Here is a 144,179-nt window from a genome sequence, read left to right on the forward strand (position 1 = left end):
AGTTTTAGAAGGTAAAAAGCTGGAGGACTGAGTGGATGAAAAGCACAAATAATAGCTTGCTGCTAAAGTACTGAAATTTGTGGACCTTTGTCATTGAGCAATGAGCTCAACTTTTTCTTTTTCTTTGTTAGGGATGACCTGATTTTGTAAAAAGTAAGAATAAACTGACTACCACTAAATGCAGGTGGTTTAATGGTTGCAAAACATAAAACACTGAATTTTGTAAAATAGTGTTTTTTATTTTAGAAAAAGAAATATTTTCTGAAGCAGTCTCGAGCCATTTAAGCTATTAGTAATAGTTGTCTGGGATTTTGCATATCCTCAGATCTCTCTCTCTCTCTCCACATTCTATGGTATCTTGTCAGACCTGAAAGACATGTAGGCCACATTTCAACAATGACTTGTGTCAACTTTAAGCTCAAAGAAATCAAGTGCTCGAAGTGCATACAATTCTGTACACGTTTGTGGCCAACAGCACTTAAATAAGGGAAAGGAGGTCTACAGTGATGAACAAAAAATACTGGAATCTGAGACTAAAAAGTCCAAGTTTTAGTCTGCAAAAATAATCTAAAAGGACTCAAGAGGTTGAAAAACTTATGCTTATTTCTTCAATTTGAAATGTATATCTTACCCAATCTTGTACAAATGCACAGCACAGAAAAATATTAATATGTAGTTTGTTAGCTACTGTTTATGACTGATCTTGACACTCATTCAGACTATGAAATTAAGTTACATCACACAGAATTAAAAGGTTTGTTCTGTACAAACAATTTGGGGTACATATAATATGGAAATAGTTAACAACAATGTTATATGAGCACAAGTATCTTGATTGCAGACCAACAATAGAAATGTCAGGATTTCCCTAATACCAACTCTTCGACAAATGACAAATTGGACAGTAACAAACACCTATCTCATTGTTTTACCAGGTACCTGCTAACTAAAAACTGCACTGTTATGAGGAAAATAATCTTGAGTATATTGAGCAAAGCTTTTATAGTATAATATGAGATAGGGCAGATAATTATGGTTTAGAAATAAAATCAGTAAGTTTGGTTTACCATGGTTGTGATATTTTTCACAAGCTATTTTTTGCCAGTATTTGGAAGAAAAATAAAGCACCTTTAGTGAGAAACGTAAAGATTAAAACGCATTACATTTGCTAGTCTGTCTCTCCAATTCTCATGCCACCAAAGTCACAGCTGGCACCGAAAGAACAGGAGCATCTGCAGAGGTCTCCAGTCTTGGAGGGCATAAGTTGCACTGAGAAACTCGTGGAATATTGCTGCATAAAGGCCTAGGCTCTGTAGGGCCTGGCATAGGTTGCTTTCGCCGTGTTTTTTCTGTGTATGTGAGATTTTCGGTGCTTTTTGCTGGCGTAGACTGATCTTGAGTTTTAAAAGTCCCTTTATTTTTTGACCTAAAACTATTATGGTGCTGTCTTCTGTATTCATGTCGGGAGTTACCCTTTGGACTGTTCTGATCTGACTCGTTGCTAGCACTTTGTGACTTAAGAGATCCGTTGAGTCGAATTCCATGATACTGGGTGTGAAATCGTCGCCTCTGACTAGAAGATGCATTCTGTCAAGAAACAAAATGAAGTGTCATAGATCTGGCTGCATCTTTCCACTGGCTCTTTTTGGTGAAAGCTGAACAGAACCATTCTTATTACATTCTCATGTATATCTATTAAATATATAGTTTAGGACCAAGAACATTGAGGCAGTACTGATATCCTCACCTCCTTTGCTGCCTTTATCAGCAGACAGTGCAAAGCCAGAGGCCACATTTAGCTACCTGAAAGGGTTTGCCCCTTGGGACTGTAGAGGAGGCAGGCTATTGACTATCTGCTTAAACTGGTAGCAAGTCCAATCTGTATTCCTCTGATGCTCCCTATGGTGCAAGCTCATTGAGACAAGGTAAAGATTTTATAATAATAATAATAATAATAAAATTTTATTTATGAGTCGCCTATCTGGCCGAATTAACAGCCACTCTAGGTGACGTACATTGATACAATAAAATACAATATAAAACCAGTAAAACCACAATCAATAATTAACCAATTTTGGGGACTGCTCTATTTGTGAAACTAGGAGCCCTGGATGCCTATGGATCTATGACAGCAGTGGGAAACTGGATCCAGCCAGTGGGTTGGAACCTTATCTCCTGCATGCCAAGTTTGACAGGTGGACAGGGCCACCCACCTGTCAATCACCTGATGGCAGAATGATGTCAAGTGATCCAATTTTTTGCACAGCGTTGTGCACAGAATCCCCAACAATCAGCTGATCATTGAGGTGTGCACAGAGCCTTGCAGGTGCCAACAATCAGCTGATAAGTGTGCTCAGCCATTATGCCAGGTGTAGGCCAAGTGGACATGGCTTGGCCAAAATGGCCTTGTGGGCCAAATGGGGAGTTTCCCCACCATTGATCTATACATTTCATAGAAGCGAAACATTTTCTCAGTGACTGCAATAATTTGATATATACAGTACGATGGGTCTTCCTATAGCTGTTGTCTGCATTTGTAGGGCACATAAGACAGCAACCAACCCAGAACATGCCAAACTGGAAAAGGCTACTACTGGTTATCCAGAGAAGCTTGGAGCTTGCCTTGCTCTCACCCATTCCCTTCCACCTCATCTGAAAAGTTGCAGCCTAGCACCCAATAAATGTGGATATAGCAATACATTTAAATCATTTTCCAGACAAGAGACTTCCAGAGCCACAGGCTTGCTGGTAACAACACAGTGAGAAGGGGGAGCATCTCCTAAGAGTAGCTGTAAAGTTGCAAAGTATTATTAACCATAAGGAAGAGTGGGCAAGTGGCAGGTGCCCCTCCCAACATGATGGGATACTTGGAAGCACAAGCATTTGGGACGAGGGTATCAGGCGTATTATGTAAGAGCCTGCTCCAGCTGAACTACCCCTTCCCTTCCATCCTTGCAAGACCAACCAATACTTTTGGCAGAAGACTGAAGCAGGCAGGCAGACGGGCACAGAAGGCAAAAGAGCCTGCTCCCAGCTGGACGGTCCCTTCTCTCCACCCCCACCCCCTTTGCCGGCCATCTATAACCAGCTACCCTGTGGAAAGGACAGTAAAGGAGACAGGTGAAGGTAACACCAGATACCTGCTCCACCTGAACACTCCCCCCCCAACTCCCCATACTTAGGCAAGCTTGTTCCACCTGCCCTGTGGGAAGGAAGAGTTATGTTTCAGCATTATCCTATTGCGATTTTATTATTGCCTTTTACTTGTAAGCCACCTTGGAAGAATGTGTATCCTTAAAAGTAGGCGTGAGGGGTCAGGTGCAGCTGGTGTTGGCCTCTGTACCACACTGTGGCCTGTCTAACTAGAAGTAAACATGGGCGGGCTAGAAAAGGAGCACTGTAGCCTCTGGGTGTCTGTTGCTCTCTCTTGCTTCCCATCCACAGCGACATAAAGAGGGGAGGCGGCTGGAGAGGGAGAGCAGCAGCAAAGGAGACAGGGCAGGAGCACCTCTTCAGAGAAGGCAGAGGGCAGGAAGGAGGGCTGGCTATTGGCAGAACCAAGAGAGAGGGATACCTGAGTTTCAGGAGGTGAGCCAGCACTGGAATAAAGGCAAGAGGCGGAACAAGGTGGGGACTTAGGGGATCCCCAAAGAGGTATAAGTGTTGGGGTGAGATCCTCTGCATTGTATACTTACAGCTACCTGGAGGCTCCTTATGATGAGCTGAATCCTGAACTTGGCTGAAAGAAGTAGGGACCCTCACTGTGAAGCTCCTATGTCTGTTACTTCTGACGGTGGTGGTATAATAATGATAACGCTAATAATAAATGCTATAAGATCACAGAGCTTTTTCTCTGAAACAATCCAGAATATAATCTGCTAAACCAAATGAAATTAATTTCAATGGGTGCTGTGCTGCAGAAATGGCATGAACGTTTATCTACCCAGTACAGGACTGATAATTTGAAAGTAGAAGGCAGCCTGCGGGATGTAGAGTTCTTTGACAAGGATGGGGTTGAGAAAGATTTCTGCCTATGTCAGGAGATTGTGGATGATTTTCCATTGTCCCCTTCCAGCTATCTGTTTCTATTATTGTTCTCAAGCAATTGTGCATTTTTAACTTCATATTTTTCAGGCTTGGTCTCAATTGTGCCCAGAGAGTCATTATTCTTTTCTAGAACTTACCTGTTTATTTGCTGAAATCATCTGAGGAGAGGATTCTGTGGTGTTTGTGATAACTTGGCTTGAGACTTTAGCCATTGCTGCATTCCCATCAGGAGTCTTGGCACGAGTTCGACTTGAAGATTTTCGGGTGTGTGCACTTGGTATGCTGGTTGCTGGGTGCAAAGTTGCTGACTGTAGCAGTGTGCTGGATGGTGTTCGTAAAGAATAATTGTTCTTTGGATGAGAAACTACAAGGGGAAAAAATTCTCAGAGCTCATATCATGTCACACACACAGACAAATTATTTATTCCAAAGTGGCACTAGTTAAACAGAAGGCAGAAGGGAGTCTATTATTGTTATGTGCTGTGAAAACAGTCTTGGCAACTGAAGAGAAGGACAGTTTGGGAGGTAGCTGAGAGGTTAGTCTTAATAAAAATATTCTGGGTTTGTTGCTGGATGGATTTTGCAAGAATATGTCTTCCAAGATAATCTCATGAACTGTAAACTACATCCTGGTATTCCAATAAAAATAATTTCTGAGTTGAGTTTCGGATATATTTAAATATAACATTTGTATTACACTAAGTGTGATTTATTGAATGTTTCTAATTGAGTACTTCTACACAAATCTCTTGAGATATTTATGCAGAACATAAAATTAGCATGGCCTACTTTTTTAGTTTTGTTCTGGAACATTGGAAGTAACACTGACTGGTCCTTGGACTTAAAATTTTACTGCAGCTTTCGCCATTCATTTCCAGATGGCTTAAATACAGGTTCAGATTCTTTATTGTTTTGAGGTATTCACACATGGAGTTTACTGGCTTCTGCAGTAGGTACATTTTGCAGGATAAAAGATTAGCTGGAATCCTTTAATCATATTTTCGAATTCCCTGATTTGTTTTAGCAGTGGGTCACTCAGAATGGAGAGTGGAGGGATACACTTTCTTTCCCTGTAAGCGTCCAGCTATCAAGGCCAGAAACCTCTGCAAGCCTTCATAATTCCCCTCTGCAAAAGGGGGGTAGGCAACTGAGGAAGGGTTTGGAATGCACCTGCAAGAGGAGTGTCTCTCTTCTGCCTGCTCATTCCAGTTTCAGTCCCCCTCCTCCCACTTTCCACCTAACTCCCCAAGAAGAAAGGCTGAAGGCACAGGCTATGCAAGGGAACAGAAGATTTATCCAGTCACCAAACCCCACAAGGATTAGTCAGAAGCCCCATGACTTACTTTCTCCACACTGTAGAATCTGAGTCTTCAATTCTTCAATGTCACAGGAGAAGCGAGCAGATCTTCCCAGTTCTTCATCATATTTACGTTCACTTACAAAGTGCTATAAGGTAGTGGCAGTGGGGGAAAAGTTACTTAGTTCTAAACTGTGCCATGTGATAAAATATATGGCAAAGAAACTTACCCAAAATCATTATACAGTCTCATCTGTTGAATCTCAAACATTTCAGGCATCTGCAGTCTTAGAGCCATTGGGTACAGTTTTTAGCTTTTGTGAAATGTTCCCACATCTATTGATTCAACACCAAAAGCACAACACCCTGTCCTCACTTAATGGGGAAATTGCTTGTCAGTTGTGTAGAAAAAAAGAAAAAAGTGGATAGATAAGTGTTCCCATGCTCAAGTGCAGGGTTCAGAACATTGGGGGGAGGGGAGTATGAATGACTCCACAGGCAGTATCCAATAAGTGTCTGTGATGGTCCTGTCACCATATCCCAGATGCCTTATTTTGATTAATACTCTACTTCTTCCCCCCAGCTGGCAGTTGTGGACAAGGAAGGGTCTGGCTTGTGCAGCTGTGGCAAGCTGAGCAGGCCCTAGCCAGCTGGGGAGGACTAGCCTCAGAGGGAGGCATGGGAAACCCCCTCTGAATGCCGCTTACCATGAAAACCCTATTTATAGGGTCGCCATAAGGCAGGATCGACTTGAAGGTAGTCCATTTCCAGTTTTTTCATTTTACTATGAAACTCAGCATTTCATAAATCAGGTACTAACTTGACTGCAATTGCCCTTTATGGTCATTTGAAGCAATTCCCCTCATCATGGCCAATGTTTTACTCATCCTCCATCATATACAAAATTGTTTTTTCTTTAGTTTACCGACTGTGCAGTTAACTTACCCATCAATCCATATACACCATGTTTTTTGTTTCCAATCTCATCCAATTCCTGCTGCTTTTGCAATTCCACAGAAACTTCTCAAAGTACACCATATTTGCCTATCCAAGCAAAGTTTTGGTTCATAGCTCTGTGTGTGTGCACGCATGCCTCATAGGCATGCAAGCACGCACGGGGATTAGTCTACATACATACGTATTTTATTAAAAGCAAACATTTCAATACCCAGTCAAAGAGCAACCTGCTAATTCCAAGAGGTAAAGTACAAACAGCAGCATACTGGGGACAAGATATAGGAAATAATATGTTAAAAACTGCAACAGAGGTATGGTAGTACATACATGCTTCAGAGAATATTTCTCTAAGGGCAAATCACAAGAAGGAAGAGTCTGAATCTTGCTTTCACCATCTCTGGGTTCAATATGTATGGGAGATCAACCCTATAATTTCATGGCATTAAGTCAAAGAAGCTACTACTTAGAAGGTCAGATTCGCCCTTTGTTTTGAAAATTCATCCCTGTATTTGAGTATTGAATTTTTGAGTGTCAGGTTCACGTACTGAAGTAAAGGCGATGCAACCCAACTCCAACAGAAATGGTCTAACAAACTAACCTTAATTTCAGCCCTCAGTTCAGCCAGCTGAGTCTCTGCCATCTGACTAGCCAAATCTGTTAACCTCTTCAATTCTTCAGCTTTTTTCTGACGAGCAGTTAAGATTTCCACTGCCAAACAAGAAGATAATGCAAAAAAGAAAAGAATATTAAAAAATTAATGTGCATTTAATGTTTGAGTATGGACACTTTACTCCAGGAGTGAGGAACCGGATCCAACCGGTGAGCTGAATCTGAAATCCCCGCACCCTTCATGGGCTAACTTTGATAGGTGGGTGGAACTGCCCACTTGTCAGTCACCTGCCAACATTCTGACACCTATCAAAGTTGAATGCAAACCAGCTCAAAACAGAGAAATGAACTCCCTTGGCAGTACTAGGGAGTTCAGCAGATCTTAGTGAGGCTTCCTGTCAGTGCCAGTCAGCTGATTGGCACTGATAGGGAGCCCCACTTGCAAAGGAATAATCAGAAACTCCCTTTAAACTCCCAAATGTTCCTTTGGAGCCGCATCTGACAACAGATATGGAGCAGATGTGTGTGGTTGCAGGGAACAGCCTCACAGGCCAAATTGGGACCTGTGTTGGAGATTCCCCACCACTGTTTTACACCAAAAAGTGGAAGAGACACAATGATAAATTAACAAAGCATCCACCAATGGATGAACGTGGCAGCCATGTGTCTCACCTTCCCACTACCTGTGATGTCTAGTACAATTTGCTTAAATCCTGATGGATGGACCCCCCATGCTATATCAATGGTTGCTGCTTAGGGAGCTGGAACACACAGAATGTTGTGATATCAGGACATGGATAAGTTGTACTCGATGTCATGGATTAGGAGGGTTAAACTAGACACACTGACCCAGAGTTGATAGCATTGTTTGAACACTGAGCTATCAAAATCTCCATCCAAAATGGAAATCAGTACATACAAAGGCAGATGCTATGCACAATGATTGTTTTCCAAATGGTTTACTTTGTGATTGGTTTAATTTTTCTGTTTTTCTGGTTGTTCTTCATGCCTTATGGCCAGCGGCTGAACCAAATAATCTGAACTGCTGCAAGAAATGGTTTATAAAACACAAAACATGCCAAAGCTCACGTGAGATACAGTAAAAATAACAGAAGGAATGTGCTAAGAAAAGCTGAACTTACATCCTCTGTACATTCTGGGTTGCATCCAGTGCTGCATGAGCAATCTGCAATATTCTTTTGTTTTAGTTACTGTTTTATCTGTACGTCGCTCAGAGTGGCTGGACAACCAGCCAGATGGGCGACTAATAAATTTAATAATACATAAATAAATAAAATATACTAAAGGAGGCTTTCCTGCCCTGCTCCACTTTCCCCATTGCAGCCTCTGAAGAACATCTGGTAAAAACGTAGGTTCACATCTCTCGGCAATCCAAAAACTGTATGAGATGGTGAAACGTACAGTGCTACTTCTGAATAGATGAATGATTGCTTTCATTTCTGCAGTAGCATAAACGGCCCTTCCCAATTGTTTCAAAGCACACAACATTTCCCATTTTTTGCTTCTACTTACTGGATTCTTCTTTAACTTTGTCAGCTTCTGCTATTAAAGATACTTCTTTGTCTATGATACTGAAAATTAAAAACATAAGATTTTAAATAATCATATTCTTTGAGAGGGCATGTGGACAGTAACCCTGGCAATTTTAGTACATAATATAAACATTTTTCTGGAAAGAGATAAAGTAGGGGTATCTTTTAGAATGCCTTGACTGTAATTCATCATACACTGTTACTTAAAATCAAGCCTAGTTAATTTATCTTAAGGTACTGTACTTATTTTGCAATAGAATACAACCATTACAAATACTACTATTTGACTAGCGATGGTGCTCTTTGGCCTATCATTGCAGTAAGTCCCATCATGTTCAATGAGACTTACTCGCAGGACAGTGTGTGCAGGATTGCAGCTACATTCCCATGACCCCAGAACTAGATATATTTTGCTGCAATGCCAGTGCAATGACTACTGTATTCAATACATGGTCAGCTGAGGAAGGGACAGGAAAAACACACAGCCAGAAAATACTAAAACAGTGGGGAATAGACAGGCAGCCCCCTGCGCCCCCCAGCATCCCTGGAACACTGCCATAGCCCAATAATCAAGGGCTGCACTGATGATGGAGACTGCACGTACAGAGGCAGCCAATGAAATCACAGCAAACACCCCAGGATCCCCCTGCATCATCATACAAGCAACAGGCAAAATAACACCAACATGTCATAAGAACATAAGAAGAGCCTGCTGGATCAGGCCAGTGGCCCATCTAGTCCAGCATCCTGTTCTCACAGTGGCCAACCAGGTGCCTGGGGGAAGCCCGCAAGCAGGACCCGAGTGCAAGAACACTCTCCCCTCCTGAGGCTTCCGGCAACTGGTTTTCAGAAGCATGCTGCCTCTGACTAGGGTGGCAGAGCATAGCCATCATGGCTAGTAGCCATGAATTTGTCTAATCTTCTTTTAAAGCCATCCAAGCTGGTGGCCATTACTGCGTCTTGTGGGAGCAAATTCCATAGTTTAACTATGCGCTGAGTAAAGAAGTACTTCCTTTTGTCTGTCCTGAATCTTCCAACATTCAGCTTCTTTGAATGTCCATGAGTTCTAGTATTATGAGAGGGAGAATAACTTTTCTCTATCCACTTTCTCAATGCCATGCATAATTTTATACACTTCTATCATGTCTCCTCTGACCCGCCTTTTCTCTAAACTAAAAAGCCCCAAATGCTGCAACCTTTCCTCATAAGGGAGTCGCTCCATCCCCATGATCATTCTGGTTGCCCTCTTCTGAACCTTTTCCAACTCTATAATATCCTTTTTGAGATGAGGCGACCAGAACTGTACTTCATCGGTTCCAGTGATACAGTCAGGAATTATCCTGCTACTGTCAGACCCCCAGTTGCAAGGACTCAAACCACATAGCACAAAGCACACCATGGGAGAAAAGGAGAAGATGCACAACAGCACCCTCATATCTGTAGACAATACATACAGCTCTCCCCATCCCGGGACTAAGGTTTAAGAACCACGGAGTGAAAAAAAGTCTGTACCGCCATGTGTATGAGGGCAGGGGCCAGGACATGCAACAAGGGCAATCACAGGCACACAGACAACAGCAAGCTTTCTGCGTCTCACTGCAGAGGTCAGGGGTGGGGAACCTTTGGTCCTCCATATGTTACTGAACTACAACTCCCATCAACCCCAGCCAGCATGACTAATGGCCAGGAATGATGGGAGTTGCTGTTCAGCAACATGTGGAGGACCAAAGTTTCCCACTCCTAGTGAGGGTATTGAGATGGGAAGCAGGAAACAGGAGTCTGTACTCAACTGCTTGCACAGTGGAACTTACATCAAATCCTACAGACCCTCAACTGGCAGATCTTCCGTATAGGATTATGCCCTTAGTTTTCTGTTCCATTCTGAAATCTGACTCCAAAACTAACTAGATTTGGATTCAAGTCAATTCGGTCCCACTTACTACACCGAGGGTAGAAATACCCACACTGTTCTGCCGGTTCCAGTGCGTCTCTACGCTAGTCAAACTCCACCTCTTTTTACTGTAGAACCTGGCGGAAGCAGCCCGAGTGCGTTTTTTTTTTAAAAAAAAAATCAGCTTCAAAGAGATTTTGCAACTGATGGACAGATCAACCCGTTCCCCCTCCAGGTATAGCTAATACAAACGCTTTGCTCTAGCGACTAATGCGTTCACAGCCACAGTATATATATGGTGATGATTTCCTGCACCTATTGGAACATTTTTTTTCCTGGTCTAGATTGGATTTAGTAAATAATTCTGTTTCAAGCACAATTTACACAGCTGACATGCATTTCCCAACAAATGGTGCTGTATGTCTAGGTGCCACTGCTCAGAATGTTGATAAAGTACCAGGATGGAACATCCCTAAAAATGAAGAGATCTGGCAGCTGGGGGGTTGGTTCAACTCACACACACCCAGCATGTTACTTGCCCATGGTGACCCATTTCTGATACCCCCACCCTTTCTGTATGTGGTATGGGAGGATATTACTATAAAATTATTACAACAGTAGCCAACTATGTCCCCCCCTCCCATGCTTTAAGAGGCTTTAAGAGATTTTTAAAGGGTTTGTTTTGCAATTGGAGCTCAATGGCTTGGGGATTTCTTTTGGCCCTTCTCTGGTGCTTCAGCCAGAAGTCTGGGAGAAGGTTGGGTTTGGGGGTTTTTTTGGATGAGGGTAGGGGATTTTAGGTACAATGCAATACAGTGTTAACATCATGCATTGGCCTCCAGCCTAGGATGGCTCAGCTATAGATAGTAGTGGATGCAGAGACAGGAGAGATCAGCTTGTGCTCAGATAGCAGCTCTTGGGCAGGTGTAGCCAAAGTGGTGCCCTCCAGATGTTATTGGGCTGCAACTTCCACCCTCCTTGACAATTTGCTATGGTGGCTTCTGCTGATGGGAACTGGAGTCCAAGAACATCTGGGGGTACCACGCTAGCTACCCCTGCTCTTGGGGATTGGGCTGTGTGCAGGGAATTGGGAATCTGATGGTCTGAATGAGTGCCCCCTCCCTATTCATGGGTAAGAATATTTCATAATAAATCAAAGAGCAGTCTCTCTGCTTCCCCACCTAATAATAACTATTCTGGCATTTTTGTGGGATATATTGATACCAATACTGTTTAGTGGTTCTAGTTGGAAAGCCCCCTTACTGTATTCAGTACAAACCTTCTCTCCAGCCAGCATCAAGTTTTTTTCCCCCAAGGGATGGGGGAATGATTCTGCAAGTTTGCAGCACATGCTCATTGTGAATAGCACTGAACTATTTGCACCTGAACACTCTGTTGGAATAGGCAAATGTTGCATGGTCACTTTAAGGGATATTTGGGGAATATCCCATGTACCTGTTTACCATGATGTAACTTCCTAATGGGTGGGGTTTAGTTACCTGACTTCCTCCTCCTTTGTCCTGGGGGATTTTTGAATAATCTCCATTGCTGATCTTCCTACCTTTGAGAGAGGCTACATGGCAAGATGCTCTCTGCTGAGTGCATCAATACAAAGACTAAGATGGACTGAGATTCCTATTTTTCTTTCTCCCAAGCTAGAGCCTATGTTCTTCTAAACATATGAAAGGTCGTAAGTAAATATTCTTTTCTTTTACCTAAAGGATTCTGTCTGTTGTTATTTATATAGAGAAAGGTGGGCTGGTTTATTCTCATTCTGCTGCTTGTATTTTTACAACTCTGCTAAGAAATAGGATCAACCAAATTAGTTCCTATTTCTGTGTGTATTTTTATAATACCGATCACACTCAGCCTTCAGAACAGTTTTGTAACTGTTTTAAATGCTTCTGTTTGTTGTTGTTGTTTTAGGTGAAGGATGAACATATCAGCAGACAGATGTACATGTTGCCCAAAAGAGAGAGAGATAAAATCTCAAGACGCTGCAATGGAATTTATTGGTAAAAAGGCCCAATATGTTTTGGCCTGTAGCTATTTTAGGCTTTCATCAGAGGTCAAATTAAAATGAAGAAACAGTCTGCAGAAATCTCCAATAATACTTTTTTTTTACTTTCACCCACAAGGCTTGTGCATCATGTTGGCACACTTTTGGAAAATCAGGGCAGAAGAAAAATGGGGAGGGGCAAGACTGATGACTGAAGTAGCGTTTTGTCTTGCTCACTGATACATCTGTCATGCAAATTGCAATGTCAGGAAGACTCTGCGACAAATTTTCTTTAAATATTAATGCCTGTCTTTGCCCCAATTTACTTTTCACAGGCAAAGTTTCTTGGTTGTTTAAAGTAGGAAATAAGTCTGTAAAATCTGAAATGCATGTAGAGTGCCTGCCCATGACAAATTAAGCAGCCAGTGCATGCTTGGGAAGGTCTCTAAAATAGCATAAAATCATCATAGACAAGATCCAGGTGTAGTGTGGAGATTGCTAATTTGGGCTGGCTTGCTGTTCTGAATTGCTTTTTTAAAAAAGACTCTCTCACTCTCCATATGGAGAACTTGGCCCACAGTGTTTTTGTAAGTTGCCTGCTTTGAAGGGTTTCAGAGTAAACAACATAAACGGCTTCCTTATTGCTTCAAACCTGTTATCTGTTTTAAACTTTTATCAGTGAGAACCCTGTATTTTAAACTAGTTCTGCTGTGTTCTGTACTCGCATTAATGAAAAGAAACTGAAATGAGGAGAGAGAAACCTAATGGGGATTGGATGTATCAAAAAGGACAGAGGTTTCCACTACTAGACAAATCCATAATGAAATTTTGCCACAGTGAATATGGAAGAAGTCCACTAAGACTTTTATTTATGATGCTGATGAAATCTGTAAATAATTTGCAAATTTGTAGTAGGAAGTGCCATTGCTAGTAATCCCCCTTTTCATAAAGAGACCAGCACCCCTATATTATGTAATGTTATGGTTTATTTCTATGCTGCCTTTTGGCTAAAAAATTAACACAAACATAAAATACACATCAGAAAAGAACAATACAGTTTACAAAGGTTTAAACAATAAAATATTAACCTTATTTATTTATTTATTGCATTTGTATACCGCCCCATAGCCAAAGCTCTCTGGGTGGTTTACAACAATTAAAAACATTAAAAACAAATATACAAATTTAAAAACACATTTTTAAAAAAGCAATTTAAAAACACATGCTAAAATGCCTGGGAGAAGAGGAAAGTCTTGACCTGGCACCAAAAAGATAACAGTGTTGGCCCCAGGCGCACCTCATCAGGGAGATCATTCCATAATTTGGGGGCCACCACTGAAAAGGCCCTCTTCCTTGTTGCCACACTCCCAGCTTCCCTCGGAGGAGGCACCCAGAGGAGGGCCTTAGACGTTGAGCGTATTGTATGGGTGGGTTCGTGTCAGGAGAGGCGCTCCATCAGGTATTGTGGTCCTAAGCCATGTAGGGATTTATAGGTTTAAACCAGCACCTTAAATCAAGCTCGGAAACATACAGGCAGCCAATGCAAGCAGGCCAGAATCGGTTTTATGTGTTCGAACTATCTGGTCCCTGTTACCAATCTGGCTGCTGCATTTTGTACAAGCTGCAGCTTCTAAACCGTCTTCAAAGGCAGCCCCACGTAGAGCGCATTGCAGTAATCTAGCTTGGAGGTTACCAGAGCATGGACAACTGAAGCCAGGTTATCCCTGTTCAGAAAGGGGTGTAGCTGGGCCACCAACCAAAGTTGGTAGAAGGCACTCCGTGCCACCGAGGCTACCTGAGCCTCAAGTCACAGAGATGGTTCTAGGAGAACCCCCAAGCTACGAACCTGCTCCTTCAAGGGAAGTGCAACCCCATCCAGGACAGGTTGGACCATCCGGTCAGAAGAACCACCCATTAGCAGCATCTCAGTCTTGTCTGGATTGAGCCTCAGTTTATTAGCCCTCATCCAGTCCATTGTTGCAGCCAGGCACTGGTTCAGCACATTGACAGCCTCACCTGAAGAAGATGAAAAGGAGAAATAGAGCTGCGTGTCATCAGCATACTGATGGCAACGCACTCCAAAGCTCCGGATGACCGCACCCAACAATTTCATGTAGCTGTTGAACAGCATGGGGGACAGAACTGATCCCTGTGGAACCCCCTACTGGAGAGTCGAGGGAGCTGAGCAATGTTCCCTAAGCACCACCTTCTGGAGCCGACCTGCCAAGTAGGAGTGGAACCACCACCATGCAGTCCCTCCCACTCCCAACTCAGCCAGTCTCCCCAGAAGGATACCAGGGTCGATGGTATCAAAAGCCGCTGAGGGATCAAGGAGAATTAACAAAGTCACACTCCCCTTGTCTCTCTCCCGACCTTGAAACTATTGCTTTGTTATTAATAACAGGATACATTTCTAGCTGATGTCCTGCCTTGGCATCTGATCAGTCCACATTTGAGGTTGGTATCCAGGGGCATCACTAGGGGGGTGCGGGGGGTGCGGACCGCACTGGGTGACACCATCAGAGGGGGGTGACTCTCAGCTTTAATTTTTTTAAAAAATTAAGTTTCTAGGTGGTCCGGTTCTCGAGATATACATAAAAACGTCAGCCGCCCCCTAGTGGCATGGTGCGGGGGGTGCAGAGTGCACCAGGTGACACCATCACCGCCCACAGAGCTATTGCTAGTCGGGCGGTATATAAATTTAATAAATAAAATAAATAAATAATAAAATCAGAGGGGGGTGAGTCTCAGCATTAATTTAAAAAAAAATTAAGTTTCTAGGTGGTCCGGTTCTCGAGATATACATAAAAACATCAGCCGCCCCCTTTAAATCTTTTTTTAAACTACGGTATAGCACTTTGTAGCTTTAACCCCACCCATTCAGGATTGCAGCCAATCAGTGAAGTGTTTGTTTGACCTGTGGCAGTGTCTAGTAAACCTCATTGCAAGGCCAGAAAATGGTGGTTCCCCCCCCCCTGTTTATCTGAAAATCTCATAAATTGGGTAAGTATATACATTTCAGTTTTTTCCCCTCTTGTGTGTAGGAGTCAGATCCTGGGCAGTGTTTTCAAAACCTTCCCAATACTTGCTTTTGTGGGGGTAAAAGCATTGCTAATCCCATATGTCCAGAGTAAATCCCATTGAATTCAATAGGATTTACTTTTGAGTAGACATGGTTATGAATGTGCTGAAAATCAATGGGACTCTGGAGTGAATGTAAAAAAGAATTGTGTTCTCTTTCTGTCCCTCCCTCCTCCAGTCCTATTTTAAAGCAAGTAGGCAGGGCTTACTTAGGTATTACAGTTTTTATTCTGTAGGAAACGAATACTGATTTTTTTAAAACTGATTTTTCTGCAATGACCAACTGGTTTGACAATAAACTATTATATGGGCTGTATGTATTTATACATCTGCAGTGTGTGTGTGTAGTCTTTCCAACAACCCTGTGAGGTAGGGTTGGAAACCAAGGCAGCTCACAACAAGAAATAAAGCCATTTAAAATCCAGTAACCATAAAGCAAGAATAAACAGTTGGAAAACAGCCTAAAGAGGCATGATTCTGAATTTTGGGTTGGGTGAATGAAGTTTATTTATTTATTATTTGATTTATATCCCGCACTTCCTCCCAGTAGGAGCCCAGGGTGGCAAACAAAAGCACTAAAAGCACTTTAAAACATCATAAAAACAGACTTTAAAATATATTAAAACATCTTTGAAAATATTTTTAAAAGCTTTTTAAAAAAGAAAAGGCTTAAAAACATATTAAAAAGTAGTTCCAACACAGACTCAGACTGGGATAAGGTCTCAACATAAAAGAACAAGTTCCTGATCACTTGAGGCTGTAGTTCTCTGCACACTTCCCAGTTTGAGTAAGCCCCATTGAATACATTGGGACTTGCTTCTGAGTAAACAAACATCGGATTGCACTATAAATATATTTACAGATTGTGTAATTCATAAACATATTTGAGAGTCATGTTTATAGAAATATTTCTTTGTACTGTGTCCCAATAAGTATTTGATTTCACACTATGGTTGTAGATGATTTTTCCTCTACATTTTAAGTGTGCCCTTCTTCCTGGGGGTGGTCATGGTTCTCCATTGTTTTCATCCTGAGGGGAGGATAAGCTGAGAGTAGCACATTTAAGGTCTCTTCACCTCCCCCCCCTTTTTTATTTGTATTGATTTTGTATTTCTCCAATATCTTCCCCTGGCTGTTTTTGTATTTTAAATATTTTTAGATTAAATAAATAGGAAATCATAATTGTGAACCTCCCTAAAAGCAATTTACCTATCCTTATGTTTTGGCAAAGTGATGGTGTGAAGGCATGCTGGTAGAACAAGAGACCATGTTTGAGGCATGTTATATAAGGTGTTTGAGGACTTTGTCCCACATTACTTTTTGAGACCTGTAGATTCATGTTGGAAAGAACATGTGCACGTATTGAATGGTGGCTTGGGTGCTGCATGCGTAGGGAAGGTAATACATCATCTGGCAGCTAGCTTCATAACGGGAGAATGAAAAACATTTGGATCACCATTCACTTGTTTACTTTTCTTCAGTTTATCTGAAGGAGCGCCTCCAGCATCATCAGTTATGCCGCCTGACGAGATCAGCCACACAAGACCTCCTCTCGGTCCCGCCAGTTAAAACTGCTAGACTGGTGCAGACCAGAGAGAGAGCATTTTCAATTGTGGCTCCCACCCTCTGGAATTCCCTGCCTTCTGACCTTCGCCATGCCCCCTTCCTGATGGGGTTCCGCTGGGCCTTGAAGACCTGGCTATTCAGGCAGGCCTACAGGATCTCTGGAGTGGATTAATTTTTATGCTGTTATTAACTGGAAGGGTTTTTTTTAGATTACTCATTGATTGTGGTTTTTTATATTGTATTTTATTGTGTAATCTACATCGCCTAGAGTGGCCGTTAATTCGGCCAGATAGGCGACTCATAAATAAAAATTTATTATTATTATTATTATTATTATTATTATTATTATTATTACTATTGAGACCACTTCATATATTACTTTTTCATACACAGAAATTTAATCTTTGTATAGGAAAAAGTATTTTGTAAAATGTGAAGGACAGTGGCTGCCCAGTCAGTATAACCACTGTACAAGATCTGCTCAGCCACTGTAATTACCTTTTTGTTTTGAGTGCCCTTTTGTCTGGGTCTTGGTTCAGGTGTGTATCCAACTTTGATGTGCTTATGGAAGGGGTGTGCAAGTAGTGCCCCCCCAAGTGTGGAGGCTTGGACAAACATTGTGTTATGGAAAACCAAAGTCTGGACTTCCCGGAAGGAGTGCTGGCTGGTGGTTGTCTCTGAGGGAGCTCTGCCTCAGAGGAAGCTTTTTTCAGGTTAAAAGCCAGCCAAGAGGAATCTTGGACTGGCTTAAATGTTCTCCAAGGTATAGGAGAACCGATCAGATTTTCCACAAGACTTCGTTGAGCTGTCGGCGGCTGGAATTGATCAGGAAATCCCTGAGATAAGAAGGCATGCCGATCGGCTGAAGACGGAGTCAGGATTTCCACGCAAGCTGTACTGGAAAAAAGCGAAGCTTTCTTTTTTTCTTCTTAAAAAAACGTTCTTAACCAGCGAGCCTACTTCTGTCTAAATCTTATCATTTGGCTTAAATTACTACAATAAAAGGGATTTGTTTACGAATCAGCAACTGAGAAACCTGGGTGAGTCATACTTTTTCTCTTTTAAATATAATTAAGGAAGAAAGAAAATGTAAACAACTTATATACTTTTTTTACGACAAAAAGCTGGCCCGAATTTGGAGTTTTAAAATTTAAAAACGGATGAGAGGTAATTATTATATTTTGGACTATTTTTCTCTTTGGACTATTTCTTTTTGGACGAATCTGCTGCTCGTATATGTTACTAATTGTTTGGTGTTGTGAACCAGAATTGTTTTGCATTCTTGGATATAGATAAGAACTGTGCTGTGCTGGCTGGACTTCAATAACAGGCCTGGAATATTAACTCTTTTGTTGGTGGAGGAAAAAAAAAAAGAAATAGACTGCCTCTAGGTTTTGGAACAGTGATTAATATCAGAAATTAAGGCTTTTCTTGAAAATGACAACTAAAAAAGCAACTAAGACCCAGGAGCGAAGAAGAAGTTCTACTGATCCACAGGAAGGGGTTATACCCCCAGATATGTTTCAAAAAATAATGGAAGGGATTAATGATATAAAACAGGAAATGAAAACTGAATTGACAGATATAAAAGACTATATTAAAACACAAGTGGATGAGATTAAAGGGACAATTGGGCAAATAAAGGAGGATGCAAAAAACACTAAAGAAAAGGTACAAATCTTGGAGAATAAAACAGATATATTAAATCTGGAATTAGAAAAAAACTTGGACTATATGGCTGTGACTGCAATGAGAAATAAAGAACATTGTTTGAGATTCCGTGCAATTCCTGAGGAAACAGGTGAAGACATCAGAGATAAAATTGTTAATGCTCTAGTAAAATTTCTGGATTTGAATGAAGATCGGATGGAATTTGAAATAGACAAAGTGTATAGAATTAATTCCAGATATGCAACAATGAATAAAATTCCAAGAGATGTGCTTGTTCATTTTATAAAGAAGACGACCAGAGATATGGTATTACAGCAACACTTTAAAAATACCTTTAAAATTGATGGTAAGGAAATACTGGTGATGAAAGAAATTCCTATTAGACTTTTACGTAAGAGAAAAGAATATGCTTTCCTTACAGAGAAACTTAAGCAACGCAAAATTCAATTGAGATGGGATGTTCCAGAAGGAGTGATCTTTACATTCAGACAACAGAAAAATTGATTGAATACTGTTCAAAAAGCGAGGGACTTCTTGAGAAAAGCTTCAAAAGATATGGATGAAGATAAACTCAAAGATATGGATATAATTCCTGGGGAACAAAGTCAACAAAGATATGCAGAGGAAGGAAAGGAAGATGATGGATTAAAAGGAGCATCAGGCACATTTTAAAATACACGCTTAAAGATGGATTACAAATATCTAACTTGGAATATAAATGGAGCTAATACGGCGCAGAAGAGAAAGAAAGTGTTTCACTATTTGAAAAAATTAAAATTGGATATAATTTGTTTACAAGAAACTCATATTAAGAAGAAAGATTCCAAATATTTGATTTGTAAAAATTTGGGTGAAGAATTTATTTCGGCTGGACCAAAAAAAAAAAATGGAGTTGTTCTCTACATTAACCCACAATTGCTTCCTAAATTGGTATTACTGGATGATAGTGGTAGATTTGTGGGGGTTGAAATTACTCTACAGGGTACAAACATTTTGATAGTGGGTATCTATGCCCCCAATGAAGATAAAACAAGGTTTTACACAGGACTTATGGAAAAATTGTCAGAGTTTCCATATGACCATTGGTGCGTTATGGGTGATTGGAATGGGGTAATCTCACCAAAAATTGATAGGCTTTCCGAAAAAAATATCAAAGAGACACAGGGTAAATTACCGAAGATTTGCTTTGAACTGATGGAACATTTAGAATTGGTGGATACCTGGAGATATATAAATGATAATGCAAAGGAATTTACTTATTTTTCAGAAAGACACAAAACATTCTCGAGGATTGATATGATCTGGATGTCTAAAATTTTAGCGAAGGATACTTTTAAAATGGATATATTACCAAAAACTTTTTCGGATCATAACCCTGTGATATTAACTTTAAAAAAGAAAAATCTTGGATTTAGATGGAGACTAAATGAATCTTTATTACAGAATGACAAAGTAGTACAAGAATGTAAGAAGAAATTAAAAGAGTTTTTTGAACATAATTTACATAAAGGAACAAGTGAAAATATCGTTTGGGATACAAGTAAGGCATTTATGAGGGGATATCTTATTAAATGTAACTCTGAATTAAAAAAAAAGAAACAACAGAAAATGCAATTAATTTTGGAAGAAATAAAACAAAAAGAGGAAGAATTGAAAAAGAATCCAACTAAAGTTTCTATTGTAAATCAAATCAAAATGTTACAGAAGCAAGTATCAATGCTGACAGTTAGAGAAATTGAAAGAAAACTAAATTTTGCTAAACAAAGGACTTTTGAATTTGCAAATAAACCTGGGAAATGGTTAGCATATAAATTAAGAAAAGAACGTCAAAAAAATATCATTTTAAAGATACAAGAAGGAGATGAGACGTTGACAGATAATGTAAAAATTAAAAAGATTTTTCATCAATATTATTCAACATTGTACAAATGTCAGGAAATTCCATCTGAAAAAATAGAAGAGTATATATCTAAACAGAATTTGCCTAAAATTACAGACTTTCAGAGACAAGCTATTAATGGCCCTATTACGTTAAGAGAGATATCTGAAGCTATAAACAAAATTAAATTAGGAAAGGCACCAGGACCAGATGGGTTATCTGCAATGTATTATAAATGTTTGGAGGAAGAACTCTTACTACCTTTACAGTCTACAATGAATCTTATTCTGCAAGAGGGAAAGATACCGGATAGTTGGAAAAATGCTAATATAACATTAATACCTAAAGAGGAGCAAGATTTAACTAAAACAAAAAATTATTGACCAATATCTCTATTGAATAATGACTATAAAATTTTTACAATGATCTTGGCAGAAAGATTGAAAATATTGCAACAATTTATTCAGGAAGATCAATCAGGGTTTTTACCTAAAAGACAATTACGTGATAACGTCAGGAATGTCTTGAATGTCTTGGAATATTTAGAACAACGAAATGATAAACAAGCAGCTTTGATTTTTTTAGATGCTGAAAAAGCATTTGATAATTTGAATTGGAAATTTATGTTTCAGGTTTTGGAGCAAATGGATTTTGGAGACAATTTTATAAAATGGATTAGATCAATTTATACATCTCAGAAGGCTCAGATAATTGTTAACGGAGATTTAACGGATTCATGTGAAATACAAAAGGGTACAAGACAGGGATGTCCTTTATCTCCTCTTTTATTTATCCTGGTCTTAGAAGTGCTGCTTAGAGATATAAGGCAAGATAAAAGAATTTCGGGATTAAAGATAAAAAAAGAAGAATATAAATTGAGAGCATTTGCTGATGATTTGATAATTGTACTAGAAAATCCTTTGGAAGGAATTAATGTATTGATGGACAAATTAAAAGAATTTGGACCGTTAGCAGGATTTAAGATCAACAATCAAAAAACAAAGATGTTGGTGAAAAATTTAACTTTAAGGGAACAGAAAGAGTTAATGGACAAGACAGATTTTACAATAGAGAAAAAGTTGAAATATTTAGGTATCATTATGACAAATAAAAATTCAAAGTTGTTTCATAATAATTATGAAAAATTATGGACAGAGATTAAGAAAGACTTGCTAAGATGGGATAAACTACAACTGTCATTAATGGGTAGAATATCTGTGATAAAAATGAATGTATTACCGAGAATGATGTTTTTGTTTCAAACAATACCTGTAATATCCTCTGATTTACCTTTTAAACAATGGCAAAAAGATATCTCTAAATTTGTATGGCAAGGAAAAAAACCAAGAGTCAAATTTAAATTACTACAAGATGCCAAAGAAAGAGGAGGACTGGGATTACCAAATCTGAGACTTTATTTTGCTGCCTGCTGTCTAGTCTGGATAAAGAAATGGATCTTATTGAGGAATAAAAGACTATTGGATTTAGAGGGCCATAATTTGAAGTGGGGATGGCATGGATATCTATGGTATGACAAAGTAAAAGTAAATGTAGACTTTAACAATCATTTTATAAGACGTCCTCTGTTGAAAATATGGAATAGATATAAACCAAGGTTTTATTCGAAAATACCATTATGTGTCTCAAGTCAAGAAGCGTTTTATAGAAGAGAAATGGCTGGAAAAGAGAAATGGTTAACTTATCAAGAACTATTAGAAAATGTACATGGAGAATATACAATGAAAGAGAGAGAACAACTGACAAAGGAAGGATATAGTTTTCAATGGTTTGCCTATTTACAATTGTTAGAGAGATATAAAATGGACAAGAAAATGTATGGGTTTGAAATAAGTAAATCTGATTTTGAAATAGGACTGTGTACAAATGATGAAAATATAATTGCGAAAATGTATAAACTCTTATTGAAAATGGATAGGGAGGAAGAAAAAGTAAAAGAGTGTATGGTAAAGTGGGCAAAAAATTTTGGTTATAATATACAAATGGATCAATGGGAAAATATGTGGAAAAAAGGTTTGAAATTTACACTATGCTATAATCTTAAAGAAAATTTTTATAAAATGATGTACCGTTGGTACATGACTCCAGAAAAGTTGTCAAAAATGTATAGTAATGTTTCTAATGTTTGTTGGAAATGTAAACAACAAGAAGGATCATTTTATCATATGTGGTGGTTATGTAAAAAGGCAAAATCATTTTGGGCACAGATAGGTAGGAAGATGCAAAAAATTCTAAAGATAAATATTCAGTCAAAACCAGAATTTTTTTTATTGGGTTTTATGGATAAACAAATAGAAAAGAAATATGGAAGAATAATATTATATATGATTACGGCAGCAAGATTATTATATGCACAAAAGTGGGAAATGGAATCAACACCAACAATGGAAGAATGGCTATTGAAATTAATGGACTTAGTAGAAATGGATAAATTGACATGTTTACTTAGAGAAAAATCGACAGATACATTTCTTAAGGAATGGAAGCCTCTCTTAGACTTTTTGTTGAAAGATCAAAATAAAATGATGATACTGGGATTTGACGATTAATTAAGACAGCTTATGGAGAAAAGGGATTCTGTATGTATATATTAAGGGACAGGTTTGATGTATATTATATACTTATAGCTGATCTGTGACAAATCGGAAGTCAACTATTTTATTTTCATTTTTTGTTGTTGTATTGTTATGTTTTTTTGACTCTGTTTTGTTTGTTTTTGGAAAAATTTGAATAAAAATTATAAAAAAAATTTTTTTTTCTAAAATAAACAATACAAATGTATTTTCTTAAAAAAAAAAAAAAAAAGAAAACCAAAGTATGTGTGAAAGTACATATTTGGGAATGCCATCAGTGTAATCCTAAACACACTTAATAAGTAATATCGAACTTGCACGTCACAAAATATATTACGGTCATGTCCATAAGCACCAGGAGGGTAGTCGCCCAGGGGATCTTAGTCCCTCTGCTTTTTTGGGAGCAGGGTCCCTATGTCTCCAAGCATCCTACAGTCAGCATGAAAAGGGAGTGTGTTAGTCACTGAGAAGAGTCTTCTAATATGCTTCCTTGCCTTTTCTGCAGATTGGAGCCAATCAGAGTGAAAGGAGGTGAGTCAGCCACTGAGAAGACTCTTCTCAGTTGCTAACGCTCTCCACTTTCATGCTGATTGGCTCCTAGAGATGTCTGTTGTTGTGAGAGAATGCATTAACAAAGATCTCATTCTTAATCCAGGAGCAAAAAAGGGTGTATGTGGCTGTAACTATCATGAAGGGACTCTGCACTTCTGAATTTTCTACTAAACAACTGATAAATACCTATGTAACTTTGTGTCTGGAGACTTATTATTAAGAATCACTTTCCATGATTGTAAGGAGGTGTGTCCACACGCAAGCATCCCAGGCCCCTAAATGAGGGGAGAGAGCAGCAATAGGGACATAAGCAGGTGTCTTATTCCAGGGGTTCCCAAACCTTTCTTCTACGTAGACACTTGAAAATTGCTGAGGGTCTGAAAGTATCTGAAAATTTACTATGGGCATATGCAAGATAATTAACTCCCATTAGTAATAAGAGCAAGAATTTGAGCTGTGCGTATGATATTGTAATTCAACGGTGTAATTTTAATTTTGCTAGTTTATGTCACTACTATTGCCATTACATTCAGTGATATATGGGAATTACGATTTACGAGTAACATTAGTACAAAAAACTTTACTAAGGATTCTGTATGGTCTGATACGGGAGGAGGTCCATGGGGGTGACACCATGAGTTACCGCACCAGGTGACACCAACCCTAATGACACCACTGCTGGTATCCTCTGCTATCACATGTTTTCAATATATTTCCATTAACCCAGTGGTTCCCAATCTGGGGGCCGTGACTCCAAGGGGGCCACAAAGTAATCCGGGGGGACCGTGAACAGTAAAGAAATGAATTATTTTTTAATTTTTAAAAAACAGTCTTCACTTCCCGAACACTGTCTGTTCCCCACTGCCACTACAGACAACACCTCCCCCTTGCTCCAAACAAGAGGGAGGACTTTTGCTGAAGCGGCAAAGCATTTTTGAGGCATACCGAGGGCAGGTGGCTCCCTATAAAACACATGGAAGATGCTGAAGTAGACTGAGGATGGAGCTACCAGGAAGAAGAGGGGACTACTATTGCCGACTCCCGTCTCTTCACACTGCCATTGCTGATGACACCCTTGCTCAGAACAAGAGGAGAGGGCTTTTCAGGAAGCAAAAAGAAGCAAGGCTGGAAGGAAAGGCTGTTTTCCCCTTCTTTCCTGGCAGCCAACCTGCCTGCCTGCCTTTCCTGCTTCACTGCCACCTCCTTTTAAAAATTATTCTTATTTGCAAGGCTGCCCAGATCTCGCCTTTGGCCCAGCTGGAGCCAAGGAGCAACGAGAAAGCCCAAGACTTGCTTGCCCCCATCTGTGAGGCTGTGTGTGTGCCAGTGTCCCCCCTTTCTTCCACCTACACTCTATCCCCCTATCTCTCCCTCCAAGATGCTGTGACAGTTGAGGGCTTCCCTCCTCCCAGATGCCCAAATGCAAACACACCTGCAGATGCTTGTAGGAGGGGCAGGTGTGTTTGTGTGCACTGATTTGTCTTCTGCTGTGCTCTCATTCCCCAAATGCACGCTAACCACAGCATCAGTTCTGATGATCATTGTAAGGCCTAAAAGAACAAACCACCCAACTTAATCCATCCACCCTGTTGTCTGTAGTGAACAATCTAGCATCCCCATCACTACCACATTGTTGCTTCTTGGGTTTTTTTTAAAGCTCAGAAGCTCAACATTGTCACTCACTGGTGTTGGCAGACAGGACTGTACATCTTCAAACTGTGTAGGTGGGTGGGAAGGGGGATACCAATTTGTGTGGACCCTTGAATGCAACACCTATCAGCTAGGGTTGCCAGGTTCCTGGCCTGAGACTGATCCTGTATCTTTAGGAGAAGAGAAAGTCAGCTAAGTGCAGGTGTTCTTGCAACAGTGTAATGGGAAAAACCATAAGGTGGAATTCTCCCTTCCCCCTGCACAATTTTTAAAGATACAGAAGACCTCTTGGAGGCTGGGCCTGGCAACCAAGAGGTCTTCTGTATCTTTAAAAGTTGTGCAGGGGGGAGGGAGAATTCCACCATGTGGTTTTTCCAATTACACTGTTGCAAGAACACCTGCACTTGGCTGACTTCTCCTAAAGATACAGGATCAGTCTCAGGCCAGGAACCTGGCAACCCTAATCCCAGCAGATAGAAGATTAGCACATCAGGGAGTTTCGAATGCAGTTCATGACTCTGGGTTTCTGTCTGCAGGGAGCTTTTAATGGAAAGCGACATTTGGAGATGTGATTTTGCCACACACCATCTGAAGGAGTTCACTCCGTTTCTACCACTTCAGAACTGAACATAAGAACAAAACCACAGTCGAAAACACAAGAAAGACTAAAGAAGGAGGCCCAGCGAATGTAGGATGACTCAGGAAAAGGCAAGACCAAAACTCAAAAGTGCTAGGAAATCATAAAGAGGGAAGATAGTCAGGTGCAGAGGTGAAAGCACTGACACCCTTCCTCAATCGATCAACCCTTCTGTCTTCACAACGTAGCATCCCCACCACTATCACATTGCTGCTTCTTGATTATTATTATTATTTTGAAAAAGCTCAGGAGATTGGCTGAGGCTGGGGTCCACAAACTGCAACGGAACTTTATTTATTTACTATTGCATTTATATCCCACCGTTCCTTCAAGTTACTCAAGGTGGTGCACATGGTTCCCCCCCTTTCCGTTTTATGCTTACACCAACCCTGTGAGATAGGTCAGGTAGGAGACTGTTTGGTCCAAGAACACCCAGTGGGCTGGGGATTTGAACCTGGTGTTGGGAGACATGACTGTACATCTTCAGACTGGGGGGGGGGATCCCAATTTCATTGGACCTTTGCATTAAAAAAAGAAAGCAACAGGGAACTTTGGAGATATGATTTTGCCACACACCATTTTTCAGCAACATCTGGAGGGCCAAAGGTTCCCCACACCTGATATGGGGTATGTGCAAATTGTACATCTCCATTTCTATTTGGTTTCTTGATTGGGACACATTTGCTTGATAGAAGACAAAAGATATATGAAGCCTGATAAGAGGCTACATCTGCTGAAATTCCCTCTTCTACGATCAAAGGTGTAGGGCCTATGTTCTTCCTTGCCTCTGACATTTTCTATTGCTACCCATGCAAGCTACCTGTTTTTGTTTGCTTCTCAATCAAGACGCGTGCTTGGAATAGCCACAGAGAATCTCTCACCCCCCTCAAGCACCTCCATGCTGTTTTAGGGAAGCCCCACCTTGCATTTGGATAATCTGGGACAAAGATCTACTTGTACAAATAATCTTTGAGGTACAGCAGCACCCCACTGTAGTGATTATATATTGCACCAGAAAAAACATCCAGGAAGATGCAGGAAATATGTCATTGCTTTGTTGCTGGCTGTAGGTTAAGGCTAAAGGATATTTGCACTGCTGTATTTACATGGAGTTTAGAGAAGGAAGTCAGGTAAAGCACTAACTTCTTGATGAATGCTTAGGATTGGAAATATCATTTAAAAAAACAAGTATTATTTGATCATCAATTTGCATGTCAAAAACCTAAATGTGGCAAACCTAATTTTTGTTCACTGTGGGACAAAAAGAGGCACCTTCAACAGCCCAAACTTTGCAACTTTTCTATGGAATGTGCATAACAAGAGACAAAACAATTACTTGTGTGCTTAATGCAAATATATGCATGACTGCAGATCCAGAAAAGTGATTACAAGCTTTGTCAAATGACTGATGAATACAATAGAAAGGCTGCCTGGCTAGAAAAAAAAAGTAAGCAGGCTATGCTCCCAGGAGGATAGCCATTACATTACATTACTTTTTTTTTTTTTGCAATGCTATAGAACACAACATTGTTCCACTATTAACTCAACTGTATCCATTTGCACAATGACCCTGATTTGCAGAGCAAACCAGATTATGCCTCATTCTTATTCTGGCTACAGAAATTAAGCTGGGGGGGGGAGATTTAAACATGGGATATAAAGTAAACCAATGGGACTGAAATACAAGAGTAAACTCTAGGAAATGGTTAAGATACAGTACCTAAACACATTTCTCTGCCTACAGTAGAAACCAACAGGTTCAGAGGAGTTCACAAACTGGAACAGGTTCAGAGGAGGGCAACAAGGATGATCAGGAGACTGGAAACAAAGCCCTATGAAGAGAGACTGAAAGAACTGGGCATGTTTAGCCTTGAAAAGAGAAGACTGAGGCAAGGTATGATAGTACTCTTCAGATACTTGAAAGGTTGCTACACAGAGGAGGGCCATGATCTCTTCTCCATCATCCCAGAGTGCTGGACACGGAATAATAGGCTCAAGTTGCAGGAAGCCAGATTTCAACTGAATATCAGGAAAAACCTCCTAACTGTTGGAGAGGTACGACAATGGAACCAATGACCTAAGGAGGTGGTGGGCTCTCCAACACTGCAGACATTCAAGAGGCAGCTAGACAGCCTCCTGTTGGGTATGCTTTAATTTGGATTCCTGCATTGAGCAGGGGGTTGGACTCAATGGCCTTATAGTCCCCTTCCAACTCTATTTGTCTATCATTCTGTAGGTACCTCACCCTAGGACTCCAGACACAAACACCAAACAGCAGCCTCTCCACTCCAATAAATGGGGTGGAGACACAGCATCCCACATGATAAGCAAGGTAACAGGAATCATATGCAGTAATGTCTAACTGCTGCAAGTGCCTTCTAGATCTCTCTCCCCATCTTTGCTATATATGAACACTAGATGGACAGAATCGTCTGTATTTGAATTTGGTCTATGTCAATTTCACATGCCACCAATTCAAGTAATGTTCCATCCTGTCTATGTACAGTATTTTTTTTAAAAAAAGAAAATCCACATATTTTTTGAAGTTTCTAAAATGTTTATCAAAAATTACTCATGTTATGAAGTAATCCAAAGGCTACCTTTTAAAACCTCTTAACAACAGGATCTAAAACAGTGTTGCTGTCAGTGTGTGTCTGGCTTTCCTTGTTGCATGTCCTGGCCCCTCCCCTTTTTGGCATTGCAAAATAAATAAATAAAAATCGTTTCCCTCCCTGGATCAGTAGCAAGAAGGCTATGTGTGCTTGCAATCACCCCATCCAGGGAACAATGTACGTACTATGTAATGCATTTTCTCTTTTGTGTATGTTAGGCTTTTAAAATAATGTGTGCTTGAGAGGAGGAGGATAAGTGGATTCAACCCCCTGCTTGGAAATATACCTAGGGCCGCGGAGTAGTGGGGCCATTGCTGGTTGTACCATTGGGGCTCATAGGGTGGGGGCACTATCATTTCATGTGGAACGTTGTGTGTATGTTGATGTGGGTGTATTCTATTGGTGTCCCACCGTTTTCTGAGTTCATTGGCTGCCTTTTTGTGGGTGTGGTGTGTGGATGTGATTGTTGGCATAGTCCCCCCTAGTTGGGGGACTGTGGTGGCATTTTCAGGGATACTGTGGACATTTCTGTCATTTTCTCACCATTTTCGTATTTTCTGGTTGTGTGTTACCTGCTCCCCACCTGGACATTAGATACAGCAGGCATACTGCTGGCATAGTACATAGCAATGGGATGCCTCTAATTCCTGTGTAATGTGCATGTAGAATCTTTCTATTCATATGATGTTTCCCCAATGGTCCCAGGCTATGGTCTGAAGGCACATGAGGCCAGGACCCACTAAGCAGGGTCAGGTCTGGTCCGTGCCTGGATGGGAGACTGCCTGGGAACCATATGTAAGCAGCCTTGGGTTTCATGAAAAAGGAAGGCGGGGTATAAATATAATAAATAAATAAATAAATCTATTACACTATGCTCTGACTTGCCAAGTATAGAGTAAATAGTTAAAATGTGTCCTCATCCTCCCCCCCATTTTCCGCAGTTGTCTTTAGTGCTATTTAATACTATTATCAGCCATATGATGCGCAAAACTCACCTTTTCTAACAATAGCCAGCTCTGGGTACTTAACATAAGCTAGGATGCTTAGGCTTTTGTGTCTTCAAAAGCTATGTAGAATAGGGATTTATCTTGCAGATGTAGCACTTCTCACCCCGGAATGACAAGATGCACCCTGCCAAAATTCCTACATAACAGTTAAATGTATAGGAGCCTTGGCACTGGGTCACTCTAGTCTACAGCAGGGGCGTAGCCTTCCAGATACTGTTGGGAGAACAACTCCCATCATCTCTGACCACTGGCTATGCTGGCTGGGGAGTCCAGCAACATCTGGAGGCCCACAGATTAGCCATCTCTGCTCTAAAGGGTGTTTTAAGATCTGTTCACCTTCCTTCATTCATAGCTTCTCTCAATTTAATGATGGACCAGCAAACCTCTGCACATAGAGAACTGGACTGTAGCAGGAAGCTGCTACTTTGGTGCAGGAATCTCCCCCCCCTCTCCGGAGCTTTCCATCATGTGAATCCTCACCTGTAGGCTGAAGTAGTACAGCCCAGAAACACGTTTATTTCCTCATCTGCTGTTAAATGAGAACCAGGCCCAAGACAAAGGGTGGGGGAATCTCAGGCCTGGGGCAGACTACAGCCCTTCAGGGCTCTCTATGCAGCCCTGAGGACTCTCCCCGGAACACAGCCCTCACTGACCCTGCTCCACACCCTTCTTGAGAGCTTTTGCTTGGGCAAAACGTGTTCTTGAGCTGTGATAATGCCTCTTGCTTGCCTGGGTGATGAACGATACATGTGTGCATTTAGAAATCCCTGACCTTTGTGTGGCTGGAACGTAGGTGTGAAAGGAACGCTTCTACTCATCTTTGGTCTCTCGGATCCTCAGATGCCAAGCAATGTCTCTTACTGTTATAATGCCCTTTATGTGGAGCTGCGCTTGAAGGCAATCTAGAGGCTGTAGCTGGTGCAGACTGCAGCTACTAGGCTGGTAAGTGGGGCAGACTGATGGGACCACTGACACTGTTCCTGAAAACTCTACACTGGCTGCCACTAACCTACTGAGCCCAATTCAAGGGGTTAGTGTTAGCATCTAAAGGGCTAAATGGCTTGGGACCCAGTATCTGAAAGAATGCCTTTCCCCAGAAATCAATCTCGGATCTATGATAGGTAGGTCAGGCCTTGGTGGTGGTGGCAGGCACTGGGGGCTGCTCGGCTGGCACTGGCCCATGATAGGCATTTGCAGTGGTGGCTCCCCATTTGTGAAATGCCCTCCCCAGTGAGGTGCGCCTCTTTCCGTCTCGACTTTCAGAAGGAATTTGAAAACATTCCTATTTATCCTGGGATTTGATGGCTGAAGGAGACTGTTCCTGGCAACTGGGATGTCACTGGATGGAAGAATGTTTTTAACTGTAATTGTGTGTTTTTAAAAAATGTTTTTAGAATGCTGCACTTTTTCTTGGTTAAACTGTTTTCTTGATGTGTTTGTCGCCCTGGGTTCCTTTGGGAGGAAGCGCAGGATATAAATTCAATAAATAATAATAATAAATAATAATACCTTCGGAAACTACTTGGTGGGTCACTTAATCTGTGAGCTTGAGTACTCATCTCGTCACAGAATCCTGCCCTTTAATTATATTTGCTGTAGTTTATTGGTCTTAACCTCTGCTTCCTCTTACCATTCTCTTGGCTTGTGACTGGGGTAAGCAACCGCAGACCCTCCTCTATTCCTGTCCTTAGTGACTGCCTTTTCCCTCTCTGATATAAGGTTTCCCTTCCCCCCCCCCCGTTCTCATTTTTCCTTGTGCTTTCTCCTTCCAAATCTCTGCTGGTGAGCAGAGAGTGCAATTCTGCTGGCTGCAAGGATCTGCTTCGCCAGTGTGTTCCTCACAGGACCCTGTTGGTAAAGCAGCACCCAGCAGGATTGAACCCTGCCATCCTGTGGGGTGACATGTCACACATTGGGCATTCTTTTGCATCCCTGATGGGTATAGCACCCCTGGACCCTGCCCCAAGTGACATCTGAGGGCTTGCTTATTGTGGTCTGGTATTAGGGTTGCCAGGTTCATGACCTGAGACTGATCCTGTATCTTTAGGAGAAGAGAAAGACAGCCATGTGCAGGTGTTCTTGCAACACTGTAATGGGAAAAACCACAAGGTGGAATTCTCCCTTCCCCCTCCACAACTTTTAAAGATATAGAAGACCTCTTGGTTGCCAGGCCCAGCCTATACCTTGTTCCTATGCCAGGGAGGTCTGGAGGGCCTTGGTCTCTTCCAGTGTGAAATTAGGGTAATTTTGTAGGGACTCAGAGGTGGCTATCTTTAAGCCATACCACCAGCTTGTCCCCGATGAGTTCTTCACTCACTGCACCATGTCCATAGCGCTGGATTGTTGGGTCTTCTTTTTGTAAGGTTTGATGTGTCTTGTTAATGGTCCGGTTAGTTTTCACTCTGACACCACATGGAGCTAACAGAGAACCTGGACAGCATGTTGGGCTGAAACTACACATTCACTTTTATTTCTCTCTTTCCTTTTTCTTACTCAACACCACCTTATGGCCCTAGTGTTTATACAGCTAATACCACACGCCTCTCCTCCAGAATTTAAGTTTAAAAATTCTACCAGGGCTGCCTCTTGCTTTCCACCCATTTCCTGCTTTCATTGCACATCATTTCATTCTATATAAAAAATTTTTTAGAACCGATAATAATGTCTGGAATTGTTTCTCACTACCACCACCACCCCTGCCCCACAGTGTTAGTCTGGAATCAATTTCCATAAGACATCTGGTGAAGCTCTGTAGTACTATCTTCACATTTCCAAAGTTTCAAATAGGCTGGATTTAATGCTCAGTCTAAACCATTTGGCATATGAAAACATTTGAAATGCAAAAGGAGCGGGAGACATTTCTTTGGTCAGTTTTGCACGCAGTGTAACTAAATCTAGATAAAGTATTTTTTGCAGTTTATTTTCCAGTGGTGGCAGACAGCAGACCATGTGGGCATAGCAACAAATGTTTCCTTTTCATGAGTAGTGGACAGTGTGCTGGGGCAGAGCCATCCTCCTGCCATCAATGTTGCTGCACCTTACCTGAATGGCATCAGGGCGGGGCAGGGCAGGGGCAAGGTTGGAGCGGCACTGATGCACTGGGGGGAGTGCTGGATTGGCTCTGTTAACCCTGACCTCCCTGCCACCCTGCCCCAGGGCCATCTAGGTATGCTGCAGCAACAGCAGCATTAGGAGGATGGCTCCACCCACCACACTAGCCACTACTGCTTTCAATTCTATATGATAATATTCTATGTTTGATACACAAACGTGAGATGTTAGAAGGAGCCCTGTAGCAGTTACTTCTTCTTTTGTACATGTTAGTATATTCCTTGCAGACTATTTTAATCTCAAGCCTTTTAGACAGCCTTTTTCACTGGGAAGGGAGCACAGGCCAGAGTACATTGGCCAAATTGTAGGAAAGATTGCTTACAGTGCCCTCCTATGCATGTTTACTCAGACCTAAAATCCTCTGTGTTCAGTGGGACCACTCCATATTACAAATTATGCTCATGCAATGGATCTTTCCTATTTCCCCCTCCTCCTGCTGCTGCCCCCACGGGGTGATTTTCTCTTCCCACTACAGCCCTCCCATGCTACAGCCCATGCTATTCAGGAGGGTCTCCTGACCCTACAGCAAAGCTTTTCACAGTGAAGCCCACACACTTGATCCTTCTGAATGGACCACTGGAGGCTCCTATTGATCAACTGACTACATAGCCATACCCATATCAAGTCATCAGGTGCTCCATGCTTGGTAATGGCATCTGTTTTGCAGGTACAGTTTAAACTCTGTTGCATACAAACACGTGTGCATGAGTGTGCGTATCTCATCTTGGCATGCTTTTATATTTAAACATTTTCTCTCTTTTGTTTTATTTTTAGCTCTAGCTCTTCCAATGCTAAATTAGGAAATAAGTATTCCCTATATTCTGTTTATTCCTGCAGTAAACACTACCCATCTGTTCTGTTAGTATGAAAAATATTTAGGCGATTATTTGGCGGGCTGAGAAGGTGGGAGTGGGAAACAGCAGCAGGAATCTGGGGAGAGCTCATTCAGAAGCTCTTTCAGTAGCTTTCTCCCATCAGAAACATGGTATGAACTAGAAAGCCAGGAGTAGATATAAGACTTTCTTTTGCTATCACTGGCCTTGTGCCCTCTGCAGTTTATTTATTTATTTAAAATATTTCTATCCCACCCTTCTACCTACAACAGGGCACTCAGGGCAGCTTACAATAAAACTGCACACATACATAGTAAAATTATACACAATAAAAACACAAAACATTACAGTAAATTAAAATAAATGAAGTACAATTAAAATACATAAAATACAATATGTATATATACACACACACAGAGAGACATGTGTATATATATATATGCATAGATATATGGGGGAGTGATGCTAAAAGGACTCAAAAGATAAAAATTAAAAATGAAGAGTGTAAAAATAAACAGCGTAAAAACAGTGTCAGCTCACAAGGTAGTTTTCACAAGTTTAAAGCTTAAACTAGATGGCAGGCAGTTGGGTGTGTTCCCCACCCCACTCCAGCACATTTTTTAAATCAGAAGCAGCTTGCAGGAGGATACAATTTTGGGTGAAATGACACTCACTGTTCTGCCGTTTCTAGTGCCTCTCCACCTGTCTCTTCTGAAAACAGGGGCACACAACACTAGTCAAACCCGACCCCTTTTTACTGTAAAACCTGGTGGAAGCAGCTTGAGTGCGTTTTCTTTAAATTTAGCTTCAAAGAGCAGATCAACCCGTTGCCCTCCAGGTGTGGCTAATGGAAACACATTGATCTGGCAACTAGTGTTTTTACAGCCCTTGTAAAAATGGCTGGAGGGAGAAACGTTTAAGTAGTTCCTCCTCTCTGCCACCAGCCCTCTGCCAAAACACTACAGCAGCCCCCGCCCCAAGCTGCTTTTCAGGGCCGGCTCCAGGCATGCCAGGGCCCTTGGGCACCAGCCTGCCCCGGGCTCCTCCGCTCCCCTTCTGCAATCCGCGGCAGGAGCCACAGGTCGCAGGACAGGAGCTTCTGAGCCGCCCATGGGCCGCCCACGGGCCGCCCACCATCTCCCCACTATCCCCCCGCCATACCACCATTTTACCTACCTTTCTCTGCTGGTTTTTACGGCTGCACAAACTGTGCGTGCAGGGTTGCCATCAATAAAGATGGCGGATGAGGTTTCTGTAAGGGGCTGAAGCCTCTGCCGCCATCTTGGTTGATGGCATGCATGCACGTTCATTGCTGCCATCAACCAAGATGGCAGCAGAGGCTTCAGCCCCTTACGGAAACCTTGGCCGCCATCTTTACTGATGGCATCCCTTCATGCACTGCAAAAAACAGCAGTGAGAAAGGTAGGTGAAGCGGGGGGATGGGGGCCCCGCTCGGAAGCTTCTCCTGTCCTGCAATCCGTGGCTCCTGCCGCGGATTGCAGAAAGGGAGCTGTGGGCCCCCCAGGGGCCTCTGTAGCTCCAGGGGCCCTCATGCCAGTGCCCCACCTGGCCACCCTTTAGAACCGGCCCTGATGATGATGATGATTTTGTGTTAGTTGCTTTATACAAAAAAGATGCAAAGCAACTTAACAAGGCAAAATACAAACAGATAAACCAATTAAAAACCAGAAAATTTAAAAACAATGTACAATACAAAATGCACATGCACAACTATGTGTCATGTGCAATTTCACCCTCAAAATACTTGTGAAATTTGGGATATTCCCTTTGTTTGTAGTGATGAAATTGGTCCAACACCCTCAGTAGCAGATTTTCCTCCAACCCTTGTTGCAGCTGATAACACGGGCAAGGAGTAAGGTTTAAGAGAAAAATTATTTGAGGGTCAGGTTAGACACGATCATAGCAGAACCATCTTTTAAAACACAGAACTGTCTTAGTTACATAGAAAGAGATGGTGGGGCATTATTTTAACAGGAAACGGGGTCAGAGAGTGCATAATCATTACCCCCATCCCAGATGTGGCTTATTTCCCCAAACACTTTTCACCGCAGCCAAGCTCTGATAACAGAAAGTGATTGAGATTTGAGCAAAAAGTACTTAAAGGAAGAGGTTTTGGAGAGATAAAGCAACAGGCACAGGGAGAATCCAGGACCCCTCACCACCACCTGCTGCTAAAATCAGGCTTCACACTTTTTTTAATGTGATTGCAGTGGTTCTGAGTTCAAAATTTGGCCCTTGGCTACTCTTTGTTGGAGGCAGAGATTAGTTTGAGATCAGGGTTGTTACATTCTCAGCTCCAAGCATTTTTATATTTCTAATTTTATGGCTCATTTTACCTTTTAGATTGTTGTAGTGTTGCAGGAAATCATTTTAGAAATAATAACAAACGTTTTCTTGGGAGAGCTGCCATTTTCCTCATATGACATTAGAAATAACCAAGCGTCATTCACCCCTCTGGGTAAAATCTTGCTTACAAGGAGCTTGCAATTGTTACCACTGGGTCCAGCAACCAAGGAATGTAAAATGTGCAAAGGCCTCAAGTGCTGTATTTTCTCTATGGGGTGAAGCCAGTGAGAGTGGAACGAGCATCCAAAATACCTTGCCTGGCTTCCTCAGGGCTCACCTACTTACCAGCTGTGTAATTCTGCAAAGGCAGCTTTGATCTTCTTTACAGAATTGTCAACTTCCTCTTTAATCATCATGCGGTACCTTGTCAGTGAAACAGTGCAGCGCTGAAGGTCTTTGACAGATTTTTCAATATTTGGACCTATAAGAACAAGCAAGCGTCAGCTACTATTTTGCTGTCAAATTTAATCTCAAAATGAGAATAGTAAGATGCAACCAACCAAGCAATACAAATAAAAACAACAACTCCAATGTGCACTTCAAGTTGTCTTTGTCACCTTCCACAAGTTCCAGGGTGACTGTAGTAGAGACACCTCCTGTTCTTGTGGAGACTCCTACATGTTTTAGAACCCTGGTTTCCCACACAAAACACACAAAAGCTTCCACAAGATTTTCCTGCTGTACAGACTTACCCTGGAACATGTGGAGGGGGACAAGGATGGGGCAAGGCGGAGCTAGTGCATTTGTGAACGCTCTCCCTGGCACATACCAAAAGCCCAAATAGGCCAAGATATATATACTTCCATGGTCTTCACAGATTACAGTGTACCTGAGCTTCCCTTCCCTAATATACATGCTTACAAAGAAACCATCATTTGCAAAACAGCCCTTTCATTATAAAATAGGAAGGTCTTCCCTGCTGCACACAGTCACCCTGGAACACGGGGAAGGAGATGGGACGTGAACACTCTTCTTCCTCATGGTTTTAGTTAAGCCACACTGGCCTGGTTCTCTTGTCACTTAAACCAGGTGAAGGGAATCTTTAGTCCTCCAGGGGCTGCTGAACTACAACGTTATCCCTAGCCATTAGCCATGCCTGCTGAGGCTGATGGGAGTTGCAGGTCAACAACATCTGAAGGGCCAAAGGTTCCACAGCCCTGCGTTAAATCAAAGTTAAATTAAACCATGATTTAATAGTTAGATGAAACAATCTTTTAGTTTAATTAAGCAATGGTTTAATAAATAGTTAAATTAAACTGGTTTAAAAATGAACAGACAGAAGACATCAGCATGCTACTGAAATCACAGGTGCTTTCCTCCTTATCAGCTCCTGCTGCTGCTGCGCTGCTGCAAGATAAACCATGATCTGGTTTAGCATTAATCTGAACCTGGGCTTGTGGTTTATTTCCCCCAAGCCACCATGAGCGGTAAGCAAAGAACAAGACTTGATTACAGCTTGTAGTTTGTTTGCACTTGATGCGTTCCGTTTAAATACCAGAATGAAAAAGAAACAGGAATTGTTGTTTACATTTTCACTTGAGCCATGACAAACGGTGTCCTTCATGGGTAAAGAGGGGAAACAATCTTGGAATATGATTATTCACAGAGGATGCTTGGTTGCCTTAAGACGGGGCTGGGGAACCTGTGAATTTCCAGATTTGTTAGACTCCAAATCCCATTAGTCTCAGTCAGGATGGCCAATGGTCAGGATGATGTGGGCAGCAACATCTGAAAGACCAGAAGTCCCCACTCCTGCTTTACAGATTAAACAAAAATGGCATTTACATATGATGCTTCTTTTAAAGGTTATTGGAATTGGACGGCTACATAAAATGTTTACTAATACTAATAAAAGGTTTGGAAATAAGAAAAAAGTGTATATATGATGGATTACATTAAATAAGAAAGAAATCTCTGTTACCTCTTTTCTTGATTGAATCCTCTGGTTTTATTTCAAGATGGGATGCAGGGACAGATGACTTAACCATGTATGTCTTTGACTTCGGTCTACCAGCATTGCACTGGGATTGGTGGGAGGACTGGAAAATATCAGGCAGCTGTGTGGTGTTGACATATTTTTGGTCTGCATCTATAGATATTTTCTTCGGTTCCACCTTTTGGTCTGCAAAATCCCAAAAGCAACAAGTTGGAAGAACTATAGCTGAGTTTTATTGGTTTAAGTCTTAAACTTTAAGAAATCAAAGGCTCTTTCTTGGGGAAAATCAAAAGGTCAAAAGGAGAGAGATTACAAAATATTCATGATTAAAAATCAATTCCTATGGCTTATAACATCTAAAAGAAAGATTAGAACTGAAACTTCCACAGTGCTCGCATTAGGCATGATGACTCTCATCTGGGAAATTAGCACTGCATGAGTCTTTCAGTAATCAAGATGCCCCTCAAGGTAATTCATGATGACAAAATAAGATGGGTTTTGGTTTTAGTGCTTTTCTAGCACAAGTCCTGATCTAGTATTTTATAAATATTATTTATAAAATTTCTATAGCACTTAATATAGTAAGATCCAGTACAGAAAGGTATAAAACCCGTGCTTATGTAGTGATATCCCATGCCTATGAGGTGTGCAGGGGGGCATCCTACTTATGTTTGCTTTGCATCTCTGCTGTGGGTTGGGGAGCCTGTTCACCAGTGAAAAATATACATTACATTGACTGTCCAAAATCTGGGGAATGTTGACATTCACATGGAACAATGTTGTGAATATCCAAAAGTGCAGAGATGTAGCAGTAAATGCCGACAGTCACCTAAATGTGATTATTAGCATTCAATTGTGCATGTCTGAAACGTGGGAGAAATAGATCTTGATTTAATCTTTGACTAGCGAATCCAGATGCAAATGTGAATTAAGGACCACATTAAGGTGCAAACTATATGTGACCTGGGAGACCAATGACTGTTTCTGATACAGTTACAGTCAAAAACAGCATCTCTATGCTTATTTCTCCCCTAATTTCTTACAACTTCTAGTGAGCTTTATTGCATGTTGGAACAACATCACAAGTCTTCATACCCTGTCCATGGTAGCCAGTGATGTCAATTGGGGGTGGGGGAACTCTCAGCATAATGGCAACATATCATGTGTCAAGGAAGATTAATTAGAGCTACACACAGGGAGAACTACACATGGGAATGTCACTTTTGGGCAGCAGTAATATTTAAAGTCCTCCCTTACACATTTTGTAGGTTCCATTTGTTTAATTCTCATCATGTAGAATGTGCTTTCAAATGTTCAAAGTGTTTCACATTTATTATATATTGTTGTAATCTGTTTTATATTATTATGTTTTTTATGAAACTGTAGTGTTATAAGCTGTCTGGACAGGTGCTTTAGCCCCAGAAGGAGTGGGACATAAATGTTTTAATAAACAAATGAAATAAATACAACCTTAAAAAGTAGATAAAGGAACTCTATAAGGTAGATCAAATAACTTTATAAAGTCAAATGATTTACCCCACCATTTTCACAACTAAGTGAATGCCTATTACAAAGAATATTGACATATTTTGCTTTCGTTGTTAAAAAAGCTTCTCAGCAAACTCCAATGGAACTTTCACATTTGCAACACAATCAGAACAGATGGAAAACTTTAGCTGCTAAGAAAGCTTAAAAGTAGAAGACACCAGTGATGCTACCGGTGTTACAAACACCTAAATGAAAAACCAATTGCTGATGTCTAGATGCTAGAACAGGATGCTTTAGAATCTGTTTCATACACAGCTGAAACACTATCTTCAGATACAACTCTCCAGACAGTGTATTAAGGGCTGAGCATTTATCAGACCTGCTGATAGTGGGATGAGCGCAAAAATCTTGCTCTGAATCCCAAGCTATCTCATGGCAAGGACTGGCCGTTTTATCTCAATATTTTCAAATTCCTAAAGAAGAAGAAAAGCTCACACTGAAACAGAATCCCTTTCTCAGAAAAGCTACCTTGAAAGGTCAGAAGTTGGAAAAACTGCCAGTTCCTTTCATGAAAAAACAACACCCTATAAAAGGAGCTGCCAACCTTTTTGGACCAGTGGACACATTTCAAATTTTGAGAGAGTGCTAGGGGCACCAGTCACAAAATAGCTGCCATGGGGTGTGGCACAACACAAAATTAGAGTAATAATGGTGAAGCTTTTCCCATAATTGTATTTCCATACTAGAAAAGACTTGATCTGTTGAATTTCTGCCTTATATACAACTATTAAAGGTACAAGAACAATGTTTTCCCCCAATGCCAATCTTAAACCAAAGTCTAGGCTCCACCCTGTACCCACTTACCTGGAAGTAAGCTCCATTCAACACAAAGAGACTTACCTTCTGGGTAGATATGTACTATTGTACTATAAGTTAACTGTACAGTGAATTTTTAATGAGTCCCTGGCATTTAGCTCCTGTAAATCAGGAAACATGCCTAAGCCTCCTTGCAAAGTTTTTACATTTGCCTTTGAGTGGGGTTCTTTAACATTCACCCACTCTGATTGTGTAGTAGTAATTCACTTATCATAGCTCTAACTTCACTCATTGGCTAATAAGGCTGACAGACAGGAGTAGCCAGGCTAGCATGTTTCACAGAAATTGCTTAGAAAGGTACCTGCACATTTTGCCCCATAACTTTCCTTCTAGGAGGGCTAGATACTTACATTTTTCAAAAAGAAAGCTCAGATTCTGGGCTAGGGGTGCCACTGAAGGCCTTTCCGGGAGCCATGAAGCCTGTGGGCAATGGGTTAGTGATCCCTGCCCTATAACAAAAGGTGATTTCAGAATCATTTTGGGTACTTCCAGGTAATGTCCATTACCCTGGTTTTTTAATTACATATGGCTTTCTATATAAAGCCATATAAAGGAACATGTCAAAGATTGATTTCCTTCATTCAATCTCAAGGCAAAATACAGATATATTTACACAGCAATGAGACTAGTTTGAAAGCATCCTTGCTGCCTTCAGTCCAGCAGGATTTTGTTATCCAGGGTTGAGCTCTGTAACAAAAAAATGAAAGTTTGCAGGGGGGGGGATGGCTATGGACTGTGCAGATTGGCTAATTTTATTTATTTAATGCAGTTAAAAGAAAAAACAACAATAAAATAACAAACGTTCCATTAAAATCAATAAATATATTACACAATTATGCCTGAGATGCTACAAGAAACCTCCCCGATCCCCCAAATAGTTTTGTAATTGTTTTACAAATGTATTAAAAGGAAGGATGAACTCATAAGTGAAGATGAACACATAAGTGAATGTTTCACAAGTGATGCTTTTAATGTGCTTTACACATGGCACTTCAATAAACTATTTTTTTTAAAAGTGGACACTCTACCTTAAGCATAAGGAGAGGACCAAGACTGAATGCTAAGCCAGTCTGCTAAGCTAGACAAAATGCATGCCAGTTATACAAACTGTAAAGGAAGTAGGGTATATGCCAAAGGTGAAGAACCCACTGAGACAACTCTTTAAATATTACATCTGTCTTCACCCTGAATGTTAAGGGGTAACTCAACAGGATCTCCAACATCAATGTTGCATGCTTAAACGCTTTTCTTCCAAAGCTGAGATGGGGAATCTCTGGTCCACAGGCCTAATAAGGCCTGCCAGGCCATTTTGGCTAAGCCATGCCTGTCAGGTGTAGGCAGGTTAAAACGAGGCTGGGCCAAAAGGGGCTTCCTAAGTGTTACCGACCAGCTGGACTTCAAAGTGCTCTGCAGAACTCAGCAAGCAAGCCTTACAAGGCGCTCTGAAGTCCCAACAATCAGTTGGGCTTCAAAGTGTCACATCACCCAATGTCTTTCTGATGTCAGGTGATTAACAAGTGGGTAGTCCTGCCCACCTGTCAAATTTGGCCCTCGGAGGTAGGGGAGATAAAGATCCAGCCCACCTAAAATGTTTGCTTCAATGGAAAATTCTAATGCAGTGGTGCCCACAGAAAAGTTTACATCAAAGCAATCTCCACATTAAATGCTTTCTTCTGTCCCAGATGTAGGGAACCTTTGGTCTATCAGGTGTTGTTGAAGTACAACTCTCATCATCCCTTGCCATTGGCCATGCTTGCTGTGGCTGATGGAAGTTGCAGTTCAGCAACATCTGGAGGGCCAAAAATTATCCACATGTGTTCTATCCACATCTCTAGCAAAATAGTTAAACTTCATGCCTTTTCCCTGCATTCATATTCATATAAATTTATAGTCATATAAACTGAATGTGTGAAACTTTTGAGCTGGGTGGGCAGAGGCAAATGAATAGATCTTCTATACACAGTCAGTATAGCCCTGAGCATCACTCCAGGCTTCCCATCAGTATAAGCTAGGAAACCTACCCCAAAACTATGGTGTGAGTCCCATTCAAACCTTGTCCATGCATACAATTAACGCTGCTCCAGCTTTCAGGCACAGAGCTGCTGGACTTAAGAGCACTAAGCTACCTATGTGTAGCTGCATGTGCACAAGTTCTCGAAGTGATCAGGAACCCTGATTGCGCAGTGTTACCAACTGCATGGAGCACCAACGCACAAACAATGCATGCATGTTGATGCCATTTTTTCAGGCCTTTGTGTAATATTCAGAGGTGAGGCCAGAGGTGTGCATGACGCTGGGGGTACATGAGTGGGGTCCTGTATGTATTGTATATATGGAAGAGGTCTGTACAGGATTAATGTTTAATTAATGCTATAATTAAATTAAATTAAAACTATTAAGTATGAATGGGGCTGATCTGTTGGAGCACTGCTTTTCCTCTATTTATTTATTTATTACATTTATATCTCACCTTTCCTCCAAGGAGCCAAGGTGGTGTACATGGTTCGCCCCTCCCTATTTTATCCTCACAAAAACCCTGTGAGGTAGGTTAGGCTGACAGAAAGTGACTGACCTAAGGTCACCCAGTGAGCTTCACAGCTGAGTACTTGATACTCATTTCTTCATGCAGGCTTAATTGTAGATGCTACACATGCTTTTTAAAAATTGGCTTATTCTGATGCTGTTTTGAAGGGTTTTCAGTAGCATACTCTGGTGTTATGAACTTTTTAGTTGTTCTTATATTTTGTTTTAGATCGTGATTTTGTTGTTTTAATACTTGGAATGTTAGCCATTTTGAACATTGTTATTTATTTATTATGATTATATCCCACCTTTCTTTTATCAGAGAACAAGGCATCATACACGTGGTTCCCAAGCCGTCTTCTATCCAGGCACTGACTAGACCTAGACCTGCTTAGCTTCAGCAAAGTGATGGGCTCATGTACCTTGAGACCACAGCCTGGTTACATAGAATAATGGGCAGAAATCTTGGTCCAATACAGGGGTGGGCAACCTCCGGCCTGCAGGCCTATTAAAGCCCACCAGACCATTTCAACCAAGCCATGCACACCTACCCTACATCTGATATTATATACAACAGGTCTGAGGCAGGTAAAGACCTTACTCAGCCAAAAGGGGGTCTGCAGGCACTGACGATCAGCTGATTGGCAGTGCCTGCAAAGTCCCTTCCAAAGCTCTGTGCAAAACTATTGGGTCTTGCAGAACACTTTGTAAAGTCCTGTGTAAGACCGTGTGGGCAAAAAAAGATCAGCAAGAGGTTATTGTGACATCAGTTGATTGGCAGGTGGGTGGCTCCACCTACCTGTCAAACCGCAGGCCAGATCCAGTTCCCCAGCCCTGATCTAGTAAGAGACAACACAAGTCATGACATCATGAGACTTAGGAAAGTGGGTTGTCTACCCTAAGACCTTAATAGTTTTTCAAGGAAACAAGGTATCAGTGCATTCATAGGTTCTTTCATATCAGGGGTGGGCTACCTTTTTTCTGTTGAAGGCCACATTCCCTCGGGGGAATCTCACAGGGACTATATGCCAGTGATGGGCAGAGCTAGAAAGAAAGCTATTCTGGAATAAGTGGCACAGAATAAAAACCACCCCACGGCTACCTCCGATACAATTCCCAATCCTATGCAGATCTGCTCAGAAGTAAGTTCCACTGGGTTTGATAGGATAACTCTCAAATAAGAATACAGAGGAATCCTTTAAATCCAACAGATTAATATAGCTATTGTTCTGGAAAGCAAGTGAAAGTAATTCCCTTCGAACTATTGTGAGCTCCACAGACATACACACTCACACAGACACATATGGCAGAATCCTACTGATTTGCTTTCAGACAACCGGGGATAACCTCATTTTCCCCTGGTCAAACAACCAGGAAAAAATATTAATTTATTTTTATCATCTAAAATACTGCCCCTTGTTCTGCAACTATACAAGAAAGAGAGGGAGACTTCCCAGGAGGATCCTTACGCCTGTGCAGCCTCTAAGACGAGCTCCATCTTGGATGAAACTTATCCAGTTTTAAATTCAGTCAGAAGGGACTTTTCTGACTGGAGATGATTTCTTCCGGATAAGGAAGAAGCGTGAGATCTGCCACATAGTTTTGTTTTGATTGTTGGAGTCTGGAATTCGTCAGAATTGTCTGTCTTCCAGCAGTTCAGACAGAGCGAGGATTTTTATGCTAGCTCAGCTGGATAAGTGACCCTTTTTTTTTTTTTTTTTGCAATTAATTTTTATTCCAATTTTCAAAACCAAAACAATACAAAAAGAAAACAACACAAATCAATAACTAGTACAATACAAAAAGAATATATATATATATAAAAGAAAGAATATTGACTTCCGATTTGTCATAGTTCAGCTATAAATCTATAATATATATCAAACCTATCTCTTAATAGATTATAAAATCACCTTCCTCCAGCGGTTATCTTAGTTGGTTTCAAATCTCATTAACATCATATCATTTTAATCTTCCACAAAAAGTCAAAGAGAAGTTTCCAATCCTTGAGATATATGTCAATCAATTTTTTTTCTAAATAAACATGCCAGTTAATCCAACTCATCAAATCTACTAAATCCAGTAATTTCAAATCGCTATAATTCAGCTATAAATCTATAATGTATAGCAAACCTATCTCTGAATAGATTATAAAATCACCTTCCTCCAGCGGTTATCTTAGTTAGTTTCAAATCTCATTAACATCCTATCATTTTAATCTTCCACAAAAAGTCAAAGAGAAGTTTCCAATCCTTGAGATATATATCAATCAATTTTTTTTACTAAATAAACATATCAATTAATCCAACTCATCAAATCTACTAAGTCCAGTAATTTTAAATCGCTCTTCTGTCATTATCCATATTGGGTCCATCTTCCATCTTCACGCACCCAAAAATCTTGCTGTCATAGTCATATAATAAAAGTCTGATAGGAATTTCCTCCATCACAGATATTTTCTTGCCATCAAATCCAAACGTATCACTAAAGTATTGTTGCAAAGCCGCATCTCTGTTCCTCTTTTCCACATGATACACTAGTACATCTCTTGAAGATTTTTCCATTGACACAAAACAGGGATTAATTCTGTTAACTTTCTCCATTTCAAGTTCCATCAAATCCTTCCAGTCCAGGAATTTTTTTGAACCGATAATATCTTTATCTCCAATCTCTTCAATTCCTTCAGGGACAGCGCTGAATTCCAAACTGTAATATTTGTCTCCAGGATCCATCACAGCCAGGAAATCCAAATCTTTTTTCATGTCCATAATTAAGCCAATCTCCATAGTTTGAACCTTGCCTTTAATTTCTCTTTCATCCTTTTTTTGTTTTCCAGATCTATCTTTATTCTCCTTTCTCATAGAATCCTGAGTTTCTTTCAGCTCCTGTCTCATTTCGTGAAATTCAATTCTCCACGCTTGTCTATTATTTCTCAGTTCTTGTTTTATTGAGTTAATCCCATTCATTATTTTCTGAAACATGTCTAGAGATAAAGTCCCTTCTTGTACATCCATGATCTTCTTAATTGTCATTCTTAAAGCCAAAGGAACAAAACTCCTTCAATTTTCAATGTCCCAAACAAAGAGCAGCTTATTTCTTTAACCAGTTACTAAGGAGTTAATCTTTCCAACCAACTAACGTCACACGCTAGACAGCCCTTATCTCTTATCTGCCCGGAAGTGTAAGAACGGCTTTAGTTCACAGCGTCCAAATAACTAGTAGCAGAGAGAATGAGCAGATTCGTCAAAAAAAAAAGTAGATCAGGAAAAATAGTACCAGCCATATATTACACAAAAGTCTTATAAATCAAAAAGATTTCTTATCTCTTCCAATCAGAAATCTCCCGTCCGTTGTAATCTTTAAAATGCTATTTTCCATGTCAGCTTTTTGCAATAAAAAAAAAATTCTTCCGGATAAGGAAGAAACGTGAGATTTCCCACACAGCTTTGTTTTGATTGTTGGAGTCTGGAATTCGTCAGAATTGTCTATCTTCCAGCAGCTCAGACAGAGCGAGGATTTTTATGCTAGCTCAGCTGGATAAGTGATCCGGTTTTTTTTACGGATTAACAGGCAAACATCCTCCTGTCTACATTCATCATTTTCTTATCTATACAGCTAAAGAGATTTGTCAAAGTAACAGCAATTGAGATAACCTAGGTGAGGTAAGACTTTCCTTTTTTTATTCACGGAACTAAGGGGGAAGAAAATATAAATAGCTTATCTTTTTTTTATTGCAAAAAGGTGACCCGTTTTTTTTTTAACGGACTAGCAGGCAAATATTCTCCTGTCTACATTTATCATTTTCTTATCTATACAGCTAAAGAGATTTGTCAAAGTAACAGCAATTAGGTTAACCTAGATGAGGTAAGACTCCTTCTTTATTTACGGAACTAAGGGGGAAGAAAATATAAATAGCTTATCTTTTTTTTATTGCAAAAAGCTGACATGGAAAATTGCGTTTTAAAGTTTACAATGGATGAGAGATTTCTGATTGGGAGAGATAAGAAATCTTTTTGATTTATAAGGCTTTTGTGTAATATATGTAAGGGACTATTTTTTCTGATCTACTTTTTTTTTTGACGAATCTGCTCATTCTCTCTGCTACTAGTTGTTTGGACGCTGTGAACTAAAAGCTGTTTTTGCACTTCTGGGCTTTTAAGAGATAAGGACTGTCTAGCGTGTGACGTTAGTTGGTTGGAAAGATTAACTCCTTTGTAACTGGATAAAGAAATAAACTGCTCTTTGCTTGGGACATTGAAAATTGAAGGAGTTTTGTTCTTTTGGTTTTAAGAATGACAATTAAGAAGATCATGGATATACAAGAAGGGACTTTATTTCTAGACATGCTTCAGAAAATAATGAATGGGATCAACTCAATAAAACAAGAACTGAGAAATAATAGACAAGCGTGGAGAATTGAATTTCACGAAATGAGACAGGAGCTGAAAGAAACTCAGGATTCTATGAGAAAGGAGAATAAAGATAGATCTGGAAAACAAAAAAAGGATGAAAGAGAAATTAAAGGCAAGGTTCAATCTATGGAGATTGGCTTAAATATGGACATGAAAAAAGATTTGGATTTCCTGGTTGTGACGGATCCTGGAGATAAATATTACAGTTTGGAATACAGCGCTGTCTCTGAAGGAATTGGAGAGACTGGAGATAAAGATATTATCGGTTCAAAAAAATTCCTGGACTGGAAGGATTTGATGGAACTCGAAATGGAGAAAGTTAACAGAATTAATTCCTGTTTTGTGACAATGGAAAAACCTTCAAGAGATGTACTAGTGTATCATGTGGAAAAGAGGAGCAGAGATGCGGCTTTGAAACAATACTTCAGTGTTACGTTTGGATTTGATGGTGAGAAAATATCTATGATGGAGGAAATTCCTATTAGACTTTTATTATATGACTATGACAGCAAGATTTTTGGGTGCGTAGAGATGGAAGATGGAAGACGGACCCAATATGGATAATGACAGAAGAGCGATTTGAAATTACTGGACTCAGTAGATTTGATGAGTTGAATTAATTGACATGTTTATTTAGAAAAAAAAATTGATTGACATATATCTCAAGGATTGGAAACTTCTCTTTGACTTTTTGTGGAAGATTAAAATGATAGGATGTTAATGAGATTTGAAACCAACTAAGATAACTGTTGGAGGAAGGTGATTTTATAATCTATTAAGGGATAGGTCTGTTATACATTATAGATTTATAGTTGAATTATAGTGTTTTGAAATTACTGGATTTAGTAGATTTGATGAGTTGGATTAATTGGCATGTTTATTTAGAAAAAAAATTGATTGACATATATCTCAAGGATTGGAAACTTCTCTTTGACTTTTTGTGGAAGATTAAAATGATATGATGTTAATGAGATTTGAAACCAACTAAGATAACCGCTGGAGGAAGGTGATTTTATAATCTATTAAGAGATAGGTTTGTTATATATTATAGATTTATAGCTGAACTATGACAAATCAGAAGTCAATATTATTTTTTTATATATATGTATATTTTTTTGTATTGTATTAGTTATTCATTTGTGTTGTTTTCTTTTCGTATCATTTTGGTTTTGAAAATTAGAATAAAAATTAATTGAAAAAAAAAAGAAAGAGAGGGAAACACTTTTAAAAATCAGGAAACAAAAGGGAAAAATTAATGGAAAGGAGCTCTGATGGAAAAGAAGAATGGGACAGTTCAGTTGGTGTTGGGGGCTGCATAAAATGAGGTTAGGGGCCACAGGTTGCTCACTTCTGTTCTACACAGCCAACAAAACCACAGTGGAACACATGTAAAAATTCTCTCCAAGGCCCTTTGGATCTTGTCTATTTATTATGTGGAATGGTCAACCACTGGCAAGCTACAAGAAGTCAGTATTTTTCTTCTTCTGGGACAGGAATTCTTTATAATACAAGAGTTATAAATAGCTTTTATGTTCAGCTATAATAATATAAGTCAGCCAGAAGTTGGCAGCACCTTCAAAGACTTCCTCAAGCATGAAAGAAATTTGTTGCACGATTTGTATTTATATTAAATATTTAAAGATGATTTTGTGTAGCATGAAAAACAGACTGTGGTCATAGGGGAGAAATGTCCTCTCTTTATGTTAAGACTGATATGGTGAGAGGAGAAAAATGCCACATCTACATTCTGGAAACTGGACACCACTCCTGGCAATCATCATCACTCTTGCTTATGTAGTCCAGGCAAGTTGGAACCCAAGACAGATCACAATACAGAGGGTGGGGAGTGGATGTACACTGTGTTGCCTCCAATACAGGTCTGCTTTTTTTAAAAAAAAAAAAGTGGCTGGCACAACTGTACCCTTATTCACACCCAGAATAAAATATATAACAATGGGTTGTATCCAATGAAGTCATTCTGCAAATGCAAGGACTTCTACTTGCGCAATGGGACTTCCTCTTCTTTCTGTGCACCCCCCTCCAATTTGTTCTGGGGGTACTCCCAACCCTCTGGAGCATATCTTGTGGGGGCAGGGGACACGAAGGGAGAAGAGATGGAGAGAAGTTCTGTTGGGCAGGCTGAAGACCTTGTGCTAACAGGACGATTTCATTGGATACACAACCCAATGTCAACATTCCACAGGTACTATTCACACTTATTACACAGCTAAGAGCATCTTAGTCAAACTGTGAGGATCCACAGTATTTTTAAAACCTTGATACAATTTCAGCAATGAACATTACGTTCTTTGCATTTGATTGAGGGGTTTATTTAGACTCAGAAAACATAGGAAGATGACCAAAGGAACAAGGGAAGCAAAAAGAAGGGGGGGGAATACACAGAAAAGTATTGTGATTTTGAAGAGATAGGTGATATCCAGCAATTCTCCCTTTAATGCCCTGTCTAAGGCCTATGTGGGGCCCTGAATATGCTTCATAGTATGCATATACTTTTATATATAGTTGTGCCATTGCAATATGAGAATCCTTTTAGGATGTGTCCTTTAAGGAGTTAATTCTCCATTAAGTCATAACAGGGTACAGCTGGAGAGGCTGTGGGCTTCATGTCAAGGGCACAGAGAACTATGTGGCGCTGGATAGTTGCCAAGCATCTTAAGTGCATGAGATCAGCATGGGAGCAACCGGCTATCTCTCTTAGCTAGTTGCCACTTCTTTGGAGTTAGCCTGTGGCCTTGCAAGAACACTATCAAGGCAACAGGAACAGAACTTGAATGACAGTCACTAAGCTTCAGTACCATAGTGAAATAGTATTTAAAGACTAATAGTGCCCCTATTCAAGAGACAGCTCAACGCAGACCTTGAGAAGGAGAGAGCTTGAGAGGATGCATCTTGATTGTCAGGAGTTCAGAATCATTGCTACACAGAGAGGATTCTCCAGCAGCTGAAAGGGCCATAAGATTATCTGCTTTTCTTTTACTTTGTTCTTTATGCCCTCATCCTATGAATAACACCTGTTAAAGAACAAACATGGTGTTTCTTTCATTGCCTACCTGAACCAAAAAGGAACAGTTGCCACTTTGGGAATATTGGGGGGTGGGGGAGAAAGAGGTGGCACTGGAGGGAACAGCAGTAGCAGTCACAGGCCCACTGTTCTGAGGGAAAGAATGGGCTCAGAACATACATTTCATGGACAGATTAGATATACGCCCTATTGAGCATGTGCCCTGTGTGCAGCTCCCTTTCTAGAACAGGACGGAGACTCTGGTCTCGTACAGACTGTCACTATTTTGCAGGAAGGATTCAACTGCATACTGGCAAATTCAGGTTTGCACAATTAAAGTGGATTAAAGTGGCTGGCACTCTTGTGCAGCAAACCCACTTTTAAAAAACTGGATTTAGGTGGTAAGGAAAAGTGGAGAAGTCACATAACCTTTGCATGAACAAATCAGATGAATGCTCAGTAAACAGCAGACATAGTATACCCTCAGTGCAAGCTTTGTGTAAACACATCAGGATGAATGCTCAATAACGTTATTTGGAAGTACCTAAAGGGCGGGGGGGAAGTCAATTAAGTGAAGTTAAGGAAAGCTGACTGAGGAAGATTGCTTGCCCAAACAAAGAGAAATGGGGAAGAAGAAATGGGTGAACCTAATCATTCCTTTCCTTGCTGAAGATTAAGCCCTGAATGGGGCTGAAAAGCAAGCTATTTATATATCCTGGTTGAAAAACCATTGGAACGTATATGCCCGACTTATGTGCGGCGCACTGACCTGTGATTTCTGGCTTTGTCTCTTCCTTGTCCTTCCATTCCAAGCTGTTTTCTTCTTGAGGAATTACTTTTGATTTTTCACTGGCAGGTTTTCTATGGAAAATGTCCTTATCACAGCCATTCAGATGGCAGCCATATAATTCTTGGGATTCTACAGACACCTTTTCTGCCCCGTCATCTTTATCTTTCGTATCTCTGCTATGGAAGTGCTGTTTAGATTTGCTTCTTTTCCTTTTGCTATTCTGCATGAAAAAGCAATATGGTTAATTTTGCTGCAGGAATAATAAACAAGGCGATGTTTTCACCTTCCAAAATGTAGCATAAATTTCATTAATCATACTAGGAGTTGATTAACATTATGGGCTTCATTTATGTTCCTTAAAATACAAATATAATGAGGAATAAAGGAACATAAATTAGTACTGAGCATGAGTGGGTCTTTTTGTTGTAAGAAACATCTATAATATATAATAGAATATTTATACACATACACAACATAGTATTTTGCTTCTTTGCAAGTTGGTGTTTTGAACTCTAAACACAAATGTCTGCTCACTTAAACCACAGTAGCTTATAGGCATCAAATATAAATGTAAAAAGGGATTGCGAGAAGACCTTAAAGGTAACACCATAGAGAAAAAAAATACTGAACAGAGTGGATTTTCAGGCACATCCCAAGGATTCAAGAATACTTATTTATTGTGGTGCCATTTGAAGATCACTTGGGATGGACATTTAGTCCATGCTTTTCATATTTTTTCAAAGATATATATGTTATCCTGTTGGGAGCAGGAATTGGCATCCATAGCAACTGAATGGTCACTCCATACATACTCAGCTGGATCCTATATTCAGATGGGTTTTCTTTTTCTCTGCCAAACATCTGCCATTTGGCAAGTTAGGATACTTTGTAAGATAGTAATTTAAAGTACTTTCCATAGCTGAAAATTATATATTATGTTTGTCCTAGTATTAAATGCTTGTCAATTCTCTCTAATTCTTCCTTCTGTTTCACCAGAGATATCTTTGAGCTGGCAAATGCAGGAGTGTGGGATAGCAGAACAGAATTATTTATTTGCTATGATTGAGGGAGAGCCAATGTGGTGTAGTGGTTAAGGTGTTGGACTACAACCTGGGAGACCAGGGTTCAAATCCCCACACAGCCATGAAGCTCACTGGGTGACCTTGGCCCAGTCACTGCCTCTCAGCCTCAGAGGAAGGCAACGGTAACCCCCTTCTGAATACTGCTTATCATGAAAACCCTATTCATAGGGTCACCATAAGTCGGAATTGACTTGAAGGCAGTCCATTTCATTTTCATGATTGAGGACCATCAGATAAACATTGTCTCTGTACCCCACATTCAGTGCCTACATAATGTCAAACTTAGGTCTGTATAAACACAAATGCTGAGCACTTCCTAGAATCTGTTGAAGCCATTGCTTAATAGAACTAAGCAGAATTATCTTGCCAATAGAGAGTTCATTTTCAATTTATGTCCTATATCAGAAATCTTAGAAAAGGAGCCTCTGGTTGGAGTCCTACTTAAAACATCCAAAGTGAAATGCAAGAAGTTTTGAGTGTAGCGTGGGCATGGGGGTTGCTGTATCACACCTTGGGGCTCATCCTGGATTGATGAAGCACAATAAATATATGCAGTCTTTTACTGAACTGCTATCAACAACTGTAGAGTTGCTGAGAAAAAAGACCCAAGTCAACACAGCACCTTTGTGGCCTGTAGCACACTGGCTTGGGACAGGTATATCTAAACATATCTGCAAAAAACATGCGTGTACTTTGCATCAGGAAAACAGAATGGAAGAAAAGGATAACCGCATCAGTCAGGGCCACAGTCCAGATTAAATTATTAGGGGAGGCTGCTTTAATTTTTTTTAAAAGAAATGGGAGATCCTATTATGTTGTAGTGAGTCCCACATATTTGTTATCCGTGGTGTAAAGGAGAACTTTTTTTTATCATTCAAGGGTCAACTGCCAGTGAAACATCTCATGCTTATAATATCTCAAAGAACAGTTTTGTGATCTCCATATGAATACCTTAATTATTCTGAAAATTCTGTCAGAATAGTAAACTCAACCTGCAGATAAAAAGACAGGGACAGCAAAGCAGGATTAGAAATAAAAGCACCTATTTGCTTTGAAGGCTCTTGAATGCATGCTTGGAACAAACTATTCACAGTTAAGAAAAGACGAAGGGCATGAAAGCCTGGCAACAGAGATGCTGCTGCAAATGATGCTGATATAATAGATTTAATGGCTTTACTTTCACTTGGAACCCCTTACCTTCTTTTTTCCTGTCATATTCCATTCTTTTAGAACTTGAAGTGCACTTCCTAGAATAGAGAGAGAGAGAGAGAGAGGGAGAGGGAGAGAGAGAGAAAGCCTTCAGCAAGTGTGAGACAGCCTCAGCCCCAAAACAATCCTCTTCTAGGTTGGTGACTGTTTGCTGAATTTATCTGTTTTATTTTTATCTGTTTTATCTGTGTGTCCCCCAACAGACGGGGAAAATGTTATTTTATTTCCTTTGGCTCCGGGACTTGAATATCATGTCCAGTTGTTTGCAGACTGCTTTGAGAGCCAGTGTGGTGTAGTGGTTAGAGTGTTGGATATGACCTGGGAGATCAGGTTTCGAATCCCCACACGGCCATGAAGCTCACTGGGTGACCTTGGGCCAGTCACTGCCTCTCAGCCTCAGAGGAAGGCAATGGTAAACCCCCTCTGAATTAGGGTTGTCAGGTCCATGGCCTGAGACTGATCCTGTATCTTTAGGAGATGAGAAGTGCAGGTGTTGTGGCAACTCTGTGATGGGAAAAACCACAAGGTTAAATTCTCCCTTCCCCCTGCACAACTTTGAAAGATACAGAAGACCTCTTGGAGGCTGGGCCTGGCAACCAAGAGGTCTTCTGCATCTTTAAACGTTGTGCAGGGGGAAGGGAGAATTCCACCTTGTGGTTTTTCTCATCACAGAGTTGCAACAACACCTGCACTTGGCTGACTTTCTCTTCTCCTAAAGATACAGGATCAGTCTCAGGCCAAGAACCTGGCAACCCTACTCTGAATACCGCTTACCATGAAAACCCTATTCTCAGGGTCGCCATAAGTCGGGATTGACTTGAAGGCAGTCCATTTCCATTTTGAATAGCAGCAGTTTAGAAGCTCACCTGAACATGGAATGTAAGCAGGTGCTTAAATTTAAGCAGCAGAATAGAGTGGCTGTCATATACCTTACTCCGACTCCAAATATCTTTGCCTTCTGACCAGGTTGACAGCCACAAAGAAGCACCATTTTTCTTAAAGCACCTTTTCTATGGGATCACATCGGCCTTTAGAAGGCTTCACACTTTGGGAGCTGTGGTTCTGTTTTGGATCTGGGGAAACAGTCATCGTTTCTTTGACCAGCAGCCTCTCTATATTATGCACCTAGCAGAGTCTAATCAAATTAAGAACACAATCCTGTCAAGTTAACCTGACACCTCCTGGGTTCCATCCCTGACCATCTGCAGACTTCTACATCATATCCGGTTGTTTCTCAAACTGCACTGGGTAGCCCTCAAGCACATTATGTGTGAATAATGAGTAACAGATATAATGCAAGATGGTAAAATCTCAGGAGCTAGAATGGGGGTGGCTGAGTGAGGTTTCCAACTGCCAGGGAGTGGAGATTCAGTGCTCTGCATAGCTTTTAGCATTGTCTCATGGCAAGGGCAAGCACAATACTTCTTAAAAGCAAAGGGTACCTTTAGGTGGGGTGTATATTGCACACTCATCGTGCTACTGAGAACTATACCACATATTTGTACCACCCAAGCCATTTTTACTTGCTGTAGAATAAAAAGGCTTTTGAACTAAGGCTGCAATCCAATAAACACTTACCTAGGAGTAAGTCCCATTGGATCCAATGGAGTTTACTTCTGAGTAGACATGTATTGGATTGCAGTCTAAGTCTTAAAAGCAAGTTTAATGCATGCACTGGGTCTAAAAAACACAGTGTACAAGTTGTGTGGGTTTTTTTAAAACCAATCAAAAGAGTAGGAATTTTAAGTATGAAATCAAATCTACCAATGTTAAACTTGCAGTAAAAAAAGTGTTATTTAAATTCAGGTTTTCTGGCAGACTTCATCATTGATCCAACAATCTATATTGGTCTGAGTTAAGTTTCTAACACTTTTGATATGATCCATTAAGAAAGATTAAGTATATATATGCAAAATTCAAAATGAAGCTCAGTACTGCTTGTGTTTGTTATCCATTGCTATTTCTCTATCAGGAATCATTTTCTGGCACTACTGAAAGGAAGACTTTAGCACAGTGATTCTCAAACGGTGCGCCCAGGCACACTGGTGCGCCCTAAGAGGTGGCTAGGTGTGCCTCAAATATTATGAAAGCATATTTTAAAAATGAGAAGAAACCCATTTGTATAGGGTAAGTAATAGTTTTCTATAGTTTGTTATTTTTATTCATAGTTTAAAATATATTAATATATTTTTAATTTTGTACACGAAGTGCGCCAGAAACTTTTAATATGTTTTACAGTGTGCCGCGAACCAAAAAGGTTTGAGAACCACTGCTTTAGTAAATAATGCATGGCATTTCAATGTGCACAGTGCTAATTAAGGGCATACATTGCCCCAAAGATCTTAAAGGCAACTATACCAGTTTACACAGTGTGCACGTACACTGGCATATCCCAACATAAACTAGAGGAATTATAGTCTGGGGGATGGGGTGGGAGGTTTGGACAACTTTTAAAGCCAATCTTCCAGCCTTCTACCCAGACCAATTAAATTCAGGTGTAAGCCTGTTTAGTTAGTTAATGGACACTGAATGTGCTATGAAAAGGTATAAAAAATAACAGATGTATGTAATTACTGTGGTACCACCAATGGGACTCACTGCTGCTGAAGATGTAGCACTCCTTAATTTGAACCATGGTTCCATCTTAATCAAGACTTTAAATTGGGTAAACCTTGGCTATGGGACAACCTTTCTAGCATTAATTGTGGCTAATGTTGGTATTGATCTTAACCTCAAGGGATTTCACTCCCAAGAAAAAGGGAGGGTCTATGGGAGCGAGCACATGAAGTTTATCCTGCTGCACATCTCTTAAACATAGTCAAGAAGCTGAGATAATTGTCTGTATCAGCCCCTAATGGTCTATGCACAATGCTAATTTAGGACATACATTGCCCCAAAGATCTTAAAGGCAACTATATCAATTTACATAGGGAGCATATACACCGGCACTTCCCACATCAAACACGCTGAGTGTAGACAGCATATATGCCTCTTTTATGTATGTATGCATACATGTCTGGGAAAATCTGACTGAGCTTTACGGCTTGGCTCCAAAGGTGCCTCGTGCAACTGGAAAATCACTTCAGCTCATGCAAGGCAGCCTCACAAATTCTGCCAATTCCTTCATCCCACTGCTCCCCCTCTTCCATGCCTCATTGCATGCCACTCTAGAGGGTCTCTCAACTCTCAGGAACGGGTTGTTTTGGGGTATACTAGGCTATGGTGTAGGGGAGGGGCCAGGAAAGCTTTACTGCATGAGCAGAGATCCACTTGCGCTTCTCTGGATCCAACCTCACCAGTTTGATCCAAGAAACACGTGTTTATACCCAGAAAGCTTGGCTGTCATGTTGAACTGCCCCAGCTGAAGAAAAGGGGTGAGAAACAGGAAAGACAGACAGGAGAAAACAAGAGGAAAGGATCTGTAAAGTACCCATCCTGCAGTCTAGCTCTGTGGAAAAGTTTCCTATAGTATTTCATAACATTTACAATCTGGCTTCCCAGTTCTCTGCTGCTCTTGCCTTCTCATGCTTGCCTCAATAATGCGAGAAACTGCAGATAATATCTATACAGGGCTTATGTATCCACATATTTGGGCTAACTTTGACTTGTTAGAATGACTGCTCAGGTTACTAACAAAGACATCATAATATCTTAGGAAATTCTGAATGTTCATATTTTAGCAGCATACACCTTCACTCCAGTTACCCACACAATGAGCCATTCGATATTCAATGTTACTTTCTGAAGTGTCAATGAAATATGAAGAGATACAGACCATCCATAAAAGCTTGTACAGCCTTGTCTACATTGTTATCAAACTGCTGTAGCACCAGCACTATCTCATTGTTGCTTTTGTTGGGAACAAGTGACCGCACTGCACTGATCTGCAAGTAAGAGAGATGAACACCAGCATCTTAAAAAATGGAAAAGGCACTGTAAAACAAATGTTTTTATACAAATGCTCCATAAATTTGTAGCAGCCTGTTTGTGCTATATAGCCAGAGCACCTTAACTATGCTCCATTCCATCTGATGCACTTCTGATGTGTCCCTCAGTGTTGAACTATGTAGTATATCCATTTTTGGCAACAACTTTCCCCATTCCCACCTGAAACTGGTGCTGACATTTTCCATTTATTTGCATTCTGTAGGCTGCTTGTTAAGTCTTAACTGATTTCCAGACAATGGTACACAAGTGCAGCTGTTAATATATGCACATTGTGCCAGCCTGGAGATGCTTTTGACATTTAAAATTTGATGGAGCAGCATTTTAATGCTGTACAATTTCAACAAAATTAGATGCATCACAAGCCCTGTTGTCCTGGTTTAATTCAGCTGCCCAACTGCACTGGCTATTTTGCCTTTGACTCTTGTAGCATGCCACGTGAGGTGCATGGTGACAGATTTAAGCAGAGTGAACCTGGAAGACCTCATCTGAATTTCAGAGGCAATGTCCTTAGGATGTGCCCTTTGATACCTATCGCTGATTCAGAGTGTTGTTTCCACTGCAGAAGGTAATATCAAACAGGCAAAAATGGAGGTGTGTCAGAATTGGTATAAAGAAAGTGGACCTGCGATCTTGAACACCAAATCCCATAAGCCCCAGCCAACATGGTCAATTGTCAGGGATGATAGAAGTTGTATTCCAACAAAATCTAGAGGGCGTCAGGCTCCTCAGCCCTGTCTTAAGGCAACCCTTATTGACCCTTGGTCAATAGTGCAAACTTGTTTTACCTGTAAAATAGACTATTTGCCATAGCTCAGGCAAAAATGTAACAACAAGCCCATATTATTATCATTCTGGTTTTTAGTAAAGTCCCTCTGATAAGTGACAAAATTTCATCGTTTTCATAATTTGATTTTTTTTTTAAAGTCAGCATATATCAGTCTAGGCCAGGAAATGTCTAGAAATGTGGAAAGATGAAATTATTTTCAGGTATTTTTCTTGTACACAGAATTCTCATTCCTCTTGAAGAACATTGTATGCCAAACAAGTTAATAGCTTGATAAAATACCTTCTTTTGAATTTGGCATCTTCCTATTCCCTCAAAACCTCATTTTCAACTTGGCTATTACCCTCTCACCCTACAACTTACAGGCTGCAGAATTCTAGCTCCTTCTTCATAATATGGAGGGGCTGGGGAAACAGATAGGGTGGAGCAAAATACAGTAGCAAAAGTCTGTGAAGCTGGAAGGCACTGATGGGGAAATGATTTAGACATACCTACAAAGGATAAGTTCAACAGAAAAAAGTGGGGTTTTCTTCTGAGTACACACATGATACAGGATAAGGTTAAGAGTGAATGCAGGAAAAATACTGGCTGTGGAACAGTTGGGATGAAGATGTTTGGATGCTGAAAACAATATTACCAACATGAAACCCATCAGTATTTGAGACAAATATCATAGGGGTGATGATGGATAAATACTTGAGCAAATAGTTATGATGTGGATAACGAGAGTGTGAGTGATTTGAGTGAGGATGCGTGGTTAGGTTTTCCCTTTTTATAATTCAGTCAATCCAGGACTTTTTATTAAGAGATCTGGGCCATAAAAAGGGAAGGGGAAACTGAGTTAGATATCAGTAAGCAAGATTCATTATTGTTATAAAGAACCAATTTTAAATTATCTTAACTAAGGCAGGAATCCAAAGTAGGGTTGCAGTTTTCCAGCTAGCCCAGTGGTGTCTGCCAAGCCTGGGAGGAGTTGATTAAATATTTTGTTTCTTGCAGGAAGGCAGGAGTGGCCAGTGTTTTTTTAAAAAATACCTAAAGGATCTGGACCTACGTGCTGTGCATGTGTAATAGTATGATAATAATTAGAGATCCTACCTTTTCCTTGATGTTTGCTTGTGAGCTGAGTTCTGCCATCTCCAATACAATGTGAACAGGACCTGCAAATTACAGTTAAGTAAGTAAGTAATATTACTTTAGTAATTCCAGTGCTTTCCTGCTGTGGTCCTATTCCTACACCACTTGATAATAAGCACTTTAAAAATACACTGCATGGGAAAGAAAATGAAGCATCTTTTTATATACAGTTTTTAAAAAACGTTTATCTTATCGGAATACCTCAAACATCAAAATACCTTTAAAAGTAGTCAACCTTCAGGGTGCATGTTAATATTACAATCCTACACTTACCTGGGAGTAAATTTAATTGAACTCAATGGGACTTTTTTCTGAGTAGGTATGCATAGATTGTGTGGTAAAGTTCTAATAGTCAACATTAATACTAGCAGGTTGACAACTTTTTTACCAACCCTTGATCCTAACTTCAATTTGACCTTCAGACATTAGGGCAGGGGTGGAGAACCTGTAACCCTCCAGGTGTTGTTGGAGTACAACTCCTATCATCCTTGGCCATTGGCCATGCTCCAACATCTGGAGGGCCACAGATCCCTATCCCTGAATTAGTATTATAATACTCCAAAGGTTCACTGGCTAATTTCTGCAGTTTGAGCAGCTGCTAAGGTCACAAAAAAAGGCCAAGTCATTTTTTTTCCTAGCAAGAAAATATTATTTCCAGATATTGAGGTTTCCAGGGAGAAGGAGGGACGTACTAATTCACCAGCCAGGGCTTTTGTAGTGCAAGAACCTGTTTTTCCCAATACTCAACCCACTGAATGCACCTCCTAAAAACTGTGATGACTATTGCAGTTATTTTCTGCTGGAGATGGCACGAGCAAACAAGGCTTCTATCTTGCCTCTATAGCAGCTGAGTAAAGAGGGTCACCGACAGGACCTAACAAGATATAAGGCTGGAGATATGGCAACTCCATCATCCCCCAGAATGAAGTAGCAGAGTAACAGGTTAAAAAAAAAGGAAATAATTATCCGGGTTTCAAGAACCTGTTAGCCCTATCTACAGCTCCTGTTTCTAAATATTTTAACAAATTAGAAAACAAGTTTAGCATTTATGTAAACATGTTTGCCATGAAAACCACAAGCAGCCAAGAGAATTCAGTTGATTTGTTAGACATAAGTATAAATCTTGAAAGGATACAATATGTGGTTATTTTTCATTAAATAGTCCAACATATACCACATTATTTGACTTCCCTTCAGAAAAGTATTCACAAAGTCCAGCAAATCTTTAAATGGGACATAATTTCTTATGGAAGGTATAGCAGAATGAGTCCCTTTAAAATGAGACCCTTTAAATTGACAGCAATAGTGGACACTGAGATTGCTAAGAAAGGACCTTTTTCTAAAGACTCTTCTGAGAATGAGCAAGAGAGGAAGGTCTACCATTCCAGTGAATTCAGGCCTGAATGCTAAAAAAGGGGAAAAAAGAACACAGGGTATGTATAGAAAGTCAGCTAGGAAAAGCTTTTCAAGTCTGAATGTCAGCTTCAATACTTTGCCTCTTTCTTTTGCAGCATCTTGTTCACATTTCTGATTCTAAAATGTCATTGCATGCTCAGTCTTGTAGGAAGAAAAAGAGAGAAAAGAATGAGGGGAGAGAGAGAAAAGAAAAGAAAGAGCCTCTTATTTAAATAAGGTCTCACCTTCTGAAACTGGTTTCCAAGCACATGTTTCTTTTGAGACAGGAAAATGCTTTCTATTTGTTCCTTATATAGCAGAGATAATAGGGCAGTTGGCTGTAAACTTACCAAATTCTGTGTTCTTATTCAAAGTATACACCCTCACCTTGCAAAATGGAGCAAGTTTAATATACTAGGCAAACATTGGGAAAAGGTATAGAAAGCCTTCCCATTTCATGCAGCTTTTCTTCCATATGGAAAGTGGCTGTGACTTTCTCATGGAACAAGTACAAAGAGACATTCAGTGAACTACAAAGTGCCAAGTTGTATATCGGAAAACAATCATCCTGTCACACTGTGTTGGAATTTAGAGGCTGAAAAAAAGTGAAGACAATTTTTTTTAGGAAGATGTATTTATGGATGCCTTTCCCATTTAAAGATTGAAATGTTCACACTTCTATTTTTCTCATGGATTATTGAATTTGTTGCTAACTTTGATGAGATATGGAACTTTGAGAAATATAAGAACACAAATGAGGAAAGCCAACAGATCTTACTAGGAATTGGACACAAGTGCTATGATTATGGATTTGTCTGGAGATGATGATGTTGGGGGGAAGACGCTTGTGAATTTCTATAATGGTTGTCTTAGACAGAAGAAGAAAGCTGGCAAAAGTAGATGCAAATGTGTTTCATTTGTAGGACTTGCCATGTAGATAAGATTCCCTGTGCACAGCACTGCCCCAGCCTCCAAATCATTCATTCAAAACCTGTAAATGACCCAATATTTGCAAAAATTAGTGTAAGACTTTAAAGCGTTCTCCTCTCAAAGTACTGTCTTTGGAAAGGCTAATTTGGACTTTTCTTTGGTGGAACACAAGACAGCAAAACCAAAAAGGGGGAAGGAGACAGGAACCGCTGTACTATATTTGAGTAATGTCCTATTAAGCCCAAGATCTTGCTTCCTTAATATGTCCAAACCCAGAGTCAAATGTTCATATCCCTACCTGTAAAATTCAAGTCTCTCAGGGCTGCTTCTACATTTTGTTGCTCGGTAACCACATTCATTCTATCAGGGAACATCCCCATGAAATAGCAAAAAGATCCAAACTGCTCACATTTAGAATTTTGATGAAAAAGAAAAATTGTCCTCCAAATTTAACATCTCAATTTCAGAAATTAAAATCCAAATTAAAATCCAAATCCAAAATTTGGAAATCCATCAAATGTCATGATAACTGCCTGAAGCAGCAGTGACCTGGGCTCTCTGAGGAGGAGGTGACAGAGACATTAAGGGGATTGGGGCAAGGCTATAATCCTGCAAATCTGCCCACATAAAAGCCAGATATGGCCCCAGATATTGAAGAAACTCTCATGGCTGATACTAAACAGGACCCAATAAAAGAGATCTTGTGTGCAGGGTGCTTGAACACACCCTCCCCAAGCCTGAACCCCTTGAGGATCTGCTTTGCTATCTACCCAAATCCACAATGTTTCACCTTTAAAAAAAAAAAAAAAAGTTATATGTTTTTCTGCCATTGCACTCCTAGTGGCTTACAAGGATATATATGTAAATATACACCCCTCTTCACCAAAGACGACAGTGGACCTAGCAGGAAACAACTGAATTATTATTATTATTAAATTTTATTTATACCCCACCTTTCGGCCAAAGGCCCTCAAGGTGGCTTACAAGAAAAATAAACAACAGGTATAAAAATACAATAATATACAATATAAACAATACAATATACAAAATTAAATTAAATAGAAACAACATTATTAATTGTAGAAAAACCTATCCCGCCAACACACTTTTATTGTGTACCTTAGTCATTTTCTCCAAAACTAGGCATAGGCAAAAGGCTCTTTAACCCACGTCTTCCCAGATAGAACAGCAAATAGCTTTGACAGAATTTTCCACTTATGTACTCAACTTTACTCACTCCCATGCACACATCAACGCTAGTGGGAATAAGCAAATGAGGCATACACGGGAAAAAGCCTGCTTCTACTTGCCATTCATGTTGGGAGAGAAGGGGATCAAAGACCTCTTTTGACAATGTCATAACTTATACGTGATTCACCCCATGAGCAAAACCAATTATACGGTCTCGGCCCAGCTTATCTGAAGGAACGCCTCCAGCATCAACAAATATGCCGCCTGACTAGATCAGCCACTCAAGACCTTCTCTCAGTCCCACCAGTCAAAACAGCTAGACTGGTGCGGACCAGAGAGAGGGCATTTTCAATCGTGGCCCCCACCCTCTGGAACTCTCTCCCTTATGATCTTCGCCATGCCCCCTCCCTGCCAAGTTTTCGCCAAGCCTTGAAAACCTGGCTATTCAGGCAGGCCTACAAGATCCCTGGGGTAGCCTAATTTTATTGGTTTTAGCTATGGGTGGGTTCGGTTTCGTTTTATATTGTAGTTCTTGGGTTTTTATGTAGTTTGTATGTTGTATTTTACTTGATCTTGTACGCCGCCTAGAGTGGCCGCTTGTGCGGCCAGATAGGCGGCCTAGAAATAAAATTTATTATTATTATTATTATTATTATTATTATTATTAATTATGATAGTCCTTTAGTTCTTACTTAATTCCAACTTCTAGCTTCTGCCAACATCGGTTAATGGCTACTAGTGGCAAACACTATGTCCGCATTCACAGCATACATCTATTCCAACATTATTCCACTCTAAACAATCATGGCTTCCCCCCAACAATCCTGGAATGGGTAGCTTGTGAAGGGTGCCGAGAGTTGTTAGGAGACCCCTGAATACCAATGAAGTGCAAAGCTCCAGATTAGGATACTGTTCTTTTAAAATTCCCACTCCTCAGAAAGGAAGCAGGGCCTGGGGCAGGCAGTAGGGTTGGTTTATGAATATAAAACTCTGCCTTTTGGGTCACACACCACTTCCCTTCCTTCCTTTCTGTCTCTCTTAGATTGTGAACCTGTGGGTTTATTTATTTATTTATTACATTTATATACCTCCCCATAGCCAAAGCTCTCTGGGTGGTTTATAGCAATTAAAAACAACAAAAACAGATATACAAATTTTAAAACATAAAAAACAATTAAAAAATACAATTAAAAAAACAATTTAAAAACACATGCAAAAATGCCTGGGAGAAGAGGAAAGTCTTGACCTGGCACCAAAAAGATAACAGTGTTGGCCCCAGGTGCACCTCGTCAGGGAGATCATTCCATAATTTGGGGGCCACCACTGAGAAGGCCCTCTCCCTTGTGGCCAGACTCCCAGCTTCCCTCGGAGTAGGCACCCAGAGGAGGGCCTTAGATGTTGAGCATATTGTAAGGGTGGGTTCGCGTCGGGAGAGGCGTTCCATCAGGTATTGTGGTCCTAAGCAGTGTAGGGATTTATAGGTTAAAACCAGCACCTTAAATCAAGCTTGGAAACATACAGGCAGCCAATGCAAGCGGGCCAGAATTGGTTTTATGTGTTCGAACCATCTGGTCCGTGTTACCAATCTGGCCGCTGCATTTTGTACAAGCTGCAACTTCCAAACCATCTTCAAAGGCAGCCCCACGCAGAGCGCATTTCAGTAATCTAGCTTGGAGGTTACCAGAGTGTGGACAACTGAAGCTAGGTTATCCCTGTTCAGATAGGGGTGTAGCTGGGCCACCGCCAAAGTTGGTAGAAGGCACTCCATGCCACCGAGGCTACCTGAGCCTCAGGTGACAGAGATAGTTCAAGGAGAACCCCCAAGCTACGAACCTGCTCCTTCAGGGGGAGTGCAACCCCATGCAGGACAGGTTGGACATCCACCATCTGGTCAGAAGAACCACCCATTAGCAGCATCTCAGTCTTGTCTGGATTGAGCCTCAGTTTATTAGCTTTCATCCAGTCCATTGTCGCAACCAGGCACTGGTTCAGCACATTGACAGCCTCACCTGAAGAAGATAAAAAGGAGAAATAGAGCTGTGTGTCATCAGCATACTGATGGCAACACACTCCAAAGCTCCGGATGACCGCACCCAACGGTTTCATGTAGATGTTGAACAGCATGGGGGACAGAACTGACCCCTGTGGAACCCCATACTGGAGAGTCCAGGGTGCCGAGCAATGTTCCCCAAGCACCACCTTCTGGAGCCGACCCGCCAAGTAGGAGCGGAACCACCGCTATGCAGTCCCTCCCACTCCCAATTCAGTTAGTCTTCCCAAAAGGATACCAGGGTCGATGGTATCGAAAGCCGCTGACAGATCAAGGAGAATCAACAGAGTCACACTCCCCCTGTCTCTCTCCCAACAGAGGTCATCATACAGGATGACTAAGGCTGTTTCTATGCCAAAACCAAACCCAACTGAAATGGATCCAGATAATTGGTCTCATCTAAGACTGTCTGGAGCTGGGTTGCATTTGTTAAGAGTATAGATTTTTTTTAAAGTACTTTATAAATAATAATTGTGATCTGGCTCTGGAACTTCTCAGAGTAGATGGTCTACTGAAATCTGTCCTTGGTTCTTTGGATCTTGCCTTCTTGATCTTGACCATAGTTTGGTACCTGCCTACTTATAATGCTTCTAGATGGGATTTTGATCTGATCCAGCAGTTCTCTTCCCATGACCTCCACGCTCACTGGGTGGGCTGCCCTTGCCTCCCCATCACGTATTTGGTGAGTTTGGGTTCTAACTAGCTAGGACTACACACTGAAATTACCCAGAGATTTCATTTTGGCTCTAACGGCTCTCTTGTGCAGATTTGTTGGTTTGTTTGCTCTTCTGCCCCTTCTGCAAGACTCTGAATGCATCTTGGTTCCCTCTTTCTCTCACCCCATGAAATGAACTGCTCCTTACTAAAGTGATGCAAGGCAGGTGGAAATAAAATCTCTGTATAAATCTTACCAAGGCTGTCAGTTCTCTTTTTATTTGTAGCACAATGTGTTATGAACTGCATTGACTGACCTCTGTGTGTATGTGTATATGAGTGTATGTGCGTGCATGCATGAGTGCACAAATTTTGTAGCAAGAGGATGAACTTGATGGCCTTTTGGTCTCTTCCAGCCATGTGTCTCTAGATTTCCATTAGGGTTCTCTCAAAGGTGCTTTCAGGTATCAGTTTTAATACATTTGCAAGTTAGGCGAGGATGGTGCCTGACTAGGGTTGCCAGGTCCTTGGCCTGAGACTGATCCTGTATCTTTAGGAGAAGAGAGGGTCAGCCAAGTGCAGGTGTTCTTGCAACCCTGTAATGGGAAAAACCACGAGGTGGAATTCTCCCTCCTCCTTCCCCAACTTTTAAAGATACAGAAGACTTCTTCGTTGCCAGGCCCGGTCTCCAAGAGGTCTTCTGTATCTTTAAAAGTTGGGGAGGGGGGAGGGAGAATTCCACCTTGTGGTTTTTCCCATTACAGAATTGCAAGAACACCTGCACTTGGCTGACCCTCTCTTCTCCTAAAGATACAGGATCAGTCTCAGGCCAAGGACCTGGCAACCCTATGCCTGACCCACATGCTGATCTCTACTAGCCTAAATAGATTAGTAGATCAGCATAGGCAGCACCGCAACCATTGCACAAAACCAGCAAAGTTACTCTTCCCTCATCATCCTGCCCAAAGATAGCACATGCATTTCTTCATTGTTATGTCTCCTATTACACTTTCTGGTTGGTATCTGCACTTGCTGGAAAAGCCAATATCTGTAAGCACAAATACAATCCTCATCCTCTCCATGTATATTTACAAACAATTCCCATATATTTCAATGGGATTCACTTCCAAGCATAGGATTTAAACCAGGAAGCCAAATCTTATGTATGTTTACTCAAAAATAAGTTCCATTGAATTAAAATTACTACACTTTAAAAAAAAATTATGGAGCTTATGCTTTGATAGGAATCTAGTCTGAAACTAGAAGTGTGCTTTCTAGTTAACCAGTGGCCAAATTTTCATTCAAAAGCCAAGGAAATTCTGGATGCCTTGCAAAGGGGATGGGGGAAGTTTCAGGTATTCAGCTACTTGCTCCTTGTGATTAATTTTATGATCTTACTGTGATGCTTCGCTGTAGTTGTGAACTGATGTTTCTTTTGCAGTGTTTAGTCAGTCTTGAGGGCTAGAATTTATAGTTATAAATGCCACTTTAAAACATTTTGTATAAATCTAAATACTGTAAATAAAAATAAATCATTAAAATAATGTTCATGAGCTTGTGGCTCAAGATAAAAATCCTATTATACACTCCAGCCTCAGGATTTTCCATTACAAGTGCAGAATATTTGATGGGGCTGGCAATGAAAATATCAATAACATTAAGCCTTCTACTAAATTGTCCATGCTTTATGTACCTGGTACAAAAATCACACATATCTCATAGTAAAACCCAATTTAACCAATTTTTGGTTAGATGAAACATTCTGATGCACTTTAATTCTACGTCAGGGTATCCCTAGGCAAACAGAATTAGTGGAAACATTTGGAGGTCTTTTGGGCTAATTGGGACAGACATGACTGCGTGTATTTGGCAAACAGATTCTTAGGGCCTGTTCAGATGCCATTTGCCCTCAGTGATTGCATTCAGGTTGAATGGAAGGATCTCCTCTCAAAATGTCCTTCTCCAACAAGCAGACATGGGTGTGGGAGGGGGAAGAGGAGATTTGGATCAATGACACACTGCAGGGTAGCCTCCAAGAGGTCTTCTGTATCTTTAAAAGTTGTGCAGAGGGAAGGGAGAATTCCACCATGTGGTTTTCCCCATTACAGGGTTGCAAGAACACCTGCACTTGGCTGACTTTCTCTTCTCCTAAAGATACAGGATCAGTCTCAGGGATTGAACCTGGCAACCCTAATCAGAGATGCCTAAAAATCACATTCAGTCTAAAGGTTGGTTTATGAGTACAAAGAAGTGCCGAATTGTAAACAGAGCAAGCTGCTTGTGCAATGGGTGGTAAACTCTGCATCAGACAGCAATTAGGGTTGCCAGGTTCTTGGCCTGAGACTGATCCTGTATCTTTAAGAAAAGAGAAAGTCAGCCAAGTGCAGGTGTTCTTGCAACGCTGTAATGAGAAAAACCACAAGGTGGAATTCTCCCTTCCCCCTACACAACTTTTAAAGATACAGAAGACCTCTTGGTTGCCAGGCCCAGCCTCCAAGAGGTCTTCTGTATCTTTAAAAATTGTGCAGGGGGAAGGGAGAATTCCACCTTGTGGTTTTTCTCATTAAAGGGTTCCACGAACACCTGCACTTGGCTGACTTTCTTTTCTCCTAAAGATACAGGATCAGTCTCAGGCCAAGAACCTGGCAACCCTAGACAGCATGAAAGTAAGCTTTGGATCAGAGCCACGGGAAAACAGTTCAGGCAGGAGCAATGCTGGTATGAGAAAACAGAAATGCCAAGCAAAAGAATGAAAATGATTTTCTACTTATTTTGTTTGCTTTTAAAATTATATTTATTTTATTAATAACAGTGTTTTTAAAAAAATCCTATTCTTGTTTGCAGAAATGAACATGTAACAGTTGAGGGTTGTTGGTATTTCTATAGTAACTTCAAGAGAACACAGTCATGCAGCTTTTGTTCAAGTAAATAATAATAATACTGATTATTTGTAAACAGCGTAAATTGCAATACTAAATATGAGGGATTAGGCCCACTGAACACAGTGGGACTTACTTGTCAGTACACATGCATATGATTTCACTGTTAAATGTTCTCAAATCCTGTCACTGCCATGAACTTCACTAGATGATCTTAGGCAAGCCACACTCTCTCAGCCTCAGCCCACCATCTATCTGTTGGGAATAATAGTATCAGCCTATCTTATGGGGTTGTTATAAAGATTTACAAGATAATCTATATGGGGGAAGAGTTTGAAAACACCTTACTTTATGTATGTTTGCAACAACTCATGTTCTAAAACACAGATCTACTGTCATCTCATCTAGTTAGATCCTCAACAACAAAAATGCAATGGAGTATAAAATCAGGATCAGCCCCAGATTTGAGGAGGCCCTAGGCAACCATACCTGGTGGCCTTCCATGGGATTACCAAGTGATGGTGGGGCTGGTGATGATGGTGCAGCTAGCAGTAAGAGCACCATCTTAATTTCCCCAGAATACCTCAGGGCCCAGACCCACATGCAGACCCATTCTGGGGAGATCAGGATGCTCAGGGCAATGAGCCACAAAAAGGAGGCCAGCAGCAATGGGTCTTGGCATTATATCATCACACCAGGTGCTGCCACTGGGCCTGCCTGCTGATAAGAGTAACGCATGACAAACCACAATCATCTGTCTCTTCCCAGTATGTTTCTTTCCTCCATGGAAAATAATATACCATATTGAGCTTCTCTATGGGATGCCACTTTATCTGTGTTAGTCTTGCCAGGCATCCAAATCACTCAGAAGAATTCACATTGGCTCTGATTTTTACTTTATAACCGTATGCCAAGAGCCCAACTGTACATTAATTTGTCTCAGCTGTTCCTGCCCAATTTTTTTTAACTGACAGTTGATCACAGCTTGTGAATATGGTGCCTGGACTGTCTCATAGGATTTCCATGATCTTCTTGTCACAGCCATAATATGTATGCATATGTCCCACACAGAGTAATAATCAGTTACAAAAACATTTGGGAGTCAAAGTTAAAATATATCCTGTATTTTACACTTACTTTTCACAAGCCTTGAATCTCAGTGCTATTTCGGCAGTACTAGGCCCCCTAACCAAAGGTACATGGAGAGTTTCATCTCACTCTAATTCATCTGGTATCCTGGACTTCGTTTTACTGTTCAAAATCTAGGACAGGGAGGAAAAGTCTATCACCCATGAGAGCGAAGTACAACAGATCTTTAGTGGTAGGCCTGTCCTCATTTGCAGACACTTCCTAATAAGAAAAAGGAATAATAGGCCATCTTTTACAGACACAAACAGAAGGACTGAGACTACAAAAAAATCCAGATGTCAATTCCATCCCCATCTCCCGAGGCAACACTATTGCAGTACCCAACGATGCAGATCATACACATTCAGTTGCTCAGCTTCCAGTGGGATAAGCACTATAATCCACCCTCAATACAGGGGTGGAGAACCATTTTGTCCCAGTGGGCTAGATTTGCTGTTCCCATCCCAATGGGCCAATTTTGACAGGAGGGTGGGACAACCCACCTGTCAATCACCTGATATCAGTATGTACCACCCCCTATCAAAATCCCTTGTGCAGTACTTTCCAAGTGCCCAACAGCCAGCTAATTGTTGGTTGCTTGGGAATTGCAGCATAAGGCTTTGCTGGCCTTATGCAAAATCCTAAGCATAGGACTTGCAAAGCTGCTTTCTGCAGGGATCCGCTGCATGATTGAGTTTCCATGGGGAACTCAGTTATGCAACCAATCCAGCAGGATTGTACTCATCACGCATCAGCTGACTGGTGGTGACTTCAACCCTGCTTTCTGTGACAATCAGGTGCATTGTCAAGTTTCCCACAGGGAACTTGGTCATGCAGCCGATTCAGCCGTGTCTCTACCTGCTCCACACCTGATGTTACATATTATGTCAGGTGTGGGGACAGGTGGATGGTTTGAGGAAAATGGCCTCTTGGGCCAAACTGGGACTCATGATGGGACAAATTTGGCTTGTGGTTAGAGTTTCCTCATGCCTGGCATAGCATAAAGAAGTCAATATCTATGCAGGAGAATAAATGGGACACAAATCTGACATAAAACTTGCAACCTGTTTCTGTAAGTCACTTTGAGTCATTTTTTGGGGGGGGGAACCCTGACTAATATGAATAATAATAACCTTCAGAAACCAGCAGAAGAGCACTGAAATTTCTCAGAACAGTCTTCAGTTACCATTCTTCCACAACCTTTCTATGAAGTCTTTGCCACAACCATCTCCTTCCCATATCATGCCGAAAGTAAGCCTAACTGACAAAAGGGCATCTTCTTCCTTGTTTAACTTTGCCTCCATTTCCCTTGTTCTGTTGTCTTGTGTTAATTTCTAAGCCCCAGAAGACAGTGAGCTGTCCTTTCATAACTTGTAAAAAGTGCCATCTACATGATTTTTGCTACAAAAACAACAAAAGTACTTTGAAGGGAGAAAGCCCCAGAGTGAATTGTTGAATTAAAAGTTAGGAGCAAATCAGATTATATTCTATTTGGAACTAATCAGTTCAGTTAATCATCACAACTGAGGATTTCTTTCCCAAGATAGCATGGGTCACTCTTTTTTTATTTCCAGAGGGGTAGCCATGTTAATATGTTGCAGCAAAACAAAACAAAAACCCTGTTGCATCTAATGAAGTGGGCTCTAATAAGTGGGTCCATAAGAACGGAAGAAGAGCCCTCCTGGATCAGGCCAAGGCCATCTAGTCCAGCACTCTATTCTCACAACAGCCAACCAATGCTAACAGGACCAATGTCCCCAAGTTCTTGAATTATATGAGAGAAAAACTTCTCCACACCACACATAATTTTATATACCCCTGTCATGGCCTCTCCTACTCACCTTTTCTCTGAACTATAAAGCCCCAAGTGCTGCAACCTATCCTCATAAAGGAGTTGCTCCATTCCCTTGATCATCTTGGTTACCCTCTTTTAAACCTTTTCCAGCTCCACAATATCCTTTCTGAAGTAAGGCGACCAGAGTCGTACACAATATTCCAAGTGTAGTCTCACCATAGAATTGTATAAAGGCATTATGATATTGGCGGTTTTATTTTCAGTCCCTTTCCTAATGATCCCTAGCACAGCATTCACTGCACACTTTATAATTCACAAAAGACTTTGTTGCTTCGGTCTTTTATTTTGTGTACTAGGGATGGGTGAGAAATATAATTCAGTTTGCATTTCAAGCTGAATCGATCAAATCCACACTATCTGAAACAAAATGCGAACCAAAACACAGCCATCCCTTGAGATCCGCACTTATTCAGATTTTACAGCGCAGTTCGCCAACCAATGTTCCCAAAAATGCATCTGTTAGGGGAAAGTGTGCATAAAAATGAATATGAGTGAAAATTACAAAAATACATTATATGATGAGAAATTGTTTGCAAAAATGTGTACATTAGCCAAAACTGCCTACAAAAATGTGTTTTATTAGGCAAAATTCACACTAAAATGCTGGAGGATTTTCAAGAGGATTTTTCTAAAAAAATACTGCAAATTTCTGCACAAATGTGGAGAACAGAATTCAAGATTGGAAAAATGAGAAACTTTGAGAACCAAAATTGACAGAACTTTCCATCTCTATCGTATATACATTTAGCTCTGTACATAAATGTTACTGCTGCCCCTTGCTTTCATAGCGTTTTGGCCACACAGTTTCCCCTCTTTCTTTCTTTCTTTTATTTATTATTTATTTATTACATTTTGGCCCTGTTCTTCTCCTAAAACAAGCCCAGGGCTGCAAACAACAAGCAATAAAATAATAAAACATCTAAACAATAAAAATATGCAAGAAAATGAAAATAAAAATATGCAAGAAAATTACATATGAAACCACCCTAGACCTGGTCAAAATGTAGAAATAAAGGCTTTGTACTGTTTCACTTCACGCAGTCAGATTTCAAAGACTTTTATTTATGTTTTCAACCTGGATATGTAGTAACTGCCATTTACAATTTCTGGATTTTCAGTTTTTAAATTGCTAAATGAGAGGCTTTGTCCACAATACAACCCACTTCTAATCACTCTCGTGCAAATGTATTTGGAAATTTGCCATGCAATAGCTTTGTTTAAGCCTGTCAAAGAACATTTGCAAGGAAAAACAGCACTGCAAAACACCACAGGTGATCTCCTTTTATGGCACAAGCAACATTTGTCAGGCTTATTTAACCACTGAAGAAAATGAATATGTTGGCAAACATGCCAGGAAAGTAAATGCTGGATGTGGTTAACATGGTGAAGGCAATGAAGTTGGGCATACATTCTATGGATCTTAATGTGATAATGCTCTTAAAGATCATGCATTATTTTAATAAGATATAACATTACAAAAGATACAGTGCAATCCCATCAATGTATAGGATGGACAATAGGGCTTACTCTCAAGTAAATCTATATGAAATTGCAGCCTTAATTGCAAATACGGTATCGGAGGACAGATGTGTGATGTGTATATGCAATTTATGTATCTGTATTTATATAAAATATCTGCGTCCCTAAATAGTCCCTAAATAGGTATCTGAAATGATATGAAAACACGCATTAGTTAGCCACAAAGTATAAAACAGACACTTGATTATATACACATATTAAGACTCTAAATAATTTTCTTTACATGCTTAGAGAAGAATATTCCTCAAAAATATATAAATATTGGTGGCAAGCCACTTTCAGCTTTTAGAAGTTAAATAAAATAAACCTGAATTGCTTGATCTAATTTATTTTTTCTTCCTCTGAGCAGTTAGTATACCTCTGTGTTCCTCAAAGCACGAGACAAGCTTTTAATGCAAATGTACCACCTTTCTCCATTGCAAGTTTGTGTGTAAAATAAAAAGTGACTGATGGGGCAGTAAAACAAAGACCAATCACTTCCTGCTCCATTTGGAAACAACAGGTACAGGTAAACTATGTGAGCGATGGGGAAGCTGTGACTCTGCATATGCTGTTGTACTACAGCTCCCATCATCCCTGATCATTGGTCTTGCCGGCTAGGTCCAATGGGAGTTGGGATTCAACAGCATCTGGAGGGCACAGGTTCGTCTTGCCTGAATTATGTGAAGGAAGAATGAGGAAAATGGAGACAAAACAAGAGACAAATTAATGTGGAAACTGCTGAAACCAAATGCACTGCAGAAGTGACTTAAATCTCTTTTATAAGCATAAGAGTACTGTACATGACCCCCTTTAGGATGCACACCTTAACGTGGTGAAGGGGTTTGAGAGTATTGAAGAAGCTGAGAGCAAAGCCGTTGGGAGTCTAGACCAAAAGGCTAGACTCCTAGCAGGGGCACCCAAGGCGGAATGGTCAAAGCTGAGACACCAGACTAAGATGCATCCAAACTCAGAAGAAGGCAATGGTAAACCACCTCTGAATACAGTAGGGCTCCGTTTTACAGCGTTCCGCTTTACAGCGTTCCGCTGATGCGGTGGCTTTCAATCAGGGGAAATTCCCCGTTTTAAAGCCGATTTTGCCATTTTGCGACGGTTTCGCGTCATTTTCGCATGACGCAGCCCATTATAGTCTATGGGGTTCCACTTTACGGTGATTTCCGCTTTACGGCGGGGGCCTGGTCTCTAACCCGCCGTATTAGCGGGGCCCTACTGTACCTCTTACCACGAAAACCCTATGAACAGAGTATCCAAAATGCAACACGAGATAGCGCTGGAAGATGAGACCCCCAGGTCAGAAGGCACTCACCGAGCTACTGAGGAAGAACAAAGGACAAGGACAAGTAGCGCTGTGACTAATGACGCAGCTGAGTCAAAGCCAAAAGGAAGCCCAGAGGCTGATGCCCACAGATCCAAAAGGACAAGATCTGAACAGGGCAGTTCATGACAGATGCTCTTGGAGGTCACTGATTCATAGGGTCACCATAAGTCATAATCGACTTGAAGGCACATAACAACAAAACTGTACATGAGCAAGTTGTTTGCAAAATAAATTACCAGGACAATTATATTTTGTATCACTACCAGCCCAGTAAGTCAGCAGCATTGGTACAACATGCTGTAATACATGCTACCCCATCCAGAAATCTGCAATAGTGTCACAGAAGTACCCTGCCCTGATCCCCAAAGTCCTGCTCTACAAGAATGCTCCTACTGTAGTCAGCATACAACTCCAAGGGAGGTGGAGAGAAGAGGAGAGAATCTGGAGATTTCAGTCTGAATGCTGTTGCAAATGTACATGAAAAATCAGATGTTGCCTGGGGGTTAGAAAAGCTGAAGCTGTAGTAGCATATTCCCAAACAGTACACAAACAAATTCTGCAGAATTCTAACCAAACAGCCCTGCCCACACTGCATCATTCAAATGTGACGGCTGCTGCTTTGGGAAGCATCTTGATTTCCAATTGTCCATGTTAAAAGATCTGGGGAAATGTGAAAATCCAGGACATCTCCCACCACTGATGGAGAAGCTGCTTCCTGCCAATCACTCCACAGTGGCTTCCAAGACCAATCCAACTTGCTTGGAGATGTGTCTAACCAGCCAGCTTTCACAGTTATCCACCCTCTCCATCTGTTTTGTGGATAGAGGATACACATGGAACATGCGTCTGCCCTGCCAGAGGCATGGTGGTGAAAACAGAGTTATAAAAGAAAAACTGGCATGGAGAAATGGCAGACATAAACTCGCTGATGGTTTGTTGGGCGAGTGCATTGTTTTCTGAGGAGAAACAGACAAGCCACAGCAGCATAGTCTGTGGCAGCCCTCTAAGAGTCAGGAAGACAAATGATCCCTGGGAAGGAAGGATTGTCCTTCTACTTTCACAGAAGCCAGCAAAGATTCTACTTCAGTCTTTCACCCAGTGAGAGCAATGGAGAATCAGCTTTTTTCAGAAGACATTCCCATAGTAGAAACTGTTAACTCAGATAGTCACTAATACTAGTAGGAATAAATGTAGAAATGAATGTAGGAATGAAAAACTAACATATTAGGTGGCCCTAGTCCAAGGAATCTTGGGGAAGTAGTCTTGTACCAGGTGGAATGAATAGTAATGCTCTGCATGGCTGGTTATCGTAAACTGCTCGGGAATTCAGAACAAGGGCCTGAAATGGATGCCAAATCCTTTTGGGAGGTCAAAAAGGCAGAGGGAGTGTGAGGAAATCAATACCTATAATACCACCTTGTGATATTTTAAATGAAAGTGTGGTTTATAAATGTTTAAATAAATAAATATTTTAAGATAGGGGCCAGTGGATACGTATGCAAACAGAGAAACAGTCCTGGGCATCACACACACACATACACACACGAATGACAACCAAGCACACACCACAACTTGTTCTATTGGCTACTATAGATTGCTTCTTTCAAGCCTAATTCCAGTGGGGATGCAACCCTGTGGGCGCCAAGAAAGGCCTCTGTTGGGACATGTGCACCTAATGGTGCCACATTGGTAATCCCTGACATATAGCATACTGGCAAAATTCAAGTCTGGAAGATAATGGATTAGACATAAATGCAAGGAAATTGGATCCTAAGATAAGTTAACTGAAGGAAGCTCATGGAAGGAAGTTTTCTGTCCCCTCCTTCCTCTGCAGCTACCTGTATCCATTCCAAATACTCTCTGGAGGTTGAAGGTCCCTTTCTGAAGAATTTGGGATGGGGTGTGGGGATGTTGGGGCACCCAGGCCCTGCAGAGAAGCTTTCTTTGGAGTGCTGGTAGCTGCAAGTTGAAGGTGACTGGAAACCTTCTTGCTGAACTTAAGTTAACTTATTGTAGGATTCAAGCCTCTGTTAGGGTTATGAAATATGAATCTAAACCATTGCTGGCTATTTTTTTAAGATATATTTTGACCATAGCAAAAGTTATTAATTGCTCAGTGCATAAAAGTAATGAGATTTGATCTACATAGTTTAAAAATACAAAACTGTAAAACTACATAAATGTGTTCTCCTGATTAAATATACATTTTATTGATGAGTGACATGTATAGATTTTTGTAACTGAAAGACAGTGAGTTTACTGATCAAAGCACTTGCATGTTTGTACATACACATACACACCCCACTGTATTATATTCTTTTAAATTTTGGGAATAACAGAGAGCAGGAAACAATAAGGCCAGACTGGAGTTGAAAAGGTTGGGCACTTTTTAGTGGAAAGGCAGTATATTAATGTTGTAATTAAATGGATACAGTGATTTGTGTGTGGGAACATGAACAGAACTCCATCACAATCTGGATATAATTGCAGCAGCAGAAAACATTAATTAGCAATTCTAATATAGCATATGAACTTACAAATATGTCACTTTATAAAATGGCATGCATAAAAGGGGTTATTTTTAAAGTGTTTATATTGCAGAGAAGGCAGCACTGAAAAATCATAGTAATGGCATTTAAAATTATTATAATATGGCTATGGTAGTGATTTTCTACATAAGACACTTTGTATTACATAATTTTGATGTTTATGAGCCATCCTTAACATGGAAAGAAAGGAATGCCCTTTCAACCTGCTTACCCAAGAGAATTTTAAATGGACTTTTTAAAAACAGTTAACAAGATCCAATATCGTGCCAGCAGATGTTCTCCCCCTGCACTGTACCAGAGCTTGGAAAAGTTACTTTTTTGAACTACAACTCCCATCAGCCCCAGCCAGCATGGCCACTGGATTGGGCTGAAGGGAGTTGAAGTTCAAAAAAGTAACTTTTCCAAGCTCTGCACTGTACCCCATAGCAATGGAGGGTCTCCCAATCCTCCAGAACAGATTTTGGGGGCACACAGGGGGAGCTGCAGAGGGAAGGGGAGGAAGTCCCATTTGCATGAGTACAAGTTCATTGTGCAAGTGCGCTGCCACAGCTGAGTATCACCCAGTATGTTGGGGACCACATTTTTAAAGCCTCCAAAATACTTGGGGCTCTACATACCACTTGAACAAAGAAATACTTGATTTCACCTTTGAAAAATAGGATTTTGGTGCCTAAATTACAGTGAAGATCTTTTTCTTAAATCACTTTATCCATTAAAAAAAAGTTTTCTCCTAGTAAACCTCCTTTCTGTACAGTTATAAATATCATTATTTCTCATTTTACAAGTTAATGTCTTTAAATATTTCATACAATTATAGAGTAAGGATGCCTCCAAATAAAAATTGTGATGCAAGACTTCTTACATAGGTTTCCTATAATCTGTGGTAGCAGTAAGGCAGCCACTACCATATTTTCTGCATGGAAATTTATTCCATAGTTCCACTTTTCCTACACATCACAATCACCTAGGTCAGTACTCTATAATGAGATTGACATCCCCATTTCCAAACATTTCTAAAGCAGAGGTAGGTTGACTTCATATGTGCATGATCTATTACTTTAAACAAGAGTGCATACTCATGATCTCTTGCCAGTTAAGGCATAACTAACCAGTGTGAAGTGATCCTGAGTATGCAGTCTTTGCTTGAAAGCCTAAGTGGATGGGACCAAGGTCCACCAAGTCCAGCATTCTTTGCAATTATCCTAGCAACCAGCAGACAAGCAACAGGTGGCCCATCAGAAATTGGCTGGCAGTCCACTGGTGAATCACAATCTACCAACCCTATCCTTAAAGATTAGTCCACACAATAGAAGAAAGGACAGTCTGAATTATCATCACATCCTTTCTTCTACTATGTGGATGCTGCTTATGCTCAGAAACATCCATGTAGGGGTTTTTCCCCAAACATCTACCAGAATTTAGCAATGATATCTGCAAAGATGTATCGCTGAACACTAAAGTCAGGATCATCCAGACCATGGTATTCCCAATCTCTATGTATGGATGTGAAAGTTGGACAGTGAAAAAAGTGGATAAAAGAAAAATCAGCTCATTTGAAATGTGGTGTTGGAGGAGAGCTTTGCAGATACCATAGACTGCCAAAAAGACAAATAATTGGGTGTCAGAACAAATTAAACCAGAACTGTCATTAGAAGCTAAAATGATGAAACTGAGGTTATCATACTTTGGACACATCATGAGAACACATGACTCACTAGAAAAGACAATAATGCTGGGAAAAACAGAAGGGAGTAGAAAAGGAGGAAGACCAAACAAGAGATGGATTGATTCCATAAAGGAAGCCACAGACCTGAACTTACAAGATCTGAACAGGGTGGTTCATGACAGATGCTACTGGAGGTCACTGATTCATAGGGTCGCCATAAGTTGTAATTGACATGAAGGCACATAACAACAACAAATCTTTCTAATTAACTTGCTCTCTAATTTAAATGTGGTTTTATCTGCTGTGTGTGAGGGATCCCTTCCATGCCTCTCCCAACTTAAGTCTATGTATTGCCACACCCTCTTTCCTTCTCATGCATGACTCTTATCACAGGTGGCTTTACAAAATGTTTTGAATGTTCTCAAAGAATACTGTATGCAAATCTGGAAATCAATAATACCAAACTTGAAAATGTCATTTGAGTAAATATGAGAAATAATATTAATAGTCCAATTTAGGAGTCTGTGTCACAAGAAATGGTAATGGATTAAGCACACTGAGTGATATCCAATGTTAGTCATACTAAAAGTAGAACCACTGACGTCAGTGGACTTAAGTCCATTGGTTTCAATGGATCTACTCTGAATATGACTTAGTTGGATATCACTCATTGGGAACTTGTGCAATAATGTGAAGGAAGCATTCCAAGGGGTTTTAGCTTGTTTTTTGTAAAGAAAGGCAAAAAAGCTATTTTACTCTCAGGATCTGTCTGGTAAAGCTAGTATAAATGCTAACATATGGTGCGGAGATATGGGAGAATAGGTCAATCCAAAACTGATTTAAAATTGTTGATTTCTTTCTCTTTTGGGGAAAAAATTATTATCTCTGCAAGATGTAACTCCCAGCATTACTTTCAGGTACGGGCCTTCTAAATCTGACTCCTCAAACCCTCTTAAACAATATATTCATCAGACTCCCAAAAAACGCCTGATAGAAGCTCACTATTGTTGTTTGATTGACTGAAAACCATTAATATGCCCTAGTAGATAAATTGAGGAAATATTATTGAATGTGGCCTAATTCCACTTCATCAGTTAAAAAAAAATAACTCAAAGGCTTACTAATATCAGCATGCAAAAGGATAAGAGATGGAAAGATTGTCTCAGTGCTTCCCTTTTTAAAAAATGTGAACTGTACATTTGGATTAGAATTTTGGATGAATAATGTAAGCAACCACAAGTTAAAATAAGCCTTCATCAAGGTATGTTTTCCCCAATAGAGGCTATTAAGGAAGAAAAATAATTAGGGAGAGGGAAATGCTGATGTGAAATGAACAGGGTAGAAGATCAAACAAAATTTATTACGGAGCTGCCCATTATTTAACAAAGATAAGAGGAACACTTGCATGAAATTGCGGCATGGGGAGATAAAAATAATGAAAAGCACTGCCTTCTTTCTAACTTCATATGCTATATTGTTTTCATTTGGTGTAATTACAAAGACAGGAATAACGTCAATAAAGGAATTTTTAGGTTTGCATATGACAATGTGTGAAAATATTTCTGAATTTATAAATATTTTAGCATGTATATTCTGGCTTGGCGAGACTTTTTTGATCAAACAAAATGTTTATTTGACTTGTTACTTGCATTATTTTGAGATCCTATATGACAACAGCAGGAAATCCATCTTCATAGTTACACACTGTATAATTATTGTTCCAGTTCCATTGTCAAAAGACCACTTCACATGTGCCAAAATCATCATGACTATCTTTCCATTTGAAAAAGTAGTATGAAGATCAGATGTACTCAGCTTCCTGACCTGAAAAGCATTATTTACTTGAAGTAAGTCTGTCAGATTTCAGTTGAACTTGCTTTCAAGCAACTAAGGCCTGGGTACCTTAGACACCTATCGTGGGTATGAATACTCAGACAGAGCAGGATTAAGCTACAAATACTTTCCTTCTCATAAAGAAAATGGTTGCAGCATAAACCCACGATTTTCAGTAGTGCAAGAGCTAAGTGCAAAAACATTTCACAACCTCTCAGCCAGCTTTATTCTAAGACTTCAGATAAATGTGGGTATGCCATATCCAACTCCCTTCCACCCGGCATAGTAACTTTTCCAAGCTCTGCATTTTTGCAAGCAGTTTCTTCTAACATAATGTATTTTGCATGTTATTTTCAATAACACATTATTATTATTGCAAATTAATTCCCACACCAGCTTCTCCTGACATGGAAACTAATAACAGTTACCTCTAACAAGAGAGATGTATATAAAAAATTCAAGTACATTAGATTTTTTCCTTCACACACCCTTTCACAGTCAATATCATCAATCCATGACATCTGAATGTAAAGTTATAAATCACAAAAGAGATAATTTTATGCCATAAATTGGTTTATTTTCCTGTCTAGCAATTTAAAAATAGCAAATAAGGCTGGTACAACTAAAGATTTAAAAAGCTTCTTCCAGAACAATGCCACATATGTCATGTTTGATCAACTGAGATATAATTCCTTGAAAAACATTATAATAAATGGATTCATATGGGACTTTTCTCTGTAATATAATTACTTCCTTTACCTTTTTTCTCTAGCTAAATGTTGCATGGCAGAGCATCAAAGAAAACACCATAAGAAAAAATGACTTCAGGGAGAGAGCAGGAAAGTAAGGAGCAGCGAAAGCTGGTCCATTAGTGAGAATGAGGCACTGTTCTACCTGAGGTACCTCCCACTTGTCTAGCTTCTTGCTTACAACCAATCAAGGTATCTCAGTTGCTGTCAGCTTCCTCCTCCTTAGTGTCAGTGTTGCCCTTCTAGAACCTGGGAGGAAGATGGGATCAAAACTAGAATTAGTTGGCTCTACCATTGGCCTCTCTGCCTTCTGCCCTACCGATCCCAATGGGCACCAACCACCACTGGTAAGGAGTAAAGATACTGACACTTCAAAGGATTTTTGGTAATTGCTAGATATTAAAAAAGCCACTCTCTTGTCCATTCCAAAGTTAAACCAATGTCAATAGGACTTACAAATAACTGTTGGCAGGATCGCATACCGTTGGGAAAAGAAACTAGAATAAGGATGGAAAGATCTGTCAATCTCAGTTCTCTTGGTTTCTAATTTTTCTTAAATGATTCTGAAATTCAGTCTTCCACATTTGCAAATTAAAAAAAAACCCTCATGAAAATTCTCTAGCATTTAATGTGAATTTTTCCTAATAAACACATTTTGTATGCAGCTTTAACTAGCGTACACATTTTTGCAGAGCTTGGAAAAGTTACTTTTTTGAACTACAACCCCCATCAGCCCAATCCAGTGGCCATGCTGGCTGGGGCTGATGGGAGTTGTAGTTCAAAAAAGTAACTTTTCCAAGCTCTGCATTTTTGCAAGCAGTTTCTTCTAACATAATGTATTTTGCATGTTATTTTCAATAACACATACATTGTTATGCACACTTTACCCTAATATATGCTTTTTTGTAAACACTGGTTGGCTGGAGAACTGCATTGCAAAATTCAGGTATGTGTGCATTTCAAAAGTTGGCTGCGGTTCACTCCTCATATTGTTTTGGAAAGTGCAAATTTGAATTTGGCTTTAAATGCAAACTGAATCAAATTTCTCCCCCATCCCTAGACTAGAGGCAGACACTGACTGCACTCACATGTAACAATAAGCCAAAAAGCTTGGCTTAATAAATTATACTATGTGCATGAACACAGCCCAATCACTACCACTTCACTCCTCTCTCTGCGCAAACCAGGAAAGAGACAGATTAGCATTATTGCACCCAGGATTGCAGTTTGTTTTTTCCTAACAAGCCAGGATTCATAACTAAACCTTGGTTTACAGCTGGCTAGCAATCCTGGCTTGTTAGAGAGAAGCAAACCATTATCCTGGATTCAGATGCAATGCAAAACTATTCCCTTCCTGGTTTGTTTCTGCTCACACAAAGAGAGGAGCTAAGTGGAAGCCATCAAGCTGCATGCACCTGCACACAGTTCATGCACAGTATGATGTATTATGCCACAGTTCTTGGTTTATGGCTATGTGTCAATACAGCCAATACAAATTGGAAAATTTGAAGTGGTACAATAAGGAGTTGTTGCTTTTGTGAGCACCCTTGTTTCTTTTGTGTTATCATTTCTGGTTAAACAGGTTTTGTAAATTTTACAGCACCACAAAACCCTGCTCACTGACAGAGTAGAACAAGTGTACACATTAGAGCAACAATGCCTCTTTCATACCACCCTCAGTTCTGGAAAAAATATTATCTTTCTCCAGCCCCAGGTACTTTCCCAACCTCAACTGTAAAAGACCAGGTTCTGCAGCAACTTCACAGTCTAAATCTTCTGATGAGTTGATAGGTAATATATGTTAGCAAGATCCTATGGCCCAGTGCTCAGATGGCGCATATATAGCAGCTTTGCTGTAGTTGTTATGTGCCTCCAAGTCAGTTATAACTTATTGCGACCCTATGAATCAGCAACCTCCAAGAGCATCTGTTATGAACCACCCTGGTCAGATCTTGTAAGTTCAGGTCTGTGGCTTCCTTTATGGAATCAATACATCTCTTGTTTGGCCTTCCTCTTTTTTTGCTCCCTTCTGTTTTTCCCAGCATTATTGTCTTTTCTAGTGAATCAGGTCTTCTCATGTGTCCAAAGTATGATAACCTCAGTTTCATCATTTTAGCTTCCAATGATAGTTCTGGTTTAATTTGTTCTAACACCCAATTATTGGTCTTTTTTTGCTGTCCATGGTATCTGCAAACCTTTCCTCCAACATCACATTTCAAGTAAGTTTATATTTCTCTTATCTGCTTTTTTCACTGTTAACTTTCACATCCGTACATAGAGATCCAGAATATCATGGTCTGAATGATCCTGACTTAGTGTTCAGTGATACATCTTTGCATTTGAGGACCTTTTCTAGTTCTCTCATAGCTGCCCTCCTCAGTCCTAGCCTTTGTCTAATTTCTTGACTATTGTTTCCATTTTGGTTAATGACTGTGCCAAAGTATTGATAATCCTTGACAAGTTCAATGTCTTCAAATCTTCTGTTGTCATTACTTTAGTCTTCTTGACGTTCAGCTGTCATCCTGCTTTTGTGCTTTCCTCTTTAACTTTCATCAGCATTCGTTTCAAGTCATTACTGGTTTTTGCTAGTAGTATGGTATAGTCTGCATATTATTGATATTTCTCCCTCCAATTTTCACACCTCCTTCATCTTGGTCCAATCATGCTTTCCCTGTATGTTCTGTGTGTAGATTAAACAAATAGGGTGATAAAATACACCTCTGTCTCACACCCTTTCCGATTGGGAACCAATCGGTTTCTACATATTCTGTCCTTACAGTAGCCTCTTCTACACAGTCAAAGGTTTTGCTGTAATCGATAAAGCACAGGGTGATTTTCTTCTGAAATTCCTTGCTCCGTTCCATTATCCAATATGTTTGCAATATGATCTCTGGTACTTCTTCCTTTTCTAAATCCAGCTCAGACATCTGGCATTTCTTGTTCCAAATATTGTAAGAGCCTTAGTTGTAGAATCTTGAGCATTACTTTACTTGCATGGGATATTAAGGCAATAGTTTGATAATTATTGCATTCCCTGGGATCCCCTTTCTTTGGTATTGGGATATATATTGAATGCCTGCAGCCTGTGGGCCATTGTTTAGTTTTCCATATTTGTTGACAAATTTTTGTCAAAATTTGGACAAATTCAGTCTCAGTAACTTGTAGCAACTCTATTGGTATGCCATCTGTTCCTGGAGATTTGTTTCTTCCAAGTATTTTAAGAGAAGCTTTCAACTCACCTTCTAAAATTTCTGGTTCTTCATCATATGGTTCCTCCATGAATGAATCTGTCATCCTTACATCTCTTTTATATTTTCTTTCTTCAGTGTATTGCTTCCATCTTCCTTTTATTTCATCTTGGTCCGTCAGTGTGTTCCCCTATTGATTCCCTACTCTTGGTTTAAATTTCCCTTTAATTTCTCTAATCTTTTGGAATAGGGCTCATTCTACCTTTTCTGTTGTCCTCTTCTATATCTAAACAATAATTATTGTAATAGTTCTCTTTGTCCCTACATACTAGTTGCTGTATTATTGCATTTAGGGTTCTGACCATGTTTCTATCTCCTTTTGCTTTTGCTTTCCTTCTCCCTTTAACCATTTTAAGAATTTCGTTAGTCATCCATTGAGGTCTTTCTCTCTTTTTAACTAGGGGTATCGTCTTTTTGCATTCCTCCCTGATAATATCTGACTTCAGTCCATAGTTCTCCTGGTTCTCTCTCAACTAAGTTTAAAGCCTCAAATCTGTTCCTTATTTGATCTTTATATTCTTCTGAGATGTTATTTAAATTGTATTTTGGCATTATGATTGCTTTGTTCTTCTTCTTTAGCTTTACTCTGATTTTCGGTATCACCAGTTCATGATCTGTACCGCAGTCTGCTTCTTGTTTTCGCAGAAGGTATTAAACTTCTCCATCTTCTGCTACTAATTATATAATTAATTTGATTCCTATATTGACCATTTGGCTATGTCCACATGTACAGTCATCTTTTCAGTTGCTCAAAAAATATGTTTGCATGCTGCTTACAAGCTGATAGTATTTGCCCGTCTGGAATAAATATGCTTATCTCTAAAAAAAACACTTCCCATGATTAAGTTTAGGGTATGTCTAGTGAAAAGTTAAGGGCTTTACCCAGGTGAGACAAATCCAAAATCTTCTACACCAGCCACAGCAAGCCTTCCTCATTAAGGTATTTCCCACTTGATTGGGTTTGGGGTTTTTTGTACATATTTGTTTATGATTTTTTACACACAGCTCACATGCCTCCCCTCTGTTATATATCTCGAAGAATACAACACCTTCCTCCGGAGGAATTCATTGCCCTTATAACTGCTGTATAATGTGGCACTTTGGTTGTCACATTGATGATGTTATTATTACTTATTATTATTCCTTATAGGCCACTCACTCTTCACCAAATAGTCCCAGGATGGGTTACAAAAATTTCAGAATTAAAAACAAAACAAAATGTAATTAAAATCACAAAATTGACAAACCATAAAACCATCAATTTTTTTGACCTATCTTGTGAACAGAGACACAGCTTCTTACTAGCCTCCAAAGCCATCATGGACTTCTCCAAATTGTGTTTTTTTGTGGGTGTATTTTGTAATATGTCGTTGACACAACAATAGTGTGTGCCACCTGGAAGGGCACTCTTGTGCTATAGTGCAACAAAAGCAGAACAGCCTCCCCACCCCACCCGTTCCCAGAACATTTGTGGTATGAAAAGTTACAGGATTGAAGCTACAGGGCATGATCAGAAATGTTGCAGTATGGCTGCCCAAAAACATTTGTAGGTGCAAACAGTATTGAAAGTAGATTGCGCATAACAACCCCAATACCATTATGAGCAAAAATCATCATGAATGCATAATAAAAAGGATGTCTGGACTGGTCTCACAATAGGTATTCACACATTTTTCTGCTTTACAACGTCTCATTTATTAGGCATTTCCAAGGCTTTTTATATCAGTACTTTTGAAGCTATTCTGCCAGAAATCCTATGTGGGAATGGGCATGAGGTAGTGTTTTCATTTTCATTTTCAAGGGCCATTTACACACACACTGCTGCAAAAGCAATTAATGGGTTCCATTGTACACAGAAAGGTCTTAAGTATTCCTCCAGAGTCCAGAAAATGATGTTATGGTAATGAAAATTTACCCAGAAATTAAACTAGATAGTTTGTAAAATGTTATAGTGCATTGGGGGGGGGGGAATGGACCACCTTCGAGTTGATTCTGACTTATGGCGACCCTATGAATAGGGTTTTCATGGTAAGTGGTATTCAGAAGGGGTTTACCATTGCCTCCTGTAGGAAGGCAGAGCTGGGGTCCCAATCCCGGGGAGCTGGATCCCGGAGAGTTGGGAGAAGAGTATTCGGATGGATGGCAGAGGGAAGGGGGAGGGGGAGGAACTTCCCCCCTTTGGAGCGAAGACGAAACAGAGGAACTGCCAGTGATAAGGTCGCTTAGCAACGGGGAGCCTGAGCCCTCCCTGGACATTCTCACGCCTCCCCCTCTTTCAGGCTCAGAGCAAGAGGGGGAAGAGGGAGGGCTGCTCACAGCCGAAAAGCGGGGAGGCAGTTTACCATCAGCCCCTCCCCTATCCCCCATCCTGGAATCGGAAACTTCAGAAGAGGAGGGGGTGATGCTTCCCCCCTCACCGCGCACACGCAGACAGCTGAAAAGACAGGAGAGAAGGGGGGGAAGGCGGGCAGTACCTGAGGGGCAGTTAAGGAGGAGCGAAAGATTGCGCGCCCGTTTGGCCCCTTCTTAAAGAACAGGCGGGAAGAAGTCCCTTGCTCTGTCAACTTTCTCCCAATGCCGCAGGACCTGTATCCCTGTATTGATTCATGAGAAAACGCAGTCTTTGTTTGGACATTACCCTAATAAAACACGAATTAACTACAATCGTTGGTCTGGTTCCTGAGTCACATCCTGGGCCTGACACCTCCCTAAGAGGCTGAGAGGCAGTGACTGGCCCAAGGTCACCCAGTGAGCTTCATGGCTGTGTGAGGATTTGAACCCTGGTCTCCCAGGTTGTAGTTCAACACCTTAACTACTACACCACACAAGGAAAATATTCTGAAAGAGGTGTAATTTTCATTGTATTTTAATTTTCTTTGCATTGTATAATGCTTCTGGAGATTGTGTCCTAGGTTTGCATTTTATTTTGTTTGATAGTTGTGCAAATGGTTGTTGGAACAAGGAATATAAAGAATAACCAGGGAATCAGATTAATTAATTGTACTATGTGCCTCACTCCTTATGGTAGGCAGTGGGGAAGAGGAGATTCAGAACTTTTTAGAGTTTTAGAATAAGCAGAGTTACACAGCAGTTGCAAAAAATCAGTCTGTTAAGATCCCTGGGTAAAGGCAAGAAAGAAAAGTTAAAGTTTATTTATTTCTAGCATACATAGCTATCTGAGTGGCAGCTCAGGAGCGCATGCCCTCACAACATAGAGGGAGAACAAAGGAAGGGAATGTGGTCTGAGAAGGAGGAGGAAGAGAGGCTCAAAAACAAGTGAACAAGTCACAAGAGAGTCAGTGAGAGGAACACAAACATTACTTTCTCTGTCTAGCATCCCCAGCTGGTTCAGGTAACTAACTATAAGCATTGTTGTCTCCAGGATTTGGTTTCCTTGGAAAGAAGGGCAGTGGAAGATGTGGTGTCTTATAGGAAATATGGTTTTTATTTACACATATCCACATAAGATGAATAAGATGGAGGAGGTCTCAGCATTAACAGTCCATCAGATCTTGCTCCCCATTGCCCATAGCTTTTGGGGGTTCAGAAACAGAGTACAGGCCTCTTTCTGCACCTTTCCAGCTTCACCCCCAAGACAAGTCTAAAAGATGCAAGCCTCTCTCTGGCTATAGGATGAAGAGAGAAGGGCCTCTCCCCAGAAAAGAGTTCCAGCAGCAACAGGACCTCTCTAGACCACATCCCTTTGGATATGCAGAATGACCTCTCAAAAAAACCCATTAACTCACAGGCTGACTTGGCCACTCTATTTAGATGAACGATGTAAACTTGTCCAATCAGTAGAGCAGGTTTCTTGCTTGCATACCCCAGCTTCCAGATACAAGATCACAGGCTTGAAAGGGACCAAAAGAAATCACCTATCTCAACTCCCAATCCCATAATATTATCCCATAATAAGATGGTTTTTAAAAAAGATGGTGGCAGCATGAGCAGCGGCATGAACGGGTTCCTGCGAGGCTGCAAGAAGATGGTGGAGAGAGAGCACCAGGCAAGCTGCTGATGCTTTATTTTGAACACCTTCACCACTCAGGACCTGTGCAGAGCAGAGTTACCAGCAGAGGTGCAGTTGTGCCACCTTTATTTTCAAAAAGCTCCAAAGCTATTGAACACCACCCGCTTATCTCCTCTGCCGTGTCTCCCTTGCTGCCGCCCTCCCTGCTGGGCTTTTTGTTGTCCAGTTTGGTGGAGGGGCAGCTGTACCATCTTCACCTGTGAAAGCCCCAGAGCCACCAAGCGCCGCCTGCCCGTCTTCGCCACCACGTCTTTTTTTGCAGCCACCCTCCCAACTGGGCCTCTAGTCATCCAGCCCAGCCATGATGGCGAACCCATACCAACTCTCTGACGATATGAGCTCTGGTGCCAGGGCCTCCCCTGCGGGCCAATCTGTCTACACTGAGCAGCCCTCCACCCCTTTCCTCTCAGAGCCCGTCGTTTCCATCTTTCCCATGGGCAGACCCACCCACACCGAGCAGGCTTCTACTTCTTTCCTCTCCTTTCCTTCCAAGCCCGTCGTTTTCACCTTTGCAACAACCTACAAGAGCTGGAACGTCGACTGCTTCATCCCCGTCATCAAGTTGAAGTACTACTTACAGTAGACATCGTCTATGTTGGCAAAAAGCTGGACTGCTCCTGCTCCTTTTCCTGTATTAGGACTGGCAGATGCAGTACCAGCAGGCCACCTCAGTGGTATCATGTTTAGATGTCAACATATTGATGTAAGAACTAGTAGACATTGTCTAATTGTTAGGAATTTATTAGGAAAGTGTTAGGAAAGTGATTTGTTGTACGTTCATTGAAAGTTATTGTTGCTTTTTAATAATGTTATTATCTTATTTAATTTTTGTAAACTGTACTGTTTTTATTGATATGTTTTTCTATATTTTATTGATGTATGTATTATTTTTTGTAAGCTGCCTTAAGGGCCTTTTGGCCAAAAGGCGGGATAGAAATAAACAACAACAACATGTATGGTTCACTTGCTAAAGAGATTGCAATGACAAGTATGTTTGCTTGGGATCTGTCTACTCTTAGCAGAAGTCCTTTGATGCCACTGTGAGCTTTTATGTGCAATTTAATATATAATACACTGAGATACCATCCTTATTTGTCAAATGCTATTACTGTATATGAATGTTAGAAAGAATGAGGAGGAGGAGGAAGAGCCATCTCATGACTTGGAAAGCATTATTTATGTATTTATTTATTTAGTAACACACACTAGAGAACAATGAAATTTGACTGCAGAGTAAATAAAACAGAAGAGCAACTTTATTTTTAGATGAAAGTCTAGAGCTAGAGGGAGCCCCAGCTGACGAAGCATCAAGACGAGTTAAGCAGCAGAGCGAGTTCGGCAGCAGGGCGAGGAGTCCAGGGCCCCCCACTCTGCCCGTCTGTTCCCTGACCTCAACTAAACCGCAGTCTCCAACCCATTGACGTAATAAACCTTAAACAAAACTATGCAGGTAAGAAGCCAGCAGGGGTGTGGGGGCTTTCCAGTGTTTTGCACTGCCTGCAGCATGTACAACTATCTGCCTGTTGGACAGAAGTCGTGGGTGTGCTCTCGGTGCAATGAGCTCCTGGCTCTCCGGGAACGACTTCATTTTCTTGAGGCCAAGGTGGCGGACCTGGAAAAGCTGAGAGAGGCAGAGAGGTGTGTGGAGGAGGCCTTCAGGGACGTTATAGCTGTGTCCCACTCCAACGATGATAGCTCTCCTGCTATCATGGAGAACGATGGTCTCGGGGAAGGAGAGCATCCAGCTGAGGAAGAGGGAAACGATCCCTTAGAAGGGACCCATTCCTTGGGGGATGAGCAGCTATCCTCTCGTGCCGAGGATATATCTCCAGGGGGTGGAGGGATCCTTGTAGTGGGTGATTCGATCATTAGGAACATAGACAGTGGGGTGTGTGATGGGCGTGTAGACCGCAAGGTGTTTTGCCTGCCTGGTGCGAAGGTTGCGGATATCGCCCGTCGTTTAGATAGTTTGGTAGACAGTGCTGGGAAGGAGTCAGTGGTTGTGGTGCACGTTGGCACCAACGACATGGGGAAATGCAGCCGTGAGGTCCTGGAAGCAAAATTTAGGTTGCTAGGTAGGATGCTGAAAGCCAGGACCTCCAAGGTGGCTTTCTCTGAAATGCTACCGGTTCCACGCGCAGGACCAGCCAGACAGGCCCAGCTTCGCAGTCTCAATGCGTGGATGAGACGATGGTGTCGGGTGGGAGGGTTCGGATTTGTTAGGCACTGGGGAACATTTTGGGACAAGCCGGGCCTGTACAAAAGGGACGGGCTCCACTTGAACCAGAATGGAACCAGACTGCTGGCACTTAAAATTAAAAAGGTAGCAGAGCAGCTTTTAAACTGACTGAGGGGGGAAACCCGACAGGAGCTGAGAAAGGTCCAGTTCAGAATAAACCTCCCCCCTGGGATAAAAACCAAAGAAATGATGAAATTTTAAAAGGGGTAGGCCTAGAAGTAGGCATTGTGAGAGCAGGGGCACAGGATATAAATTCAGAAGAGCAAAATTACCACAGGCCTAACTACAAGTGCCAAAGACACTTGAAGAGAGACACTGCTTACAAGTGCCTGTACGCTAATGCTAGGAGCCTCCGAACCAAGATGGGAGAACTGGAGTGCTTGGTCTTAGAGAAGAGCATTGATATAGTGAGCATAACCGAGACCTGGTGGAATGGAGAAAACCAGTGGGATACGGTTATCCCTGGATATAAACTATATCGGAAGGACAGGGAAGGACGTATTGGTGGCGGAGTCGCTCTATACGTGAAAGAAGGCATTGAATCCAGCAAGCTCAAAACCCCAAAAGAGGCAGACTCCTCCACAGAATCGTTGTGGGTGGTGATACCGTGCCCCAGGAGGGACTTAATACTGGGAACGATCTATCGTCCCCCTGATCAAAATGCTCAGGGAGACCTTGAGATGAGATATGAAATTGAGGAAGCATCCAAACTAGGAAATGTGGTAGTAATGGGTGACTTCAACTACCCGGACATAGACTGGCTGCATATGTGTTCCAGTCATGACAAAGAAGCAAAGTTTCTAGATATTCTAAATGACTATTCCCTAGATCAGTTGGTCATGGAACCGACCAGAGGGACGGCAACCCTGGACTTAATCCTCAGTGGGGACCGAGACCTGGTGCGAGATGTAAGTGTTGTTGAACCGATTGGGAGCAGTGACCACAGTGCTATTAAATTAAACATACATGTAACTGGCCAATTGCCAAGAAAATCCAACACGGTCACATTTGACTTCAAAAGAGGAAACTTCACAAAAATGAGGGGATTGGTAAAAAGAAAGCTGAAAAACAAAGTCCAGAGGGTCACATCACTCGAAAATGCTTGGAAGTTGTTTAAAAACACTATATTAGAAGCTCAACTGGAGTGCATACCGCAGATCAGAAAAGGTACCGCCAGGGCCAAGAAGATGCCAGCATGGTTAACGAGCAAAGTCAAGGAAGCTCTTAGAGGCAAAAAGTCTTCCTTCAGAAAATGGAAGTCTTGTCCGAATGAAGAAAATAAAAAAGAACACAAACTCTGGCAAAAGAAATGCAAGAAGACAATAAGGGATGTTAAAAAAGAATTTGAGGAGCACATTGCTAAGAACATAAAAACCAACAACAAAAAATTCTATAAATACATTCAAAGCAGGAGACCATCTAGGGAGACAATTGGACCCGTGGATGATAAGGGAGTCAAAGGTGTACTAAAGAACGATAAGGAGATTGCAGAGAAGCTAAATGAATTCTTTGCATCTGTCTTCACAGTGGAAGATATAGGGCAGATCCCTGAACCTGAACTAACATTTGCAGGAAGGGATTCTGAGGAACTAAGACAAATAGTGGTAATGAGAGAGGAAGTTCTAAGCTTAATGGACAATATAAAAACTGACAAATCACCGGGCCCGGATGGCATCCACCCGAGAGTTCTCAAAGAACTCAAAGGTGAAATTGCTGATGTGCTAACTAAAATATGTAACTTGTCCCTTGGGTCCTCCTCCGTGCCTGAGGACTGGAAAGTGGCAAATGTAACACCAATCTTCAAAAAGGGATCCAGAGGGGATCCGGGAAATTACAGGCCAGTTAGCTTAACTTCTGTCCCTGGAAAACTGGTAGAAAGTATTATTAAAGCTAGATTAACCAAGCACATAGAAGAACAAGCCTTGCTGAAGCAGAGCCAGCATGGCTTCTGCAAGGGAAAGTCCTGTCTCAGTAACCTATTAGAATTCTTTGAGAGTGTCAACAAGCATATAGATAGAGGTGATCCAGTGGACATAGTGTACTTAGACTTTCAAAAAGCGTTTGACAAGGTACCTCACCAAAGGCTTCTGAGGAAGCTTAGCAGTCATGGAATAAGAGGAGAGGTCCTCTTGTGGATAAGGAATTGGTTAAGAAGCAGAAAGCAGAGAGTAGGAATAAACGGACAGTTCTCCCAATGGAGGGCTGTAGAAAGTGGAGTCCCTCAAGGATCGGTATTGGGACCTGTACTTTTCAACTTGTTCATTAATGACCTAGAATTAGGAGTGAGCAGTGAAGTGGCCAAGTTTGCTGACGACACTAAATTGTTCAGGGTTGTTAAAACAAAAAGGGATTGCGAAGAGCTCCAAAAAGACCTCTCCAAACTGAGTGAATGGGCGGAAAAATGGCAAATGCAATTCAATATAAACAAGTGTAAAATTATGCATATTGGAGCAAAAAATCTGAATTTCACATATACGCTCATGGGGTCTGAACTGGCGGTGACCGACCAGGAGAGAGACCTCGGGGTTGTAGTGGACAGCACAATGAAAATGTCGACCCAGTGTGCGGCAGCTGTGAAAAAGGCAAATTCCATGCTAGGGATCATTAGGAAAGGTATTGAAAATAAAACAGCCGATATCATAATGCCGTTGTATAAATCTATGGTGCGGCCGCATTTGGAATACTGTGTACAGTTCTGGTCGCCTCATCTCAAAAAGGATACTATAGAGTTGGAAAAGGTTCAGAAGAGGGCAACCAGAATGATCAAGGGGATGGAGCGACTCCGTTACGAGGAAAGGTTGCAGCATTTGGGCCTTTTTAGTTTAGAGAAAAGGCGGGTCAGAGGAGACATGATAGAAGTGTATAAAATTATGCATGGCATCGAGAAAGTGGATAGAGAAAAGTTCTTCTCCCTCTCTCATAATACTAGAACTCGTGGACATTCAAAGAAGCTGAATGTTGGAAGATTCAGGACAGACAAAAGGAAGTACTTCTTTACTCAGCGCATAGTTAAACTATGGAATTTGCTCCCACAAGATGCAGTAATGGCCACCAGCTTGGATGGCTTTAAAAGAAGATTAGACAAATTCATGGAGGACAGGGCTATCAATGGCTACTAGCCATGATGGCTGTGCTCTGCCACCCTAGTCAGAGGCAGTATGCTTCTGAAAACCAGTTGCCGGAAGCCTCAGGAGGGGAGAGTGTTCTTGCACTCGGGTCCTGCTTGCGGGCTTCCCCCAGGCACCTGGTTGGCCACTGTGAGAACAGGATGCTGGACTAGATGGGCCACTGGCCTGATCCAGCAGGCTCTTCTTATGTTCTTATGTTCTTAATAGCAAACAAAAACAGCTTTGTAGTGAACTGCAAAAAATAAACCACAATGTCATCATTATAGACATTGCACTGTAGGCCTCAAAACTTACTATCTCATTCATCTCTAGAAAGCCAGAACAATTAGCCATCTTATATTGTAGAGAGCAAGAGTTCAGAGATCATGATGGAAACTGTATGCTGTGCAAACAGTGTGGACCTGGAATGGAACTGTCTAGGTTTTTGCAAAGTTCTGCAAACAAGCATATCCACTAAGCTGCAGACTGGTTATAAAAGTAATTTTTTATCCCAAGGAACCTAGATACTGCATTAGGATTGTCCAATGAAGAACACTGAACAAGAAGAATGTTTGCTTTAAAGCTGAAGTGGCAGTATTGAAGTTGTTTTATAGTATTTATTGGCAGTACAGCATATTGTTTTAAGATCGCTTTGTACATCAAAGAGGACAAATAGTCCAAAAAGCTGGAAATACAAAAGGGGAAGACTCCTCCACAGAATCACAGTGGTTGGCAATACCAGGCTAAAACAGTAACTTAGGACTGGGGACATGCTCTCACCCCCTGACCAAAATCCCAAAGTGAGGTTGAGATGGAGAATGAAATCAAGGAAGCATCCACAGGAGGAAATGCTTTATAATGGGTGTCCAATTACCTTCACATAACAGGGTAACTGTATGTTTTGGTCATGACAAAGAGGTAGAATGTCTAGATATCCTACATGCCTATTCCCAAGAACAGTTGGTCATAGAACTGACTAGAGGGAAGGAGACCCTAGACTTAATAATGATAATGGTGTGAAGTATGTGTGTTGTTGAATCAATTAGGAACAAAGTGGACAATTGCCAAGAAGGTCCAGCACAGTCATATTCTACTTCAAAAAAGCAAACTTCTCAGTAAAAGGGAAGTAGAAAGGGAAGCTCAAGAGAATGATTGGGGGTATTCAAACTACAATAATAGAAGCTCAGCTCGAATGTATACCGCAGATCGGGAAAGATAGAATGTTTTAAATTGTTTAAAATTGTGTTTTACATTGTTTTTAAAAGATGTGTTTTTAAATGTGTATATTTGTTTTTAATGTTTTTCGTTATTGTAAACCGCCCAGAGAGCTTCGGCTATGGGGCGGTATATAAATACAATAAATAAATAAATAATAAAATTATATCTAGTGTGATTAATGACAGATGGAATACCTCATTTCCTTTACAAATGTGATCTTAACTGCTTAGAATTGACACCTCTCCTTTTAAACATTCCCCTGGTCTTCCACTGAACGAGTCCCTGGATTTAGACTGCATTCTACTGTTTTCCAATTAAGGTAAGTTTGTGCTGCCTATTCTTTGTTGTTTGGAAAAGGCTGTCACTATCAAAAGTTGCAAACTGATTGTTTTATCCATTCTACCACCATTTCCTTGATAACTGTCCCCAAAGGCTTTTTAAAAAGGAAACCCAACTGTACCTTGAAATGAGTACTGAGAGAATCCTTTGATGTCAGACTATGAATTTTGCACTACTGTCTTCAAACTGAAACATGAATCAAATGAAATTCTAAATGGAAAGAACAGGATAGAACATACTAACAGCTTTAGATATGACTACTTCCAGATTGAGGCTTTTCCAGATTACCCTCTAGCCATCACAAGGACCAATATTCCCCTATGATGGTCTTTACTAGTCCAAATGGCAGACTGGGGACTAGCTGGTTTATATAGAAAACAAAATATGTGTGTGCATGTGTGCGCGCACGGATGTGTATATGATATATTCCTCCTTTTAAGTAACTTGCAAAGTTTTGTGCTGTATGAAAATACGTTAAGGCACATCGGAAGATAAATATGAGACAAATTGAACTGGATCAGAACAGCAAACGTTTCCAAAGTTCTCAAAGCTATCAACTACACTGGCCAGACACGAAGGTTATAAGAATGCTATGTAATGAAATTGTAACTGGTCACGTCCTGAGAGGTTTTTTTTCATAATATGGCAATGTATTCACATGGCAACACCTTGATGTGTATTTCAACATGGAGATACTGCAATATTTATTTATTTATTTATTTATATCCCGCCCTTCCTCCCAGCAGGAGCCCAGGGTGGCAATAGGAAAAAATAGCTTGTAATTAATTAATATTATTATTTTACACACATGAAAAATAGTTGTATGATTCCAGCCTGTATCATGGTAAGGATGTGAAAGAGAAAAAGTCCTTTCTGGGTTAAAGGCTACTATAGAAACAGACTCTCCAACACAATAGGAAAGCCTGCAGGTGATAGGTCAATTTTTGCTGTAGCCTTTCCCCACAAACAGGAAAGCAGATGCAACCTGTTATTCTGTGGCAAACAGTCCCTGCACTCAACACTTAGTCTTAGAATAATTATAGTTGCATCTGTCTCTGAGAGAGGTAAAAGGAAGAGACAAAAAAGAATCCCTGCACTCAGCACTTAGGGCTTATCCAAACAGAGTGGGATAATCCACCGTTTCCATATCCGGTTTGTCAGCTGATAGTCCTCACTTTTCGCCTTTTTGTTCGCTGTTTCCCAATGGAAAAAAATGTCCCAATGAAATTCCCGATTTCAAACAGCAAATCGCATTTTTGCCAGTATTGGAAGGAGCGGATTTAACCCGCGAAAATGCGTGACACAGCGCAACATCATTTGGATGACCGAAAAATAATAAGTACACATAGCGCGCGTGTCACACATTTTGCAGTCGTCTGGATGAGCCCTTAGAATAATCTGAGAGCTATAAAAGGGGGGGGGAAACTCCAGAAAGATTATGTTCCACGTTATCCAAAAAAGTGAAGACTACTGAATTCATCCCAGACTCCAAGTCGGTAGACCTATGCACAAGATAAAGTACATGCAGTCTCCCTGCTCATATCCAAAAAGGACTAGTATGATGTCAAAGCACAGAAACTTGGGAGACTGACCAAGAAAGCTCTTATATGACATCCTGTTGCCTTTAGCAATCAAAAATCCCTACGTTCTAAATTGGAACGAAAATACCAAAAGGTTTATGCTGAATGAGATGGAGATATGTTATGATTTATGCCTTCCATCCAATATTCAAAAGCAAATTATTTGCTTATCCCAAAGCCTTTATAGGACCAAGAGGGCTGTATTCAACATGACGCTAAGTTGCTGATTCTGTCAGTGCACGGATTTCTCCTTACATAATCAGGGCCGGCGTAACACACTAAGCAAGGTGAGCGTGGCAGGAGGGCACAACGCTTGAGGGGCGCCAGAGGCACCCCTAAGCCTGGAAAAATGCTCTTCTCACGCGCCCTCCCTCGCTTCTGCCTCTCCGCTCGCAGTCGCTCCAGCTCCAGCACTGCCAGCCCCCTCCGGCAGCTCCTGACATCATCTTCGCTTCCTCCGGGGTCTTCCGAAGGCGAAGCAGATGGGGAGCGGAACGCCAGAGGCGCCTCATCACAGCCCTAGCAGCTCATCCCCTCGGCAGCCGTCGGCAGCCTTGGGGCGTGTGGGTCTCTCTGTGTTTCTCACTCAGCAGAGGCTGCTTGCCAGCTGGTTTGCGCTTTGTGCGTAGGCACAAATGGAGGCGACATCAGGAGAGAAGGGATGGGGAAGGTTATGGGGGGGAGGGAAGGGACCTGTACCTTGGGGAGATCTGGGGCAGGGTATTGAGTTGGAAAAGGTTCAGATAAGGACAACCAAAACAATCAAGGGGATGGAGGCACTCCCCTATGAGGAAAGGTTGCAGCATTGGGGACTTTTTAGTTCAAAGAAAAGGTCAGTAAGAGGTGACATGACAGACGTGTATAAAATTATGCATGGCATAGAGAAGGGGAAGTTTTTCTGCCTCTCTCATAAAAGTAGAACTTGTGGACATCCAAAGAAGCTGAATGTTGGAAGATTCAGGACCAGTAGTGTAGTGGCATATTCAGAGGTGTGGGGTCTCTTCATGTTAGTCACAACCACGCTCCTCCCCCCCCTTTTTTTTGCTGCTGGGTTGAGAATGACATCCTTGTTAACACCTTCTCCCACAACAACAGAAGTCCCTAGGAGCCAATAAGCAAGAAAGAGTGTTAGCTACTGAGAAGAGTGTTCTCAGTGGCTGACTTACCTCCTTTCACTCTGATTGGCTCCAATCAGCAGTAAAGGACAAAGAAGCATGTTAGAAGACTCTTCTCACTGGCTAACACATTCCCCTTTCAAGTTGATTGGCTCGTAGGATGCTGGAGACACAGGGACCCTTCTGGGAGCCTGCTCCCCAAAAAGTAAGGGGTCTAAGACTCCCTGAGACCCTGGACAACTACACTCCTGTTTAGGACAGAAAAAAGAAAGTATTTCTACACACAGAGCATAGTTAAACTATGGCATTTACTCCCACAGGAGGCAGTGATGGCCACCAACTTGGATGGCTTTAAATGAGGATTAGACAAATACGTGGAGGATATGGCTACTTGCCATGGTGGCTATGTTCTGCCTCCATGGAGAGAGGCAGTATGCTTCTGAACAGAGTTGCTGGCAATAGCAAGAGGGGAGAGTGCTGTTGAACTTGGGTCCTGCTTGTGGGCTTCCTATGGGTATCTGGTTGGCCACTGTGAAAACAGGATGCTGGACTAGATGGGCCACTGGCCTGATCCAACAGGGCTCAGTTCTTATGTTCTCTCTATGTGTGGCTTTGCTGACTTAAATTGCTCCCACCCACCTGAAGCTACTACAAGCAGCAGAAGGCGGATGGTGGTGGTAGACAAGTACCTGTAGTTTATTTGCCTCCCCGCCCCCATTAATAGGTTTAACAGAAAACCTGTCAACATAACCATCATCCAAGTCTATGCTCCAACAGCATAACACAGAAGAAGAGGAATTGGAGAGATTTTACGCAGAAGTACAGGAAGAAATTGATCACACACCAAAACAAAATGTGCTGATAATCATGGGGGACTGGAAAGGAAAAGTAGACAAGAACTAGAAATTGTTGGGAAATGGGGCTTAGGAGATAGAAATGAGGCAGGAGAAACACTTATTGAGTTCTGTGAAGCCAATAATTTGTTTCTTGCAAACATCTTTTTGATCAACCAAAAAGACAACCGTACATGTGGACAACACCAAATGGTCAATATGGGAATCAAATTGATTATATAATTGGGAGCAGAAGGTGGCGAAGTTCCATACTTTCTGCAAAAACAAGACCAGGAGCAGACTGCGGTACAGATCATATCAAACATCAGAGTAAAGCTAAAGAAGAGGAACAAAGCAATCATAATGCCAAAATACAATTTAAATAACATCCCAGAAGAATATAAAGATCAAATAAGGAACAGGTTTGAGGCTTTAAACTTAGTTGACAGAGAACCAGAAGAACTATGGAGTGAAGTCAGAGACATTATCAGGGAGCAATGCAAAAAGACAGTGCCTCTAGTTAAAAAGAGAGAAAGACCTCAATGGATGACTGAAGAAACTCTTAAAATTAAAGAGAGAAGGAAAGCAAAAGCAAAAGGAGATAGAAACATGGTTAGAACCCTAAATACAACAACTAGTATGTAGGGACAAAGAGAACTATTACAATAGTTACTGTATAGAAATAGAAGAGGACAACAAAAAGGGAAGAACAAGAGCACTATTCCAAAAGATTAGAGAAATGAAAGGGAAATTTAAACCAAGAGTAGGGATGTTGAACAATCAACAGGGGAACACACTGACTGACCGATATGAAATAAAAGGAAGATGGAAGCAATACACTGAAGAACTCTATAAAAGAGATGCAAGGATGACAGATTCATTCACGGAGGAACCGTATGATAAAGAACCAGACATTTTAGAATGTGAGTTGAAAGCTGCTCTTAAAATACTTGGAAGAAACAAATCACCAGGAACAGATGCCATACCAAAAGAGTTGCTACAAGTTACTGAGACTGAATCTGTCCAAATTTTGACAAAAAATTGTCAACAAATATAGAAAACTAAACAATGGCCCACAGACTGGAAGTGTTCAATATACATTCCAATTCCAAAGAAAGGGGATCCCAGGGAATGCAGTTATTGAAGTATTGCCTTAATAGCCCATGCAAATAAAGTAATGCTCCAGATTCTACAACAAACGCTCAACAAAGTGATGGTGATAGCAGCATGCTGCCATTTGGGATCCAGGCAGCAAAATATCTTGGCCAGCCCCTGCTATGAGTATAGTTTGTGACACTATGTATAAAGCACCATCTAGCCAAAGTTAAGTACATGTTTAACTCTCTCACTGAGACCAATAGGATTAAAAAGTCCTTACCTTTGGCTGGATCATAATTATAACTATTATAATTATAATTCTGAAAAGGCCATAAAAATCTAGAGGGTGCATTTTAGGGTTGCCAGGTTCATGGCATACAGGTTCATCCTGTATCTTTAAGAGAAGAGAAAGTCAGCCAAGTGCAGGTGCTCTTGCAACTCTGTAATGAGAAAAACCATAAGGTGGAATTCTCCCTCCCCCCTGCACACCTTTTAAAGATACAGAAGACCTCTTGGTTGCCAGGCCCGGCACTCTGTTAGCAAAGGAAGAGCCACGGTCAGAATCAAAGGAAAGGGGCACACCAAAGCAGGGAATGAATTCTTTAAGGAGGACCCATGCAGTAGTGACCGTGGTGGCAGAAGTAGTCGGATAAGCCTTCACCCAGTCCGTGAGGTGACATACTATGACCAACAGGTGTCTCTTGCGGTCGGCACGCGGGAGATCCACATAGTCCATTTGAAAATGCTGGAATGGAGAAGCTGCCGCCGGCCGCCCCCCTTCAGGTGGCGGGGTCGGTCGAGCCAGGCTTTTCTGCTGGCAGGTGGCACACGCTTTCACTATTGATTTGGAAACTTGTTGAATGCCAGGAGCAAACCAGTAAGTGGAGAGAGAACGAATTAGGGCATCGGTGCCATAGTGCCCTCCATGGTGATGATACCAACTGGCAGCCGGATAATATACAGAACGAGGGAGGCAAGCCCTGCCGTCTGGCAGGATCCACAGATCTCCCCGTTTGTCTGCTCCAAGTTGTTCCCACTTCAGGATTTCCTTAGAAGAATAGGAAAAAGGGTGAGAAACTAGGTCAAAAGGAACTGTGACAGAAGCTAGCAAAGGTAGCTGTAATGGTAATAGCGCCACATGGCGAGCTGCAGCGTCAGCCAGGGCGTTACCCTTGGTTATGGGAGAAACATCTTTAGTATGCGCCTTACAATGAACTATAGCAAGGCATTTAGGAAGGAGGAGAGAGTCCAAAAGTTTCTGGATGAGTGTCAGATGTTGAATCTCCTTACCAGTAGCTGTTTTAAAGTCTCTATATTTCCAGAGATGGATATGACAATGGACAACACCATGTGCATACCTGCTGTCTGTATAAATGGTCACTTCTTTCCCCGCAGCTAGATGACAGGCACAGGCGACTGCATAAAGCTCAGCGGCTTGAGCTCCCCAGTGTCCCGGAGTAGATGCAGCCTCTAAAATGTCCCATTCGGTAGTAACAGCACAGCCTGTAACACGTTTATTCCCCACATAGTAAGAGCTGCCATCAGTAAAAAGAATGAAGTCTGGATTGTCCAACGCTTCATCAAAAAGGCCCTCCCTCACTCTTAATATGGTATCCAGCACCTCGATGAAGTCATGAGAATCAGCTGGCACTGGGAGATCCGGCAGCAAGGTAGCTGGATTGAGTGGCCCACAGCGCTGGAAAGTAACATTAGGATCTGCCAGAAGTTCCGCCTCAAGTTTCTGTTGTCTGTGGGCTGAAAAGACCTGAGTAGTTCCTTTACGCAACAAGGCAGTGAGTTCATGAGAAGTCCAAACAGTGGTAGTGTGACCCAGAGTAAGCGTTTTTGCCTTTTGCAATAAGGACACCGCTGTCAGCGTGCGTGTTCAAGAGGGAGTGCCCAGAGCTACTGGATCAATTTGTTGAGAAAAGAAAGCGAGAGGATAGTGGCTTGGACCCACCTTCTGAGTAAGAACTCCACTAGCCACCCCCGAACATTCATGGATAAACAGGTGGAATGGCTTAGAATAATTTGGAGGCTTTAGCGACAGAGATGTGGCTACGCTCTGTTTGAGCAGATGAAAGGAACGTTCGTTCTCTGTAGACCAGACTATGGGGTCTGGGGCAGCCTTAGAAGTTAGGCTATGAAGTGGCTTAGACAGTTCTCCACAACCAGGCAGCCAGGGACAACAAAACCTGATGAGTACCAAGAACCCACGTAATTGTCTTTTAGTCTGGGGAAGTGGGCACTGTAAGATGACTTCAATCCTTGCCGGATCTATTTGCCTGCCTTCCGGAGTGAGCATGAAGCCTAGATATTTAACGCGCTGGGATACCCACTGGATCTTGTTGGGGTCCACCTTATGTCCCCGGGTATGCAAATAAAGGAGAAGGTCCTTACCGTCGTCATGGAGGGGCTGAGCAGCAGGATTAGCCATCAAAATATCATCCACATAAAAGGAATAGTAGATCCACGCGTGGGCTGGAAGCCTTGGAGATCCGCCTTTAAACACTGTGAGAAAATTCCTGGCGCGTCTCTATATCCTTGTGGGAGCCTGCACCAGCAGTAACTCTGTCCTTCCCACATGAAGCCAAAGAGATATCTGCTATCAGGGTGTATAGGAATGCTGAAAAAGGCAGACTTAAGATCAATGACGAGAAACCACTTGGCATCCCATGACAACTGACTAACAATGGTAGCCGGGTCAGGAACTACTGGGTGAAGGGGAACGACATACTGATTTACGGTTCTAAGGTCTTGAATAAATCTCCATTGAATGGGGTCCCCCTTTTTCTTGGGGGGCTTCTTCACAGGAAGTATTGGAGTATTGCAAGGAGTTCATTGAGGAACAACAAGGCCCTGTTGAATAAAGCCTTCTACGATGGGACGTATTCCCTCCCTTGCTTCTCTCGATAGTGGGTACTGGGGAACAGAGGGTGGAGGCAAAGAAGCCTTTACCTGGATTTTCACTGGATCAGCTGACAACAAAAGTCCAACATCGGTGTCCGAAGTACCCCACAGGGATTCAGGCAGATCAATTAGGTCCGGAGGAAGGCAAGAAGCGTGAGATTCGACACTGGGAAGGGGTTCCCCAAGGAGTGTAAGTAGTAAACCCATCCCATCAGGAGAACATGTTAGGCTAGCCTCAAGTTTACATAAAAGATCTCGTCCCATAAGTGAATGCAGAGCTTTAGAGTAAACCAGAAAGGGGTGCTCCAAAGAGCGGGTTTGGTATTTAACATGAAGGGGAATAGTGAAGGAAAGTTGTACAGGGTTTCCGCTTACCCCCACTGCCGTCTGAGTTTCATCAGAGAGCCACTCGGGGGCAGTGTGGGTTAGCAATGAAAAGGTAGCACCAGTATCAAGCAATAGAGAATACATACTGAATGAGTTTTAGGCATCACCTTAAGATTGGGTTATTTCAGCAAGCCTTCTTATGAAAATGATCCTCGGGACAGGAGGGGAGTGATCTGAAAATTGGGGGTACATCCATCACCCTCTTGTCATGGTCAGACCACTACTTGGTGAGGTTGGACCTTTCGGTGCCACAAACCCTCCGTGGGGGTGGAGGACCTATTAAAATGGTCCGCCCCAGGCGTTTGATGGATCCTGATGGATTCCTGAATGCGCTTGGGGATTCTCTGGAGCATGCACACAGCCACTCGGCTGAGACCCTGGTGGAGGGGTGGAATGCCGCAATCGCCAGGGCATTAGACCGGGTGGCTCCGAAATGCCCTCTCCCCCTGAATAGAACTCAGACGGCACCGTGGTTCACCCCACGGTTGCGTACTCTGAGGCGGGAGGTGAGACGGCTAGAGCGTCGGTGGTGGAAATCTCGCTCTGATGACGATCGGACATGTTAGAGCGGCTGCGGCAGCCTATCATGTGGCAATAAGGGCAGCAAAAAAAGATTTTTATGCTGCCTCTATTGCATCTGCAGAGTGCTGTCCCAGGAGACTGTTCCAAGTGGTCCGGAGCCTGGTCGGTCCAGTTGCTCCAGAACCAATGGAACATGCTAAGGTCTCCTGTGACGAGTTTGCTAAACACTTTGCAGAGAAAATTGATCGTATTAAGAGTGCTATTCCGTGCGCTGTGGACACAGTGAGCGAGCCAGAGGTGACCAGTGGTGCTCTGGTGGTGTGGGATCAGTTCCAGCTTCTTCCATCTGATGAAGTGGACAAGGTGCTTTCAACCTTAAAGCCAACCACTTGCTTACTCGATCCTTGCCCATTGTGGCTCATTATGAGCTGCAAAGATAGACTGGGTGAGGGGATCAAGATGGTGGCAAATACATCTCTCGAAGAGGGAGTAATGCCATCATCGCTCAAGGAGGCAGTAATAAAACCAATCTTAAAGAAGACCTCCTTGGATCCCCAAGATCTGAACAACTTTCGCCCAGTCTCAAATTTGCCATTCTTAGGCAAGGCGATTGAGCGGGTGGTGGCAAAACAGTTGCAAGCACACTTGGAGGAAGCGGATTATCTGGATCCATTTCAATCGGGCTTCAGGCCTGGACATGGGACTGAAACAGCCTTGGTCGCCTTGGTAGATGATATGAGGAGGGCGTGGGATAGGGGCGAATGCACCTTCCTTGTCCTCCTTGATCTTTCAGCAGCTTTCGATGCCGTTGACCACGTTATCCTCCTGGACCGCCTGAAGAGGTTAGGCATGGGGGGCACTGTATTGCAGTGGTTCCATTCCTTCCTCTCTGGTAGGTACCAAAGAGTGACATTGGAGGATGAGGTTTCGGATCCTTGGCCTCTCACTTGTGGGGTGCCACAGGGTTCCATCCTCTCCCCGATGCTGTTCAACATCTATATAAAGCCGCTGGGGGCAATCATCAGGAGATTTGGGCTGCAATGTCATCAGTATGCGGATGACACGCAGCTCTATCTCTCATTTAAATCTTCACCGAGGTTGGCTGTAGAAACCCTGTCCAAGTTCCTGGAGTCAGTGAGTGGCTGGATGGGAAGGAATAAGCTGAAGCTGAACCCTGACAAAACCGAGGTACTGTTTGTGGGAGACAAGGGAAGGCTGGGGGATGTGGACCTGGTGCTCAATGGGGTACGTTTGCCCCTGAAAGACCAGGTCCGCAGCCTGGGGGTCATTCTTGACTCCCAGCTGACCATGGAGAATCAAGTCTCGGCTGTGAGCCGGGCAGCGCTGTATCAACTCCATCTGATACGGAGGCTGCGCCCCTACCTTCCCAACCATCTGCTCCCACCGGTAGTACATGCCCTGGTCACCTCTCGCCTAGACTACTGTAATGCGCTCTACGTGGGGTTACCCTTGAAAACGGTCCGGAAGCTGCAACTGGTACAGAATGCGGCAGCCCGTCTGATTAAAGGCAGCCGCCAGCAAGATCACATCACTCCAGTGCTGAAGGTGTTGCACTGGCTACCGGTTGTTTACCGGGCCCAATTCAAGGTGTTGGTTTTGACCTTTAAAACCCTATACGGTTTTAGCCCAGTCTATCTGAAGGAGCGCCTCCAGCATCGTCAGGGATGCCGCTCAACAAGATCAGCCTCAGAAGACCTTCTCTCGATCCCACCGGTTAAAACAGCTAGACTGGTGAGGACTAGAGAGAGGGCTTTTTCAATAGTGGCCCCCACCCTGTGGAACTCTCTCCCAAATGATCTCCGCCATGCCCCTTCTATGATAAGCTTCCGCCGGGACTTGAAGACCTGGCTCTTCAGGCAGGCTTTTGGGGTGGGTTAGGTTTCTTACTGTTATGGTTTTAAATTTTAATGTTTTAATGTATTGTTTTATCTTGTACGTCGCCCAGAGTGGCTGGACAACCAGCCAGATGGGCGACTAATAAATAAATAAATAAATAAATAAATTTATTTTTATAATCTTCTGGTCAGATGACTCATTTTGCACTTTTGCTCCTTTAATGTATTTTGCTCTGATTTTGTTATGTTGTTTTGGTTTTAACTGACATTTTATACACTGCATAGATATATTTTATGAGTCTGCAGTATAGAAATTAATAATAAGCCTAATGTATGCCTAAAATTTCAGGCAAGAGAAAAGGTCTGACATATTATTATGGTGTCTCACTGAACATGCTGAGTAATCTTAATGAGGTAGTGGAATGGATCCTGGACTTTTTGCCAATGAAAGTGTATCTCTGCTGGTTATGAAGAGAGTATTCTTATAGGATACGGGGGCACTGCAATTGAACCTAACATCTCCTGAAATCTGGGAATTACTGGATATTTGGGGGGCTCTTCACACATAATATTTTCCTACATGGAGATTACCTCTGCATAAAAAGAGTGTCAGGCATAAAGCAGCTCACAGCTAAACTTAGTTGTTGTGTGTGACTAACATTTCATTGAAAGTAAAGGAATCAGTTATTAACTTAAATCCTGTTTTTGGCCCCACTGTTTACATCTGTTTTTCTCTATACCCATGAAATATTTGCTAACTGAGGATAATACTTCACACATCTGACAAAATGGGCTCTGGTCCATGAAAGCTCATGCCACAATAAATCTGCGTTAGTCTTTAAGGCACTTCAGTACCCTTTGTTGTTTGTCTCACTATTTTCAACGGAACTAACAGTGCAAGCGGAAGTAAGTCCCACTGTGTTCAGTGTGATTTACTCCTAGGTAAGTATTTTTAGGTTTGCATAACTGACTATAACTGAATTGGGGTTTTACAGTAAAAGATAGGGCACATGACAAAAATGTTGTGTGTGCCTAATTCTACCCTACAGTGTGGGAAACAGCTGCATCTGTACACCACAGAAAATATCATCATGGAATCAGGGCAAAGTTACCAGTCCCCATAGCATTTTTTTAAGTTAGGCAAGCATTTAGTTTTGGGGAGTATGTAGGAGGTTACCTAAGTTCAACATACCTATTTTAATCCAACATGATGGTTGATTTTACATATTGCTCGCTCTGTTTGCTCTCTGAAAGCTGACTTCCTTGTATCTCTTCTCCTGTGGACCAGCTGAGACAGCTCCCTTGCTCAGTTAGGAGTCAGGAAACATCAGGACCAAAGCATACCCCTCCTGTACTACTCTGCAGTTTTTTCCTTTGCTCCCCATGCAGCAACATACACCCACCCATCTACTCTGCACAAATACTGAATTGAATTCACACAGAAATTTTGCTGCTGCTTTCAAAGGCTGGCTGCACAGAAAGAATCGTGTTTCCTGCGGCTTTAGCCTGCTGCTTGCAAAAGTGAGGGAATAGCAATGCAAACTCTAGAACAGCCAATGAAGATTGCAAATGCATGCATCTCATTGGCTCAGATGGAAATGCATTGGGGAGGCTCTTCATGGCCCCGCCCTAATGCTATGGAACTTCCAATGCATTTCTGAGGGACTTTTTCTGATTGTTTAGAGCTTATTCTATGGGAAATAAAATCAAAATGGAGGTCCTGGAGGTGTGGAAGGGGTCACTCCCTAAGCCACTCCTACTAGAATTTTACCCCTCGAGACGGGTGGGACCATAGCAATGATTGTGATTGGCTATGCTATCCAGGGATGATTGGCCAGAACAGAAGATGGACAGAAACAAGTCTAGAGCGTCTCTAAATGTGAGGTACTATGTTGAATATGAATGTAAGGAACAGAGAAGGGACTGGGCTATAGGTTGGAGGTTTAGAGTGGTTAGGGTGGGCAGGTGCCCCACCTGCCCTTAATGAGGGGCCTCCACTGCACCCAGCCCAAGGTCAGATGTGTTATTCTGGGAACTTTCTATCCCTCCCCACCCAGGAATCTTGGCCTCAAAGCCAGCTGCCACAATCGGGGGAGGGGGGTCTTCCTCCAGGGATGGGCTGATAGCTCTCCTCTCCTTTCAGAGAGGGCAATACCAAAATGCAGAGCAGTAGTAGGTGGCAAGAGGTTGGCTCAGCTGGTGTTCCAGCTACTGCACCTCTCCTATTGCTGCTTGAGGTCCTTTATGTTCTTATATTGTTACGAAGTTTGTAAATGATTGTCTATTTCCACCCACTTCGGAACGTCTTTGTAGATGATGAGAGACTTGGTGAACTATTTGGCTATGGTGGCTTATGACACAATAGCATCACAGATGAATGTTTTTAAAACTGCTAGTTTTATTCATATTTTGATACATTTTAGGTCATTTTAACATTTGATTTTATTGGTATTTTTAATGCATATTTTATACTGTTTATGTAAACTGTTTAGAGGTTTTTGATGACATCAGGAAAAACTTCCTAACTGTTAGAGCCATACGACAATGCCAATGACCTAGAGAGGTAGTGGGCTCTCTGACACTGGAGGCCTTCAAGAGGCAGCTGGACAGCCATCTGTCGGGAATGCTTTGATTTGGATTCCTGCATTGAGCAGGGGGTTGGACTTGATGGCTTTATAGGCCCCTTCCAACTCTATGATTCTATGATTTGGTGGTATATAAATATGTTAGCTAAAAAAAAATAAAAAAAAATGAGTGGGCATTGCTTTCTGATATTACTGCACTCACTTTCATCAGCAGGCTCTACCCAAACTGCATGATGTAATTGCATTGTTGTGAGCAAGAGCTATAGGTAAAATTGCTTTGTTCTGGCCAAACGTTTTTTTAATCAGACCCCACCCCCATTCCCTCCAAATCCAGCTGGATCTTAAAACTACGTAGCTACTACTGATAGCAGGACAAAAGCTCTAGGAGTTTGTAATGAGCCCATTCAGATCAACAGCACAATATCTGAATACAAATATAGATGTATACATACTGGGTTGTATTCAGCTAAGTCCTACTCAGAGTAGACCCACTGAAACTAATGAAATTAACTTCAATGGGTCTCCTCTCTGAGTAGGACTAGTACTGAATACCACCACTCTGTATCTGCACACATAGATAATTACAAACTGGGTGATTCTTCAGGGTAAGCCAGGGCCTCTTTTCCAACTGTTGCTGCCTCAACCCCCACCACAACCCCCAAAAAACACAGGAGAAAGAGAGAGAGAAGTAATACATGCTTCCCTCTGTAGCTGAAAGCAATATACAGAAGAAACAATGCCAGCTAGGGGAAACCCACATGTCATTCTTCCTCCTGGATAGCAGGGCCAGCATCATGGCTTGACTGGAAGGCACACCCCACAGCCATGCCCCAACTCCAAGCAGAGCAGCAAGGAACTGGTGGACTAGAGCACAGAAGAAAGAGCATACCAGCGCTTCTCTGCCTAAGCCAGGTTCCCTGCTGGACTGCGAAGTGGGGCTTGGTTAAGCACCCAAGCTAAGCAGTGAGGGATAAAAGAGGGAGCAGAGCAGCAAATATCTGTTCCCCCCTTCACTTCAATACTCATTTGTGAATTTCCAACTGTTTTGAATGTTTTTAAATAGGGCTAACAGGTTAATTACATTTATTATTTTTATTATTATTTTTAATTATTATTATTATTATTAACTGCTGACTTGTACTTTTGAACTTATTCCGTTCTGAGTAAACATGCATAAAACTGTGCTGCTAAAGAACCTGCCTGAATGCACATAGACTCTTTATCATTCCATTTGCATCAATGCCAAAGTCCCTTTTACACAACAGCTGCAATTACACCCCAATTAGCAAGCTACATTTTAAACCTGCAATAATAATAATAATAATAATAATAATAATATCCCACTTTTCCTCCCAGTAGGAGCCCAGGGTGGCAAACAAAGACACTAAAAACATCATAAAAACAGACATTAAAATATATTAAAAGAAACATCTTCAAAAACATATTCAAATAAAATATATTTAAAAACATCTTTTTTAAAAAAAAGCTTTAAAAACATCTTAGAAAGCAATTCCAACACAGACACTGACTGGGATAAGGTCTCTACTTAAAAGCTTTGTTGAAAGAGGAAGGTCTTCAGTAGCCGCCAAAAAGATAACAGAGATGGTGCCTGTCTAATCTTTGAGGGGAGGGAATTCCAAAGGGTAGGTGCCACTCCACTAAAGGTCCGCTTCCTATGTTGTGTGGAACAGACCTCCTGATAAGATGGTATCTGCAGGAGGTCCTCACTTGCAGAGTGCAGTGATTGACTGGGTATATACAAGGTAAGACAATCTTTCAGGTATCCTGGTCCCAAGCTGTATAGGATACACCAAATTCAGAACCTTGAACTTAGCCCAGTAGCTAATAGGAAGCCAGTGCAATTCTTTCAGCAGCGTGGTGACATGTTGGCGATACCCTGCCCCAGTAAGCAGTCACACCCCCGCATTTTGGACCAGCTGCAGCTTCCGCATCAACCTCAAGGGCTGCCCCACCTAGAGCACATTACAATAATCCAACAGTGGTCAGGCTGTCCTGGTCCAGAAACGGCCACAACAGTCTTATCAGCCAAAGCTAGAAAAAGGGACTCCTAGCCACTGAGGTCACCTGGGCCTCCAACAACAAAGATGGATCCAGGAGCACCCCCAGACTACAGACCTGCTCTTTCAGAGGGAGTATGACCCCATCCAAAGCAGGCAACTGACCAATTATCAAAACTCAGGAACCACCAACCCACAGCGTCCCTGTCTTGCTAGGATTCATACTCAGTTTATTGGCCATCATCCAGCCCACCACCGAGTCCAGGCAGCAGTCCAGGGCTTGCATGACCTCTCCCAAATCAGATGTTACAGAGAAATAGAGCTGGATATCGTCAGCGTACTGCGGACACCTCGCCCCAAATCTCCTGATGACTGCTCCCAAGGGCTTCATATAGATGTTAAACAGCATCAGGGACAAGATGGTACCCTGCGGCACCCCACAGCACAACTGCCGGGGGGCCAAAAAACAATAACCCAGTGCTATTCTCTGAAAACAACCCTGGAAGTAGGATCAGAACCACTGTAAAACAGTGCCTCCGATACCCAACTCACCAAGTCAGTTCAGAAGGATAGTATGGTCAATAGCATCAAAAGCCGCCAAGAGATGAAGTAACTATAACAGGGTTGCACTCCCCCTGTCCGTCTCCCGATCTATTAGGGCGGCCAAGGTCAATTCAGTCCCATAACCAGGCCTGCACCCAGATTGGAATGGATCAAGATAATCTGTTTCATCCAAGAGTATTTTCAATTGCTGCACCACAACCCCCTTGATCACCTTCCCTAAAAGTGGGGTATTTGCAATCGGGCGGTAGTTGTCACAAACCAATTGGTCCAGGGTGGGCTTTTTCAGGAAAGGTCAGATCACTGCCTTTTTCAGAGTGGCTGGAACCACTCCCTCCCGCAACAATGGGTTGACCACACCCTTCATCCACTCAGTCAACCCCCCTCGGCAAGCTTTAATAAGCCAAGAAGGGCAAGGGTTGAGAGGACAGATTGCTGGCCAAATCGTTGCAAGCACCTTGCCCACATCATCGGGCTGCATCAACTGAAACCGATCCCAAGAATTTGCAACAGACATTGCATTGGACACCTCACTGGGAACTACACTAGATGTGGACAGGGCATCAAGATTGCTACAGAAGCAAGCTACTTTAACCTCAAAGTGCCTTGCCAACAATTCACAGTGGGCCTCCGAAGGCTCTAAAACTCCATTTCCTGGAGTTGATGGCAACAGACCTCTGACAATATGGCAAAGCTCCACTGGATGGCTACTTGAGGATGTGATGGTGGCAGAGAAGTAGGCCTTCTTCGCCACTCTCACCGCAACACAGTAGACACAGTTATGATATTTTACTCGTGCTTGATCAGCCTCACAGCACGTTTTTTGCCAATTGTGCTCTAGCCATTGCCCAGCCTGTTTCATTGCCCTTAGCTCACTGGCGTACCAAGGTGGACTCCACAATGCCGGAGAGAGCGCTCAAGGGCAACTGTGTCAAGAACCTGACACGCCTCATTGTTCCACAGGGTTACAAGGGCTTCAACAGGGTCACCTGCTCTATCTACTGGGATCTCCCCCAGGGCATTCAGGAATCCAGTGGATTCCATTAGTCTCCAGGTGCATACCATCTTAATCTGTCCATCATCCCTGCAGGGGAGGATCAGAACTGTATGTCTAAAATTCGCCAGGAAGGGGTCTGACAATGACAATGGGGTGACATCCATCCCCCCATCTCCAGACCACTCCTTCCTCCATCTGGAGCAAAAACCAAATAGAGGGTGTGCCCTGCTCTATGTGTCGGGCCAGTGACAACTTGATACAGTCCCATGATCATCATGGAGACAATGAAGTCCTGAGCCAGAACACTACAGATAGCCTCAACATGGACATTGAAATCATCCAGGACTGTCATTCTGGGCTCCTCTGATACCACAGTCGAGACAGCGTCTGCCAGCTTGGTCAGAGAAGATACTGGGCAGCAGCGTAGACAGGACACCAGCAGTGTCTCCTTGGCCTGACACCAGGTGCAGCCCTCACAGCCAGCTCCAAGAGCGAGTGGTTTGCTGGTGACAGAGATGGAAGGTCTGTAGACCACAGCAACTCCTCTATCTCGTCCCTACAGCCTGTGCTGGCATTGCACCGGGTATCCAGGTGGGCAAAGCTGGGTCAGATCAACTCGTCCCAGCTCACCCACTCAGGTCTTGGTAACGCACACCAAATTGGCACCTTCAAATCAAATCATATTCAGCACCTTCAAATCATCCATGATCAAATCATGGATGAGTGTGGTCTTATTATGTACTGATCTGGCATTAAACAACAGGACACCAGGCCAGTGGGTACAGCAGGTAAGCACAGGAGTGGGAGTGAGGAACAAGGCGTAGATAGCCTATGTAAATACTTTCCATCAATAAATTACTTAAGTGAATGATAAATAGTAGTCGTAATAGTAATACTGATCATTTGGCACAATGGATAGACAAAGGAAGCCTCAACTAGAGCCTGGGATACAGAAGTTCCAACTCTCTTAGTTGGCCCACTAAAGCTTTGTCTCCTGATCAGAACTCCTCTGGCTTGAGATTTCATCAAGCTTTCTCAATCTGCTTACTGGGTTAGACAAGTTGCCTTTCCACAAGTTGTATCTCATTATTTCACATCACATCTCATCTTGAGTACTGCGTCCAGTTCTGGACACCACTTGAAGAAGGATGTAGACAAGCTGGAATGGGTTCAGAGGAGGGCAACAAGGATGATCAGGGGACTAGAAACAAAGCCCTATGAGGAGAGACTGAAAGAACTGGGCATGTTTAGCATGGAGAAGAGAAGACTGAGGATAGGATAGCACTCTTCAAGTACATGAAAGGTTGTCACATAGAGGAGGGCCGGGATCTCTTCTCGATCGTCCCAGAGTGCAGGACACGGAATAATGGGCTCAAGTTGCAGGAAGCCAGATTTCCACTGAACATCATGAAAAAACTCCTAACTGTTAGAGTGGTATGACAAAGGAACCAATTACCTAGGGAGGTGGTGGGCTCTCCAACACTGGAGGCATTCAAGAAGCAGCTGGACAGACACATGTCTGGTATGCTTTAATTTTGATTCCTGCATTGAGCTGGGGGTTGGACTCGATGGTCTTATAGGCCCCTTCCAACTCTATGACTCTATGATCACAGAGTGAAACATGCTTGCTAGATGGACCCTACGCCTTGAAAAGCAATTTTATTCTTTTTTCTGTGGGCGGTCATTTGGGCACCTTCTCTTATTATCTATATCTTGTACCTATTCTTAAAGCTGTGTTTATTCTACAATTCTGCACAAAATGTAGGAGCATAAGAAAAGCCTCATTAGATGAGACCCAGAGTCCTTCCAGTCCAGCATCCTGTTTCCCACAATAGCTAACCAGGTGCCTCTGGAAAGCCCACTAGCAGGATACGAGAGCAATAGACCTCTCTGAAAACCTGTTGCTGGGGTTCACGAGTGAGAGAGTGCTCATGCCCTCATGTCCTGCTTGCAGATTTCCCATAGGCATCTGGTTGGCAAGGGAGAAAACAGAATGCAAGACTAGATGGGAATTTGGTCTCTTATGGTCTCCTGATGTTGCTCCCTAGCACTTGGTACTCAGAATCACGTTGCCTCTGAAATCTGGAAATGGCATTTAGAATAGTAACCATTAACAGAACCATAAACGTGTCTCATTCCCATTTAAGCTAGTGACTACTGCCTCACCTTGTGGTAGCCAATTCCATAAATTATTTATTTACTCTGCGAAGAAGTACTTTCCTTTGCCTGTCCTGAATCTTCTGTCAATCAGTTTCATCAGATAATTCAGAATTCTGGTATTGAGAGAGAGAGAGAGAGAGAGAGAGAGAGAGAGAGAGAGAGAGAGAGAGAGAGAGAGAGAGAGAGGAACATCGTAGAGAAAAAATTCAGGTTTAATTTTTGTAAAAAAATGTCTAGCTCATATGGTTTCAAACATAGTGTTAAAAGTAGGTGGGCAAAGCTTGATGAGATCTTAAAAGTCAGAGAAATTCTGAGTTGGATTCCCAGCAATTATGGAGTAAAGCTTTACTGACCAGCTGAGAGGGCTGGGACACAAGTGGCTCCATGTTCTCCTAGGTGAGGACCCTAAAGGAAGGATTATGGGTAGATATACAGACTAGTATTCATTCTCTCTCTTTTCACTTACAAGGCAGGGTTTTCCTCTGGTCTTAACATCTTTGTCTCACATTTCCACTTCACTATTCATTTTTGCCTGTCCCCAGTGATGGTGCCTGATTTCCTCAGGACCTGAGATGGCTGACTTGGAAAGTACAGTAGCAGTACCTAGTTTGTTTAGGCAGGACCCCCGATCTGACAGAGGGCAGTCAAGAGGGAAAGGTCAGCTCCTATGAAAGTTCAAGAGACAATAGTTGTTGGGGCAGCTGGTTCCTCAGAGGAGAAACCAACGGAGATAAGTAAGTTTCTTCCTAACAACCTTTCAAAGGAATCTGCCTCCTCATCCCCAAATAACCACACAGGGTGGAGACAGATCTCTTTCAGGCTCACTGAATTTTTGCTTGGATGTAGCTCTCTGCCATGGACCACAAGGAAAGGTGTCAAGCTTTAGGGGTGCATAGGTTTGCTGTGCAGATCTGTCTCCTCCTGCAACACTGTGATCTAAACGCCTTACAGCAGCATCTCTCTAGAACAGCCTTTCCCTTTTTTTTTGTTATAATAATTTTTTTATTATTCAAATTTTATAAAACAAATACAAATACAACAAAAACAATACAACAGAAAAAAAATAAAAAGAAAAACTTGACTTCCGATTTGTTACAGATCAGCTATAAGTTATATAATATATATCAAACCTGTCTCCTAAAACATACGAAATTCACTTTCTATCTTAATTAATCGTCAAATCCCATTATCATCATTTCATTTTTTTCTTTCAACAAAAAGTCCAAAAGAGGCTTCCATTCCTTAAGAAATGTATCTGTCATTTTTAGAACAGCCTTTCCCAATCAGTGTGCCTCCAGATGTTGTTGGACCACAATTCCCATCTTTCCTAACCATTGACAATGCTGGCTGAGGCTGATGGGAGTTGTGGTCCAACAACATCTGGAGGCACACTGGTTGGGAAAGGCTGCTCTAGAAAGACAGAAGCAGAAGTATGCAAATTTGCTTAATTTTAACCAAATCACAGAATTCAGCTTTTCTCGTTGCAGAATTTCTATTGCTCTAGTGCATTTTTTTTTAAAAAAAGTATACAAACCCTGCACCTTCCCTTATCAGCACTCATATAAATTATACTGGATCATACATTCATATATTCTAATGAACAGATATAATTTTGGATTACAAATGTTCATACAATATTTTTGAAAGGTTTGTGTATGAGCAGGAATGTAAATGTAGGGGTATCTATTTGATATCTCAAAATATGGTAGTTGCACACAGTCAACCAAGCCTTCCTTTCTCCTTCTCCACGTCACCAAGAAAGAACCAGAACTTACAGTTGTGTAACAAAGAAACCATGCATTGGATGATATGAAATAAACCTGTTGGCGTCCGTTGCTGCCAACTGTCAGACACAAAATGCTCTCAAAATAGGAATTGCAGTTTTTCATGCTCTGTAAAGGAAGATATTGAATGTGAAGCATTGAGAGAAGCAGCAGTTTTAAAAAATGACAGCACCTCAATGGAAACAGTGGTTACAGCTAACTCACATTTGCAGCTGCTTTTTAATCTCAGCACACTTGGATAGTTTCTCCAGAAAATGCCGTGCTACCTTTCTTGAAAAAATGAACATTGCGCTGCCTCAGCACATTTTGTTGCATTTCTGTGGAGCAGGCGGTGCTGTCGCTTTTTAGTTTCATAGCGTTCCAGTCATTCAGAATTAATATTACACAAAGCCATTTAACTTTAATACTGATACTCTTTGGAGAGTGGTGGGTTTTTTCAGGTGGAGGGACAATGAGGGAACCAGGGAATGTGGGTTATATATGAAGCATAACATTCTGGCTTTCAGAGTACCGGATTGCATCAATACTGTACTATGTACTGTAAGATGAGCCTCAAAAACAAAACAAGGGTCAGCAGCTCCTACTCAGCTGGCTAATAACAAAGGGCCTGATCCTATGTTTCTTCGTCACGCTCTGCTGGAATCTAAGAGACTGATTCTTGAAGCGGTGCCAGAATCAGATTCCCTCGCTGTTTATACTGGCCATTGACACTGGCAGGCTGATGTCAACGTGCAATACTTCCCAAAAGCTGCAATTATGTTTTTGTTTCGCCAGACGGAATGCAGAAGAGTAACCCTGCATTTATTTGATGGGAGGGGGAGAGAGAAACTGAGCTGCCTAGTCGACCCTACCCTAATTAACCTCTCCCACAACATTAGAACCAGATTTCAGATTGTCTTTCTCCAGCTCACCCACCCAGTCCAATCTCCTTCGTAATTTGCGATCTGGAAAGGCAGGGCTGGCTGGGGACACTTAATTATTGGGGGGGGGAGGAGATTCTGGATCATTCCAACTCAAGTCTCCACCCTGGTCCCCGTCTCCGTCGAGGGCAAAATCCAGTCCTAAACACTCCCCACAAAAGCCCGCTTCAGCCCACAAACGGCAGAACGTCGCGGCGCCATTTACCCCCGGAGAGGCGGAGAGATAGAGAGAGGGTGTGCAGCGAAGTGCCCGCCGCTGGTGCCTTACCTCACGCTCAGCTGTTTGCCTGCTCTCGCCTGGGGCGTCGGGGACAGGGCAGGGCAGGATTCGATACCGAGTAGATTTAGGAAAGGCGGCTTGGAAAGCAGCAGTCGATGACGAAGAGGCGCCTTCTTTCTTCCCTGCCTCTAGTTTCCCTTCGTCTCTCAACTAGCTTAAACGCTCGCTGGCTGCAGGAGAGCTGCGTCCTTCCCTTCAGCGGGATTTCTACAGCGATTCAACTTCCCTTGCTCTTTCCTCACGCGCACACATACGCTCCCCTCCAAGTCACTCCCCTTCTCACACACAGTCGACCCGTCCTCTCGTTCTACACTCACCTCTTTTCTTTAGCAATAGATAGGAAGGTGGAAGGGAAACCTCAGTTCACTCCCCAGGTCTCCTGCATCAACTGAGATGACTTTTGGCTCCCGCAACAGCTGCTTGCGTTTTCTCACTGTGTCCCCAAATGTAAAACGTGGCTTCCTATTGCATTTTGGCACATCGCTAGCTTCTGCATGGAATTGTGGAGGAGTGTGTGTGAGAGCGAGCGAGCGAGCGAGAGATAATGACAGACCTGTGGGACATAGCCAGCATATTTTCTAGATGAGACATTCTAGAGGGGAAAATAATAACTGGGAGTTTCTCACAGCCCAGGGAGCCTTAAACACGTCTTCTCTCCTTTTAACAGGACACTGAAGGGAATGCCCACTTTGGGCGCGTTATTTGCTTTGAACCGCTTTGTGTCAGGGGTTAGACTTCATTCCTCACAGCTGTCAGGTTGTGAGACACGGTTTTCCTGTGGTTTTCGCATTTTACTGCTGGACCTGAAGGGTCAAAGGAGCCCTCTTTGCATGTGAATGGATGAGGGTGTCGTCATGGTAAACGCCTCCCTCCCTCTCAGGGCCAAGTTAAATAATAAACTAGAAAGGTGGCAGAAGAGACTATTAGCCATAAAGAGTGTAAGAGTTCACCAGCAACAAGCCTGCTAATTGCCCAGAAAATCAAACTGGGGAACTCGCAACTGACCAGCTCCTTCAAAAGGGTCCAATAATTTCCATACCCTACATTATTGTAAATAAGCCCCCTCCACCCTTCCCGATCAGGACATGTAAACAGATGTATTTATGTACTCAGTCTGAACTTACTATATTCATCTATTAAGGAAGCTTGGAATCTGTCAGCAAATTGTCCATGATTCAAACAGTGGTGCTCAAAGTCTGCCTCAGGCTTTTTCTTTTTTGGTCGGTGCTTAACCTGTTGGAATGTATGAGGTTCAACTCCAACTTGTGGGTTGAGGCTGCATGGGGTTAAAAAGGGTAGCTAGAGAGGAGACTCTTGGTTGCTAGACTGTACCTGTCCTTTGATCTCCTGCTGTCTTTTCCTTCCTGCTAGACTGATATGCAGAGGATGTTGATCTCAGTTCCTCCCTCCTTCCCAGTCTTCTTTCTCTCGAGAGGGGAGCAGACATTTTTTCCTTTGTCTCTCCCTTTCCTCCAGCATGAGGGCGAGCTCTGGGTGCAGCGCTTGCTGCTCCAACTTAGCTCGTTAGCTAGATATAGGACTCTTTCCTATCAAGCATGTACTTCCAGAATAAAGTAGTTGTTTCTTATTTTAAAGTTTAAAGTCTATGTCTGACTAATTTGCAGGGAAGGTAGAATCTTAGCAAAGATTCAAACACACACACATAAGCTCGCTCAATACTCTCCATTCCGCAACGCAACTCTGCAGAGTCCTACAGGACATTGGGCCCAGCGTCCTATATAACCATAAGTACTATTTTCCGTTAATGATCAAGCAGAAAGCAGGCTTTGGCTCTACAGACCATCAGGTGATGGGGCTTCAAAGCACCATGCAGGGCTTGCTTTGGTAATGCCAAAGCCTCAGGCACTTTAAAGCACTGTGTGTGTGTGTGTGTGTGTAATAAGTCCTGTGCAGTACTTTGAAGTCCTGACTTTGGAACCGATACACCCAATCACTCTGATGTCATTATACCACCAGGTGATTGACAGTTGTGCAGCCCTGCCACCTGTCAAATTTGACCTGCAAAACTAGGATCTGATAAGGATCTGGCCCATGGAGCCAAAAAAGTTCTGCTAAGGTTGTAACACATATTGGATATATATTCAAAATTGTAGTGGAGTATGCTATTAGTTTATTTTTCATCATATTCTGAAGTGTTCCACTTTTTTATTGGACTATTGAATGACTGATGGCCTTTGGCTAAGCGATAATGATTTTAAAGTCACTGGATTTTGTATGTCATGAAATGCCTTCTGGACGGGATATAAATTTAATAAATAAATAATACTTTTTTGTTATTGTTGTATTTTTACTGTCATGGAGAGAGAGAGAAGCACTTGTAGGATTTTCTGCCTCAGGTGCCAAAATAACTTGACCAGCCTTGGGTATTGTACATCTTGACTTAGAGGGGGGCATCATTTGCTGTTCTGGCTTAGGCAGGTATGCTCTCCACAGATTTGTTGACAATGCACAGTGTTTGAAGTGGCCCTGATCTTTGCCCACTGCTATTCATGCCATTTGGTTCTCTTCCTGTCCCTTTGACCAAGGCCTCCCAAATAACAATTTAAGAGGTAACCCGATGTCTAAGCTATACTACTTCATAGAGAATGGTCTTCCATAGAAAAGAACATTCCTAACTATAGAAACTAGAGAGAAGGATCCTAGCCTAGCATTCTTCCTAACATGTTAATTTTCTATGGCCAGGGAACTTTGTTTTTAGTATCCAATCATATTTATTTATTTATTGCACTTGTGTACTGCCCCATAGCTGAAGCTTTCTGGACGGTTTACAGCAATCAATATCAACTTCCACCTCCAGTCTGTGAAGTGTTAATGGCCCATGAACAGAATTACCTCACTTGCTGTTTACAATAATAGCTTCTTTTTTGTTTGTCCCTCCTTGGGAGCTGTAATATATTACAATGAATGCTTGTAGAAGGGTGAGTGGGAGTGTGCTAATACCACTTCAGTGGCCTGCACATATTTGGCATAACCTTATGAAGGAGCCAATGCACATATGAAGGATATACACACATGTGAAATCAGGAATCCTTGACCAGGTAGGATAATGAATCACATGTACAGACCCTACTGACACATACTCTTTATAAACCCATAAGCCCCTTCAGAGATTATGCTGCAGGCACATAGGGGGTCAGGTCACTGGGTGGGGACAATCACACTCATCCCCAATGTACTCCTTAAAACATTGAAAGTCCTCTTTCCTTGTCTGCACTATGTAGGAGTCATCGCACATAGCTGGGTGCTTGCTCTGTACATTCTTTCTGAGAATAGTCAAAGTCATTCTCATGGATTCTCTGAGGCATCTCTCAGTCTAGCTGTGGTGCTTTCCCTCTTTTTATCTTAGATGCAAGAAGCACTGTCTCTCTGCAAAGTAGATCCAGGAAGAAAAAAAAGACTCGCAGTTCTGCTTCCAAGGAGACTAAACACTCAAACAATGGCTGGATGGAGAACAAACAAGAATCCACAGGCTAGGGAAGGGGACAGTGGTGGACCCTTCTCTTTCCTCCCACTGTCCTTAAATATCACCGTGAGGAAACACGAATAGATTTCTATCTACATTAAGCAAATAGGCCATCACTAACCCCTTTTTCATTAGTCTCCAGTCTACTGCCAAATAGGATAATGCCATACCCTAGTCTTTGATTTAGTGTGAAATTTATTAGCAAACAAAGAATTATAAGAGCCCATGCTCGGGACAGTGTAGAAATGGTTTCCCATTTCATCCTTATAACCACCTTTAGGGATAAGGTTAAACTGAGACAGCATTTTCTGATGGCCACCCAGAATGCATCATAGCCACAATGGATATTCAAACCCTGGTCCAACACTCCGTCCACTACATCATGCTAGCTATCATTGATATTCTCTTTCAACTCATTGGTGTACAACTTATTTATTTATTGGATTTATATCCCAGCCTTCCTTCTGAAGGAGGCCATCTAATGGGGATAAGGGATCAAAATAAATATTGCTTGGAACTTTTGAATTTTCCAACATACTTTTTGAATTTCCAGATCCAAGATCTTTTCTAGTAACAAAATTCAAACATGCATCTTATATTATACAGCATAGTGGGAATTTTGGGAATCATTAAGGATTCTTATAGAACAAAGCTGTTATTGGAAACCATCTGGGAAAACAAGATTTACAAAAGACTTGGAGAAAGTCTTGGGGCAGAATATGTACTATAAGATAAAAGGCTCTAAAAGATTTACAAATTACATTTGGATGTGGGAAAGTGAAGAGAAAAATGTGGAAAGTGAGCAAAAAGTGTCCTGCTGTTTACTTAATATATGAAAAGTATATGTTGAGCCAAAGGTCAGTCAGCTTATTTTTCCATTTGTTTCACAGACCACATATGAATTGAAATATATATAATTCACCAATACACAAAAAACCTTGCAGTTTAAGAATGTACCTATAGCCCACAGATATTTCTACCAAACTTTAAAAAGCAGGGAAATTGGGCAGCTATAGTGAATGCACCAGGGGAGCAGGAGACCTGACCCTCCTCTCTGAGATATTGTACTGCCCTACAAAGTTGTCAAAATGCAAACACAATTTGGGTTGGTCTTTCACAGTCCAATCCACTTGCTGTGTAGCTTGGAAGAATTTGGTAACATGTGCCTCTGAGCATATGGTGAGTGGTGGCAACACCTGCCATCTCCAAAGATGGAGAATTATATTTTTGTATGTTTGTTGGTGTTCTTCTTACTTTGCTTCTTTTCTGTGTTACTAATGTTTCTACAGAGAACCTAAACCAGAAAATTTTCCCCCTCCTTATTCATCCTAGAAATCTGTGTCAAATGTATTTTTATTAATTTCAAAGCCTTTTTATTGGTCATTGTCATGTGATGGTGAAGACAGCCTTTTGTATTTTATATTGGAGGTTGTGTTCTATTTCTATTTTGGGTGCATTAACAGTTGAATCTGAAACTGCAGTTTGAGATCAGATTTGCAGTTTGAAATCAGACTGATCACAATATGTTGCTACTTCAGCAATGACTCTAGCTGTTGGAAAAAAGATACATGTTTTCAGCCTGCTTTGTTTAAACCACTTTATTTAAGGCAAGATGTTCACGATCAATTAAAAACATAGAGCACATCTAGAATTTTGCTAGAATATATTTTACCTTCCACTGTCTTATCTTGTGCAAATTGAGATACTTCTGAGGTCCACTGGAGACTATTCTGCAGAAGTCAATGCCATTATTCTACAATTATGTTTGGAGTTTTTTTTAGTCAAATCAAATTTTATTATGCAGTCAATGACCCACAATACAAGCGATTTATTTATTTATTTATTTATTTATTTATTTATTTTATTTTATTAAATTTATATACCGCCCCATAGCCGAAGCTCCCTGGGCGGTTCACAACAGTCAATATCAAAATACAATAAAACACATATTTAAACAATTCAAACAACATTAAAAATGGGCTTCCTTAAAAAATTTTAAATTTAAAACGTTTATAACACATATTAAAACACATATTAAAATGCCTGGGAGAAGAGGAAGGTTTTAACCTGGCGCCGAAAAGTTAGTAATGTTGGCGCCAGGCGTACCTCATCAGGAAGGCTATTCCATAATTCGGGGGCCACCACTGAGAAGGCCCTTTTTCTTGTTGCCACCCTCCGAGCTTCCCTTTGAGTAGGTACCCGGAGGAGGGTCTTCGATGTTGAGCGTAGTGTGCGGGTAGGTTCATATCGGGAGATGCGTTCCACCAGATATTGTGGTCCCACGCTGTGTAAGGCTTTATAGGTTAAAACCAGCACCTTGAACCGGGCCCAGAAACATATAGGCAGCCAATGCAAGCGGGCCAGAATCGGTGTTATATGTTCGGACCGCCTGGTCCCCGTTATCAGTCTGGCCGCTGCATTTTGCACGAGCTGCAGTTTCCGAACCGTCTTCAAAGGCAGCCCCACATAGAGCGCATTGCAGTAATCTAATTTAGAGATAATCTAATTTAGAGATTACCAGAGCATGGACAACTGAAGCGAGGTTCTCTCTATCCAGATAGGGGCATAGTTGGGCCACCAGACGAAGTTGGTAAAAGGCACTCCGTGCCACCGAGGCTACCTGAGCCTCAAGTGACAGGGATGGTTCTAAAAGAACTCCCAAACTATGAACCTGCTCCTTCAGGGGGAGTGTAACCCCATCCAGAACAGGTTGAACATCCACCATCCGGTCAGGAGAACCACCCACTAACAGCATCTCAGTCTTGTCTGGATTGAGCCTCAGTTTATTAGCTCTCATCCGGTCCATTGTCGCAGCTAGGCATCGGTTCAGCACATTGACAGCCTCACCTGAAAAAGATGAAAAGGAGAAGTAGAGCTGCGTGTCATCAGCATACTGATGGCAACGCACTCCAAAACTCCTGATGACCGCACCCAGGGGCTTCATATAGATGTTAAAAAGCATGGGGGACAGAACTGTCCCCTGCGGAACTCCATACTGGAGGGCCCAGGGTGCCGAGCAGTGTTCCCCAAGTGCTACCTTCTGGAGACGGCCTGCCAAGTAGGAGCGGAACCACTGCCAAGCAGTACTGCCAACTCCCAAATCGGCGAGTCTCCCCAGAAGGATACCATGGTTGATGGTATCAAAAGCCACTGAGAGATCAAGGAGAATCAACAGAGTCACACTCCCCCTGTCTTTCTCCCGACAAAGGTCATCATACAGGGCGACCAAGGCTGTCTCCGTGCCAAAACCGGGCCTAAAACCTGACTGAAATGGATCCAGATAATCGGTTTCATCCAAGAGTGTCTGGAGCTGGCCGGCAACCACTCGTTCCAGGACCTTGCCCAAAAATGGGACATTTGCTACCGGCCTGTAATTATTAAGGTTTTCTGGGTCCAGGGACGATTTCTTCAGAAGTGGTCTCACTACCGCCTCTTTCAGGCAACTAGGGACCACTCCCTCTCGCAATGAGGCATTAATCACTTCCCTGGCCCAGCCGGCAGTTCCAGCCCTGCTAGCTTTTATTAGCCAAGAGGGGCAAGGATCCAACCTAGAAGTGGTTGCACGCACCAGTCCAAGCACCTTGTCAACGTCCTCAAGCTGTACCAACCGAAACTCATCCAAAAAATCAAGGCAAGACCGTGCTCTGGACACCTCATTCGATTCAACTGCTACAACATTGGAGTCCAAGTCCTGGCGGATGCAAAAGATTTTATCCTGGAAGTGCCTAGCAAATTCACTACAGCGGGCCTCAGATGATTCCACCGTGTCCCTAGGGCCAGAAAGCAATAGCCCTCGGACAATTTTAAAAAGCTCCACTGGACGGCAGATGGATGATTTAATAGTGGCAGCAAAATATTGCTTTTTTGCTGCCCTCACCGCCCCTAAGTACAACTTAGTGTAGGCACTTACCAGTACATGATTGCATCCATCAGGAGTTCGCCTCCATCTGCACTCCAGCCGTCTCCTATACTGTTTCATCGCTCTCAGCTCCAGAGTATACCATGGGGCTGTATGAGCTCTACACAGGAGAGTGTTGGGCTGTGACCCATGGGCATTACTGTCTCTAGTTGTTTTCCATAAAGCCTGCAAGTTTGGAGAAGTAACTGTTATCTCTTGGCCTGAGAGTGAGCAGACATCCAAGGCCAGCGGTTGTCATGGTAACGTGAGATAGCAACTGGGAAAGTTCTAACAGAGTCTGTAAGTTGTGTCTTCTGAATATTGCCTCTGAACTGTGAGGCTGGTCTTCTGTGTATTGCCTCTGAACTGAGAGGTTCTCTTCTGTGTTTACCTTTGAAGAGAGAGGTACCAGAAGGGGGGGTGACTGAAGAAACTCTACATGTATTTACTCTTAAGCCTTTGGCCGTAATGTCTTAATAAAGACTCTTAATATGTTCTAATGCTCTGAAGAAGTTTCTTGCTCAACTTAACTCCAACGTAATGTATGCTGTTTCATGCAACAACGCACACACGTCAACAGAGAGGGCGCGCAGGAGCGATCATGTCAACTGCCTGGGTCATTTCTGCATTCCACAGTTCGACCAGGGTTTCGACAGGAGCACCAGCCCTATAAGCCGGAAAGCTCCCCAGAGCCCTTTGAAAATCATCAGAAATCATTAGTCTCTGGGGGCGGACCATCTTAACAGATCCCCCACCCTTGCAGAGGGAAAGAGCCGCTGTAAGTCTAAACCTCAGCAAGCGATGATCTGTCCATGACAGAGGGACTGATGTAAGGCTCCCTACCTTCAGATCATCATCTCCATGTCCAGTTGCGAAAACCAAATCCAGAGTATGGCCTGTTACATGCGTCGGGCCAATAGCATATTGGGACAGCCCCATGGTTGTCATGGAAACCATGAAGTCCTGAGCCACTCCAGACAAGGCGGCCTCGGCATGAATGCTGACATCCCCCAGCACCAACAGTCTGGGGGATCTCAACAGTACATCTGAGACCACCTCTGTCAGCTCAGTTAGGGAGTCCGCTGGGCAGCGGGGTGGGCGGTACACCAACAGAATCCCTAATCTGTCACTAACCCAACACAAGATGCAAACATTCCAGACCAGTAGTCATATGGACAGGGTGCTTGGAGAGGGAGATGGAACTCCTATAGACCACAGCAACCCCCCCTCCCCGACCCTCAGATCTACCTTGATGCTGAACCAAGTACCCCGGTGGGCACAGCTGGGAGAGGGCAACTCCTCCCTGCTCACCCACCCAGGTCTCAGTTATACACGCCAGATCGGCTGCCTCATCCACAATTAAATCATGGATGAGGGAGATCTTATTATGTACCGATCTGGCGTTTAAAAGCAGCATCCGGAGATCTGAGAGCTGGCTGATAGGGCAACCAACAAGCCTGTGGGTGTGGGGAAGACTGGAACGAGGCACAGCCATTAACTGTCTGGGCCGAGTTCCCCTCACCTGACAAGTCTTCCGCACAATGCCATATCTCCCTCTACCCGTCACTACACCAATTGGGGCCCCCTCGAATCTTCCCACTGGGCTCTGAATCCTCTCTCCCAGGCACATAATGCAAACCCACAGTTACATACACAGCACACACACACACTCACTCACACCGCACACCGCACACTCCCACCCTTCCACACAAAGCGAGAGCTGCAAATGAATGCTAACAGCAACAGTAGCAGCTCTCCCTCCAAAAATTGGGCAGCGATGGTAACAAGCAGAGGAGCAGAGGAGCAGTAACAACAGCATCTAACGACACTTGCAACTCCCTCTTCAAGCAGCGATAATACCCCTCCCCCGGCAGGCAGGTGGAAAAAGTTAGTCACAGCTGGTCGAGCGCCCGGGACCCAGTCCTGCAGGGCGCAACACCAGCCGATCAGCAGCAGTCAAACTGGAAACGATAACGATGGTAACAGTCAAGAAGAGCAGCAACACAGCAACACAGCCACAAACGACAACAGCAGCAGCTCTACCTCCAGCAGACGACAACTGCAGTGGCGGCACCCCACTTCCAGGATCTCGTGCCTCCAACGGGCCAGAAATGATGAAGCGGCCAGGGCGCACAAGGGAAAATGACCGCAAAACAAGGAAGCGGCGGAGCGCACACAACCACCCTCTTCTCCTCAAGATGATACAATGACACTGCCGCGGATAGGGTGGGCAACTCCCGCCGGCCGTGATGGTAAGTTAAATGACCGTCATAATCTGAAAAAAGCGACGATGGCAGTGAAGGAAGCGATGGGAGCAGCGCAATCTGGTAGCAAAAGCTCATCTACCTGACCTTTCTCAATCGCATACTGGGCCACTAGATTCATGCAAAGTGTTCCACAGGATGTCCTTGACGCTATAGTAGTGACCCAGAGCATGGAATCCCAGCGGACCGCCGCTCAAGGGTATTCAAAGACAGTGCAGCTAAATTCAGCTAAATTCAGAAGAGGAGAGACGATGCAAACACTCCTCCCTCTGCAGCGGCCATTTTCATCAATTTCATCATTTTCATCAATTAAAACAATTTCCCCAGCAAATTAAAACTCAATACAGTATCAACGATAATGCTTTGTTTAAACATTCGAACTAGCACCGAGTTTCCTTTTTCGTAAAATCTGGGCTATACAAAGAAACTTTGCGACTGATTCAGTAATGGCCTTATCCTTGTCGGATAGAAGGTAATGCAATAGCCATTCAATAGATCTACCCGGGAAAGTTTTAGTAATTGGGAGAATCAGTTTGATACGAGCATCCTTGTATAATTCACAGTTGAATAGAACGTGATCGATGGTTTCAATCACCCCCGGCTTACAGAAACGCTTTTCCTGGGGAATTCCCTGGAAACGGCCTACAAGAATCGCAGATTGGAGGCAGTTAAATCTGGCTCTAGTGAATAGGAATCTATATTGCGATAGAGTCAATTTTTCGAGGTAGGCCGCAGGATTTGGGAAGAGAAAGCTCAGACCAAAATAAAGCGGTGAACATGATGTTCGTGAACTGGACATTGAGTACTGTAGGTCAATGTCCCTAATCTGCTGGCCAATGATGTAGTTTACTACCTGCCGGTCCCAAGTAGCCAAAAGATCCAATGAGAGGCCAAGACGCTTTATCTTCTCATTGAAAATTTTGGACCAGGAACTTATGAAGGAATATCTCCATATTAGATGTAAATACCCTAGAGGGGGTCCTGCATAGACCACTTTAGTCCAAAATCTAAAGGCCAGGAGCCAGGCTGAACACTCAATTGATGTAAAACCTGCTTCGAGTCGGAGTCCCGCAGCAGATGCACAGCGTGGCAGCCCAAATATGGAGCGCAAAAAGCGCGAAAGCACCGCCTCAACTTTAGCGCTGAAACTTAATACCCATATAGGGATGCCATATAAAAGCTGCGGGAGGATTTTTACTTTAAATATTTGAAGGGCACCTGGAATGTATTGGCCACCCCTGGTGTAATAGAAGCGGGTGGTAGCTTTAGAGATGTTATTGGCAGATGAGAGTGCAGCCTGTATATGAGCAGACCAGGAAAGTGAAGAAGAGAATATAATTCCAAGATATCTATATTGCCTGACCTGCTCAATCTTCTGACCTTCTATACTCCATGGCTCTTTTGAAAACCTACGTGAGAATATCATGATTTTTGATTTTGCAAAATTGATGGTGAGTAGGTTTTTTTTACAATATAATGTGAAAACATGTAAGAGACGTTTAAGGCCAACTTTCGAGTAAGATAATAGGACCGCATCATCTGCATAAAGCAGTATAGGGCATCTCACCTCTGCCAATTTTGGGGAATGGAGATTATCTGCAAGGCAGTAACTGCTCAAGTCGTTAAGGAAAAGATTAAAAAGGGTGGGGGCCAGGACGCAACCTTGGCGCACCCCCACATTAACAGGAATAGATTTAGTAAGACCATCATGTGCCCCACATCGGACACGGATCGAGGTGCACTGATAGAGGCAATTTATCAGATATAAAAGTCGCTTATCTATCGAGGTCTGTGACAGTTTGGCCCATAATAAATCTCTAGGGACTGAGTCGAAGGCAGTCTTAAGGTCCATAAAAGCGGCAGAAAGGCCCTTGTTAGAGCCACTCATGTATTTCTCCACCAGATGTTGTGAAACTAGGCAATGGTCAATGGTAGATCTACTCTTTCGAAAACCTGCCTGCTCCCGCCCCAGGATGTCCTCCTCCTCAATCCAGGCTTGTAATTTGATATTTAAGACACTAGCATAGATCTTACTCACAACTGAGAGGAGGCTAATAGGCCTGTAGTTGGTGGGATCACCTCTATCTCCTTTCTTAAATATTGGGATAACCACCGCCTCGAGCTTGCCAGTAAGATTAATCTTGGTAAATAGATTAGCAAGTAATGGGGCCTACCATTCAGTGTTTGACTTTAGCAGTTCAGGTAGTATAGTATCTATCCCTGACGCCTTACCAGGTTTTAAATTGGAGATCAGGGTAGCTATTTCCTTCTGCTCTATAGGGGGCCAGGCTGGTAATGAATTGAGCTCTACCAAAGTAGAAGCCCTGAATGGATTATCCCCAAGATTTGCAAACAATACTGTAAAGTGGTGCTCCCACATGGCAGGAGAGATGGCACACCGCGAGGTGGAGAAAGAACCCAAGGCGTCGGTGACTAGCGACCAGAATAGCTTCGAGTTGTTATTTAAGGAGGCATTAATTAAAGTCTTCCATCCTTCTTGAATAGCTTGTCTCTTTTTATAGACAATTAGCTGTTTGTATTTCTTTTTGACTAAATAATATTCAGGTGGAAGAAGGCTTGCTTTAGCATTCCTATAATTAATATAGAGACTTCTCAACTTTTGCCTGGCCTCCCAGCATTCCTTGTCAAACCAACTAGAAGGGGACTGTTTAGTTGGGCGGCAGGAGTGATGTGACATAGTAGTTTTAACAACATTTTCCAAAGCTGAAGTCAAAGTAGAGTAATCAAGTAAAGCGACAGATATTTCATTAGCATTTGCTATACGAGATCTTAAGTTTAAACCCTGGGAAGAGTCTAAGAAACTGGTCATCTTTAAAGAGATCCTTTCGTTCCAATGGAGTCTTTTATAGCAAAGATTGGGTGTAGTATCTTTGCGGACAGGAATAGCGGCTGGATGTCCCCCTCCTATTATTGTCAAAGTACAGATCACGGGGAGATGGTCACTTTCCAGCCTGTCACCTACTAGAAAGTTGGCGATCTGATTGAGCAAAGGGGGGGAAGTCAACACATAATCCACTACACTACTTCCACGTCCCGAAATGTAAGTATACTCTGCTAAGGCATCTGCCTTCATGTGTCCAATTATAATTGTCAAATTCAAGCGGGCCGCCAGTTGGTTCAAGTGTATTCCCGCATAGTTTACCTTCTGGTCTTTTGAGCGTCAACCATACTCTGGGATAACATTTTCAACCTCCATCGCTCCCCATAATGGACATTCAGCCAGGGCATCGTTATTTGGACCAATCCTAGCGTTCAGGTCCCCCATTACTATTAATTGTGCCTTGGGATATTGCATTTCTAAGTCAACTATGTAATTTTCCAGCTGATCCCAGGATAGTGCTATTTCCCGTTTGTGGGGGTAAGGCGGGATGTATACATTTATTAATAAAAAAATGGTTGCTCTAAGTTCTATTAGACCCGCAATAGCTAGGTTGCCACAAGGGGGAAGTTTCCTAACATTTGTACTTAAAGAGGTAGAAGTCATAATTGCTAGACCGGCCTTGGGTCTACCTCTTCTATTTGCGGGCTTCGCTGGTAGCTCCAAGGCCGAAAAGCCATCCAAGAAGATACTTTTTGTAGACCAGGTTTCCTGCATACAAATTACATCATGTGATCTTAAAAATCCCTTAAACCCAGGGCATTGTAATTTGGAAAACCAGCCCGCAACATTCCATGATAAGATTCTGAGCTGGTCTAAATTTGGTCCCAATCCTCCCCATTTACGAGATTGTTGAGTTCGATACTGTAAAGATCTGGTGGGATTATCTTGAACCAAGGGAGACTGTCAGTCTAGCTCTATGGTCCGATCAAGTATGTCATCCTTATCCAGAAATATGGCTCCAGATTTAACAGGGGGCTGTGGCAATGACTTTGTATTAGAGGGAATTTTTAAAGGCCCAACCGGGGCATGGCCTAGCTCCTCTGGATCTAGATACCTAAAGCGTAACCACTCATCTTCCTTTGGTATCACATGCTTGGGCTTTGACAGGGATATCTTAGGATGAGTCACCAGCTCTTCAGAATTGTTGGGCAAGTAATGAACATAGTCTCTTAAAGATGAGGGGGTAGAATCCTTAGATGGTTGGGACATCTGGACCAGGGGGTCGAGTGAATTTTGTTGATAAGTTTCTGTTATAGATCCTGGTTTGGTTTGAGCAGATTCTGTAATTCTGAGGGGGTCAAGTGTCTTATCTAGATCTAAAACGTGGACAAGGGTATTTCTTAAAAGAGTTAGTCTGTCAATAATCTCTTTCTGAGATCTTGTAGGCAAGGCATGGAACGATTTTATAAGATCTTTTTCTTCCAAGGTTGGATCAAAAGTAGGAAGAAAGGGGTTTTGCTGTTGAGTGTGATGTTCCTCAGGCAAGGGATGTACTTTAAACAAAGGCCCTTCCAGAAGCTGAGGAAATTTTCTTATATTGTTCTCTGGCTCGCAGTCCTGGAGTTTGCTGAATAAATGCAGCGGCTTCTGGTTCACAAATAGCCTACTAATACATATGCCTATATGCCAAAACTGATCTTTAACCTTGTAAAGACTCATCAAAGATGGCCAACTCCCAAAGGTCACTACTGCTCTAGCGGTTTTATAATCATAAAAAAGATATTCGATCTCTGTGATATCATCAATCAAACCGCAATCTGGAGCAATCTTGCTTATCAAATGTTGTATATGCACTTTGCGCTGCCAAGGAGTCAGCATACCCCTCGGTTTGGGATAGTTAGAGAAAATTAACTTGCAGCGACTTAGTTCCAGTTCCCATTTTTGCTGAGTTAGTGGAAGAGGTTTATGAAGCATCCTACCATCCGGTGGCTTATTGGTGTTCAGTTCGTTCAATGCATGCTGCCACGGGTCTTGTATTTCCTTGCTAAAGACCCCTCTGTTCATTTCCGTAGTCAAGCATGCTGCTTGAAGTGGAGCCACGTCTTCTGGAATGGAAGGAGGTAAGAGCGGGTCAGAGCAGGGGCTTAAGTCAGTTTCTGTAGATTGTATCTTGCCAGTCTGCGAACTTGATTTTTGTGTCTTTGCCAGCTTAACGGAGGGCTGTTGAGTTTCTTTCATAATCTTAAAAAGTTTCTTGAAGTTTAATCCTTTCTGCCGCTTCAAGGATAGATTTGTTTTCCCCTTGGGGTTAGATGTTAAGTTTTTTGTCTTGCCCCACTTGCTACATTTAGTACTAAATGCTTTGCTAGTCTTGCGCTTGTTTCCTTTCTTTTTGTAGCTAGGGGTGACAACTCTGGTATTAGAGTCGAGGCCAATGTTTACAGCTTTGTCATTTCCTTGGGGATCAGGGCAATGGGCACAGGTGTGGAACTTGTGAAATTCAGCTATCACCACTAGGAGAGCATAGCTTTCAGTCAGGAAATTTTTAATTCGTTCAAGTTCATCATTCAGCAGTAGCAGATGGAATTTCAAGTCAGATGGATGGGTACTCTACCCCCTTGCTTTCTGCTTGCCACGATAAGGAAGAAATTTTCAGAGGGCTAAAAACTTTGCCAGTCATTGTTGAAGCAGCAGGTGTTAAACGTTCATCAATGCTCAGATTCCAATCATAGGCTGTAACTTCCTTATCCTCCACATGAGGGGGTTCCTTCAACTCGCCATCCGTTTCTGAAACTTGTAGTAAAGAATTTGAGTTGCAGCCTAATCCTGGATTTTTTTCAAGTGATTTTCCCGGGAAAGTATCCATTAAGGCAAGTTCTGCTGCAAGGTCTGTTCCCAGGGGAGGCTTATCATATAAATATAGATCACATTTGTTGTGGACTACAGTCCAATCATGGATAGATTGCGGTTGGGCTGGGTCCGTATGCTCAAAATCAACCCCATGTTGAGGAGAGGAACTTCTAGCTCCATTAATCCTACTATCTTCTTTCTTTGGAAAGTAAGAACTTATGTCAGCTTGTCTTGTTCTTTTCTTCTTTGGGGGGGTTGAGCCGATTAAGATAGTTGCTCCCAGCAACCTTGTTGCCTGCCTGGTAAGAACCATAGCTCCTGAATTCCGGGCTGAAGCTGCTGAATGATGCCTCCACTTAGATTAGAGATAAGTTGTAATTTTCTGTAGTATAATAATAATGTAGTTGTAGAGTAGTCAGTTTTCCTCCCCCTCTTGTACTAATTAACAATCATTCGTCCCAGATCCCTAGTTTAAAGTAAGAAGAGATACGATGGGGGGGAGGGGTCTTCGTCCTTATCTCTCCAGTGTTTTTCCCGTTCTCGTGTCCAAGCAATCATTAATCACTCTCTCATACAACTCCCAAGAAGCTACACACTCCAGGAGTTAATTTGCTGTTGTTTTAGCCAGCTTTATCGAGATCAAAGCTTACCAGACAAGAAAAGGCACAAGACTGTATCCGGAGGCTATTACAGACCCAGCTAGCACCGCCGCCATTTTTTCTACCTCCTCCGTTTTTTTTTTGTTTTTTTGTTTTTGTTTTTAGTATAAATTTTGCAAAGTGTTGCTGTACTTCACATATTCATAGAAACAAAAGCAAAAGAAAATGATTTCCTATAGGAAACTTCACTAAAATTGCAAAGTAAATCAGACATATTTAAAGTGACCATCTCAACTATATCAACTGTCTTAATAATGTTGCTTCCTCCCGGCTAAAACAAGATCAGCACAGGACATATCTTCTTTCTATTATTTGGGCTGATTACAGGTGTTGCCACCACTCACCATATGCTCAGAGGCACATGTTACCAAATTCTTCCAAGCTACACAGCAAGTGGATTGGACTGTGAAAGACCAACCCAAATTGTGTTTGCATTTTGACAACTTTATAGGGCAGTACAATATCTCAGAGAGGAGTTCAGGTCTCCTGCTCCCCTGGTGCATTCACTATAGCTGCCCAATTTCCCTGCTTTTTAAAGTTTGGTAGAAATATCTGTGGGCTATAGGTACATTCTTAAACCGCAAGGTTTTTTGTGTATTAGTGAATTTCCTTGCTTTTTAATCCGGGAGGTAAGAAATGGGATCCTGTGCAAGTTTGCTGAGAATGGATTGATCATTTGCATGCTTATTGAGTTAAGTGGGATTTACACACACACACGGCAATCATGCTTAGGATAGGTGGAACTGACCACAGGGGATGGGGAAGGGAGGAGGGGGAGGAGGGAGGGGTGGAAAGGCAGAGGGGAGGACTGGGATGGGAGCAGGCAGGAGGGAGAGGAGAGAAGAAGGACAGATGTGGTAATTTGCATGTTTATTGAGTTCAGTGGGATTTACTCCCCTGCAAGCATGCTTAGGATAGGTAAAACTGACCGGGGGGGGATGGAGTGGGCAGGGGAGGCGGAAGAAGGAAGAGGGCAGGGGAGGAGAAAGGGAGAGGAAAGGGGAAGGAGGGAAAAGGTAGGTCTGATCATTTGTATATTGAGTTGAATCGGATATACTCCTATGCAATCATGATTAGGATAGGTAAAACTGACCAGGCTGGGCCTGGCAACCAAGATGTTTTCTGTATCTTTCAAAGTTGGGCAGCGGGAAGGGAGAATTCTACCTTGTGGTTTTTCCCATTACATTGTTGCAAGAACACCTGCACTTGGCTGACTTTCTCTTCTACTAAAGATACAGGATCAGTCTCAGGCCCTGAACCTGGCAAACCTACCTTTCACTCAAATTTAAAACAAAGCTGTCCCTGGCCACATCCACACCAGGCCTCTATTACACTTTGGACAATCATTATTTATTTATCTATTTATTTAGTGTATTTCTATACCGCCCCATAGCCGAAGCTCTCTGGGCGGTTTACAATAATTAAAAACATTAAAAACAAATATACAAATTTAAAAACACATCTTTTAAAAACAATTTAAAACAATTTATCATGGCTTCTCTCAAAGCCATGGCTCAAAGCCAATCATGGCTTCTCTCAAAGAATCCTGGGAAGTGTAGTTAGTGAAGGGTGCTGAGAGTTGCTAGGAGACGCCCTGTTCCTCTCACAGACCTTCAATCAGAGTGGCTGACTGTTAACCATTCTCTCAGGGGAATAGGAGTCCCCTCTCAGCACCCTTCACAAACTACACTTCCCAGGATTCTTTGAGGGAAGCCATGACTGTCTCAAGTGAAAAGTCTGCTGTAGGTGTGGCCCTCTTATTAGCCAAGCCCAGCAGCTGTGAGGCTTTTAGAACACTGACAGTTGGTCCTTACTGAGCATGCCCCGCGTTATAATAGGCTTCCAGCCAAAATTTCTTAAATTAATTAAAAATCAACCAGGCATTTTTTTAACTTTTAAACTGCAGTAGATGAAGGTCAGAGTATGGGGCAAGGTCAGTATTAGGATTACAGGTACTCTGTGAACATGGTTGATTTTTAATGAATTTCAACAGATTATGAGAACGCTGGCAGAAATAAGTCCAAAAGGGCTCTGAGGGTTTTCTCTCTCTTTTTAGACTTTGAACTCTCGATTCTCTCTGACTGTTTTGTGTATCGCCATGAAAATTGACAGGGTTGTTAAGCAAGCGTTTCTGAGTTCAGAACTATAAGTTTTGTAAGGTTTTGTTTTGACATGAGCTTATGGGAAGCATCAGAATAGCATGCAGGGGTATTTTCCATTTAACATTGCGGAATGTGAAAAATCCATGCTGGCTATAGTATAAAGCCACTCTCGTGGCTGCATAATATACATTTCTGTATTAGGAAAGCAAATGCTAACATAGAACAGCATATTGTCCAACAGTTTACATATCATTTGTACTTATCTAAAACATGTAGTTTTTATGTTGAGAATTTTCCATCTTCAGCCATAACTCCAAAAGTTGGCTTTTACAAAAAAAAAGCCCTTAGTCATTTGATTCATGTGATAGGAAACATTTTTCACTTGATCCATTACTTCTTTTGTCTGCCAGGAAAAGTCCAAATATCAAGAGATGCCAAAGCCACATAAAGATAATTTAATAAAATCCACTTCTTCTTTATGGGGCTAACTACAAGTTACGCAGCAATGCATATAACAGTGTCCCAGTGCCATTTTTTAAAAGAGCAAAGCAAGTTTGGGAAGGGGGCAGAGACATGGCAGGAGGGGGAACTCTTTGTTCATTGACCATTTCTCTGCTCAAAATCGCCTTCCAAGTTGCTCTCCCTGTCCTGTCATTAGTTTCCAGGTGCATGTCTGTGCAAGTAACCACACATCTAGAACCTTGCTTGGGGTGGAAGAAATGCCTGGTCGGGGGGGTAGAGATGTAAAGGCTTGGGGGGGGGACAGGATCCCCCTATGTTTTTACATTTCCCACCCAACTTTTCAGGAAAAAATTGAAATTTGGGGGGGGAAATTGTTTTTCCAATTTTCCATTTTTTCCCCAGGACTTCACATCTTGGGGGGGTGGGGGATACAATTTTGAACTGTAAAAATGGCTAGAAGGGTAAGCACACCGCCTCCTGTTACCTCCTTGCTCTAAATTCCCCTGCCCCCAGGTCTTTCACAGTTTAGAAATGGTGCTGGGGCACTGTTGCACATGTTACCATATTACAGTAACTCTTTCACTGCTGGTCATTTAGCCATTCAAAATTAGTCCTTCAGACATTTTTCTCCCAGCAGGGTTTCAAAAGTGGACTTAGCCTCATAAACCTGCACCTGGAATTCTAAATCAAGCAACTTGAGATATAATTTTGAGCTGAGAAACAGCCAGTGGGGTAAGAGTTAAGCCACCTGTTCCCCTCCTACCACTTATCCACTGTAAATTCACTGCTTCCAGAGCTATTTTATTATATTTTAAAAGGGCACTATTATGCATTTAGATAACCTCTATGAGCTTCTGCTGAAGAATGGGAAAATCACCAAAGTTCAGAATTACTTTGTTCAGAATGTGAATCTGTCTAGGTTGTAATATCCAGACTATTACAAATCAAGCACCATTTCCCCCAGAATATTTTCTCCAGCTCAAAATGTAAAATTAGATTCTGCAAATGTGCTGAAAGCATTCAGTAGATGGGCCACCCAAACCCAACTGCAAATACACATTTGATATTAATTTTAACCCATTAGTAAATAATATCAAATTGGAATTGCTAAAATAGTCAAAATTGCAGTTATCATGGTTGGGAAAATTGCAGCAATCCAAACAAATTTAACCCCCATTTTGTAATATTCTTTTCAAGTTTTACCAATATAAACTGAATGAATGACAAGAACTACTTAACCTATTTATTCATAAAGGGGGAAAATCACGAGACAGCAATACTATAATGTATAAACAGGGAAGGAATTAGAATCCCTAATTAGGCTGGTACTATGAGACCTTTCAGGCTAAACAAAGGACAGCAATAATGAAAAATGATAAATCTAGACAATGGGATGAATATTCCCTCTGCTCCCAGCTTCTGCATACTCTACAAGCCTAGAGTGCATAATGACTGCCTATGTCCCCAGCCAGGACTTGACATTTAAATTGTTAGATGGAATATCATGATTGGTGGCAGTTTAGGGCCAATTTTCTCCATGGCAGTCTTCTGGTAATCTAGGTTGCTGAGTTAGGGCTCATCTACATGATGGTTTACTGTGTGTTTTTTTGGTGCTACTCACATTTCCTTTTAATTCGCATCTTTCACATGACATTACTGGCAAACAGAAGCTATCACACAGTTCCCCCCCCCAAATCCATACTAACTCAATCTGCTGATAATACGAAAAGTTTAGAACAATACAGCTCCAGTCCACTCCACATATATTTGCAGACTGTTTGCTTCGATGCTTTTTAGTGGGCGGGTGAATCGTCACTTTCTGCTACTCCCCTTTCTCCACCCACTAACTCTCCCATTAATTCCATTTTGTTTCTGGTGGTTTATCCAGCAACTTCTGACTGCTCTGTCCTCCCCCCTTCACAGTTTGCTGCAGCCCTGTCTTCTTTCCTCCCTTCCTCCCTGAGCAAACTTCCTTCACTCCTTGTAATGGATTAGCAATCAGCTCCGTTTCCACAGTAATCTAATAGAAATTGCCATCGGATTTTTATCATTCTTTCTCATATTCTCTATATTTGCGGAGAGAATTTTGAAGTAACATTTCTCCACCCCTGGTTTCCTATTTTTTCCCCCAATTCCTTTTTTAAAAAATTCGCTTTGAAATCATTGATAATGTGATCAATACTTTGGTTGATATATTTTCTATCATTACAGAGTTGAGAATAAACACTGATATCAGTAGAGACTCATTAATAAATATTGATTATAATTGTAATAATTACCCACACACACACAAAAAATATGGAGGAGATCGGAAAAATAAGATAGTGAAGGGAAAAGGAATCGGATCATTAATGACCACCAGGGGGCCACACTTAAAAACTAAATATAAAAAAGGAGAGGATTGCATCCCTATAACAGACCAGGAAGAAGAGGTGGTGGCTGGTGACCCCACTTCTCATCAAATCCCAAAATACCTTCTCTCCTCCTAACAGACTGGTGTAAAGAGGGGAGGGAGGGGCTGCTTGTGTGACTGAAAGAACTGTGATGGTGAGCTGAGAAAAGGAAGAAGAGGAGGAGGCAGATGAACCACTTCTTTTCAACTGCCAAACATCAGGAAGTGGGGGGGGGCAGGAGGGAGTGGAAATACTACACAGGTCAAAAATATTTGCACATGCCCAGTAACTGAGCAACCGAAGGGAGCAAAAATGTAAAATTAGAGGGTAGGGCCACAAGGAAACAGTGACACTAATCATTTATTAATATACGGTCACAGACCCATTCAAATAAAATAGTCAATAAAACGTCAGAATAGTTAAGATACAGAAATATAAAAGTACAACATAAAAGAAATAGCAGTTAAAAGAGAAGAATCCTCTTGCAACTCCTTTGGACAGAGAAGAGGAACTTAGCCACTGACTCTGTTGTAGACTTATTAAAATCAGCTAGGAAATATTTAAAAAACCAGACCAATGAACTGCCAGGAAAGTTCCTCATAATTGGGCCAAATAGTCTATCATGATCCTCCATATAAAAATTACATAGAAAAAAGACATGAGTCAGTGTTTCAACTTCATCACCACAAATACACAGCCGGTCCGCATAAGGGGTACCTTGGTATCACCCTTCCAAGAGAGCGGAAGGGAGACAATTAAACCTGGCTCTGGAGAATACATGCCGATACTTAGGAATAGACAGATTCTCCAAATAGTTAGCGTGTTTGGGGAACAGGAAATTCAGACCAAGATGGGTAGGGGAGCACATTTTGCAAGCATTTGATACAGAAAGTTGAAAGTCGATATCCCTAATTCGTTGGTCAAAAATGAATTTAGCAGTCCTAAAATTTAGTGTAAGGATAAAATCAAAAGGAAAACCTAATGCATGCAGTTTAACAATAAAAAATTTAGACCAAAAACTGGTGTAAACATCTTTCAAAAGAAGATTTAAATAGCCTAAAGCAGCCTTTCCCAACCTTTTGGTCCCCAGATGTTGCTGGACTACAACTCCCATCAGCCCCAGCTAGCATGGCCAATGGTCAGGAATCTTGGGAACTGTAGTCCAGCAACATCTGGGGACCCAAGGTTGGGAAAAGCTGGCCTAAAGAATGATAGCTGAAGACAACCTTAAGCCAGTATCTAAAAGCAAAGGACCATGCAGGCAGCACATTCGATAGAAACAAGGCTGGTCTCGAGACGTAAGCCCGCAGCTGTGACACACCTTGGCATTCCAAATAGATATCTCAGGAATTCTGAAAGGACACTTTCCACAGCTGGATTAAATCCCTGGATCCAAATTGGAACAGTAACTGAGGCAAGATTTTAGTCTTAAATACCTGGATGGCTGCTGGAATATATAGAAAAAACAAAAAACTGCCTTGGGCTACCTGCACTGTATGTTTTCTGTTGGTGGCCCAAGAAAGAGTGGAAAAGAACGTGACACCCAGGTATTTAAATTGCTTGACTTGATCTGTATGTTGCCCGCTAATAATCCACTTATTTGACTGAGGGCACCTAGAGAAAACCATAATATTGGTCTTACTAAAATTAATTGTCAGCAAATTGTCCTTACAATAGGCCATGAAGACACGTAATAAACATTTGAATCCTATTTTTGATAGAGACATAAGCACGGCATCATCTGCATATAATCGTAAAGGGCATTTGGTCTCTGCCAACTTTGGAGGGTGAAAATCAGAACTTAGACAATATCCAATCAAATCGTTCAAATAGAGATTGAATAGGGAAGAGGCTAATATGCAACCTTGACGGACTCCCTTAGTAACAGAAATAGAATTTGTCAGGTTACCTTCTACTCCACACCTTACTCGAAGCGTAGTGCGTTAGTGGAGACATTTGATGAGATAAAGCAATCTTTTGTCAATAGAAGAGTGAAGGAATTTGAGCTACAGTTTGTCTCTAGGGATTGAATCAAAAGCTGACTTCAGATCAATAAATGCTGTAAACAAATCATTTCCAAAAGAGGTCATATATTTCTTGGCCAAATGGTTTTAGACTACACAGTGGTCGATGGTAGATCGACCCTTTCTAAAGCCTACCTGTTCATTTCCCAAAATATTCTCATCTTCTATCCAAGCGGCAAGCCTCAAGTTCAGATAACTAGTATATAGCTTACCCACTATCGACAATAGACTGATAGGTCGGTAATTTGATGGATCTTCCCTAGCCCCTTTTTTAAACACTTTATCACAATAGCCTCTAACCAAGCTAGGGGAAAAAGACCAGTATTATTAATATGCGTAAATAGATTTGCCAAGAGAGGGGCCCACCAGGTTATGTTTGCCTTCAAAATTTCAGGGGTGATTAAATTGGTTCCTGGAGCCTTTCCTGAGTTGAGAAAAACAATAAGAGATTTTATTTCAGACTGTGTAACTGGGGACCATATTGGTAAATCATTAAGGTCTAAAAAAGAAGAACCAGCTGGTGGATGTTCCCTAGCTTCCGCAAACATTTCAGAAAAATACAGTTCTCAAATGTTGGCAGAGATGTTACAGCTAACTGGGCTTGATGCTGTGCCGAGAGCACCAGTAACCAAAGCTCAAAAGAGTTTAGAGTTATTGCTTAATGAGGAATCGATCAGTGCCTTCCACTCATTTTGGACTGCTTGTTTTTTTCTTTTGGGTTAGCAGTGATTTGTATTGCTTTTTAAACGAATAATATTTTTGGGGTAGGACTTTAACGTTCTCCTTCTTATATTGGATATACACATTTCTCAGTTGTTTTTTCACTACCTGGCACTCCTTGTCAAACCACTTAGGGACACTCTGCTGTAATATTGGTCTGGAAGTAGACTATTTCGGGCTTAGGACAGGTTTCAAAAGGGAAATCAGTAACAGGTAAGGATTTAGGGCAGCGGAAATTTCTGTAGCTCTTAAGATAGCACTTTTCAGTTCTTTCCCTGCAGGGGAATTTAGTGGACCAGTGACCTTACTGTTTACGTCTTCAGACCAATATAGTCTCTTATGCCTAAGTTTTAAAAGTTGATCTCTATACAAATGATTAGAGTTCAAGTGGATAGAAGCTGATACAAGAGTACAACAGTTACAGACACACTTGGATGAAGCAGATTATCTAGATCCATTCCAATCGGGCTTCAGGACTGGACATGGAACTGAAACAGCCTTGGTCGCCCTGGTGGATGATATGAGGAGGGCGTTGGATAGGGGAGAATATACCTTCCTCGTCCTCCTCGATCTCTCAGCGGCTTTCGATACCGTCGACCACGGTATCCTTTTAGATCGCCTAGTGGGGACTTCCGGGAAGGGTGACTTAGCCTGTGCCTGCTTTTGAGACGGGCTCCTGCCTCAAAAGAAGCTTATTCAGATATATCAGTCAGTTTTTTCTTTTTTTTTTTGACTGATTAAACTTCTCCCGGGTAGGGAGAAACGAAGAGATTAACCTCAAAGCCTATTTTTGTTGGGACGACCAGATCTCATTAATTTATGGGACGAGGTCCAGCCGACGAAGGTGGGACGGATTTTCAACAGCAAGCTCTATCTGATAAAGCGAACGTTCACCTTATCTTCTAAGAGAGAACGCACTAACAGGCAAGCACCCTTCTTTCTATATTTTTCTTTTACTTGACTTAAATTGTTGCTGTTTAAAAGAGATTTGCCAGATTGATCGGTTTTTGACATCTCACTGGGGAGCCATAACTTCTCTCTGCTACGCACTAATTAATAGCTTATCTCTGTTTTTGTTGCAAAAAGCTGTCCTGGATTTGCATTCTAAAGATATACACAGAAGAGGGATTTCTATTCCAGATTTTTATTTTGAAGAATATTATATTGTCTGAGACTACTCTCTTTTTGGTCTATTTTATTTTGACGAATCTGTTTTCTGACGACTGCCATTAATTGTTTCGATCCTGGGAACTGCATTTTGTTTACTTAACTATGGAGAGATAAGGCTGTCTGCTCTGTTTATACTGTGATGTCACCAAGTTTGGAGTATTAACCCAATTGTTGCTGAAATAAGAAGTGGTTTTCCTATATTTTTCTTTTAAAATGGCAATTAAGAAAGTGGCTGAGAATCTGGAAATAACTATGTTTCAGAAAATAATGGATGAGATTGAGATAACGAAACAAAACCTGCGACAGGGTTGTAAGGAGTTGAAAATTGAATTGAGTAAAATGACGCAGGAGATTAAAGATATAGGGGTTCCTGTGAGAGAGGTGACCCTGGAAGGGGTCCCTGTGAGAGAGGAGACCCCGGAGATTGGAACAAACGTGGAACAGGAAAAAGATTTGGAGTCTATGGACTTTAGAAATAAAATCTATTGTTTGGAGACACAGGAGATTAAAGACATAGGGGTCCTTGTGAGAGAGGAGACCCTGGAGACTGGAACAGGGGTCCCTGTGAGAGAGGAGACCCTGGAGACTGGAACAGGGGTCCCTGTGAGAGAGGAGACCCCGGAGATTGGAACAAACGTGGAACAGGAAAAAGATTTGGAGTCTATGGACTTTAGAAATAAAATCTATTGTTTGGAACTCAATGTTATCTCTGAAGAAATTAATGAAGATTCTAGAGATAAAGTTATCAATGGCATGGATAATCTTCTGGACTGGAATGACGTGTTGGAGCCCAATATAGAGAAAATCTATGGAATTAACTGCAGCCATGTGACAATGGAAAAACTTTCAAGAGATGACCCAGTGTATTTTGAAAAAAAGAACAGAGATATGATTTTACAGCAGTATTTCAGCAACCTATTCAGAATGGATGGCAAGAAAATATTTGGGATAGAGGTAATTCCCATCAGACTCTTACTATATGACTATGGCTTTGACAGCAAGATTATTATGGAATACTGATAATGGAAGATTGGATACTGAAATTACTGGACTTAACAAGACTACTGAAGATGGAAGATGGAAAATGGAACTAATAGGGATAATAGAACAATGGCTACTGAAATTACTGAACCTAACAGATTCTGATGTGATGGATTAATTGAAATGTTTATTTTGACTATGGTTATGACAATAAGATTATCATAATTAGTAATGAGATGGATTAATCGATATGCTTATCTGGAAAAAAAAAATTGATAGATATATTTCTTAAAGAATTGAAACCTCTCTTTGACTTTTTGTGGAAAGAATAAAGTAATGTTTATGAGATTTGATGATTAAGTAAGATAACTATTGGAGGAAAGTGATTTTATAATATGACTTAAGAGACAGGATTGTTATATATTATAGATTTATAACTGATCTGATCTTTGACAAATGGGAAGTCAATATTTTACTCTTTATTTTTTATTTTTATTTTTATTTTTATTTTTATTTTTTTTGTTTAACTATTTTTGATTTTGTTTTTTGTCTTTGAATGTTTTATGATTTCGTCTTGTATGTTTTATGAAAATTTGAATAAAAATTATTGAAAAAAAAAAAAATAGATCGCCTAGTGGGATTGGGAATAGGAGGCACCGTTTTACTGTGGCTCCGTTCCTATCTCTCAGACAGACATCAACGGGTGGCATTGGGGGATGAGGTTTCAGACCCTTGGCCTCTCAATTGTGGAGTGCCACTGGGTTCTATCCTCTCCCCCATGCTATTCAACATCTATGTAAAGCCGCTGGGGGCCATCATCAGGAGATTTGGGCTGCAGTGCCACCAATATGCGGATGACACTCAGCTCTATCTCTCATTTAAGTCCTCACCAGAGTTGGCTGTGGACACAATGTCCAAGTGCCTGGAATCCGTAAGTGGATGGATGGGAAAGAATAGGCTGAAGCTAAACCCCGATAAGACCGAGGTGTTGCTCGTGGGAGACAAGAGAAGGTTAGGAGAAATAGACCTGGTGTTTAATGGGGTAAGATTACCCCTGAAAGACCAGGTCCGCAGCCTCGGGGTCATTCTTGACTCCCAACTGTCCATGGAGGCTCAGGTCTCAGCAGTGAGCTTGGCAGCTTGGTATCAATTACATCTGATAAGGAGGCTGCAACCCTACCTTCCTGTCCATCTGCTCCCATGGGTGATACATGCCCTGGTCTCCTCCCGCTTAGACTACTGTAATGCGCTCTACGTGGGGTTACCCTTGAAAACGGTCCGGAAACTACAACTGATACAGAATGCGGCGGCACGATTGATTAAGAACAGCTGTCGCCGTGATCATATCACTCCGGTGTTAGTAGATCTACACTGGCTGCCAGTTGTTTACCGGGCCCAATTCAAGGTGTTGGTGTTGACCTATAAAGCCCTATACAGTTTCGGCCCAGTTTATCTGAAGGAGCGCCTCCGGAATCACCAATTATGCCGCCTGACGAGATCAGCCACACAAGACCTTCTCTCAGTCCCACCAGTTAAAATAGCGAGGCTGGTACGGACTAGAGAGAGGGCATTCTCGATTGTGGCCCCCACCCTCTGGAATTCCCTTCCTTTCAACCTTCGCCATGCCCCCTCCCTGATAGGTTTCTGCCGAGCCTTGAAGACCTGGCTGTTCAGGCAGGCCTATGGGATC

At 41.8% G+C, this 144,179-nt stretch overlaps 1 protein-coding gene across 10 annotated transcripts; it reads right to left on the reverse strand.

The window, feature by feature from the left end:
- Nucleotides 1–218: 218 nt before the first annotated feature.
- Nucleotides 219–117,170, reverse strand: SPATS2L (spermatogenesis associated serine rich 2 like). 10 transcript variants are annotated; one of them, XM_061608062.1, is made up of 14 exons: nucleotides 116,629–116,950; nucleotides 115,432–115,548; nucleotides 59,079–59,140; nucleotides 57,024–57,132; nucleotides 53,237–53,286; nucleotides 50,937–51,177; nucleotides 40,561–40,659; nucleotides 37,832–38,032; nucleotides 36,196–36,331; nucleotides 8,444–8,502; nucleotides 6,900–7,009; nucleotides 5,391–5,493; nucleotides 4,185–4,411; nucleotides 219–1,587 (listed from the first exon to the last, which is right to left on the reverse strand). In XM_061608062.1, the coding sequence occupies exons 2-14, from the start codon at nucleotides 115,451–115,453 to the stop codon at nucleotides 1,189–1,191; spliced, it is 1,818 nt and encodes a 605-aa protein (XP_061464046.1). In that variant the 5' UTR covers nucleotides 115,454–115,548; nucleotides 116,629–116,950; the 3' UTR covers nucleotides 219–1,188. The 10 variants fall into 10 exon arrangements, with proteins under 10 accessions (XP_061464046.1, XP_061464048.1, XP_061464047.1 ...); XM_061608064.1 differs by lacking the exons at nucleotides 115,432–115,548; nucleotides 116,629–116,950 and adding an exon at nucleotides 116,958–117,170; XM_061608063.1 differs by lacking the exon at nucleotides 115,432–115,548.
- Between the last annotated feature and the right edge of the window lie 27,009 nt (nucleotides 117,171–144,179).

The sequence above is a fragment of the Rhineura floridana genome, chromosome 2 (assembly GCF_030035675.1).
Source record: "Rhineura floridana isolate rRhiFlo1 chromosome 2, rRhiFlo1.hap2, whole genome shotgun sequence".
NCBI classification, from domain to species: Eukaryota; Metazoa; Chordata; class Lepidosauria; order Squamata; family Rhineuridae; genus Rhineura; species Rhineura floridana.

What these genes read in the sequence shown, in the direction of transcription:
- SPATS2L (XM_061608062.1), bottom strand. Translation starts at nt 115,453, where the DNA reads ATGGTTTCTTTGTTACACAACT. An exon ending in GGTTTCTTTGTTACACAACT is followed by an intron (nt 59,141 to 115,431) that starts GTAAGTTCTGGT and finishes TGTAATTTGCAG; the next exon opens with GTCCTGTTCACATTGTATTG. An exon ending in GACAAAGCCAGAAATCACAG is followed by an intron (nt 40,660 to 50,936) that starts GTCAGTGCGCCG and finishes CTTTTGTTATAG; the next exon opens with GGCAGGGATCACTAACCCAT.